At 43.3% G+C, this 144179-nt stretch overlaps 2 long non-coding RNA genes across 5 annotated transcripts; both read right to left on the bottom strand.

Annotated features, from left to right (window-relative positions):
• Positions 1-41158: 41158 nt before the first annotated feature.
• Positions 41159-128084, bottom strand: LOC131398868 (uncharacterized). 3 transcript variants are annotated; one of them, XR_009217015.1, is made up of 9 exons: positions 127914-128084; positions 94735-94872; positions 91847-92966; positions 57099-57220; positions 55965-56142; positions 52047-52245; positions 51535-51630; positions 50204-50384; positions 41159-42412 (listed from the first exon to the last, which is right to left on the bottom strand). It is a non-coding gene; the product is annotated as an uncharacterized LOC131398868 (long non-coding RNA). The 3 variants fall into 3 exon arrangements; XR_009217014.1 differs by lacking the exons at positions 50204-50384; positions 51535-51630; positions 52047-52245 and having other exon boundaries at positions 55356-56142; XR_009217016.1 differs by lacking the exons at positions 41159-42412; positions 50204-50384; positions 51535-51630; positions 52047-52245; positions 55965-56142 and adding an exon at positions 56806-56882.
• LOC131398871 (uncharacterized) lies at positions 65501-67766 on the bottom strand. 2 transcript variants are annotated; one of them, XR_009217026.1, is made up of 3 exons: positions 67660-67766; positions 67091-67160; positions 65501-65547 (listed from the first exon to the last, which is right to left on the bottom strand). It is a non-coding gene; the product is annotated as an uncharacterized LOC131398871 (long non-coding RNA). The 2 variants fall into 2 exon arrangements; XR_009217025.1 differs by lacking the exon at positions 65501-65547 and adding an exon at positions 66856-66964.
• Positions 128085-144179: the final 16095 nt, after the last annotated feature.

Here is a 144179-nt window from a genome sequence, read left to right as displayed (position 1 = left end):
GGCCAGCCCCATGGCTTAGCGGTCAGGTGCACGCGCTCTGCTGCTGATGGGCCAGGTTTGGATCCTGGGCACGCACCAATGCACCCCTTCTCTGGCCATGCTGAGGCAGCGTCCCACATACAGCAACTAGAAGGATGTGCAACTATGAAGTACAACTATCTACTGGGGCTTTGGGGGAAACAAAAAAAGGAGGAGGATTGGCAATAGATGTTAGCTCAGAGTCAGTCTTCCTCAGCAAAAAGAGGAAGATTAGCATGGATGTTAGCTCAGGGCTGATTTTCCTCACACACACACAAAAAGAATTTTCCAGAACTGATAAAAGACTTCTATTCTAGATTCAGGCAGCTGAACACATCTCAAGCACAATTAAAACAAAAAAATCTAGAGTCAGATCCATCCAGGGAAACCAAAGAACACCAAATACAAAAGAAGATATTCAAAGCCCCACAGAGGGACAGAACACTTACAGAGACTTACATTTAGACCTATGATACATTTCTTAACAATGGAAGGCAAGAGAGAGTTGGATTAAATCTTCAAGGTACAGAGAGAAAATAACCTTCAGTGTATACCCAATCAAACCATATCTCAAGAACTGGGGTGAATTAAAGATTTTTTTTTTTTTTTTTTTGTGAGGAGATCAGCCCTGAGCTAACATCCGCCAATCCTCCTCCTTTTTTGCTGAGGAAGACGGCCCTGGGCTAACATCGGTGCCTATCTTCCTCCACTTTATATGGGACGCCGCCACAGCATGGCTTACCAAGCAGTGCGTCGGTGCGCGCCCGGGATCCGAACCAGCGAACCCTGGGCCGCCGCAGTGGAGCGCGCGCACTTAACCGCTTGCGCCACCGGGCCGGCCCCTAAAGATATTTTTATACAAACATTTACTAAGAGTATTACCACCAACAAATGCTCATTAAGGAACTTCTAATGAATGTACTTTAAGGGGGCCAGCCACCCAGTGTAGAGGTTTAAGTTCAGCACGCTCTGCTTCCAAGGCCTGGGTTCATGGGTTCAGAGCCTAGGCGTGGACCTACACCACACATCAGCCATGCCACGGTGGTGACACACATCAAAATAGAGGAAGATTGGCACACATGTTAGCACAGAGCTAATATTACTCAAGGAAAAAAAATAAAAAGTAAAATGAATGTACTTTAACAAAAAATTGATAGAAGAAATGCTAAGATGTAAAAATGGATCATCAGGATAAAAAAGGGTAAACATCTGAATAAATCATTGAAAGCATGACTTTACCAAACAATAATAATATTGACAATGTATAACTGATGGAGTTAAAAACTAATGACAAGGGAACTTCTGTTTTAGAGGAGACTAAGACAGGAAAGCACACTTGCTGCAAAACTGGACACAGCCAGATAAATTATAGATATATTTTTAGAGCATCAGAGAGCTTCAGAACCAACCAACTAAAATTCCAGAAAGAAGAAAAACACTTTTATGTGAGCAAGGATTTTTATCTTTCTTTCTCCTGCAGGCGTTTTCTGATTCAGGGTGCTTGCCGAGGATCTGGATTGCTCAGCCCGAGTCTCGGCTAGGGAAAAGAGAAACTAGCCAAACTTGTAGTGATTCTGCAGTACTGGTGTGGCAGAGGAAAATTGAGGGCTTTCAGACACACAAACTGCTCTTCCTCACAGCACCTGTGCTAAGTTTTGGTACAACACAGGAATCTGGGGAACTAGGCCAAAAGCTTCCACGAAGCAAAGTGAAACCTCCAGCAGTGGTGGAAGTGGCCGAAGCCAAACATACTATTAGTCTGACCTTCAGGGAATGTGCCATATTGTGAAGCGATGTAAGGTAGGAGGTTGGAGAACTGCGCTGAGATGTCTGAAGGGCATAGCTGAATTTTCTGTGGGCTCCCAAACCAGAGGAGACAGAGATCTACCAGACTTAGAACCAGAGGGAGAGGAGCACAGCAAACAGGAACAGGGGAAAGCGGAAGGGCTGGGTTTACTAAAAGTGAGACCCAGCCCCAACTCTGATCAACGTCTGATTGGACTCAGGTGCTCCAACCTCACTCTGTTTCCCAAGGAAGGAAGACAAGTTCATGTGGAGCCTCTCGAGTTACATTACACAGACCTTCCAAAGACACTGGTGAGAGGATGGAGAAGGCACGCCACAGACTGGAAGAAGACTTTTGCCAATCACATATCTGACAGGACTATAAAGAACACTCAAAACTCAGCAATAAGAAAATCCAAGTTTAAAATGGGCACAGATTTGGAGACTTCACTAAAGACGATACGCAGATGGCAAATAAGCACATGAAAAGATGCTCAATGTCATTAATCATGAGAAAAATGCACATAAAAACCACATTGACATACTGCTACGTACCTATTAGAATGACTAGAATTAAAGAGGTTGACCATACCAAGTGTTAATGAGGATGGAAAGTAACTGGAACACTCCTACATTGCTGGTGGGAACACAAAGTGGTTCAGCCTCTTTGGAAAACAGTTTTAAAGTGGAGTTTGTTATGCTGCTGTAACCAATTAGCACAAATTTCATGGCTTAAAAACAACTCAGATTTATTGTTTTACAGTTCTGTAGGTTAACAGTCTGACACGGGTCTCCTTGGACTATAATCAAGGTGTTGGCAGAGCTGGGTTCTTTTTGGGGGACTCTAAAGGTTAATCCATTTCCTAGCCTTTTCAAGCTTCTAGAGACAACCACATTCCTTAGGCTGTGGCCCCCCTCCTCCACCCTCAAAACCAGAAACTCTGCATCTCTCTGGCCCTGCTTCCCTTGTTGCATCTTTTTCTACTCTGCTGCTTCTCTTTCCCTTTTAAGGGCCTTTGTGATGCACTCGGCCCACCTAGATAATCCAGGATAATCGCCCTATTTTGAAGTCAGTTGATTAGCAACCTTACTTCCATCTGCAAATTTAATTCACCTTTGCCAAGTAAACTAATATATTCCTATGTTCCAGGGATTAAGACACATTTGTGGGCCATGACTTTGCTACACAAACAGTTTTTAAAATAAAGTTAAACATACACATACCATGTGACCCAGCAATTCCACTTTTAAGTGCTTACCCAAGAGAAGAAGACTTATGTTCACACAAAAACTTGTTTGCAAAGATTTATAGCAGCTTTATTCATAGTCAAAAAAGACAAAACTGAAAATAACTCAAATGTCCTTCAACTGGTGGATGGATAAACTGTGGTACATTCATACAATGGATACTACATTCAGCAATAAAACAGAAGGAAGTGCTGATACAGGCAACAACATGGATGAACACTAAAATGAATGTATTGTGCTACATGAAAGAATCCAGACTCAAAAGGCCAAATGCTGTAGAATTCCATTTATATGATATTCTAGAAAGGACAAACCATAGGGAAAGACAGCAGATCGTTAGTCTCCAGGGGTTAAGGGTGGGGGAAGAGTTGACTACAAAAGAGCAGCTGAAGGGAGTTCTGGGTGCTGGAACTGTTCTGTATATTGAATGTGGTAGTGGCACAGCTCTCTGCATTTGTCAAAACAGTTGTAACAAGAGGAAAACAAATACATCATTGCTCACCCATCAGATTGGCAAACCTTTAAAAATCTGACAATGCCAATCTGACAATTCCCAGGGCAAGGATGACCCATACACTGTTGGTGGGAATGGAAATTGTTAAAACTTCAGAGGATGATTTGGCTGCAGCTCGTCAAGTTGCCGATGCACATCAGCCTTTGGCCCAGCAATCCACTCACAGGCAGGTGTCCATTCTAGGGAATCCATGTGTGCTCAAGGAGACACACATAAGGATAGTCATTAGACATGGTAGGAGAATGAATTAATTGTAATTAGTAGTTATTTTAAAAAGAAAGGAAAAAATACATATGGGAAAGAATCAACCCTGCTGGCTACATATATGATCTGAGAAGGCAACTCATTAGTTTGTCTCCTTAATAGTATGTATACAGCACAGAGAGCACTGTACTAAGAATCTGGAGACAAGCATCCGAGCATTTACTTCCAACTCTGTCACTAAGTAGCAGTCAGACTATGGATGACTTAACTCAAGAAACCTCACTTTCCATTTCCTGGAAAATGAAGAGTTTAGGCTCTACAACCACTAAAATTATTTCCATCTCCACGATTCTATGATTCAATAAGCCAACTATCAAAAATTATATTCCAAAGTACCTATGTTGAGAAACTGTTCTTCCCAGATACCCTGAAATCAGAAACTATCAGAGAAATAGGACTTCTTAGTATGTTGATACATAAAATGGTCCAAATTTCTTGGTGTGTCTATGACCAGCTTTTTAATCAAGATCGTAACTCAGCAAGAGCATATAAGCAGCTAAACCCACCACATTGACTTGAGTCACCCTCAGCTAAAACTAATATGTCTTCTCCTATTTTAAAATTCCAAAACAAGTTCCCCATACTACTGAGTCCATCTTGTCAAGTTCAGGTCTGTCTAGCCAAAAGTCATTCATGTATATGATAAGATTTACTTGATTTTTTAACAAAGATAAAATGATGAAGGGCTTTTTGTATTTTGCCTGTTTCATCTATAAAGTTCTTACATTACAATTTAATAGCTTCAGCCTGCTACAATAATTTAAAGAGCCTTTTGAAACTTGTAATATGCCACGTCCAACATGATCTAGTAAAAAAACCAGTAGTTCAGAATCCAAAAAGCTTAGTTAAAAATTTCAGTACCACCAATACTTACACTTCAAAGACACCAATAACAAGTTATTTGTTCCTACTGCAGAATTTAATAGGTTATTAACTTCTGTAATCATCCAAAAGCATAATTAGGATGTTATCATTAAAATGTATTTTTTTAATCAGAAATATTAAAACTAATGATTAAACTATTAAATTAAATAATTAACTAAATATTAAAACTAATGGCAACTAACGATCTGTTGTCTTTCTTTATGGTTTATCTTTTCTAGAATATCATATAAATGAAATCCTACTGTATTTGGCCTTTTGACCTTTCACCATGTCAGTCAAATCAAAATTTCAAAATTCTTGTTCTATGGGCTTTCCAAATCTAAATTCTTACGATTCTAAATGAGTACGGAGACAAAACACACACTACATACTACTTCTAAAAACCTCCTCCTTATCCGATTTTAATTTTAGCACCAACTGCCAAGAAAAACCTTTCCACTGAAACCTAAATTCCATACACATTATGTCAATCATCAATTGATCAGTCATCAATCTATCTTAACCAAAGGTGAGTTCTTATTAGGAAGTTACATAATTTTCACCAAGGATTGTTTGAAGCTCCTTTCATTAAATGCAGTTTACAACAATTCACAGGCTTCAAAGTTCGCCTTGCAAATATAGAGTCAATTATCAGAAACCATTAATGGGATTAGGCTTTTCTATAAAGGTGGTCCCAAGGAAGCAGGAACGCTTATTTGTTTAAAGAACGCAGTGAGGAGCCCAATAGCCTGCGCGGAGTCAGGCAGAGGAGCGCTGACCACTGGCTGTCTTCTGAAGGAAAGTGTTCACCCCGGCATGTCGCGACCTGGCCTAGACGGGGTCCTGGGGGAGCGCGAACTCAAGGGCTCACACAGAGGGCAGGCGACTCCCTGCCGCCCCCTGCACCTCTGCTGGGTGGGCAGGAGGCCCTGCCGAGGTGGGGCACTGCCAAGGCAAAGGGGCTCGCCGGCCAGGCGACGCTCCTCTGCTCCTCCAAGGGACAGAGGTTTGGCTCCCCCGCCTGAGGCAGCCCGCCAGCAGCCCCGTCCCCATCCGCCGACCCCCCCCCCACCGCGCTCCCGCCATCAGCGGCGGAGATCTCCTCGCGGAGCCCGCCGCCCGCCGCCCACCGCCTACCTCGGCGCCGCCTCCTGCCCAGCGCTCCTCCACACTGCAGAAAGGAGAGCTCCACAGCGCTGAAAATCCTGGAGGAAGGATCCAGAAACTGCCAATCCCCACACACAAACCAGCGCAGCCGCCACCTCCGCACCAGGGACCCTGCCTCCAGTGCACGCGTCACGCAGCTCTCCAGCTCGCGGTCCCTCTGCCGCTCTGAGCGCCGGTTCTGCGCATGCGCGGGCCTCTGAGGCTACAATGAGAACGGCTGGGGGGGGGTACAGCCTGGGCATGGGCGCGTGGTTACCGAGGTGTCCATGAGACGCGAGCAGGAGCTGGCTGGCGCTTTGCAGCCCTTGACTCTGCTCTCCCTGGATGACCGTCATCTCCTGGAGAAGATCTGCCTTCCCTTGAGGCGGCTCCTCCTGTCCTGAGAAGTGCGTCACATGATCTAACATTTGTTTAAAAAAGAATGATGACATCCTTAACACCTGAAGTGTGTCGTGTCCCCAGAAGAATTCTCTGCTTCCCCAGAAGACTAGACAGCGAGCAGCTGGGACCGAGTTCTGACCCAGGAAGGAAAGACGCTGAGTGTGAAGCCGTCTCCCCTCCGCCAACTCCTCACCCTGATCTGTGGCCTTGATGGGGTGACAGCGCTGGGGACTTGTGCAGGTGACAGTGCTCAAGTGTTTGCCCACGGTATTACATTTCTTATGGTTTAGTGGTTAAAAGAGGAGGCAAGCTGTCAGTTTTTTAGACAATTTCACTTGCAGAAATGTCTTTGGACAAAGAAGTTTGTTTTCTTCTGATTTTTATAATCAATAACAATAATTAAAATACTTATTTTCTTGATCTCATTGGCATGCTAAAACTCCACAACCTCCAGAAATCAGTTCTGATATCACTAATCAATGATATACATTAATTAATTGGTTTTTTATTGATTGGTTGATTGTCTGCTATATTACTTTGCCATATGATAAAATTTTTCTTCATGTTATTTAAATAATTTTCACTTTATATCCACTTTTTAAAGTTAGCCTTCTCTGGACTTCCTCATACATTGAAGATGGTAATTGTCACCTATTAACCTTTTCCTCTTCTGTTTAGATAACCTCAGTTTCTTTACTGTATTAAAAATATTTATTAAGTGTTGTGCTTTTTTTCTCCAGTTCTTCTCTAGGTTCAATTTATTGGGTAGTATAGTGGAAAGGTGACTTCAGAGGTCCTGTGTGGTAAAGAATCATCTTTGTACTGTACTCAATGTGAATAAAATCTATACTACTTTTGTGTTCAGTCTAATCTGGAATCTGAACCTTTCCTTCCTCCCTCCCTCTACTGTCTGGAATAATGATCCCAGACCTAGAGTTTTGCTTGTGGAAAGTGTTTGTTGTTCTTGTTGGTTAGTTGGCTTGACGTTCTAACAATTCAATTTATTTAGTAGATATGTCAGTTTTCCTATTTTATGTTTTTTTGTGTGTCAGTTTCAGTATATGGGTTTTTTATAAAGTGAATTTTGACCTTTGCTGTCTAATTCGTAGTGCTAAGTATTTCACAAAATGGTGTATCTCATTAAGATCTAAGCACTCTGTAGACAATACTTCTTATTTGATTTCTGATACTGGTCATTTGTGTTTCACTTCTTTTTCTTTTCCTTAATCAGTGTTGCTAGTGGTTTATTAACATTATTAATATTTTAAAAATAACTACTTTTAGCCTGATTTATTTCTTTAGTATTTTTCTATTTCATTGATTCTTGTCTTTATTATTGTTTCCTATCTGTATTTTTTCCAGTGTTATTCTCTTTTAATTCTTGGGACAGAAGCTGAGATTGTGGATTTCCTGTCTTTCTTCCATACTCATACATTCATTTAAGGCTACACACAGATGTAGCTCGTATCTTTTGTTTTCCCTAGTGTATTACTAAACTCTGTGCTGCAAGCCATGTCTGCCCCATAACGTCTCCAGCCCATGGTCTGCAACCATGCCAGCCTTTGTGTGTCTCCGTCCCTCTACCTGAAGCTCATATCTTGTGTCGAATGTCACCATCTCATATGACTGCAGCCCATGTCTGCCCTTTTGTTTTGTCAAGATTTTCTCTCCCCTCTGTCCATACCACCTCTCAAAATTCTCCATTCCTTGTTCCTGTAGCCCTTGCCAACCCATATGAGTTTCCATCCCCTCTCTCTAAAACCCATGTCAGACAACTAATGTAATTCTCTCATGTACCTGCAGCGCACACATTTCCTCGAGTGTTTCTATCTCCTGTGCCCACATTTTATACCAGACCTCACATGTCTCTCTCACTCCATGTGTCTGCATCCCTTTCCACCCCTGAGTGTGCCTGTCCGCTGTGCTTCAGCCCATGCCAGCTCGTGTTTGTCTACATTCTCTGTGCCTCCAGCCTATCTAGACAACCAGTGTTTTCATCTACTGTTCCTCTAGCCCTTGTCTGAACTCGTGTGTTTCCTTACCCTGTGCCTGTAGCCCATGTGTGCCTCAAGTGTCTTCACTCAGTGTCCCACGCTTGGGTGTCATTCACTTGTTAAAGGACATATTGGTTCCTTCTAGGTTTTGGCCACTGTGAATAAAGCTGCTTTTTAGATGTTCTTAGGGTTCTGTGTGTGGATGTATATTTTCACAGTAGTTGGAGAAATACACTGGTGCACAATTGGTGCACCATATAGTGACACTATATTTAGCTTCACAAGAATTAGCAAGATGTCTTCTTAAGAGGTTGTATTGTGTGTATTCCCATCAGCAGTGAATGAGATTTCTTATTGTCCTAACCCCTCACCAGTAATTGGTATTGTCAGTTTTTGTTTTTTAGCTATTCTACTAGAAGAGTAGAGTATCTCATTGGTGTTTTAATTTGCTTTTTCTTAATGCACAATAGATTTTATTTTCCAATAATTCCTTGTTGTTGAGCAATTTTTATTTGCTTATTTGCCATGTATATATATATTTTTGGTAACTTGTCTATTCACATTTTGGTCTATTTATTTTAATTTCGGGAGTTTGTTTTCTTGTTGCAGCATTTGATTGGTTCTTTGAATATTTTGCATACAGGTCTTTCTGCAGATATGTGTTTTACAAATGTATTATCCTAGTCAGGAGTTTGTATTTCCACTCTGTGAATGCCGCCTTTCCCAGATTGGACAGTTTAAATTTAACCAAGTCCACATGATCAATTATTTTCCTCATGGATTGTGCTTTTTGTGTTGTATATGAAAACTAATCATCAAACTGTATATCATGAAGATTTTCTCCTGTTTCCCAGTATGATTTTTACAGTTTTACATTTTATATTTAAGTTGATGTGTGATTTTGAGAAAATATATGTCTAAGGTGCAAAGTTGGTGTCTTGGTTCATTTATTTCCATAGGGTCGTCCTTTTTTATCATCACCATGGTTGATGATGACTAAAGACCTAAAAGACTATTATTTTTTATGTTGGAGTGCATTTATTGTCTTGACCAAGATCAAGTTGTCTGTATTTGCAGAGGTCTGTGTGTGGACTTTCCGTGCTTTTTCATTTACCTCTATGTCTATTCATTTTATTTTTTATTTATTTTTTAATTTTTATTTGTTTATTTTTCCCCCAAAGCCCCAGTAGATAGTTGTATGTCACAGCTGCACATCCTTCCAGCTGCTGCACGTGGGACGCCGCCCCAGCATGGCCAGAGAAGCAGTGCTTCGGTGCACGCCTGGGATCCGAACCCGGGCCGCCAGCAGCGGAGCGCGCGTACCCAACCGCCAAGCCATGGGGCCAGCCCGATTCATTTTAAAATATCACAGTTTGGATCCCGGGCGTGCACCGATGCATGGCTTCTCCGGCCATGCTGAGGCTGAATCCCACATACAGCAACTAGAAAGATGTGCAGCTATGACATTCAACTATCTACTGGTTCTTTGGGGGAAAACAATAAATAAATAAAATTATAAAAAAAAATCACGGTCTCTTGATTATTGTAGTATTGTAAAATATCACAGTCTCTTGACTTTGTAATTAATCTTGACATTGAGAAGTGTGAGTTCATCAATTTGTTCTTCATCAGGGTTGTCTAGACCACTCAAGGTTTCAAATGAGTTCTTCAATATCTACAAAATAGCTTGGTGAGATTTTTATTGGAATTGCACTGGATCTTTAGATCAATTTAAGATGAATTGACATCTTAATAATATTGTGACTTTTGATCATGAGCAAGGAATATATCTCAATCGATTTATTTTTTCCTTTATTGTTTTTAAGAGTGTCTCATATTTTTTTCCACAGATATCTGTAAATATTTTATTGGATTTACACTTGAGGATTTCTTTGTGTATGTGTGTGTGTTGTTAACGGTATTGTTTCATATTCCAATTATTTGTTGGTATATAGAAAATCAACTGAATTTTGTATCTGAATTTGAACTTCTCTTCATGATATCTCTATAAATTCCCATCTGGGCACAGAACAGGGGGCTCCGTTTCTGTTTGAACATCCCAAATCATAACATTGAATAATCTGAACACTGAATTTCAGCCATTCACCAGAACTGCCAAGGCACACAACCACCACTAACACTGCAGTTACAAGCCTTTTCTGAGAGGCATGCCCTCGGATTCATTAAAGAACGCCCATTTTCCACTCAGCCTGGTAGTGGCAGTTTGGCAGGAAGACTGCAGAGCCCTTACAGGCTTGGTCCTAGAGCTGAGCCAAACTCTCCCTGTCTTCCATTCCTAAAATGGAGACTGACCTGAACCTCCCTCGGCTCTAGGAATTAAGGCTCTCTCACACATAACTTCCCAGACACACTGCAGTTACAAGCCTTTTCTGAGAGTCATTCCCTCGGACTCACTAAAGAAAGCCAGTTCTCAACTCGGCCCGCCAGTGGCAGTTTGGCAAGAAACTGCAGAGCCCTTAGAGTCTTGTCCCTAGAGCTGAGCCAAACTATCTCTGTCTTCCATTTCTGGATCTGAGACCGTGCAGAACCTCTCTCAGCTCTAGGAATTAAGACTGTCTCACACATAAATTCCAAGACACACTGCAGTTAAAAGCCTTTTCTGAGAGGCATTCCCTTGGATTCACTAAAGAAAATCGGTACTTGACTCGGCCTGCCAGTGGCAATTTGGTGAGAAACTGCAGAGCCAGATTGTATGTATAACTGAGATCAAATGGTATTTGTCTTTCTCTGTCTCAGTTATATCACTTACTATAATGACCTCAAGGTCCATCCATGACATTGCAAATGGCAAGATTTTTTCATTTTTATGGCTGAATAATATTCCATTGTAAGTATATACCCCATTTTCTTTCCTTTTTTTTTGTGAGGAAGATCAGCCCTGAGCTAACATGTGCCAATCCTCCTCTTTTTGCTGAGGAAGACTGGCCCTGTGCTAACATCCGTGCCCACCTTCCTCCGCTTTATATGGGACTGCAACACAACATGGCCTGAGAAGCGGTGAGGCAGTGCGCACCAGGGATCTGAACCCCCGGCTGCCACAGCAGAGCACACACACTTAACCACTATGCCACCAGGCCAGCCCATACCACGTTTTCTTTATCCATTCATCTATTGATGGACATTTAGGTTGTTTCCATATCTTAGCTATTATAAATAATTCTGTAATAATCACAGGGGTGCATATATCTTTTCAAGTTAGTGTTTTCATTTTCTTCGGATAAATACAGTGAAGTGTATCTATTTTTAATTTTTTCAGGAACCTCCACTGTCTTTTCCATAGTGGCTGCACCAGTTTAAATCCCCATGAACAGCACACAAGGGTTTCCTTTTCTTCACATCCTTGCCAACACTTATTATCTCTTGTCACTTTGATGATCACCACCCTTACAGGTGTGAGGTGATAGCTCTTTGTGCTTTGGGTTTGCATTTCCCTGATGATTAGTGACATTGAGCTCCTTCTAATGTACGTGTTGGCCATTTAGATGTCTTCTTGGGACAAATGTCTACTTAGTCCTTTGCCCATTTTTCAATTAGATTGCTTTTTTGTTATTGGGTTGTATGAGTTCTTTATAAATTTTTTTATGGGTTGTATAAATTTTTTATAAAATTTAGATATTTAACTCTTTATCTGATACATGGTTTGTAAAACTTTTCTCCCAGCCTTTTGATTTTGTTGGTTGTTTCTTTTGCTGGGCAGAAGCTTTTAAGTTTGATGTAGTCCCATTTGTTGATTTTTTCTTTTGCTGTTTGCAGTTTTGGTGGGATATCCACAAAATCATTGCCAAGACCAATGTGGAGGAGCCTCTTCCCTATGTTTTCTTCTAGCAGTTTTACAGCTTCAGGTCTGGGAATGCCCAAAAGGCCGGGAGGAGCAATGTCCCTTTTTTTCGGAGCTGAACAGATTCAGTCTCTCATTTCTCTATCAAGCAATTTTGTTCAGACCTTATAAACACAATTCTTCCCAATTTTAAGCCAAATTAAAAAGGTCAGCCTCCCCCATTCACTCCAAAAGTGCCCCCTAGGCTCCCCTGGTCAAGGAAATTCCCCCTGGGTTTCTCGTTCCTAGGAATTCCGCCCTAGGTTCCTCTGACCTAGGGAATGTACCAGTACCCCCTTAAGACACCTAGCCTTAAGCCTTGAAAACAGCTCAAATAAACTCTGAACTGTTGACTTACAATAAGGAGGTCCAGGTTTCAGGAGAACTCATTGGGGTCACCTGAAGAATGCAGTGATCTGGAGGGCACAATGGGCCCCTATTGGTACCCAATGCCAGTTCAGTGTAGATTCCAGGTGGTCTCTGGTGGGTTTCTCTGAAATCCTGCCATGACTACACCAACAAATGTCTACGTAAATAATCCATAATCAATGTATAAATCAAAATTGGAGTGAGTTTATTATGAGCCGCCTTTTGAGGACCATGGCCAGGGCCTTCCTTCCCTAAGGAAGGAAGGGCATCAACGAAGTGGGGTGTACAGAGCGGTTATATGCTGTCAAAGAGCATGTATCACATAGGATTGTAATGTCCCTTTTACTATAGTGACAAGATCACCCTGTCAGACTGCCCTGCCAGAATAGCTATTGATGGACACAGCAGGGAGCAGGTCTGCTGTCTCGATGGGCTTGGCTGGTGTCAGGTCTGTTGTCTCAAACTGGGTGGTCACAGGATGACTGCAGCAACCAAGTCCTAGCTTAGGGAGAAATGTTCATCCTTAAGGTTCTGCCAATGAGGGCATCCTTATCTTAAGGGCATATTCTCTTCTCTTTGGGACATGGGAAAGCAGATACACAATGCAGGCGACAGGCCCCTTTGTAAAAACAAACTCTGGCCAAATTAGTTTTACCCCAAATGGCTTCCTCATGTACTCCAATATATCCTATTGCTTGCCATTTATTTATCAGTTCCTTAGTACTCATTGTGTGTCTGTTATGTATACAGAATATGTAATATCCTGGGGAAAACGGGGGTTATAGGATATAGTGTCTGTAGACAAGAAGCTTATTACCCTACTTGGAAAATAACTACATTTCTTTCTGTTTTTTTGTGAGGAAGATCAGCCCTGAGCTAACATCCATGGTAATCCTCCTCTTTTTGCTGAGGAACACTGGCTCTGAGCTAACATCTATTGCCAATCCTCCTCCTTCCCCCCCGCAAAACCCCAACAGATAGTTGTATATCATAGTTGCACATCCTTCTAGTTGCTGTATGTGGGACACGGCCTCAGCATGGCCAGAGAAGCGGTGCGTCGGTTTGCGCCCGGGATCCGAACCCAGGCCACCAACAGTGGAGCTCGCACACCTAACCGCTAAGCCACGGGGCTGGCCCTAAACATAGATTTTTAAAATGTCAAAATGAGTGGTACTCCTGGTGTGTTGTTTCTGAATAACAGCTGTCATTGTCTTAGCTCTTTCCGTATAGTGTTTGCTCCTGCCTCACACCAGCCCTATGAACAGGGCCAGGGCGGGTATCATTCATGATTTCCTGATGAGAACGCTGAGGCCTTGTAAAGTTAGGAGATCTGTCCGGGCGCCGGTATTGATGATATCCTAGGATTTTTATCTACTATGTATTTTTCTTTATCTTCTGTAATTGCCATTAGATTTCGATATAATTGGTAACTTGCTACCTTGGTTTTTCAAATAAAACCCACAAAGTTTGTGGGTATCTTTTGGTACCTTATTAAGCAAATGAGGAAAATTAGATTACCAGCTACAGCTGCTGCTCATATTGACAAACCATTTCATTTATTTTTCTACCTGACAAGCGTGTTCATGCAATAGACATTAAGTGGCTGTTATGCAGTCATCATGAAATTGTCAAGAGTGGGGGGATTGACAGGACAAGTGTGCACACTTCTCATGCTGAAGAGACTTTCAGTGCATTTGAGGGAAGATAAGATACACTCAGGAAAGTGTTAAGCCCCTACCCTTCCAGACAGCACAACATTATTGTCAAAACGAGGGATGCAGGTGTGCCGTGTCTGTGTGTTGATTCCAGAGGGGTCCAGGTGAGCTGGGGCTTCAACGTGACTTTACTGATTGATGAGACTCTGTGAGGGGAGGACCAGGGAGGGCCTTCTAGTGGAGTGGAGCTTGACTCAGGAAACAGGGAGAGACGAATTTGGGAGGTGGACGGGAGGCATGTAGAAAAATATAAGTGATAGTCTGGTTGAAGAGATGGCATCTGTAGACACTAAAAAGCCATGAAAGAAATTGTGTTTTCCTTATTTTCTGCTACTGGAGCCATGAGGTGAAGGAGAGGTTTTGAGATTACATCACGGCACTGTAATGTGTGAGAGCCCTGGGACGTGTCTGAAAGCCTGGAGGACCAACTGAACTTTCCATATATATATAGTTTACATGGGGTTGTATAGAGTGCTTATAGCATACATTGTATTGGGGTGAACATGGAATCCTAAGTGAAACCATTTATCTCTTTGGCTGTTGGTGCCGCCTGTTTTACATGGAGGCAGAGATGTCCAAGACTGAGTGGCATTGTATTAGGATGATGAAGCGCTCTAGGCAAGAGTCCATTCATCAGGTGATGTGCAGCTTGCTACCCGGATAGATGCCCGGCTACACCTTCCATGAAAGGTTCACATGATACAGATATGAAGGAGGCAAGATCTTGTGCCTAATGGCTGGCAACAGGCAGGGAGACATTTTCCTAAACCAGCAGCTGGCGCAGCACTGTCAGGACATCACACCTGACATCCTCGCTTGCCCGACTCTTACCTTCTTCCTCTAAGTATGAGGATATTCTCTGATGTTTTGGCCAATCCACATATACAGAATCCCTTCAGTTTCACCAATGAGAGCTCATTTCTAAATTCATGCTAATTAAACGAACCACTCATTTCACCAATGAAAAGCTATTTCTGATATTCAGTAAGCTAAGTAGCAAAGCCTGTGGTGCTTATCAAGATATGACTAGCTTAAAGATTTTATTTATTTATTTTTTCCCCTCCAAAACCCCAGTAGATAACTGTATGTCACAGTTGCACATCCTTCCAGCTGCTGCATGTGGGACACGGCCTCAGCATGGCCAGAGAAGTGGCGCGTCGGTGCGCGCCCGGGATCCGAACCCGGGCCGCCAGCAGCGGAGCGCGTGCACCCAACCGCTAAGCCATGGGGCCGGCCCTAGATATGACTAAACAGCTTAAAGAGACGTGAATAGCTGAAACGCACAGCCAGGTCTGAAATGTGACACTTTCTGATACAAGACTAGCTGACCCCTGGAATCTGAATTCTCTATTAGGGTCAATGACTGTCCCTGAAGGTAAAGCTTGAACTAACTCATCTATGCATTGTATATTACCGTCAATGCTGAAGAATATTTTATGAATTTCTTAATTTATTAAAAAAAATTACAGAAAGAGCATCTCCTGTCCATCAGTTAATTCAGTTTACTTTATAGTCTCAACATGATGACTACAGTATGTTTTTTGCTTTTAATTTGCTCTTTACCTCTGCCACACTCTTACTCTCTTCGCTTTGCTTTATAATCCACAAAGGTTTCGGGGAATATACACATAGGTAAGGCAAATGTCATGAGGAGAACCCGGGACGTGCGGATATTGAACACACACACCCTAACCATGTTGTTGTTCTGAAACCCTAATGAGTAGCTTTGCAAGGTGTTTATAGGCCTCAAAGTGGCCTCCTTTGTGAGATTTCCACTTTATTCCCTGGTGCCAGGTGTAGTTGTGAGCCGTCTCATTCTGTCCAGGTTCTATTGGTCTGTAGCTGGGAAAAGTTTTCTTTGCCAGCAGATCCCTGTCCAATTCTTTTATTCTTGTCTGGTTTATTTACTTTTTCACTATATTTCTCCAAAACACTTCCCAACTTGGACCCAAGATAACTCGGTTTCCTGGACCTTTTGTTGTTGAAGGCAGGGAAGCTATTATCATCCTGTGGTGCCTAGTATACGCTGTCCTTTGACTTTGCCACACGTATTCAAACAGATGTTAAAGGGACAGCATATTTGAATGTATTAAAGATGCTAAGAAATTGCTTAAAAGATGCTTAAAGTTCAGGGAGATCTCCGATTGAGTGTCTGGATTTTGTGATCTTATAATCTCTGCCCACATGCCATCTCTACCTCTAAAGAAAGAGACTTATCGTCTCAAAGAATCAGCTCTTAGTTTCATTGAACGTTTCTGTTCTTTTTCTAGCCTCTCTTTCATCTATTTCTGCTCTGATTTTTATTTCTGTCCTTCTACTGACTTTAGGCTTTGTTTATTCTTCTTTTTCTAGTTCTTTTAGATACTGTGTTAGATTGTTTATTTGGGCTTTTTCTCATTCCTTGAGGTAGGCTTGTATTGCTATAAATTTCACTCTTAGTACTACTTTTGCTGCATCCCATATGTTTTCATATGTTGTTTTTCATTTTCATTTGTCTCTAGGTATATTTTGAATTCTCCTTTGACTTATTCATTGATCCAATAGTTGTTCAGTAGCATGTGGTTTACTGTCCAAATATTTGTGACTTTTCCAATTTTTTCTTCTAGTTGATTTCTAGTTTCATACACTTGTGCTCAGAAAAATGCGTGATATGATTTCAGTCTTCTTAGAAATATTGAGGCTTGCTTTGTTTCCCAACGTATTTCTATCTTTGATAATGTTCCATGTGAACTTGAGAAGAATGTGTATTCTGCTGTTTTAGGATGAAATGTTCTATATATATCTATTAAGACCATCTGGTCTGATGTTTCATATAAGGCCACTGTTTCCTTGTTGACTTTCTGTGTGGATGATCAATCCATTGATGTGGGTGGGGTGTTGAAGTCCCCTACAATTATTGTGTTGCTGTCAATTTTTCCCTTTAAGTCTGATAATAGTTGCTTTATATAGTTTGTTGCTCCTGTGTTAGGTGCATGTATATTAATGTATTATGTCTTCTTGGTGAAATGTCCCTTTTATCCTTATGTAATGTCTGTCTTTGTCTCTTGTCAGGCAAGGGAAACAAAAGAAAAAATAAGGAAGTGAGACTACATCAGACTAAAAAGTTTCTGCACAGCAAAGGAAACTGTCAACAAAATGAAAAGACAACCTACCAACTGGGAGAAAATATTTGCAAATCATATATCTGACAAGGGGTTAATTTCCAAAATATATAATGAACACAAACAACTCCACAACAAAAAAATGAACGACCTGATCAAAACATGAGCAGAGGATATGAAAAGACATTTTTCCAAAGAAGTTATACAGATGGCCAACAGGCACATGAAAGATGTTCAACATCACTAATTATTAGGGCAATGCAAATGAAAACTACAATGAGATATCACGTCACACCCATCAGAATGGCTATAATTAAAAAGGCAAGAAATAATAAGTGTTGAAAAGGATGTGGAGAAAAGGGAACCCTCATACATTGCTGGTGGGAATACAAACTGCTGCAGCCACAATGGAAAAAAGGATGGAGATTACTCAAAAAATTAAAAATAAAAATACCATAAGATCCAGCTATTCTACCTCTGGATATTTATCTGAAGAATATGAAGTCAGTAATTCAAAAAATGTATGCGCCCCTATGTTCTTCACAGCATTATTCATAATAGCCAACGCTGGGAAGCAACTCAAGTACTTATCAATGGATGAATGAATAAAGATGTGATATATATACATATATACCATGGAATACTACTCAGCCATAAAGAAGACAACATCATGCCATTTGTGACAGTATGGATGGACATTGACGGTATTATACTAAGTGAAACGAGTCAGATAGACAAAGAAAAATACTGATTGATTTCACTCATATTTGGAAAATAAACAAACACATAGATAAGGAGTACAGATTGTAGTTACCAGAGGGAAAGAGGGAAAGGTGTAAAGGGGCACATATGTATGGTGACAGATGAAAACAAGACTATTGGTGGGGAACATGATCCAGTCTATACAGAACTGAAATATAGTAATGTACACCTGAAATTTACACAGTTATAAGCCATATGACCTCAATAAAATTAAAAAGAAATTTATTTTTAAATATAGCAAGACCCACTTTACACCTGGGCTGCAGGCAGCCCACGCACTCACTGAATTACACAGAAGGGCAGTTTCCCAGGTGAGTCCTGTCTGTTTTGCCACCCTCGGAACCTCCTGATGAAGAACACAGGCTCTAGGATGCTGAAGCAGGTGGGACCCCTGGGGCAGGGAATGTTCTGAGAGTGTGTGACACAAAGTATCTGTGCAGTGCATACTGGGTAGTGAGTTTGTGCTTCTCTTCAAGGTATGCCTTTGGTCATAATCTGCCAATAACTCAAGGAAAATCACTCTTAGGCTTCTTAAATGGAAAATTCTCGTGTCCCAACTTCAAAGCTGCTGAGTTAGAATTCCGGGGAAGGGACACTGGACTTGTCCAGTTATTATCGTGTAGACTGAAGTCTGAGAAGCACTGCTGCTGGCGTCCAGCTGTAGCCACTGCCCGAGGTCAAAGCTCCACATCTTGTGAGGCTTGAGACGGCTCCCAGGGGAGATTTCTGTCTGTCGTCTGCAGAGGGGCGGCCACCTCACCTCTTCCCGCTGACTCGCTTCCCTAACTGGCTTCGTTGTGCTTTTCTTAGTCCTTTTCTTTACCTTCAGAGATAACTGGGAAAGGCAAGATAGAGATACAAATTTTACTAAATCTAACACTTAAGTAATCTTTAAAAAATTGTACAGCGTTCAGATGTAATGTTTATTTTTCTGTTGGGTTGTTTTTTGTCTTTCTCCCTTTTGTTGTCTTAAAGTATTTTGTGTTATTGGCTGGGAAGATAAGATGATATTAACATCAGCTTTATATTGAGCCCCAAACCAGGAAAGCACTTTATATTTGTCATATAGAATTAAGAATCACATTTGTGTAATGATGTTTAAAGGAATTTGGTTGTTTTATTCCTTGTTTTTTCTTCTTTTTGGCATAATAAAGTCCCAGTTTCTTCTTGGTGGACTGATCAGGAATATTGATGTCTGATCTATAAGTGAAGAGTAAATAGAAGGGCATTATTACTATTCATAAATCTCTTCCTCACTAACATTTCCTAAATGATAACATGGGTGTTAGAGTTAAGAATTTTGATTTTTCCCCCATTGGATTATAGAGAGAAAGATAGTCATTAGAGACTTCACTTGGAGTTGTAGTCAAAGAGCATAACATAAGAGCACTGAGCTTGGGCTCGGCCATGTATCAGCTTTGTAACCTGGGTGAGTTTTCCAGCCACTGTACCCAGTCTCTTCATCTATAAAATGATGAGAAGCACAACATCGACTACGTCAGGATATTTTGAGGGTTATGGGAGTTCATGTATGTTCAAGCACAGAATCAACATTCAGAGTGCAGTGCCTGGTTCAGTAGAAGTGTTTGCTGCTGTTATTTTAATTATCATTATTTCATGTCCTATCTTCCTCATGAGTTCCCTGTAAAACCAACAATATTCCACAGTGTAAACAGTTTTATTCCAGGTCCCTGCTTAAAGGCCTTCAGAGGGAGCCTCGTGCTCATAATCTCCTGTTTTTATCCCAGTCTCCGGAGGGATGCATTTATCTCTTTCTTCTTTGCACTGAGGCACTGAATGGGGGCCCACACCCAGCCCTGCATGTCCTCCTTTTAGTATCCGATGCTTTTCAGACACTGTTTAGTGTTTACTTGGTGGACTATACTCCCTGACATGAACAACTCATGGGAGATAAGACGTAGGAAACATTGTTCCATGTAGGTCTCTGAGTTTATCATAACTCTGAGTACAGTTGATCAAGGGCAAAGGTAGAGTCCCTTAATGCAAAGATCTTCAGAGATGAGGGTGTTCTAATGTGACACCACCTGAAAATAAAGCAAGAACATAAAAGCATATGAAGTTTTAAAAGGAAAAGCACACAACTAGAAGAATTGATCCCATTACATACACTATTCTATTTGTTTATGCATCAAATTACTGATAGGAAATAGCCAGATGTAGAGATAGTAGAATTGATCAATTTCATAGAGAATTCTTTTTAACAGTTGTTCATATCTTGTGTTTTACATCATTGATTAGGGTAATATTTTCATCATTTCCTTTCCTAGTGTCTTTATCTTTCTCAACTTTTCCAAGAGATATATTTATATTATCCTCTAAAATTTTAGGGCAATTTAAAAAAAGTTATCAAACATTTTAAGTTATTGATTTTGTATACTGGAGGAGATCTAGATTGAAAGTTAATTAGTGATAATTAGAGTTTTAGTTTGGTAAAGGATGGTAGTTGGAATTGATAACAGGATGTTTGTAACCTAGTTTTTTCTTCATTATTTGATGTAGTTTTCAAAATGACAGAGCAAGTAATTTTTCATGTAATATATTGTCTCATTTTAAATTATGTGTTCTTGGAGAGGGTGATGGAGGTAACTAGAAAATAATTTAATGTAGTGACTTGTTTTTCTCAAGTAGATCTGTTATAAACCCAACAGCTGTATAGCATCATTTTGTCCAGATGACCTGATGGCACTTTCTTGACTTTTCTTGCTGTGACTCTAGCAATCTGAGGTCACACCACCTTCTCTCTCCTAGTCATGTTTTCAGTTGTAAGAGTGACACTATCAGTAATATAGTGACAACTTTGCACACAGTCTACTATTTACTAAAATATATATATCAATTGCAAACTTTGATAACATTATTAAGTAATGAACTATTTGCAGTGCACTTAACAACTGATTGCTACACATGATTGCTACACATTATTGTGTAGTGACATCATGGTTAAAACCATTATTTGCAACATGTGACCCCTTTCAATTTTATTTTAAAGGAAAAGGTTCAATGACTTTTTTCTTTTTGAAGAAGAAAGATTTGCATTTCCATCTTAGAAAATTGAGAACTTGCTTTTTGCCTTTTTTTTGTCTTCAGCTCTTCTTCCTACTGGTTACTAATTCACATGTCCAGTTTCTTCAGATTCGTGGTGCTACCTCTTCTGCCTTTTTCATGGTTCTCACTTTAATTTTTCTATAATCCCGTCTGAGAAAGATGCTTATCTCCACCTTCATATATCAAGGAAGGAACGGACCCTCCTTTCTGTGAACTTGGAGACAGAGACCAAGGTGAAGCCTCGGTGCCCCTCCCCACCAGTGAGCTGCAGAAGGCCTGCAGAGTCCTGTGAATCTTTTGCTCCCCTCCTGACTCCCTACATAGTTGACATTGACTCCACGGAGAAGCCCAGCTTGGTACAATCGAATTTTTGAAGTCTATAGAAGCCTGCTGAAGGATAAGATTGGCTAGAAAGGACATCAGCAAGCAGTGTGCTCCAAAAGTTGGTGGCAGAAACATTAAGAAGAAGAAAATCTTTTCGTTTATCTTGTTTTCTTTTTATGTTCTCTATCTTCATTTTCCTTTACTTAGATGGTACAAACCCTGTCCATCCCCCATCGTGGTTCTTTTCCTGGAGTCCCACGGCAGTTTATTCATATCTCTTTCATTCAAATTATTTCTGTAGTGTAATTTATCTGGTCATATATATCTGTTTTCCTTGCAGACTGCCAACATTTCAAGACCTTTGGGCACATAGTGTATACTTAAGTATTTGAGTGAATAAATGAAGCTCTTTTGTGGCATAAGATCTAAATAAATAAAATACCTACTAAGCACATGAATGCAAGCATTTGAGAGAGAGTTTTGTGTCTCCTGAAGCAGCCTGTGGACCAGTTTAGAGGCTCAGTGCCAAGGTTACTTAATAGATTTAGATAAAATGAAAGAGATAATTAACTTTAGTTTTAAAATTCTTGGAGAACAGGAACAGCATATCTAGGTGTGGATCAGGACTTGATCATTCTTGTTGCATCTTTGGAAAATCCAGTCCTTTATCTTTCTATGAAAATGTGACTGGCCAAGAGAATGAACAGAGGACTGGCTTTTAGAAAGGCAATTTTGTCAGAGGAAATCCTGGAGGAAAAAATATAGAAGGAGAGCTGGTAGAAACACGGCAGAAACTTTTTGTGTAGAAACCCTAAAAATTGGGTTTACATGCTGTCTGAAAGAACTGTAACCCAACTTTTCTCCAATATAGATTTGAGCAGCTTTTAAATATCTAGGTATACAAAAGGATTAGAAAGGAAAATAGATCAAACTGAAAGGAATTTAGGATGGAACAATGAAATGAAGCTGAAGTAAGCCAGTGCACTGAAATGTGTTTCAGAAGGACCTGCAGTTTTTAAAGGTAGTTGGAAATGTATCCCTCAGGTTTCAAGTAGAAAGGGAAATGGGAACAATTCTGTATCATCTCATGTCCATGAGATTAAAAGCAACAGTCTCTCAGAGAAGCAATACTTTTCTGGCCTCTAATGTCCCAAAAAGTGTTTTGAATGGTGCCTAATGAAAGAGATTCTGTGTGACGTAATGCAAATACAGTATCATCGACTCATTTCCGAGTTTAGTTCAAACACTTGAGGACACGTTCAATTGAGGTAACGCAGAATTCTATAAGGGGCCAAGGAAGAGGCCGACAGCATTCTCTCTCAGCTTCTCACTTGACCAAGGGAGAAAATGTTCTTGAACAGATCGACCACATCGCCTAAAGACAATGCTGCGTTTTCAATTTTTCTTTTTGTAAACTCAGTCTGCATTTCCCATTACATACGCAAGCTAAAGCCTGTGTGTAGACATCCTTCGTTGGCAATGAGGAGCAGATCCATACTATTAAATAATCAAATAAGCAAAACATCTGGTTGGCCCCTTTTAGGAAAATTACAAGTTTAAGTCCACCTTCATTGGTGGAAGTACATGGTATATCAGAATTAAAATATCTACCACTTATTATGCAGCTAATCATAAGTCATGCTATTTAAATGAAACTGAATGAATTCTTCTTCTATTAAGTGGAATAGATTTTAGACAAACTGATGTATAATTTCATATAGGTGCATTTTTACTTAAAATGTAAAACTCTTTAGAGACCATTTCATTCAGTTTTAGAGGCATATTTTGTATATTTTGATGATTTCATTTATTTTCCTTCATAGTAGAAAGGCACATCCTACTCTTTTTCTTGCTGCCTTCTCTCTACAAGATAAAACTCATCCAAGTTTATTTTGTTTTATAAGGCATAGGCTTACGTTGTGATGATAAAGAGATCATTTCTGAAACATGTTTGGAACTGTAGGGAGCCCAGAATTTTAGATTATGCTCAGAATTTTGTGAGGTAACTTCAAAGCAGATGGAACATTTAAAATTTTGCCAGAAAAGTTTTCTCTTACTTTTCTTCACAGTAATTAAAAAAAAAAAAGTTTAGTTTCTTAATTCTTCAGATGGGTGAGTGCAGGAGTTGGCAGGATTAAATGTACCCTTGAGAGAGCTCTTACTGGGTTACTCTTTCAAAACAACCATTGTGGGCCGACCCCATGGCTTAACAGCTAGGTGCACGTGCTCCGCTGCTGGCGGCCCTGGTTCGGATCCCAGGCGCGAACCGACGCACCGCTTCTCCAGCCATGCTGAGGCCACGTCTCACATACAGCAACTAGAAGGATGTGCAGCTATGACATACAACTATCTACTGGGGCTTTGGGGGAAAAAATAAATAAATAAAATTTAAAAAAAAAGTAATTAAAAAAACACCACCATCCTAGTTTATGAGTATTTAATGGGGATTCTGTCAGTCCCAGAGCTGCTGACAGAGGCAGTTCCCAAAGCTCCAGCAGGTCCCGGGAGAAGACAGCGCTGGTAATCAGTGTCATCAGAGTTTGCATGAGGAGTGGTCATTCTGTGGATGTTAGAACCGAGTGGAGTTCTCAAATGCAGGCCAGTGACTCTAGACATGAGCCCTGGTCAGAAGCCAGTTCACTTGTCATTCCCTCTGAACATGGTGTCTTCCCTCTGCTCGTGCCCCTTTTTGCCATTTCTCATGCTTCTCCTGACTCTTTCTCTTTCCTACACCTTCTTTCTTCTTTTTTCTCTCTTTCTTACTTTTACTCTCTGTTATATTCCTTCTCCTTATCATTTTTTTCTTCCTTATTGTTCTCATTTATTTTCTTTTTATTTTGTAGCACTCTGTACATCACGTTCATCTTAAAATCTTGACCCTCTACAACTCTTATATTTCAGTTAGCTATTTTGAAGAAAGTGTTTTGATAAATTTCTCTTAGATGTTATAACATGCTGATTCAAGGAGATAAAAACTATCATGAAAGGGATGGGGATGGAGAATGAATTCAGTTCAGGTAGCCATGAAATTAGACAGAGGGAAACTGAAAGCTTAGGTGTTGATGTTCAAAATATTTCCTGATACATCTTTGTAGTTCATTGTTGTGGTAAACTGCACATGGTCTTATTTACTGTTGGAGCCCAGAAGTTTGCTCCTCTGGGCAGGTCAGCATGTCTCGGCCTATAGAAAAGAAGCTAGGAAACACTGCCTGCGTTTCTAATGTAAAGAACTGTTCGTGTTCCACCAGGAGACCTTTTGGGCTCTTCCCTGCACTATCTGAATAGAAAAAGAGGAACAGAAGCTTTTCTCCATCTGCACAAAGCCGGGACCCTATTTTGAGTTTGAGAGGATTTACATGTGACTGAAAACAAAAGTGTTCCCAAGTTTGGATTTGCTTTAACAAGATCTATTGGCCGGCTTTGATGTTAAAGGTCTTTATTCAAAATTGGCTACATCTAGTGTTAAGTTCAGAGTTGAGATTTCTGAGTATAAGACAGAAGAATGCCTTTTTGATTAACTCAGTGAAATACAATATTTGGGAAAATGGTTATATTTGAAAGCTACTTGTTAATATTCTGTTACCACAGTGACATCTGTAGGTAAGTGACTACTTCATGCTGTTCTCGATGATTTCTGTTTGAAAGACACGCCCTGAGCTTGATAAATAAATGGCAAGCAATAGGATATATTGGAGCATATGAGGAAGCGATTTGGAGTAAATCTAACTTGGCCTGAGTTTGTTTTTCCAAAAGGTCTTGTCGCCTGCATTCTGTATCTGCTTTGCCATGTCTCCAAGAGAAGAATAAATGCCCTTAAGATAAGAATGCAGCTTCCCCCTCATTGGCATTACCTTAAGGATAAGCATTTCTCCCTAGGCTGTGATTTTACTGCTGCATTCATCCTGTGACCGTCCAGCTCGAGACAACAGACCTGACACCAGCCACATCCATCGAGACAGCAGACCTGCTCCCTGCTGTGTCCATCAATAGCTATTCTAGCAGGGCAACCTGGCAGGGCGATCTTGTGGTTATTGTAAAATGTACATTACAATCCTATGTGATACATGCTCTTTGATGGTATATAACCACTCTGTACTCTCCACTTCTTTGGTGCCCTTCCTTCTTTAGGGAAGGAAGGCCCAGGGCCATGGTCCTCAAAAGTTAGTTCATAACAAACTCACCCTAATTTTGATTTATAGATTGATTATGGATTATTTACATCGACATGTTTTACAAGTAATAAAATATCTTGAAAGGAAACAATAAAGCAGCAGCCCTGCATTACACATGAAAGTTGTGCTCCCCCTGGAGGGAAAATGAGGATACAACATGGGTCGAGTACTTGATTTTATAATCCACTGGTGCCTTTCAAAAATATAGCTATTATTGTAAGAGTAAAGATATCCTTAAGAATAGTGCCACAAAACAGGTTTTCCCAGCTTCTTTTGTCAGAGCTGAGACCGACATCAGGCTGAGGCACTTGAAGAGGCATGGTGGACTCAGCTGAGGGTTACTTAATTACTGTGAGATGATTAGCCAATAGTGAATAAGATGCAGAATGATTAAAAACAGGTAAAGGGACATAAAGTTGGAAATAATTAAGAAAAATAATGCCTTCAAAATATCCTCTCATTATTTTTATAGCATATTTTGTGGCATGACTAGGATAGTATGTTAGATTTTTCTAAATCCTTATCTCCAGGGCATATATTACTGAGTTCTTCATTGTATATGATAATGCCAAAGAAAACCTGGACAAAAGTATTCTGTACTATCAACAAGGACAAAACATGTAGAACATTGTTCTATATATTAAGATTCCAGCTGTAATAGTCAAGATATATATTCAGGTGTGTAAAATTATAATGATTTTCTATTTTTCTCGGGCTGTGAACCATGGTAAAATATATAATAATAAGCAGAAAACCTGATGAACTAGGTTATTTAAAACACCTGATTTTACAGCTTGGACATTCAAGGGTGAAATACATCAATTTAAATTTCACACCTTCTCATTTCCTTCTAGCCAGTGAAGTGTCTGGAAGACACAAAATTTACAGACATACAGATTAATTAATTGAGAGTTAACAGTATTTGGAAGCAGTTGAGGTTAAGCCCTCAACAATGGTGGCCCTTACTTCTGGAACCATTGAATCTTTGTCATAAGTTTATTGTATAGACAAGTTCTCTTCTTAGATGATTTGTGCATGTTTCATAGAAGAGAGACAGGGCAGGAGAATTAACTATTACTCCACACCCGTCCCTTTACTGTATTACCTCATGCAATTCTTACAGTAATCCTTTAAAGTAACTATTATAATTCATATTTAACTGATAAAGAAAACCATGTTTAGCGGCCTGCCTGGTGGCGCAAGCGGTTAAGTGTGCTCGCTCCGATGCACCGGCCTGGAGTTCGCCGGTTCGGATCCTGGGCGTGCGCCAACGCACCGCTTGGCAAGACATGCTGTGGTGGCAACCCGTATAAAGTGGAGGAAGATGGGCATGGATGTTAGCCCAGGGCCAGTCTTCCTCAGCAAAAAAAAGATGAGGATTTGCAGATGTTAGCACAGGGCTGATCTTCCTCACAAACAAAATAAGACCATGTTCACAAAATTGATCAAGGGTGAGAGGGAAGATCTGAACATCAGTCTGTTGGGTTTTATGCCTCTATTCTCTCCACTGTGATAAAAATGGTGCTTCAACATGGGTACTCCCCATCTGGCTATTTAATACCAGTTCTTGCCAGCATCACTGGATGAGATGAGATGAGAAGTTTATTTCCAAAGTTATTCTATTATATTTAAACTATACTATTTATGAGTCAGATGTCAAGACATGTTTTAGAGGCAGAGAGAACAACTGATTACTTCACCTACACATTTTTCAGTTTTACTATAACTTTCGTGTGTCACATTGTGTCAACTTTGTGTCAACTTTACCAACTTTAGTGCTTCACTGTTCTTTTTTAAAAAACTCACAATTTCATTTTCCATGTAAAGCACCTTGCTGTTTTCTTCTTAGTCACTAGATGGCAGTTCTGTATGTCTGTAAATTACCACTACAGCAGGAAACGAGAGGTCTTAAGCCAGTTTGCTCTGTACAAATGATGGACATAGGAGGATTTCTGGTCCATCAAGGCTGCCTGTGTTATTCCGTGGCCGTAACGGGGATGTCCAGGACTGCTTACTCAGAGGCATGAAGCAGAGTGAGAAAGCATCCTCTAAGTTCTTCTTCAGATGTGAGTTCAGGCACCTATCCTCTTAAGCAAACGCACCTGGTGCTCATGTGGAGGGAAAGAGCGACAACTACTCCTGGAGGGCTTTTATTGATGCTCCTATGGAAGGAACAAGTTTAAAATAAAACCACATTGCTTAAACCTCACTAACTGATTATTTTATTTTCAAGTAATATGCTGTGAAAATCTGCTATGTCTAAAAAACTATTTCATAAAACTGAAACAATTCTGTTTTTTATTGTCTGGTATTTGAAATACGATTAAAACTGTAAATCCTTTAACATTCTACAATATACAACAGGCAAATATGAATTATATTCTCAAAAAATGTTTGCTCCCATGCTAAAGATTAATATATGGTAGCAAAACGGGTTACCACCCAGTTTTTAACTAAGTTTTTGCTTTTGAAATTACATATAAAATTTGTGTTTTGAAGTATTTTCCTAAAACTCAGCATCTTTCTGATATAAATGGACTAGTTGACAGGTAACTAGAATGAAATTTGATCTTTAAAACTCTAGCTTTGTGTAAGAATTGATAATATCAGGCAGTTGAAAGTTGGGTCTCTCCACATTATGATATTTATTAATTGTGAATAGCCACATCTATTACAAAGTGCTGAATAATAACAAGAAATTAAACAATATCAGCCTTCTCTTACCCCACATGTACAGTTTATACGCAAATAAACTCTCAAAGGTCAGAAAAATGCGTATGATTTGAGCTAACTGGTAAAATACTATCTCATTCCAGTTTTAACTTCATTTGAAATTGATTTAAAAAACTCTTCTCTTAGGATCCTGCTCTGATCAGTGCCCCCCGGTCCGCTCAATGTCTCATTTGATTGCAAACCTATCTGAGGAATTGAATATTCTTTTCCATTTGTTCTCTTGAAGGTATCTGTGATAGTGCTTTTTATACAATTTATTATTATTTTCAGAAACATCTTGGGCCAGCCTCGTGGCTTAGCGCTAAAGTGCGCAAGCTCAGCTACTGGCAGCCCGGGTTCGGATCCCGGGCGCGCACTGACGTACCGCTTCTCTGGCCATGCTGAGGCCAAGTCCCACATACAGCACCTAGAAGGATGTGCAACTATGACATACAACTATCTACTGGAGCTTTGGGGAGAAAAAAAAGGAGGAGGATTGGCAATAGATGTTAGCTCAGAGACGGTATTCCTCAGCAAAAGAAAAAGAGGAGGATTAGCATGGATGTTAGCTGAGAGCTGATCTTGCTCACACACACAAAAAAGAAACTCTTTATTTAGGAACAAATCAAGGAAACAGATGTGAGGAATGTGGGGTCGCCTAGTTGATGGTGCTTGAGGGATTCCTCACGTGAGTCTCGGCATAGAAAAGTTTAAAGAGTAAAGCAACATTGGTCAGATCAAAAGTGTGGGGTGAACATAATTCTGAAGGAATAATGATGGAGACATAAAAACAAGAAGCCACTTGAATTGCATTGGAAGATATTAGACACATCAAAGGGCTGGGAAAAAACATTGTTTAATGTAAGTTCTTTCTAAACTCTAAGGCAAAAAGTAATATGAATTTACATGGTAATTATAAACCACAAAACATCAATTCACAAGACAAGTAAACAACTAAAGTAGAAACCAGAATAAGAAAAATAGAGGTTAAAGGAGAGATGGAGAGAGATGGTTGGGGTCAGAAAACATGGCTGAGTCATCCTTGAAGTCTCCCTCAGACTCTGATCATTCTTAGTGCTCAGTAAACACTTTGAGCCCATGAGCCTGGGGAGGGGCACAGTGAGAGGTGGTTGGGAAGGGAGACAATGCGAGGATACCCTTGTGGAGGCACTGACATTGAAAATCAGTGACATTTTGCCAAGGTGTTTACCATAATATATTAAGGATTATTCTGGAAAGTTAAGGATTTTTCTGGAATGTATATTTTCATTTTATGGAAACTCCAACTAGCCCAGAGAATGATTTAAACATTTCAGCTTTAGAAATAGAGAGAGGGGCCAGCCCTGTGGCACAGCGGGTAAATGCACGCGCTCCGCTGCAGCGATCCCAGGTTCACATGATCAGATCCTGGCGCGCATTGATGCGCCGCTTGTCAAGCCATGCTGTGGTAACATTCAATATAAAGTAGAGGAAGATGGGCACAGATGTTAACCCAGGGCCAATCTTCCTCAGCAAAAAGAGGAAGATTGGCATCGGAAGTTAGCTCAGGGCTGATCTTCCTCACAAAAAAAAAAAAAATGAAACGGAAATAATGAGAAACTTTTCTGTCAGTTTTAAGAATGAAAACCAGTTAGCATCTGGAAAACAGTTGCAATTTGAGATGAGAATGTGGAGAAAAAATTAGATGTCACACGTTGTTTTTGCTTTTCTCTAGGGCAGTAAGGCTTGCAGGGGGAATGAAGTTCCATGTTTGCTCTATTGAGTTTGAGAAGGTGTAAAATTCATTTGTTCTGGGCAACACTGTTGACCTGTGGAGAAAGACAGATGGTTCAAGCAGCTGATCTAAAGGAATAACTGAGCTCATAAAAGTTTTTAGCTAATAAAGGGTGCTTTTTTATTGAACTTTACTGGACATCTATTGACCTATATATGCAAAGTATTTGTGGTAGGTATTGAGGGAAATACAAAGAATTATAAGGTTCCAAGCTCCTCCACGTACATGAAATGGTTTGCAAGATGTAATTAGATTCTACCAAGGTATTAGTGTATGTTGTATTATAGAACTTAAAAAAATGGGAATGTTATCGAGAAATTGTAATTAAGGACAGCTTCTTAGGAGAGGTGGACTAGATAAGTCCTCAAAAGGACAACTGTTGGGCAGGTGGAGGGAAGAAAGAGTGAGGATTTCAGATGGGGGAAGAGGAGAAAGGTACAGGCATAGAAAGGAACATGACATTTGGGCATGGGGGTGGGGAGGCCATGACAGGCACAGTCTTCCTGTGACTGAGAGGCAGCTCAGTTTCCTCCTCCAGGAGCCCAGCACTGCTTCACACCTCCTGGCCTCCTCCACCTGCAGACCCCCCGCCTAAGCCAAGGCCTATCTTATCTGAATCGCTGCCTAATCTCCCAACAGGACCCTTTACTTCCAGTCTTAATTTCTTCTAATCTTTCCTCCACAATGCCTCCAGAGTTACCTTCAAGAATCCAAATTTGTTTAAATGTGACATCTGCTTATACTCTTTCAATGACTGCTCAGAGCATCTGAGAGATCATTCAGATTCCTGAGCTGGACACGCAGGCTTTCTCTTGCTGTCCTCATCTTTAGCCTCATCACACACTGTTTCCTACATGTTTGCTTTGTTCCAGCCTTAAAAATACACCAATTTTGTGAAAGCTTTAGCATCCTTTATATCTGTATTTTTATATGTGTTTCTTCTGTCCTCCTACCCACTTTTTTGATCAACTTAATTCCTATTTCTTAACCTAAACTCATGTCAAATGTTCCTTCCTCTTGGACACTTTTCCTGAGAGGTCTCCATCTAGAGACCCCTTTTGATGTCCCCACTCTGGGCCCCTGTACTTATCTACTTTTCCATAACGGTTGTTTTATTCATGTCTCATAGACAGTGAGCTTCTTCAAGCGGAGACTATCCTACTTCTTGATGAATAAATGGCGAGCAATAGGATATATTGGAGCACATGAGGAAGCCACTTAGTGTAAAACTAATTGGGCCTGACCTTGTTTTTTTTTTTTTCCCCAAAAGGGGCCTGTAGCCTCTGTTCATCCATTGTATATCTGCTTTAAACAATTAACATGTCCCAAAGACAAAAGCAAAGCCCTTAAGATGTAAATGCAACTTTCCCCACATTGGTATTTCCTTAAGGATAAGCATTTCTCCCTAGGCTAGGATTTGATTGCTGTGCTCATCCTGTGATGACCCAACTCGAGACAACAGCCACGCCCATAGAGACAGCAGACTTGATACCCACTGTGTCCATCAATCGACATGCCGAGAGGTCAACGTCATGACTACTGTAAAAGGGACATTGCAATCACATGTGATACGTGCTCTTTGATGGTATATAACCACTCTGTACACCCCACTTCTTTGGAGTGCTCCATTTCTTTGTGAAAGGACTCTCCTGGGCTATATGACCCTCAAAGTTTGGCTCATCATAACCTCAACCCAATTTTGATTTATAGATTGGTTATGGATTATATGCATTGACATTCTATTTGTCCCTCCAGTATCTAAACACAGTACCTGACACCTTTGGGTCACTCAGAAAATGTTTGATGAGTGAATATGTGGGAGACAACACTGGCTGGAGCAGAAGGGGCTTTTCAGGGAGTGGTAGAAAATACGCTCACATTCCTACCATAGTGGTTGAGGCTGTGGGCTTTGGACCCGTTTGTCTGGGTACCAATCCCAGTTATTCCACTTTTAACTGGGGAACCTGTGCAAAGTATTTACTCTCTGAGCCTTAGTTTCCTCATCTATAAAATGCAGCTAATGATTACTCCTGTCTCATAGGGTTTTAGTGAGATTTAAATGCATTAACTTATGTAAAGTGCTTAGAAGCGCTCCTGGCACATAGTAGGCACTAAAATGTTAGCTGTTATGTTATCATTATTGCTCTTATATCTGAGCAATACTATGGTTTTGAAAAGATGCTTTCATAATATAGTTGATCCTCATTATTTGTGGATTCCGTGTTTGCACACTTGCCCACTAGCTAAAATGTACTGGCAGCCTCCGAATAAACACTCACAGGGCTTTCATGTCCATTTGCAGATATGCACAAAGTGGTGAAAAATTTATTCACTGGATGAGCACGTTCCCAGCGGAGGGGAACCAGGTGACGGTCTGCCGTCGTTTCAGCTCATACTGTAAACAAGTGTCCTTCTTGCAGTCTATTTAGTGCCTCATTTCTTATCTTTTGTGCTTTGTGTTGGTGACTTTGCTATTTAATGTGTCCCCCATGTGTAGTGCTGCAATGTTGCCTGGTGTTCCTCAGGGCAAGAGGCTTAGCCTTTACAGAGAAAGTATGTGTGTTCAACAAGCTTCTTTCAGACACGAGGTACAGTGCTGTTGGTGTGAGTTCAATGTTAATATATCACCAATTATCTTAAATAAGGTGACTTTAAAGAGAAACACACAGAAAATAAGGTTATGTATTGATCAGTCGAAGAAAATGTAACTAAGGCTCGCAGCAACCTAACCCTGCATTTCCTGTAGTAGCAGTGGTTCATATTCACCAATTCAGTGTTCACGGTGACTTTATAGAATGTCACACTGTGCATAACAAGAACTGACTGTATCTTATGTAATCTTCACATACTCCTTTATAGTAGGCAGGGTAAGGATCAGGTTGTCCACATTCTACAGGCTATTACAGACCTTATGAGCAAAGTAGAGAATTTAAAATGTCTTGTGCTCAGCATAAGAGCCATGAGATTTTGAGCAAGGAAGATCTATGATGAACTGATGTTTAAGGAACAGTTACCTGGCAAGAGAATGTAGTTTTGAGAGGAAGAGGGAGAACTGAGCCGGAAAGGAGGACCAGCTGTTAAAGTCTCCAAGTATTCCCATTGTTAGGTGAGGAGATTCGGAGCTAAGGTGCTGATGTGATAAAGGAAAAGTAGCAGCCAAAGGATGAAATCATGGATTTGGTAACAATATATAGGGTGTAAGTTAGGCTGTGGTTCTCAAAGTGGGGTCCGTGGACCAGCAGCATCAGCATCACCTGGGAACTGGGTTTAAATGCAAATTCTCAGGTGCTGCTGCAGATCCGCAGAACTGGAAACTCTGGGGTGGGGCCTGGCAATCTGGGTTTCAACAAGGCCTCCAGGTGCTTCTGGTGCTTCTGGTGCCCATCAAGTTTAAGAGCCAATGAATTAGAAAATGATTGAAACACGTCACCGTGCCCAGGTAAGCTGCATGGCAGGGACGTGGTATTTGTTTAGAGGATAAGATGCATTTTAAATTTTAGGCAAAAGTAGTTCAGTGTCTGTTTCACCGTAAGGATTCCAGAGATGCCATTTTAACTCTCTGCGTTTAAGCTCTTTTTTCCACAATATGTTCTCTTTTAGAGACCCTTTGGTAACGTATTTACCACTTAGCACATATTCTGAGAGTCCCTTCTTTCTTGTAATCCCGTTTCAGACGTGAAAATATATTTTATTTTTGTGCACAATCTCCTTTATTTAAAATCTGGATGTCTCTTCCTATAGGATCATGTATTGCACGTGCAAACTTACTGTAAATTCAGAATGCCATTGGTTTGATCCAAAACCTTAGAACGTTTTAGAATTTAGAACCTGATGAATAGAGAATGTATAAGCTTCTGTGTAGGACTCATATTTTTCAGATGTCTAGAGGTATCCCAACTTGCCAGTAATGTGGCCTTAGATTTAGCAGAACTTGAAAATCTGAATATAGTAGAAAATGAATTACATCTCTCATATTAACATTTACAAAATAAATGATCACAATGTTAATTTACCAATAAGCACTCTCTATATTTTAGGCTCTGAAAGTATCTTGCTTACATAATAAACATGATAAAGTTTCAAAGATGAGCCAATTAACTTTTCAGCAAAAGCTTTACTTGAGTGTATCTTGGCTTCCTTTTTGATAGTTTTAGCCTTAATGTTACAATATTGTTTTCTTTTTCTGGGAATCAGATAATCTTGTATTTGGTGAACATTTTAATTTTTAATGGCCACTTGTATTTTGTGATATGCAGGTGTTCAAACAATCTATAAGAACTAACCATTACTACCCACATATAGGATTATACAGGAATGGAGGAGTTTTGGCTGACTTGTTGTATATAATGGCAGACTCTACCACTTACAATAATTTAGGGATTTGAAGCAGTATTTTTAAATACAAATAATCTCAAAATCAGTAATATATAAAGTATATTACTTACTGTGTTAACTAATCAAAATAGTTAAATTTGTTATTTTTCCTCCATTTATAAGGATGCACCAATTATACAGATTCTGTACAAATTGCAAAGATCACTTTTTTCCTTTTCAAAATTTATTTATTTTAATTTTTATAGTGAGAATCTTTGTGTTGGGTAAACTGCTGCACAATTACTGGAAATGCTGAGAGTCTTTGGGAAAAGTGTAGAAGTCGAAAGAGAATGTAAAGTACATTTCTCCAATGTCAAGTCCTTTGAGCCTCTGTCTAGTTGTACCTTGAAGAGATGGAAGATTAAGTACCAGCAAAGGACACAAGAGAACAGGCTGCCAACTTGAGAGCGTCCCACTGACCACAGAATGCCTGGCAGATGCTTGGAGATGTCGGGGGAAGAGGGAGAATCTCTCTCTGCCCTTTCCCTTAAGGTTCTTCTGGCTGGCCAAATAATCAACAAGACAGGTTAGCAGGAGAAAATAATACCAAGTTTAATAACATGTATACATGGGAGAAAGCAGGGACACTGCGTTTCTCAACACAATAGCAGAAATTCTCGTCTTAAATACCATTTTCATCCTATGACAAAGGAGGATTTTGGGGGTGGGGGGAGTCAGTTACAGGAAATTACCACTAAAGCACAATAAACAAGAGTAAGGTTTATTATGTAGCTCAAGGCCTCCCCTTCCACATTGATAAGTCACTAGAAATGAGCTCATCCCCCTCTCTTCCCAATACAGAGAGGGAGATACCTTTACGAATGGAGACTTCCCTTGTAAATGATTGTCTGGCAACTCCTTGCAGGGCCATCCAAAGAATGTGGCCAGAGAGACAGAACTCCCGATAAGATGGGCTTGTTGGTGCCTTTTCTATTGTAACCTCTATCCTACATTATCTTTATAGCAGTCATGATAGATCTGTTCTAGGAAGGAGCCACCATGTCAAATTCTTTAGGCAGTTAGTGGGGGAGGTCAAATGTCCTTAGAGAAAACAACCAAGGTAAAGAGATAGATTTCAGGGTGGCCAAATCTTGATCTCCCACAGTCCTGCCTTTGAAACTAAAACTTTCACAGTCCTTTTGAAACTTAAAGAAGTTTCATAGTCCAGAAGCTGAGTTGGTAGATTGTTTCATCTCACTTAACACATTTCTTAGTCCTGATAATAGATCAGTTCAATTAAGTTCATTTTGGAAGGTGGTGATGCAGGTGGGCTCTCAAGGTTACGCCTATATTGTGGAAGCAAGCAATCAAGTATTTAATAGAAGCATTTCTATGGAAACAAAAGAAAAACAAGGTTAATAGTTGGAGCAAGTTGTAAAACAGTTTCTGAGTTGAGAGGACAGCCAGTGAAGAAGAATTTCAGATGTCAGCGTCAAAGCATCTTTTGCAGTTTAAAATGTCTCTGATGATGTCATCAAGTAATCTCTTAAGTTTGTATCAAGTCCATCAGCTTTAGTTTGTAAAAGGCTTCAGGAAAAAGGGCAGGTTCAGTTTTCAGTGATTTCAAATGAAAATGATGGAAAAAATCAAAAACGTTAGTTTGGACATCTGTAGCCAGATATTTTAGGAGACTAGAAGAAATCAGGATCCAGTCCAGTCAACAGATATAAAACAAAAACCTCAAAAGACAATTAACAAAACTAGGATCTAATATCCGCAAATGTATACTATAGTTTTTACTGAAACATAATTTTTTTCTCAAAAATCATCCTCATTTTTATCAAAGATAGCCAAATTAAAACTAACTAGTTTGCAAAATAAGTCTAGTTTCAATAGAGTTGGACCAATTATTTACATAAGTACAGCAAGAATAGCAATTGACCACATAGGCTCTTTTAAATCTGCTTCGCTGGAACTTTTTGTAAGGAATCTCACATTGAACTTCAAAAGCCTCTCGAGGCCAGGAAAGCCAAGCCAAGGATTTTGTCATCAGACTTTGCCTGCAATACCTACAGATTTGGGTGAATTCCTCTCTTCCAAGGTTCCCCCCAAATATTTCAAGGTTCCTTGTACCTGCCAGACAAGTGACATTCTTTACTTATCCTGGTAAGTGCTGCTTGGAACATAAGGTACCAGGCCAATATTTCCACGTGTCTTTATTCCATAAAGTCCAATCTTCATTCCTCAAAAGCTATATGGTTATATCGCAAATATGATGTTCCAGTCACAACCTTGGTAATATAACAAGTGTTTCCAATTGTGTCCTGTTATAAGGAGAACAGATTCTTATTGAACTTATGCAAATAACCATATTGCCATGAAAACAACAATACTCACTTACTAAGAGTTTCCAAACCCTGGAGGGATCAGGTAGAGTGAAAAAGATAAATATTTCCATTTTACTTACAAAAATATCATTTACCAAATTGTTATAAGTCATAGCTAGCTCAGGAGAAACAAGAAAAAGTTTTCCTTAAATCTGAAAAAACAAAACATTAAAAATTCAGCAATACTTCAAATGAAAAATCATAAAAATTATAAGCATCCTTATAAGTTTATTCAGTCCCGTGTAATCCATTCTTGATCTCAATCTTTTTGTTAGCAGCTTCATGAAGTTATCAGTCTCTCCATCAGATTTCTGTCATTTCTTACCAAGTTTAGTTTTATGATCAGAAAGTTTATCAGAAGCCTGTACTTCAGTGTAAATGTCAGAGTCCTTTCCATGAATTTTTCTGAAGTTGAAACATATTTTGCAAAAACATTAGAGCAAAGAAATGAGTCTGTAAACAACAAGACCTCAAAATGGCAACTGACAAAGAAATTTGGTTAATTTTGTGACATACAACACTTTAAAATAATAATAACCAGAATTATGACTGATAATCAGGACAGATCAGAATTTCAGTAATGTTATACAATTTTAAAACAGCTATATCAATAACATTTGCCCACATAATACCACCTAAGAAGGTTTTATCTTCACTTGTCTGACAATGTTTTCTATGTAATTTAACATACTGAATAAGCCTAATAAGTTTAGTATCTTCCTCCTTATAGGAAGAGAGCAAATTTCTTTGAGAAGTTTCAGGGCCCTTTGAAAATTCTCAAAGAAAAAAAGACTTATTTTAAGATATGAATTTTGGTGGAGCTTGTCAAAAATATAAACAATCAAAGCAAACAGAACATTAGCAGTCCAAAGAGCCTTAAAAGAGAGACCTCAGTCTTTTGAACGTAGGAAATTATTTTAACAGGTTTTTTTTTTTTTTTTAGGTAGACTTAGTCAAAGGTAAAGAAAAATCTTTTATAACCTCTTTATCAAGTTTAAGCAAATTATCTTTTTACGAGAAATTTCAATTTTGCACCAGCTTACTTCTGCTATTAAAACTCATTTACTTAATTAAATTCATTTCAATCTTAGCCAACTTGACCATACAAAAACTCCTTTTCCAGAATTCCTCTTCCACAAACCTTCTATAACTTTCTTTTTACATCTAGAATTTGTCCCATGTCTTTCTTTTCCCTTCTAGTACTTGAGGACATATTTATCTTTCTTAACCAAACAAAATATTTCCATTCTTTGCACCTTCTTTATACATCTTACTTTCCTTGTACACAGACATATTTTTCTTAATATTTAGTAGCTTCAATCACATATATTAATTAGAAATTTTAACCTTTAGAAACCTTAATTTGTAAGTAAAAACTAAACAATTATAAACTTTTTTTTACATTAGTATCTTGTGGCTTGGAAAATTTATAAACACTTCATAACTTCTAGAAACATGTTACTTTACAGTACAATCTTTTAATAAAACACATGTTTACCAATAGACCCAAAACACCTTTTAGTTTTCCTGTAATGAAAAGCCAAAAGTAGACAAACGTACATTTAGCAATCAATGTCTAATATCTTATCTTATTTGGAAATGATGATACTCAGAGAATTTTTTATCATAAATTTTAGCAAAACTCTAAAAGTCACCAAAAAGAGTTTGGAAACTGTAACCACCATAACACATAATTATTGTTATAGTTCATCCAACATTTATCTTTTTCACAACTATTTACTTGTTCCCAATAATTATTTAGATTGCCTATAAGACTTCATAAGACTTCAGATAAAATTAGCCATCATTTAAATTACTATTTTTGTTAACCAGTTCTGTAATAGAAATAACATCAGTTTTTTCCTACAAAATTTCATGTAAATTTTATCACCTCTTATACTTTTAAACATAGTTATCATTAAGATTTTTATCAATAGGTCTTGGTCTTCTAATTTTGGACAATGGAAGCATTCCCAGTCAGACATTTTAAAACATACTCAGGCAAAGTTGATGTAACCTCTATATAAAATTAGCTCAAACATTCCAACCTTTATAATCTTATCAACACTTACACTTTTACATGTTCTCAATTCAATTGTAACCTGAGTCAAGGTCTTAAGGCTAGTCAAATTTTTCCCTTCTTTTTTTTTTTGGCCTTTTCTTAGGTACCAAATAACTAATTATGTGAGAGCTCTCAAAACATTTTTTTTTCCCCCAATTTAGAAGTTTTTCCAATTCAAAGGATCCGTCGTCTGGCCATTGACGAGTAGGATCTTCATTTGTATATTTATTCCAATAGTGACTCGAACCAATAAGCCTTTTTAAGGAAAGACCCGGAGGTAACTTTCCATGCTTAGAATAAATCTACCATGGACGCAAAGAGGCGTCCCTGGTGAGGGCGCAGATGATGTAGCCCCCATGATCCACAGAATTCACTCCCAAAGATATTCAGAGAAAGTAAAGACCTTCGTTGCACAAGCGGTAAGGATGGTGTCTCCGGTCTCCCACAATAGTGTGGGACGCCTCCAGTCACAGACCCGCTAATCTGTGACACCGGGCAGGCGATACTGGAATGGGATTTTTCCAACACTAACAAGAAACGAAGGTAAAGACGACAAAAACCCTTATGGACTGGGCCCTTTATGACAAATTCCCCTGAGAGCTTGGCACAGCCGGACAAAGAGACAGTTCGGAACCCCAGTCTACTCGACTGACCACCGAGGTGCACCCCAGTAAATGCACCTTCCGTATGGTGGAGACGAAGGAGAAGATTCTCACTGGTCACAAAGCCAAGTTTTCTCAGGACACAGAACAAGACAGAGATTACTCTGGGAGGAAAAGGGATCAAGATCAAAACCAAGAGTACTCTACCAAATTTAAACCAAGAGTCACTAAAAACCCAAGAAACTAGTTTCCCAAATATTTTCTCCTGCCAATCTAAATTTAGAAAGAGAAAAAATTCTCACCATTTCCTTCTGCCGGACTCCGCAGATAGAGATTCCGGGAGGCTGACGTGGTAAGAAGTCTTACCTTTTGCCGGCTTTCGTCAGGCGTTCCCGTATCTCACCATCTGCAGTAGTCCAGGGAGAAGGCAGGTCTTCCAGCCAGAGAAGGCAACTTGTCAGCCAGTGTGGCTCCTGGCGACTACGCCAAAACTGTCGGGGGAAGGGGGAGAATCTCCCTCTGCCCTTTCCCTTAAGGTTCTTCTGGCTGGCCAAATAATCAACAAGACAGGTTAGCAGGAGAAAATAATACCAAGTTTAATAACATGTATACATGGGAGAAAGCAGGGACACTGCGTTTCTCAACACAATAGCAGAAATTCTCGTCTTAAATACCATTTTCAGCCTATGACAAAGGAGGATTTTGGGGGTGGGGGGAGTCAGTTACAGGAAATTACCACTAAAGCACAGTAAACAAGAGTAAGGTTTATTATGTAGCTCAAGGCCTCACCTTCCACATTGATAAGTCACTAAAAATGAGCTCATCCCCCTCTCTTCCCAATACAGAGAGGGAGATACCTTTACAAATGGAGACTTCCCTTGTAAATGATTGTCTGGCAACTCCTTGCAGGGCCATCCAAAGAATGTGGCCAGAGAGACAGAACTCCTGATAAGATGGGCTTGTTGGTGCCTTTTCTATTGTAACCTCTATCCTACATTATCTTTATAGCAGTCATGATAGATCTGTTCTAGGAAGGAGCCATCATGTCAAATTCTTTAGGCAGTTAGTGGGGGAGGTCAAATGTCCTTAGAGAAAACAACCAAGGTAAAGAGACAGATTTCAGGGTGGCCAAATCTTGATCTCCCACAGAGATTAAATCTGGGCTTTGTCTATGGGTGGACCCTGAAAGGAGGATTTTGCTTAAATGACCAGAGAATACACAACCATTTTTCTTGATAATAAGTAATACTTACCATGTAAATTTCTTCATAAATCTCTGAATAAAATAAAAATATATAACCCATATAGATATAAACTCTTACTGACAAACCCCACAGCCTTCTCTAGAGAGCCCAACAGAAAATGTCTCAGCTGACTGTGAATTGGTCTTCTGTAAATGCCAGCCAGCCCTTCATTGATAGCCCTGGATAAGGAAGGGCAGATAAAATTCTTTGAAGATGTTTAGCTGAATTCAGAAGCAAAAATCCTACCTCCAGTTGGCTCCTCTGTGAGAATGGATGGCCAGCCTTATTTCACAGGCTGGGCAGCTGAGGTTTCAGATGAGCTTATTTGCCCTGTTCCCCGGGGATGCAAAAGGAGGAATGTGACATTCATTCAGGGCTGAGATTTTGCACGTAAAGATAGGGTTGTCGGGATAGAGGGAGACTCTCCCTCTGCCCTTTTCCTTAAGGTTCTTATGGCTGGCCAAATAATTAACAACACAGGTTAGAAGGAGAAAATAATACCAAGTTTAATAACATGTATGCATGGGAGAAAGCAAGGACACTGCGTTTCTCAACACAATAGCAGAATTCTCATCTTAAATATCATGTTCAGCCAATGACAAAGGAAGATGTTGGGGGTGGGGGGAGTCAGTTACAGGAGATTACCACTAAAGCACAGTAAACAAGAGTGAGGTTATTATGCAGATTTAAGGCCTCACCTTTTACATTGATAAGTTTCTAGAAATGAGGTCATTCCCCCTCTTCCCAATTCAGAGAGGCAGATACCTTTACAAATGGAGATTTCCCTTATAAATGTAAATGTCTGTCTGGCAACTCCTTGCAGGGCCATCCAAAGAATATGGTCAGAGACAGAACTTCTGATAAGATAGGCTTGTTGGTGTCTTTTCTATTGTAACATCTATTGTACATTATATTTACAGCCATCATGATAATAAGTCCTTCCTGAAACAGATGTTTTGTTTTAAATTCTTTAGGCAGTTAGTGGGGGAGGTCAAATGCCCTCAGAGAAAACAACCAAGGTAAAGAGATAGATTTCAGGTTGGCCAAATCTTCATCTTCCACAGGGTCATAGAAGGGAATAAAGATTTCAGCAAATTGGTTTTTTGTTCTCTACAGTGGAAGTAATTTAAGAAGATAGTCTCTCACTCCAACTTCTCTTCCCTGTTCTCTATCTGTAATATCGCTGTAAAAATTCTCTCTACAAAAATTTCAGTCTTTTTTCTTTGCAGTCTATTATCATCTTTACGAATTCTTTGACTTCACCACCTTCTTGGCACCACAGCGCTAGCCATTGAGATATTATTATAGATTCAGTTTTGCAATTTCATCCTCTTATCTCTATTTCCTCTGCCATTTCTTAGTTTTAGTTCTTATTGTATCTTATGCTTGAAAACATTTCAAGCTTACAGAGTATATCAGTTCGTTATCTTCTCAACTTTTTATTATCTAAGTGCCCTCAAATATCACTTTTTTAAAAAAAGAAGTGAAATAGATAATAGAACAATATATTGTAATAAATTGACCACTTATAAAATTAAGTTCAACCTGCAATCCCTCCCCACTTAACAGCGACCATCTTTTATAACTCACCATGCTTTAGTTTGGGCAGGGTCAGTTTATCAATGATTTCTGGATGTTTTAAACCACATGAGATAAATACAGTGTAAGGCAAAATTGTTACTCTTGCAGAAGTTGTAGAATATCCTGATGGTTATGGAAGTTGGTGGCGGAGAACCTGAATCATATGAAAAGTAGTTGATTAATTAGCACCTGACAGAATTTGTTAATTTGGTAAGGACAATAATAAGACATAAATGTTGAAACGATAACTTTGCATATCAGAGTATTGTCAAAGGCCACTGGGGAAATTCATAGTATTCTCAAATACCACAAAAAATGACCACTTTTTCATAAAAGATGTCATACATGATGGCACCATATACTTCTGTCAGAAAATTTGCAATGAAGGAAATTAAGACTTGAGTCATTTTAATTTTAACGATTTGTTTCTGCTTACTATCAGGTTAAAAAACCCTTTTAGAAATAAAGTGATAAGGGATGTACTTGCTTAATTTTTATTTTTTTTTAAGAAAAAGTCTTTTTCACATTTAAAAAAAATATTTATTTGTATTTATTTTATGCTGAATTTATTTGTGCGCCCAAAGCCTTTTTTTAATTAACTACCACCAATTCTTTTCAAACTCTTTCAAAAAGTTGAAGAGGAGAGAATACTTCTAAAGTCATCCTATGGAGTTAGCACTACCCTGATATGAAAGCCAAAGACACTAAGAGAAAAGAAAACTACAAGTCAGTATCTTTGATGAATATTGATACAAAAATCCTCAATAAAATAATAACTAACCAGATTCAGCAGCATATTAAAAGGATTATACATCATTTTTAAGTGGGATTTATTTCTGGAATACAAGGATGTTTCAATATATGAAAATGAATCAATGTAATAAAGCACATTAACAGAATGAGGGAAAAAAACACAGGATCATCTCAATGGATGCAGAAAAAGACTTGACAAAACTAAACATGTTTTCATGTTAAAAACACTAGAAAACTCTCAGAGTAAAAGGAAGCTACTTCAACATAATAAAAGCCAGATATAGAAATACACAGAGAACATCGTATTCAAGGGAGAAAGACTGAAAGCTTTTCTTCTAAGATCAGGAAAAAGGCAAGAATGCCCACTGTCACAATTTCTATTCAACATGGTATTAGATGTTCTAGCCAAAGCAATTAGGCAAGAAAAAGAAAGCAATAGCATCCAAATTGGAAAGGAAGAAGTAATATTATATTTGTTTACAAATAATATCTTATATGTTGAAACCCATAAAAATTCCACAAAAAAATTTTTAGAACTGATAAATTCTGCAGAGTAGTGGAACACAAAATCAACATGAAAAAATTAGTTGTTCTTCTATACATTAATAATAAGTAATCTGAAAAAGAAATTTAAAAACTTTACATTTTTATTTACAATATCATCAAAAAGAGAAAAATACTTAAGAATCAACTTACTCAAGGAGGTAAAAATTCCAATGATGTTTTTTGCACAAATAGAAAAATCTATCCTAAAATTCATATGGACTCTCAAGGGACCCTAAATAGCCAAAAGAATGTAGAAAAAGAAGAACAATTTAGAGAAGTCACACTTCCTGATTTCAAAACTTACTACAAAGTAATCAAAACAGTGTGGTACTGGCATAAATACACACAATATACTAATGAAATAGTATAGAGAGCCCAGAAATAAACCTTTGCATATATGGTCAAATGATTTTTGACAAGGGTGCAAAGACCATTCATTGGAGAAAGGATAAGTTTTTCAACAAATAGTGATGGGAAAACTAGATGACCACATGCAAAAGAATGAGATTGGACCCTTACCTTACACCATATACAAAAATTAACTCAAAATGGATCAAAGATCTAATATTAGAGCTGAAGCTATAAAATCCATAGAAGAAAACACAGAGTAAAAGCTGCATGTCGTTGGGTCCAAATGCCATTGCCAACAATGATTTCTTTAATATGGCACCAAAGACATAAGCAACAAAAAAAAACAACAAATTGGACTTCATCAAAATGCAAAAGTTTTCTGTATCACAAGATACTATTAACAAAGTAAAAAGGCAACCCACAGAATGGTTGAAAATATTTGCAAATCACATATCTGATAAGGGATTAATATCTAGAATATATAAAGAACTCCCACAACTCAACAATAAAAATCAACCCAATTTAAAAATGCACAAAGGACTTGAATAGACATTTCTCCAAAGACATAAAATGGCCAGTAAACACGTGAAAAGATGCTCAACATCACTAAGTATCAGGAAAATGCAAAATAAAACCACATTGAGATACCTCTTCACACACATTAGAATAGTTTTACTATCACAAAATCAGAAAATAACAAGTGTTGGCAAGGATTTTGAAAAATTGGAACCCTTGTGCTTGGATGGTGAGAATATAAAACTGTGGAAAACAGTATGGCAGTTCCTTCAAAAATGAAAAACAGAATTACCATATGATCTAGAAATTCTACCTATGGGTTCTGAAATAACAGAAAATATATTTATGGATCTCTGTCTCCAGTTCCTGGCACAGAGCTCCTAAAATCCTTGTAATTTCCTAAATGATAAGAACACTAGGAGCATCTCTTGTTCTAATATTTGTCTTTGACCCCATCCCTGACACAGAGCTCCTAAAACCCTTGTAATTTCCTAAGTGATAAGAACACTAGGAGAATCATTTCTTCTATTGAGACAACTCTGGGTGGGCTCCTGGATGGCTCCTGAATGGGGGCTGGTCACCAGAAAGACCAAGCCCCTATTAGAAGCTGGGAATTTTTAGTCCTATCCCTTATCCTCCAGAGAGGGGAGAGAGGCTAGAAACTGAGTTAATAATTGATCATGCCTACGTGAGGGAGCCTCCATAAAAATCCCAATAGAATGAGTTTCAGAGAGCTTCCAGATTGGCAATGACAAGGAGTGCTTGGAGAGTGGTGCACCTGGAGATGGCATGAAAGCTCTGTGCCCCTTCTCCATACCTTTTCCTATGCACCACTTCCATCAGGCTGTTCTTGAGTTATATCCTTTTATAATAAACTGGTGATCTAGTAAATGTTTCTCTGAGTTTTGTGAGCCACTCTAGCAAATTAATCAAACCCAAGGAGGATGTTGTGGGAATCTCTGGTTTACAGTCACTCAGTCAGAAGTACAGGTAACAGCCTGGGCTTGTAACTGGCATCTGAAGTAGAGGTGAGGTTGGGTGGGTGTGCAGTCTTATAGGACTGAGCCCTTAAACTGTGGAATCTGATGTATCTCTGGGTTGACAGCATCAAATTGAGTTGAATTATCTTACAACCAGCTGGCATTCCCAGAATTGCTTGTTGGAGGTGTGGGGAACCCTCCCACATGTGAAAAAATGAATCTCAGAACACCATATATGGGTATAAACCCAAAAGAACTGAACGCATATATAAAGACATATACGTACACCCGTGTTCTTAACAGCATTATTCAAAATAAGCAGAAGCTGGAAGCAGGCCAGGTGTCCATAAATGGATGAGTTGACAAAAATTGTTGTGTAAAACACAGTGGAATACCATTCACCCTTAAAAAGGATGGAATTCTGACACATGTTATGACATGGATGAACCTTGAGGACTTTATGCTAAGTGAAGTAAAGCCAGACACAAAAGGAAAAATACTGCATGATTCCACTCATATAAGGTACTTAGAGTAGTCAAATTCATAGGAATAGAAAGGAGAATGGTGGTTCCCAGGGTCAAGAGGGAGGGACAACAGGGAGTTGTTGCTTAATGGACACAGAGTTTCAGTGCAAGGTGGAAATAGATCTGTGGATGGTTAGAGGTTATCACTACACAGTTATGTGAATGTACTGAATGTCACTGAACTGTACACTTAAAAATGGATAAAGTGGTCAATTTCATGTTATGCATATTTTATGACCATCTAACAACATTAATTATTTTCAACAAATGAACTAACACTAGCTACATGCAATAGCATGGATGAATATCACAACCATAATGCTGAATAAAAGAAATTATATTCAAAAGGCTATATATTTTATAATTCCATTTATATAAAATGCAAAAAAGAAACAAAACCGAGGTCTAGCTTCCAGTACTAGTGGAGTAGCTTGTTGAACTAACACTCTCACAGATAACAATGATAAAATCTGCATGAAATTTTATATATATTTATATAGAATCATGTATCTATATGTAATACACATATAATAAATGTGTATATGTATGTATGCATAAATCTCTTCCAAAGGCAAGCAGAACTGAAGGGGAGTCTTCCCTTGAATCATGGGAATTTTACCAGGAGATATTTGCAAGCTTGAGTATTTTGCCTCAAAGCATTCCAAAATCTGTACATGGCCCAGACGGGAAAAACTATAGTATTACTTGTAATGTTAGAGGATGTATTTTGGGGCTGGCAGAGTAGCCGGAAAGTTAGGGGAAAAATTCTGGAAGGGAGGGAACCACAAAGAGGAAAATCTTAAAATATGTATGAAAGTCTGCCCCCCACACACACAGCAAATTGGCAGATCTTTGAACAACACACCTGCAGGGTAGGCCCCAGAGGGCGTAGTGTAAAAACAGCAGTTGGAAGATGAAAGAACTGAATGAGGATTTCAGCTATGCCCATTGTAAAGGAGATAGGATTGGAGTTTCAGTCCAGCCAAGTTAACTCTCTGCTAGAAAAATAACAACACTCTTCACAGGGATACAATAGAATCCAGAGTCTCCATACCTATCATCCATGGTTTCTAGTACATAATTTAAAAAATCATGAGATTTGAAGAAATAGGAAAATATAATCCATATACGACCAAAAGTGGGCAGTAGAAACTATTCCCAAGGTGTTGCAATTAGCAGACAAGGATGAGAAAACAGCTTTTATAAAGATGATCATGGTGGTAAAGAAAAATATTCTCATAATGAATGAACAGATGTAGAAACTCAGCAGAGAAATGGAAATTACAAAAAAGAACCAAATAGGAAGATGAAATACAGAAAATATTTTTGAGTTTACTGGTAGATTAGAAACAGTAGAAGAAACATGAATATAGAGCAATAGAAATTATCCAGTCTGAAGAAAAGAACATATAAGTTTTGAGAAAAATGAAGACAGCCTTAAGACCTGTGAGATGAGTGAGTCCCCATCAGAGAGGAGAGAGACAAAAAATTAAATGAAGCAGAAAGGCAAATCAATGAGTAATAGCATAAAACTTCCAAAATTTGGTGAAAAATCTAAAATTTTAGATCCAAGAAAGACAGGAAACACACAAAATAAAATACAAAATAAAACCATACCTAGGCACTACCTAGCAGCTTGACATGATAGTCAAGCTGCTAAAATCCAAAGATAAAAAGAAAATCTTGAAAGCAGTCATGGAAATACATATATACAGGGGAAGACATTACATACAGGGAGAAATAATGTGAATGATGGATGATATATTATCAAAAACAAAAGAGACAAATCAACAACAAAATGACATCTCTCAAGTGCAGAAAGAAAACCCAAAAGTCAACACAGGATTTTATATTTAGCAGAACTCACTTTCAAAAAGGAAGCAGAAGCCACAATAAGATACCACACACCTATTAGGTGGCTAAAATAAAAAATAAATTTGCAACTACAGAGTGCTGGTGAGGACTAGGAGCAACTAGAACTGGGAATGCTACATGATAGTTGCATTCGGAAAACAGTTAACAGGTTCTTATAAAGTTAAACATACACTTATTATATGACTCAGATATCCCACTCCTAGAGATTTACTGAAGCAAATTGAAAACTAATGTTTAAACAAAACTCTTTGCGTGAATCTTCATAGCCATTTTATTCATAATTGTGAAAAGCCGGCAACAAACTAAATGTCCTTCATCAGGTGAATGGAGAAAGAAACTGTGGTGCATCAGTACATTAGAATACTACTTGGCAATAAAAAGGATAAACTCTTGATTCACACAACAACATGGATTAATCTTGGATGCATATCTCTAAGTGAAGGAAGCCAGATTCAAAAGGCTATATAGTATATGATTCCATTTATATGACTTTCTAGAAAAGACAGCATTACAGGGATGGAAAATGATCAGTGGTTGCCAAGGAATGGAGTGGGGGAAGGGGTTGACTACAAAGAGACAGTATGAGAGAATTTTGGGAGTGAAAGAAACAGCTCTGTGTGGTACCGTGGACACGGATACATGACCGTAAAGTTGTCAAAACCCATACAACTGTACACCGCATAGAGTGAATTTTACTCTGCAAATTTTAAAAATCAATCAGGATGCTGGGGAACTCAGATGGAATGCAGTGACAAATGTACCTTACTGTATTACAAGCATGTGACATAACCACACAGAAGGGGTGGGGATGAAAGGTCCTGACCGATGTAACTTTGGAAGACAGTGTTTTGATGGGATACTGTAAAACTAAAGTACTGTACAAAAACACTGTACTCTAGGTGGTAAATTTGTTTTTCATAAGGGTATGGATTAGCGATTCTGAAACTAGTTGACACATTAGTAAATATATTGTAGATAACTGGAGTTAAGTTTCTCACTGTTGGTGAAAGAAGTTACAAATAAACAAAAGGAGAATGCTGGAATAAACTCTGTGGTGCTGGATTGGAGTTGGAAGTATCAGTATGAATCCATGTCTCTTTTAATATATCTATCCAGATAGATAGATAGATTGATAGATTGATATATCGATAGGTAGATGTGTAGACCTGAGTTTACATTCATACATACATTTCCAAGCTCTGCTGAGAGGGTCTAGAAGCAGTGACACCCTCGTATCAATGGTCACACCTAGCTCCCAGATTTTGGTTTCTAAATATCATTCTTCAATAAAAAGAACCAGGTTTTCTTGGAGAAATGCCTAATTCAAATCTGGGGATGGGAAATACAATATGAGCCTGGAGCTTCTTGTAGTGCCAGAAAGTAGGAAAGTGCTTTCAAAAAAAAAACACAGAAAATGATTAGATGTGTCAAAAGGAATCAATCTGGGCTGGCCCTGTGGCTTAGCGGTTAAGTGAGCGTGCTCCGCTGCTGGTGGCCTGGGTTTGGTCCCGGGCGCGCACCACTTCTCTGGCCATGCTGAGGCCACGTCCCACATACAGCAACTAGAAAGATGTGCAACTATGACATACAACTATCTACTGGGGCTTTGTGGGGAAAAAATAAATAAATAAAATCTTTAAAAAAAAAACCAAAAGGAATCAATCTTAAAGACTTCCATACGGCTCAAGCTGGAAAACTGGGAGCAACAAAATAAATAATGGTAGCATTGGATTATTACCCAGAGAATAAAATAAATATCCATGAGTCTATACTGATATAAAGAAGATTAAATAAGAAAGGAAGAAAGAATAAAAGGGGGGGGAGAATGAGAGAAAGAGAGAAAGACAGGAAGAAGGCAGGGAGAGGGAGGGGGGAATATTCCTCACAGAATTCCAAATAATAAACGCGGCTGGATAGCATGAAATAGAAAATCGCCACTAGACCACCACAGTAATAATTACTGTGGGCAAGACTGACTGATGAATGCAAAAACTGTGAGTGAAACTTAGAGAAGAAACAGTACATTTGCAGAGCCTCAAAGCATCTCCCTCCAAATACTTAACTTTTTTCTCTTAATTTCTTTAAAAGACCTATGACTATTTAAAGAAAAATCATAACACTGTATTGTGGGATTTATAACATGGGTAGATGTAAAATTTATGACAACATAGCACAAAGGACAGACAGAGGTAAATGGAACTGTTCTGTAACAAGGCTTCCATATTTTACATTGATTAAACTGGTGCACTATTAAGTCTAGGTAGGCTGTGATATGTTAAAGATGCATATTGTAACCTGGATCAACCACTAAAAACTGCAAAGGTGTGTCACTTAAATGCTAATAAAGGAATTAAACAGCATACAAAAAGGGTTTGTACAAGAATGTTCACAGGAGATGACCTGCACGTCCCCAGGAGGAAGACGAGCCCACTTCGGGGCATCCACAGAGCAGAACGCCCTCAGCCGTGCTGAGGAGCAAACGCTGACACACACGTGCTGGGTGAGTCTCATCTACCTCGTGCTGAGGGATGCAAGCTAGACAGAAAACAATACACGTGGGCTGATTTCTGCCAAGATGAACCTATGGTGAAAAAAACATATCAGTGGTTGCCTCGGGGGAAGGAAAAAATTGCCTGGGAAGGAACAGGAAGGAGTTTTCTGGGGGTGAAGGAAATACATTATTCTTAAAGGGGTGAAGGTTATATGGGCATGTTTATTTGCTAAAACTGTACGATTGAGATTTGTGCCTTTCAGTGTGTGTACATCTTACCCTCCCCCACACACAAAAAGGACTAAAAGAATAATAAAGTGAGGTGAGAATGGGATGGAGTCTAGATAAAACAAAAATGGCAGATGATTAGTAGTTGTCGAAGTTGGGTGACGGGCCTACTATGCTATTTTGTTTATTTTGTATATTGTTTAAATTGTCCTGTACTAAAACACTTGTATAAGAAGACAAACTCGATATACAGTGTTTGCTGGTAAGATATTGGTTACATTTGGGGAGGAAGGAGGGAGAAAGGGATTGTCGGGGCCTGAATGAAGCTGGTGCTAGTTCTTGGTCACACAAGTGTGTTCACTTTGTAATAATTCTTTGAGGTTTACATGGATGACCTCTGCATATATTTCTGTATGAATGTTATACATCAATAAACACTTTAAATCCTGCATATTTGCACAAAGATAAACTCAATATCTGAGAACAACAGCTGTGTTTTGTTTTAAAGTGGAACACATTCACTCATGACACCATTAGATGGATTTTAATACTCCCAAGTATCGATTAATGCCCTCACTCTTCCTTGGTGCCCTAGGTCTTTCCATTTTTGCCTCAATTTGGCAAGTGGCATAGCTTTGAGTTTTTATGATGCAATCTTTTTCCATCAACGTCCACCCCCATAATGATGCTCACCAAGGCCTTGACATCTAGCACAGTGCAGTGTTCACAGCAATCACTCAAGACCTGTGGGACTGGGTTGAATGAGGAAGAAAACGAGGAGCAATGATGATCATAACTTATGTCTAGGTGCCATATCGTGACTTAGGAAATTGGTAGGATTTTTCGATAGATTTGCTATGCCTTCTAATTTTTCCTATTGAAAACAATGGGAAATAGGGTCTCAGAGTTCTTTCTCAGAGAAAGTCTGACATTTCAGGCACAGATTACTGACAAATATTAATGGTATATGACTTTCCCACCTCATCTTAGTTTTAAGTTTTTAATTCCTTACCATGGAAATGACCTAACTTTGCTTCTTCCAAATCTTGTAATAATACTGATGCTCCAGAAAGTCGGGCCACGGATATTCTGCTGTTGTGCATCCTCTCTGCAAAGAAGTGGAGCTGTGCATTCACCAGTCTGAGAAGCACGTGGTGCTGTAGTATTTGGACTCAGAGTAGCTAAATGGAAAAATGACTTCAGAGAGTTATCACCATAACCCCCAACAGCAACAAATTATTTTGCTTAATTATTTTGTGATTCTGAGGGTATATTTAAAAAGGGATATTAAAACTGGTTGCCAAGGAGCCAGCCCTATAGTAGAGCAGAAATTGAATATTACCTTCCTACAAAAACTTCCCTGACATTGTGGGAAGGACCAACGGGAAGTTTCAGTGCTGTTGCCTGTGTTAATGAGGCCACGAGGTCCACACTGGGATAAGGAAGTCCAGTGAACAAGCCTGTGTGCAGCGTTGGAGAAGGGGCGTGCGTGTGGTCCCCTGAAGTGGCTTAGGAGTCACTTACCAGTGCACCTAAGTTTCCCGTCTGTATATGCAGGAATTGGGGCTGTCCACTGTGATGTTTTCTCCTTTTTATGACATGGCTCAGGGCAGTCCTTCTAAGATGCCTGACCAAGGTATGGGCCCTTCAGGCAGCCGGGGTCCAAAGGGAGGATCTCTGCAGCGACCCTGACCACAGGGTCCAGAGGGAGGATCATGGCAGCCTGGAGGGATGGAGGGGATAGCAGGACAAGTGGCCTTGAAAAGGCAAATTCCAGGATCCCAGTCACCCGGTATTTCCATTTTAGATATTGAATTTACATTTCAAATACTGGCCAGGGAGCTTCAAGGAGGGCTGCAAGCATCCTCAGCAACAGCCAGGCTGGTGAGCTCCACCCCTACCTGAGTACCGGCCTCAAGGGATGCAGGCCAACCACGCTGCGCATACTCCAGGCGGTGGGCAGGGCATGGAGGGTGGGCGTGGTAGAGAGAAGAGGTATGATAGAGGGTGGGGTGGACAAGGAGAGGAGTGGGGCCCAGGGGTGGAGGGACAAGGAGGGAGTTGGGGCCCCTAGCTGTGCATGCTGGGAGATTTTGTCTCTCACCGCTCCAGGCTGGGAGCTTGCAGGACTACAGGACTATAACTCCCCGGATACTCTGGGCACGGGGCGGTGCCTAGCCCTGAGGGGAGGAGCAAGGAGGTGTGCTCTGCACTGTGGTCCTGCACCTGCTCCACGTGGACTGAGTCTCAGAGGGATGTGACAGGACAAGAGGGACCAAGGAGTTAGGAGGGTGTGGCGGCTGCATGGGCAGCCGCGGGCCTGCATCGTGCAACTGCTTTTGTCCAAAATTGAAGCCGGACTCATGTCTATTCCACACCGCCTCCCTCCGTTGCTTGATTCCTCCTCCCACCTGCATGTCTGTGGGTCTTGCCACAGCCTCCTACCTAGTCCAGGGCCAGGTGTTTCTCTAAAGTGCTTATGGGAACTGGTTTGACATCCCAGAAACTTTCCTCTGCCTGCTGCCCTCTGCCTTCTCCAGCCAAAGTGCCATCATTTCATCAGCTTTTGGGAGAAATTCGCCCTTGTGGCCCCTCTTGCAAGCACAACTTAAGAGCTTTGCAGGGTAGTAACAGTGGCTGTTGCTTGCCTTTTTCGCAGAAGTGGAAGTTGAGGCATCCGTGAGGTTAATCATTGGTTTCCCCAGGATCCGCCAAGAGCAGAGAAGAACAACCCAATTCCCAGACAAGTATCTAATAGAACATTTTCACCAACACCTTCCAGTGCAGGGGCCTCTGAAACAGCATTCTTAAGATGAAAATAGCTTAAGCATTTTGCCATTTAGATTGATAGCCTAATCTCAGCTCAGGCCTGAGTGGCCAGTCTCTCAGGGACACGGGTGACGACTCTGATCCCTCAGGAAGAGACCGGTGGTCCAGCTTTGGGAGAGGGATGTTCAAGGTAGACAGCACTTGGGCAGCATTTGAAACCCATCAGCTTTAACATCTCTGCTTTGGATTCTGGCAAGGTTCCAGGATAAACACGCCTAGGGATAGTCAGATGTACCATATTCTTTAAAAATTGTTTAGAGTAGTGAAAGGAACAGAGCATAAAATATCCTGCTTATTTGCAAAAGATGAAATGCAACCAAGACCTTGTTTTTTTCTTTTGTTTTTTGAGGAAGATCAGCCCTGAGTTAACATCCATGCTAATCTTCCTCTTTTTGCTGAGAAAGACCGGCTCTGAGCTAACATCTATTGCCAATCCTCCTCCTTTTTCTTCCCCAAAGCCCCAGTAGATAGTTGTATGTCATAGTTGCACATTCTTCTAGTTGTTGTATGTGGGATGTGGCCACAGCATGGCCGGACAAGCGGTGCATCGGTGTGTGCCCGGATCCGAACCCGGGCCACCAATAGCAGAGCGTGCACACTTAACCGCTAAGCCACCGGGCAGGCACAAGACCTTCTTGTTAATTTTTTTCTGCTCATTTTCTTGCCTGTACTGTATGCTTGAATGCAGAAACAAAAAACATGAATTGCCATATTCTTTTTTCCTGAGATTGGTAAATTAACTTAAAAGTCTTATTGAAACCTGTGGAGGAATGGTTAGCAGCTTTCATGATTTATGTCATCTCTAAAAATCTGGGCGTTGATCTACATCAAAAAAAGTCCTTGTTTATATTACACATCCCAATAGGTTACATTTCTGATTCCTGAATGTGGGATATTATCAAAACAACTGAAAAACCTGGTCATGGAATCTGGACTCTGTCACTTTGTCAAGAATTTGCCTCTTTATGAATTAATGACGCATGAATTCTTTGACATTTTTGTAAAGAACGGAAGAGAAACTCTGTAGTGTCTCTGAATGTGGCAAGACGGGGAATTCTCATTAGACCACATCCTTGGGTTCTTCTCTCGTGTTCAATAGGCCCGAGTGATAGTCTGTGTGGTCAGGTGCAGCGCCACTCCCCCAGCCCCCAGTGTTCCATCCTATTCTGGCCTGTGCCTTCTTCAGGGGGTTCTGATTACACTCGTCCACAAGGGTTGGAAAGAGACATTGTAACATGAGGATATTCATCATCTTATTTTATTTTTTTAGATTTTATTTATTTATTTTTCCCCCCAAAGCCCCAGTAGATAGTTGTATGTCATAGCTGCACATCCTTCTAGCTGCTGTATGTGGGACGCGGCCTCAGTGTGGCTGGAGAAGCGGTGCGTGCCCGGGATCCGAACCCGGGCTGCCAGCAGCAGAGTGCGCGCACCCAACTGCTAAGCCACGGGGCTGGCCCTTTTTTTTTTTTAAAGATTTTATTTATTTATTTATTTTCCCCCCAAAGCCCCAGTGGATAGTTGTATGTCATAGCTGCACATCCTTCTAGTTGCTGTATGTGGGACGCGGCCTCAGCATGGCTGGAGAAACAGTGTGTTGGTGAGCGCCCAGGATCCGAAACCGGGCCACCAGCAGAGGAGCGCGAGCACTTAACCGCTAAGCCACGGGGCCGGCCCTCATCATCTTAAAACAAGGATTAATGGAGAGGAAAGTCTCAGGGTGTGTGTGCTCCGATGCACTGCTGTTGGGGTGTGGCCGCAGTGACCACTGTGCTCCCAGCAGTCCCCACAATGGCTGTCTCAGACGTTTGATCTCCTGGTGCAACCACAGCAGCTGTTGACAAAGCTGGGCTCTTGTGGTTCAGTGTCTTCCTTCAGATTTTGTGGCTCTGACCCTCCTCTGCTCGCCGCCTTCCTATTCCTATCTGCTGCGTTGATTGCTTTTAGTTGTTTCCTAGGAGCCACTGTGTGTAACTGTATTTCACAGTGTCTTTAGGGACCCACCCTCACTACACGAGTCACTGTACAACAGCCGCTTATCCTGGTGTAGCCCATGTTCATCCTCTCCAGTGGAGCTGTGAAGAACCCTGCTTACTCGGAGCTCCTCTCATTCTCATGCTGCTGGGGCTGTTATGAAGCTGGGCATCTCGTCTTTGGTCTCATCAACATTACTCTTTTCATCGATTATTCTGAAGTTGGAGACGACTTTGTTAATAATGTGGACACTGACTGTCACAGGCACTTTTATGTATCTTCCCCAACAGCTCTGTGAAGTAGGCCTGTGATTCCCATTTTACAGGGGGGGACACTGAGGCTCAGGGAGGTCGAGTAGCTTCCTTCATGCAGTGTCTTGGTACATTTTGAGTCTCCACCTGGAACTCCACCTCTCAGGTGTGTGCCCTTAGCTGGTGTTCGACTTTGTGCCTCTCTACCAGCCTCCCCAAAGACACAGGCCCCATCCTGAGTCCATTGTCTGCTTGATGGCAGTCACCCTGCACAAACAGGCCCTGGGCGGGGAGTGGACTAGTGGGCCGTGGTCCTCCAGCTTACCCTGGGAAGGTACTAGGTTTCTTGCGAGAGCTGGAGCAGTGGAAGATACTGACCGTCACTCACCTGGAAGGTTTGTTGTGTAGAAATACTCCACTGACTTTTTGCAGGTGTCGTGTCTTCTTTGTCTTCATTGCTCCTCTGGGCTTTTTCCTACAGTCCATGCTGTGCAGTAACATACAGTACAGAGACTGGTGAACATAATGCTGTTGTCCTGCACCAAATGGTCACATCATTCATTTTTCTAATTATGAAAGAAATACATATTGTAAAAAAAGTCACAGTACACAGATCTGTATAAAGTGAAACCCACCCCTTTCATCCCCTTCCCTGAAAACTCACTCCCCTACTCAGAACCCACTACTGTTAACAGGGTGGGGTTTATTCTTCTGGAAATTTCCTATGAATTTATAAATACACATAAAGTTTTTTAACATAAATTACATAACTACATCGTTTTGCAATTTGCTGTTTCCCAAATCATATATCAAAGACGTCTCCCCTTATCAGTGCACATCATTCTAACTTACCATGTTAGATGTTTTAGAGGTATTCCAAAGAACAGGAATACCATAATCTGTTTACTTCTTCTTTGATAGAAATGGGATTACATCCAGTTTCACTATTATACATAATGCCGCCGTAAGATCCTTGTATGGAATTAATTACACTGCTATTCAACTGCTCAATTTGCTTTGTTTCCTTTTAGTCAGAGACTATGACATAAGATTTTCATGGTAATTATAGGGAAATTAATTTTATCATTGAATAAATAAATTTATGGGGAAACTGGACTTCAAGGTCATCCATCTCAATATTGTGGAGAAAAATCATGAAACTTAGAAGGTGTGCTCCATCACATTCTAACGAGTCATGTTAACAATTTAAAGTTGAATGTTTGAGTAGCCTCTACTGTCTCTCTTCCAAAGACGGATGACTTTTTCTTTTCTTGAAAACTTCTGACTCCAGGGGCTCTCAGTTTGGCTAGAGAGGATAAGATATTGGTGTTGTATCTGTTTCTCTTCAGCTGTAGGCTGCATCTTCTAAAGATCATAGAATTGAACATGGTCCAATTGATATATATGATTTGAGTCAAAAATTCAAAGTAATGAACCTAAGAGAGGAATCTATAACTTGGGTTCTTAATAAAAAATTTCCTTTGATATCCTTAAGTTTCTGTGATTACTAGTAAAAACTCACCTATGGGTGAAGAGATGTAGTTCTTCTGGCAATGTCTGGCTTGAACATCCATAGGTAAGCCTGCCACACCCGTAGGTAGATTAGACTTGATCTCTTGACTACCTCTACCCTTGGTGTTTGACCTGGGAAAAATAAGAATTTAAAAAAGCTGCTGTTATTAGCACTCAATGCTAGATGCCCATTAAAGAGTGAGTTTGATTTGGTAAACGAAAGGGAGTATAAGCAGAACAAAGTCTTTAAAATCTCTAAAATTTCAAAAAATTCTAATTTTTTAAAATATAACTCTATTTTTGCCACAGTGCAAACTGTGTATATATGAATGAAATATCCCTCTGTCCATTTCTTAACTTGTTTCCATTGATTTGATGGATTTATCCTCTAATCCGGATTCCAAGTGTGAAAGAACATCTTGGTCCTTCAAAGAAAAGAAGCCATTGAAATTTGATTTTCTTTTAGTTCGGCATCCTACAGGTTTGAAGAATAAATTATCATGTAATGATACAACGATTCTGAAATCTAATTGTTAATTAGAGGGGTGTAAGGGATGATTGAATGGTGTTTCATCCCCATGGTCAGGGGTATTGTACACATGGATGTGTAAACACGATTCAGGAAGCTGCTTCAGCCCCGTGACATCCCTGAGAACCACAGTGCAGGAGGATCTAGGCACACAGCCATCTGCCTCGATCTCCTGGGTTACATGTAGATCCAGGGGTCTTGAGAGTGGTTTCAGAGCAGCTAACTTTTATCTATTTCTCCCCTTCCTTCTCTCCAGCTTATCTCAAACAGTCTTGACTATCATATTTTAAAGTAAGACCAATTATAGTTATTTACATGAGTTTCTTGTTCATTATTGCAGAGTAATATTCAGGCATACCATTAAATATCATTTAATTGACCTAATTAAATTTGTCGTACCTTATAATTGATTAGAACACTAAGTTTAGTTCAGAGTTTGATATTCACCAAATGTGTTAATCTGCTTACAACTGCCATGTGTCTCACTCCTCTTAGATATGTATCTTTGGCCCATCACAAGATTTTAATGAATGAAATCATCATAAATTAAGATAATGTACTGTCTTTTGGATGATAAGGAGGCATATGGGTCCATTTTGGAAATATGCCCATCTGTCTTTGCTCCCCATGGGAAGTTTCTGGTCACTAGGTCTCCAGGTGGCTTGCACAAGCCCTAGGTCTGTAATAGTTTGGTGCCTCTCCTTCTACTTGGGGTAAAAATAAAAGAGATCAGAGAGACTTATTAAAGTTTTGGTTGTATGAAGTCTTCGATGAAGAATATCCATACATATTGTTCTGGACAGATCTCTGTTCCTAAGAGTACTGGTTACATTAAGGGCTTGTCAGGAACCGTGAAAGGTATGATATTTTACCTTACCTGCAAGCTAATAAGTCAGCCTACCATGGTCTTATAGATGCTGGCAAAAGAAACTAGACCCATGGGTCAGAGACAAAGGACTTAACGACACAGCAATAACAGTGGCCCGAGTATCAGCATTTGCACTGGTTCACTAAATCCCACTTCCTACAGGGTGATACACAGTGAGCCAGCTGACATGCAGAGGGTTGCAAGAACTCAGAGCTTAAGGAACTCAAATCTTTGATAATGGACAGGAAGTCTGCTGACCTTTGCCCCAGGGAGGGGTGTTATTTCTATTATATTGGGCAGTAAGCAAGCTTGCCCTTTGTTCCAGAGGAGGCCACTATTTCTATCTTCCAAGGCTGACAGCTCTACACACATCCTTGAAAAGATATCCTGGTTTCACTGGCTTTCAAATATAAGCTTGACTGAGACTCGATCATCATTCAGTTCTTCTGTTTCCTTTATTGAGATTGTGCAAATATGCTCTTTTCTCTGTAAAGTTCACTAACTTTATTCATACATAAGGGATGCTTTTGGTTTTATTTATTAAGTTGAGATTTTCGTATTAGAGCAAATGATGAACTATCATGGGTTGGGTCTGAAAATATACTTTTCCAAGATAAATGTGAAAGAAGATCAGGGCTCACAGAACTCTGCCACAAGGAGCTGATAGCAACTCAAATGATTTTAATTTGAATAGTGTTTTGTACAACTTTCTTCCATCTTCCTTCATCCTCTCTGCTTCCTGTAACTCCCATATGGGAATGGGGCAGTTTCAGGGATTCACTGAACTCATTTACAATATTCAAATCATTTTGTCTGTTGTGTTTTTTTAATTGAGGTAAAGTTGACATACAACATTATATTAGTTTCAGAGGTACAACTTAATGATTCAATGTTTGAATACATGTTGAAATGATCAGCACAATAAGTTCAGTTAACATCTGTCCCCATATATAGTTACAAAATTTTCTCATGTGATGAGAACTTGGCATATTTCAAGATGCAGAAGAATCAACGATGATGTCATACTTTTTCATATACAGCTTGATGAATTTGGACATAAGTATACACCCTTGAGACTGTCACCACCATCAAGGCCACAAACATATCCATCAATTCCCAAAGTTTTCTCTCACCTCCTTTATTACTATTATTCTGTGGTAAGATCTCTTAATATCTACTGTATTAGCAAATGTGATGTATGCAGTACAGTCTTGTTACCTGTAGGCACTATGCCGTAGCCTACACCTCCAGAACTTATTTATCTTGATAACTGAAACTTTGTATCCTTTGACCGTCAGATCCCAAATTCTCCATCCTCCCATCCCCTGGCAACCACCATTCTAATCTCTGCTTGTATGCGTTTAACTATTTTAGATTCCACATATAAGTATTTGCCTTTCTCTGTCTGCCTTATTTCACTTAGCATAATGTCTACCAGGTCCATCCATGTTGTCAAAAATGGCAAGAATTGCTTTTTTTCAAGGTTGACTAATATTCCATTTCTTCATCCTTTCATCCGTCAGTGACATTTAGGTTACTTCAGTGTCTTGGTTATTGTAAATTAGCTGCAATGAACATTAGAGAGCAGGTATCTCGCTGAGACCCTGATTTCAATTGCTGTGGGTATATACTAGAAGTGGGATTGCTGGATCATATGTTAGTTTTCATTTTTGGAGGAAGCTCCATACTGTTTTCCATAATGGCTGTACTAGTTTACATTCCCACAAGGGTTTCTTTTCTCCACATCCTCACCAACATTTGCCACCTTTAGTTTTTTTGATAATCGCCATCTTAACAGGTGTGAAGTGATAGCTCATTGTGGTTTTGATTTGCATTCCCTGATTAGTGATGCCAAACACCTTTTCATACACCTATTGGCCACTTGTATGTCTTCACTGGAAAAAGTCTATTCTGGTCCCTTGTCCATTTTTTAATTGAATTTTCTTTTTGTTATTGACCCAACACAAAAAAAGAGAACAAAATTTTCAGGCATTATGAGTGCTTCCCAGTTGATGCAGATGGTTTTGTAATTACAGTGGTACCAAAAGATTATGTTTCCTGCTTTTTCTTCAGCATGTTATAAGACCAGCAGTAGCTGCGGCATGGCAGATAATCGGGATCTTCTGGGTTTGGAGGTTTACAACATAACTAAGTGGTAAGGAATTTTTTATTATTCCAAGGAAATTATTGAGTTCATAGTCCATGGAATCCAGGATTGATAGGGGTAGGAGGAAATTAAGGTGAGGATCGGTGATATGGCATTACTTCTTATCTTGAGGGACAGGTATCCACTGTATAAGTGTTTGAATAAAAGTATTAGATATTAGGAATTTGTGGTGAGTGAATATGTTTTCTGAATTATTTACTTTGAACATAACCATTTGGATTATGTGAACATCTGGGATGTGGGAGTAAGTCGCTAACAAGGGCTGGTTGACAATGTCACTATTGATTTGAATTCTATGAACACCGAGTGGTCAATGGATTAAGCAAATGAGTAGTCAGAAAACACAGAAATGGTGGGATTTGGGATTTAGTAAAAGATTGGGGACCGACTGTCCTGAGAGGGAGTGCCAGGACTTGTACAGTTGAGAGTGACAAGGACAAGAAAGGAATAGAAACACACTCAAACAAGGAGGGGGTGTTAACAGGATGGAGGGAGAGAAATGATCTGGAGGAGCCTTGAGTTTTGACCTGGAGCTTTCTGTTCTAGATGCAAATCTGCCTTATGACATCCCAGGACACAGGTCAGATCCCCAGAGGATAGAGGGAGGGTGGAAGTACAAAACAGCCATGATAATTGTCCTAAAATGGCAGGCTTCCTTTGTCATTTGACCCAATTTCATGATTTATTTTTGTAGGGTAAGAGGAAAAGAAGGATGATAGTCATGTCTTCACAGAGGAAGCAGCGTGACTGTGGGAACCAGTCCAAACCAAAGCCTGGTTTAAGCACCTCCATCCCTTTTAGGATGTCCAGTGACATAGTCAAGGGATGGGTTACTAGAATCCCATCCCATCCTAGCAGTGACGGGTCTCTGGGAGGACACCTTGGACCAGCCCCACAAGGTCTGCTGGCCCGAGAGACCTCAAGGACTCCAGGCCTGCAGCAGTGCAGGACAACTGGTAAGTCCTTTCAATCTTGCCAAAGCGTTGCAAAAACTTGCACCTAGTCACACAGGTGAATCCCTGCCAGGTGTGCTCGCAGGTGGTCTGCACTCCAGGTCCCATGCCCACTCCTGCCGGTCTTCAGATTTGACAGAGATGATTCCAGGAACTGATCTGGGCATTCCACAGCTTCACTGCCAACAATTTCTGGTGACTGTGGAAGGTATCAGGAAGGAGGAAAGGGCAGTGAGGAGCACAGGAGAGAGACTGGTGGTAGCACTGATGGCGGACAGACTTGCTAGCGAGGCAGAGAAAACGAAGGGCCAAGAAGGACGTCCTGACAGCAGATGAAATGGAGCAGGCACCTCAGTGAGGTCTCATGGGTGCGTCCCTAATGCTTCCTTGCTTTGAGCTCTTGAAACTTTAAAACATACCAATACGTTTCTTTTATTAAACTCTGCTGTGTGACATAGAAAATATAGACAGCGGTTTCTTTCTGAGGTGAGAGGTTGAGTTTCAGGTGAGGAGAGAAAGATCTTTTTTCATGCTGTTCTCTCATTTTCTTTTACTATGTACATCATTTATTTTTACTGTCAAGTCAGCAGCGAGTTACCAACGTCACGGGATGATTCAGTTTTTCCCCTCACAGTCACAGTAAAACGTACTAAAAGTGGATTATTCTTTTTGTGTAATATTCCAATAGATTCCAAAATATTGTTTCAAAAGCACTTTGATGCCTATGTACTCAAATTAGGTATTTACTTCTAGGTCTCCGTTTTTATGTTCTTTGTTGCATGCTACTTCAGTGTTGCATCTAAGGAAATACCAGATTTCCCTCAGTTTTTTAGATCCATATGTGTTGGAAATTTGATTCATGAAGATGGACATGGCAGCTGGGGGATCGTGCTATTATCAAAAGAGGCCTTTTCAGCATCAGTAATCTGACAAGAACCCACTGCTTGTTGGGATTTCATTGTCTATTTGAGGGATCAAGCTTTCACTGTTGGCACTTCTCTTTCTCTTTGGAGGGAAAGTACGGCCTTCCCAGTCTTTCCATTACCAAATCACTTTCCTGGGTGGCTGTGCCATGTCAGGAAGGGCCTGGGATGCCGGGAACCAGAATTCATCCTCAGCTTCTGGCTGTCCTGAGAAGTCTTCCCTGGCAGAGTCCAGCCTGTGTGTCTGGGTGACACTTGCAACCATCAGAAAGGAGGCGATAACACACAAGTGCCAAGCGATTCATCTGTCCCTTGTCTTACAGGGTGTTCCCAAGGGAAAAGGTTCAAAATGCCACTTGGTAACCCTTTGAAAGCTGCTAGTCATGGGTCGGGTTCTTGGTGTGAGCTCAGAGCAGTGTCTATTCACCACCAGATGGGGAACATTTCAGTATTTTAATTGGTAAGGCTGTGTTCATGCACGACCATGGATCATCAGTTCCGTGGCATTCCCTGCTGGACCTCCCAACACCCCTGTCATGCCTCATCTTTCAAAGCTCCAAACAGGGCTCACACCCCAGCAGCTGGTTGTAATGTAACCACAGCACAAGACTGGGGAAAAAAACACAGCCACCCAGGGGTGACACACTTTAATGACTTGGGCCCAATTACCCCATTTGGACGAGTTCAGAACACTAACACTGAGTGTGTAAACTGGAGGATTGCCCAAGACCTTGGACCTCAGAAGGACACGAGCTCAGAAGTCACCTTGGACAGCAAGGGACAATGTGAAGTCACTGACTGGCCAGGATTATGGTCCCTTATCCTGGCAAAGTAGAGCTCACTCGGGATCCATCAGGCCAAGCCAGGGAGGAGGCTGGGGGCCTTCTAGGGAATTTCTGCCCTAAAGGGAATTGCATAAGGAAGGCAGGGGTGCTGAAAATCCTAGTTCACAGGGAGCAGTCATGTTTATGTAACAAGGCCCAACAGTAGCCTTAAAAGCTGCATCAGAAATCGTTCCTCCTGGATACAAATCAAGCAGGAAAAGGACTTCAGAGTCCTGTACAAGGATCCCAGCAGGATTCAAATCTAGGTCAGGGGTGAACACGGAGCCCCTAGAGGGGTCTCAGGAGGGAAAGTCCTGCCTGCCTTTAGTCCATTTTCAAATGATCTTCCTCGGGCCTTGTCCTCTCCACATGCATGTTTTGATCTTTTTACATTGGTTTCCCCACTTAGAGCTGATGCAATTCCAGAGATTCAACTAGAAAACTAAAAGTTCCTAAAATTTGGTCAAAAGAAACCTCAGCAGTTGGGGTCTGGGTGTCCCAGAGGTCGCCATGCCATAAGGCCTGGGGCTGACCAGGGGGCCACTGAGACAGGCTCTCTGGACTGGCCAACAGGGAGAATCCACCCCTGCCCTCACCCAACTCCTGCCCGGCCTCACTCATTCTCGTTGAGCAGCTCCATGTCCTGGAACCAGGCCCCAAATCACTCCTTGAGGTCTTGTGATAATTCTTTGCAGCGACCTGGAGCAGCAGGATCTCCCTTGAGGGGGGTGAGGACTGGGGCAGAGAACCAGTCCTGGGAACGCTCCTTCCCTCCAGTTCCATCCAGGATCTACCTGTTCTCAGAATGGGAATAATCAGCCCCTCCTCCAGGATGATATCCTTGATGCCATCCTCCCCTCAACCCACGCGCCAACTGGATGGGTCTCGACTTCTACCAAAATCTTCCACTCAATGTAAGATACAAGGGGTGGAGCCAGAAACTGTTCTCCTCAGAGAGTTTCTGATTTCCACCTCCTTCCCCTCCCCTGCAGGGAGTGCCACAGCTGCTCCTCAGTCCTCTTCTCAAGGTTGATCTCATTCCCCTGGAAGGCAGACAGTCAGAGTCCATCAGACAGAGCCCCCTAGACTGACTAGCCCCCTATGCCCTGCCCTTCTCATGTGGCACTACTGCCAGGTCCCCAGAGGGGGCGGGGCATGCAGAGAAAACAGGACTTGGACCTAGGATGGGCTCTGGGCTCCAGAGTAGTAGGACATGGGGGGAGGCTGAGGGACCTGGCAGCACAACCCTCTCTGATGACAGACTTGGAGGCTGAGGCCTCAGGCAGAGGGGACTGCTCAGCCACTTATGTGCTGCCTGACTTGGGGGTCCCAACTTCTCTCTCCCTCCACGGGCAGCATGGGAGGGACAGGCAGAGTCCAGCTCAGATAAAACCTCACGCAGCTGTGCCATCAGGCAGCTCTGAGCTTCCCCAGCCTGAGGAACGAGAATGGATGTCTCAGGCAGAGCCTCTGTTCACTCATCCCTAAGATGGGCCTGATGCCCCAGCTCCCAGGGGCGGCTGTGAGGCTCTCAGGAGAGGAGATGTGCCAAGTGCTGAGAGCTCAGAGCTCAGTTCGGGGGCTCACGCATCCCCAGGCTCAGGATCCTGGTCCTTCCTGCCTGGTCCTCAGATTCATCCACTTCGAGATAATCACCCATCTCCAGGTGCAGCATCAGCAGGTCACGGAGGAAAGTGCCAAGATAGGGGACAACACCCTGTGACATCGGGGTGCGGGTGGGATGAGCCCTTGCTCTCAAGTCGGCCCCCTGTAGACCCTCCCCTGAAAAGTCCTCACCCTCAGCCTCCTGGCCCACCCCAGGGTTCCCACGGGGAGCAGCCTAGGACCCTTAGCAGCCTCCCCTCAATTCTTCCTCCCTTCACACCCCAAGAACACCACACTCCTCCTCCTCACCTCCCAGGGCCGGCTTCTGGCAAATCACAGGGTATGCGGTCCCTGGCCCTCCCCACAACAACCCATCCTGCACCAGCTCTTCCAGGCCCCCCTCCTGGTCACTTCTACTGGGGGATTCAGACACTGTGGCACCAGGAGGAAGGGACCTCCTCTCTTGATTTGAGGCCTCCAGCTGGGAGGGCAGAACCCCTCCCCCACAGGCACACTCACCTGCTGCTGCTGCTGCTTCTCCTACACTCTCTGGGGGTTGCTCTCCGGGGGGCAAACGTGGAGGGCCCCTCCTGCCAGAGTCGAGGACAGTGTCAGCGAGACCATACTCCCCTCACCCCATTTCTCTCGAGCACCACTGGCCTCTGACCCTGAACATCTGACTCGAGTGAACTGGAACCAATGCCACTCCACCCTGCAAGGTCTTGTGATTCCAGAACAAGCCCAGCTCCAACTCTCACTCTGGGTGTGAGCTCGGGCTTTTGGCCTGGCCTCCCCGAGCCTGTTTCCTCATCTAAAAAGCGTGAGAACTCCAGCTACCTCACAGGTTCTCCTGAGGACTCACTGTCGCATGACTGTCATCATTGTTCTGGCCCTCACCCCTCCAGGTGGAGCAGGCAGAAAGCTCCCACATTCTTTTCCTCCCTCTTACATCATCACCCCCATGTGAGGCCTGCACCACACAATCACCACACAATCACCATACCTCCATTTCCCTGATGGGGAGACAAAGGCCCAAACAGGGGCAGTGAGTTGCTGAGGGGCCAACAGAGGAGAGGCCGCTTGCCCCTCTCAGCCAGAGGCCCTGTTCCAACATCCTTGCCTAACCCCCAGCCCCACCACTGACAACAGTCCTGTCCCCTGAGCTCTCAAAGCTTGGCCCTAGGCCGAGCCGTGGATGGAGAGGATGGGGTGTCTTGGGAGTCTGGTTGTTGAGTGGCTCCTGCCTGCCCCAGTCCCATGGAGTGTCTGGCCCCCATGCCGGACAGAGGCAATGCCAAACCCTTCTCCTCTCCAAAGAACCACTCAGGATATTCGCCTGCACTGAACTTTTTCTTTATCCACTCAGGAACTGGACCCACAAGGTGCCACCTCTGATCAACAGGGAAGGGGGTGACAGGATGCTTTGCTTCCCCATTTACATGAAGCTCCTAATGTCCTTTCAGCAGGATCCACTAAGAATCCACCAGTTGCCTAGACGCTACTCATAAGCCACCTGGGGCCTATATCATTGCCAACCAGGCACTCAGGTGAGACTCCTGTGGTTGACTCGAGTGACTGCTCTAGGGGTCCAGTGGGGAGTCCCACAATGCACACACATCTGTCTCTGGTCCAGCTGTTCAGATCCAAGGATGAGCAGCCTGTTTGTCCACCTGGGCCAGGGGAATCCCTAGCTGTGCCCGTCCCTGGGGCAGGCAGTGTGCCCTCCCCTTGGAGACATGGTGAAGATAGAAGGAGCAGCAGGGGCCTGGCTTCTTGAGGACAGGTTTAGGCTGAGGGATAAACCCACCCAACCACCCAACAGCCTGGAAGAAGCTATATCCAGCAGGATGGACGTGAGTGGAAGCCAGACACCTGCAGATGGCGCCAGCTCAGCAACTCGTCCTGGAACAGCCCAGCCAACACCACTGTGTCCCATGACCAAGGCCTCCTGCCCAAAAATGGCACCCCACCTGCCCATGGGCAGAACAGATCCCTCTGCTTGTTAATCTGGACAAGATAGACGGGAACGTTTCAGAGAAAGTTCAAGTGAGAAATTATCAAAACCACAGCTTGCTCAGTCCCCCTCCCCCCATGGCCCCTCCTCTCTTTCCAGACCCCCAGCCTCCACTCTACCTTGGTCATCAGTTCTCTGTTCAAGGACACGTCTTGGCTATAGCTCTCCTTAAATTTTTCAGAGCTCTCCCTGAGGGGAAGGGAAAGAGGGAAGGATAAATTTAGGGATAATGTGAGGGGTCTAAGTGCATATCCTTTTCTTTGACAACCTGAGAGATTCAAACTGCCTGGAGGAGTGCTCTCACTGAGCTCCTCTGAGCGCTAAGGTCTCGTGGGACTGGGAGGGGGCTCTCCTGTTGGTCACTGGGGTATCCATTCCCCAGCTATACAGAGCAGCTCTCTTTTGACCACTTTGAGTTTCAACTGGGCATAGAGTTCTGTTGCTATAAACACTTGAAAATCTCCAATGTGGCTCACTCCAGTACCTGGCATTTAGGGAAACCGAGTCCTGAAGCAGAACTGGTGCACTAAGGACCCCGGGAGACTTAGAGACCCACCGCTGAGGCCCAGGCCCTGTCCCCATCATTTGCTGCCTCCCAGGAGTTCCCACCTGACTGAGGGGCCAATGGCAGACATTCAGGAGATCCCCCATCCACTCTGGTCCTCCTATGGAGAGGGGCACTACCCACCAGGAAACTTCCCCCATGTGTTCTTCAAGTGGCATATGGATGTTTTCTGCAGAGCAGAGATGACAGTGCGGGGCGAGGAGAAGGTCTTCAGGACCTCGAACTCCTGGGGAAGGGAAGAGAATGAGCTGTGAGGTGGGGCGCAGGAGCCCTGCTTGCTCTAGCTTCAGTCCCCTTCTATTTAAATCTCCCCTCCTGGATTAGACAGATGTTCAGGGAGCCCCAGAAGGGCACATTTAGGACCCAAAGTGTAACACTCACAAGGAGGAGGATTTTAGCTCAACCCAAGGAGGGAGCCACGTAGGAAGTGAGCATCCCCGCACTGGGACCTGGAGTCAAGATCAGCGTGCTCCTGGCAGGAAGGACCTAGCGACTTTCAGGAGCTTAGACCACACACTGCAATCCTGGGAGCTGATAAAGGTGGAGGCAGTTCCTAAGGCTCCAGAGAGGGGCTCCACTGGGCCTGCCACAGCACACCTGGGCCACCTGGATCCAGCGCTCCACCACCCTCGCCCTGTCCTGGGCCATCATGCTCGGGACCCCGAGGCAGGTGGTGATGACGAGGTTGGCCACCCTTCTGAAGTGTTCGATATTGGCCCGGACGGTGTGTGCCAGGTGTTCATTGCCGGGCTTGTTCCTCTTGCCCCGGGTGGAGCCCAGACACTGAGAGGGCACCACCTTCTGGAAGGGCTCCTGGGGAACAGGGGGAGTGTCACCCAGCATTGCCACACCCTAGCTCTGTGTCCACAGCCCACAAAGTCCCACACAGGGGTCACAATTTAGAGCTGGAGCTCAGGAAGCTCATGATGTGGCCTGAGCCTTGTTCGAGTCCCTGGCTTTTCTTCTCTGTCACTGCAGGCACCCAGCAGAAGATGACCCAGGACCCAATACTGGCAGGGAAGGGAGAGGGGCATTTACATCCATCCCGTCCTGGCTAACTCCAAGCTCCAGATGGTGGCTCAGCTTGGCTCATCCCAAGGGGGCATCTTCCAACAACATGATCCCCCTTCTGGTCCCACTCCCCATTCTGATGCACATTCCCCTGTGGCAGCTACAACCACGGCCTTGTCTGTCTCCCTCATAGTGAAGCACACATCAGGTGTCTAATAAGTCCTGAGGCTGTTGAGCCTCCTGAGCAGAAGGTTGGGCCATCAGGGACCTGGCTGCACACAGTGAGTTCCCCTCCCCCACTGATGTGCCAGGCCCTGCTCACCCTTCCGTCTCTTCTACCTCATGGAGCCGGCACAACCACTCTGTGCAGCAGGTCCTGTTAGTGTCCACCTCTACGGTCTGCAGGTGGACAGCAAATGTTTGGGGGTTCAGAAAGTTGCCCAGGTCGTATGGTTGGTAAGGGGTGGAGCCAGGATTCGGGCCCAGATCATAGGAGACTGGATGAGGTCTGGGGCAATGATGGCAGAGTGAAGGCCTACCCCACCCACCCTGAGAGCCCAGCTGCTCACCGCATCCATCACGGTCAACTGCTCCACCACCAGCTTAGGAGGGAAGGCCGTAGGTTGGGCTGCTTCTCATGCTTCTTAGCCACAGGTGGAGATGGACTTCCCACTAGAAATGATGGTCCAGGTGACTCCAGCTCAGCAGCTCCCACTCCTGCTGGAGCCGATGTCGGCCCTTGCTCCAGCTCCAACACTGCTGATGGAGGGGACACTGGCTCCAGTGCTAGAGAGGGTGGTGTCAACGGAGCTGGAGCCAGCTCTACCTCCACCACTGCCCACTGCTCTGCTTCTGCTGCTGGCTGAAGCTCTGCACCTGGCGCTGGAGCGGGATAAAGAGAAAGGTTCACTCACATAGCTGACTTTCCATGTGTCCTTCTAAATACAGGAAAGATCCCACTTCCTTTCCAGGAATAGCCAGCCTGCAGTCCCCCTTACCCTCTGGCTCTGCCTCAGTGGCCTCCAGAAGCTCACACCAGTCAAAGGAAAGAGGGTCACAGCAGCTCAGCTCTGAATCAGGCAAGGTTTCCTGCATGTACATCCCCTTTAGCTTGAAAAAGAGACAGCCGCTGACTGGTCCCACCCTAGTTCTGGTCCAACCCCATCATCTCAAGGTCCTGAGTGTGGAGGCCCTCTGCTCCTGTTCTCATCTTAGATCAGCACTGGATGGTGTGGGTGGCCTCATGCACCTGCCCCTTGTCTAGTGAGTTGGTGGACTTGAAACCATTGGGCACCTACTCGATGACCTCCTGAGTGGAGTTCTGCAAAGACTGCCTGGGAGCTGGGCCAGAGGGAATCAGGGGCTGCCTGCACACTGCCACTGTGGTCAACCCCCAAGAGAAAGTCTGCTCCTCAGTTCAGGCACAGAGGGCATCCTGGCAAAGAACTCTGGTCAGGAAGGGAAGGAGATGAAACCTCTAGGGCTCAATAACATACGAGTTGAGCAGCTCACCTTCTCATGCTGCCAGCCATGACTGGGTATGAACATGACAGACCCACCAGACTTCCGACACCTAACAACCAGCTCCTGCCCAGGAACGGCCTGCCCCACATACCCTGCCTTCCCCACACCACACAGACACACAAACACACACAAACACACGATGAGGGGCCTGGATTTTGGGGTTGATCAGGTGGGATCACCGTTGTGTCCTGGTCTGCACTAACATTTCCTGGGCTGCCCCATGTTACCCTTCACTGCCTCCTGTCAGACACCCAGAGGCGTCAGGGATGAGGGCTGAGCCAATGTAGGCAACAATCAAAAAGATTCTTTTTCTGGGGTTTTTTGAGCCCAGATCCTGCAAAAGTTGGGATACAACAACAAAACATTTTTGCCTCTTGACTGTCTCCCGTCAAGTGAGCTGGATGGGGGCCTGTGGGTGCCTGGTTACCAGAGTTCAAAGATCTGTTGAGGCCTAGGACCAAGGAGATGGGGTCATTTTTCAAGATTCCTATACCTGGACCCCTTACCTCAATCAGATTTCTCCAGAGCTGCCCCCTGAGTCCGGGCTGCTCACCCTCCTCTCTCATGTCCCTTCCTGAACTGTACACAAGGAGCCTACACAGCCCTAGCCACAGCTCCCTAGAAACCTAACTCAGGTCCTTGCTTTGAGGAGACAGAGATGAATGCAGACATCCTTTAACTTACCAGTTCTTCATCCTGGAATAGTCCCTGTGCCTCTCAGGTCCTCCCCAGTCTCCAAACCTACACCAGGGGGATCAGGCTAGAATCTACTTCCTAGGGACCTCACCTGGTGTATATGAGATAATATCTCTTACCCCTGTGGGCTGGTGTCACATGTACATAAGGCACAAAATTAGAGATGGAAGAATAACAAGAAGGGGTGACAGGTAGCACAGAACACCACTCAAAACAGGCCTGGGATCTAGCAATGTGATATTGGAACAGTCACTCCCAACTTGGCCTCACTTTCAGGTCAGCATCATGAGGGGGTTGAAACTAATGGAAATTTAGATACTGCCATCCTGTGGCATTAAACCATTCAATTGTTTCCTGTTTTATGGAGAATGAGACCCAAGTGCCTCATCTTGGCCTATGAGGTGGGCAGCCTCCACAGTGGTACCCAGTAAGCCCCACCCATGGTATAGCCATCCCCGTGGAACCACTAAGTAGTTAGTAACTGGCTTCTGAACATAATAACAGCCAAAGTGATGGGATGTCTTGTCTAAATTTTAACTACACAAGTCTCTCATTTCCTCTTACTCCGTCTTTCATGTTTCATCTCTCTCTCTCTCTCTGTGGAATCCTTGTAACTGAGGAATCAAATACCAGTGTTTTGGGACTGCCCAATGTGGAGGCCTATAGAGGAGAAAAGCACGGGTGTGCCCAGGCCAACAGACAGAAAGAAACTTAAACTCTCAGTCCAAACTGAACCCTGAAGTCTGAGAGTGAACTTTGGGGCTAGTCCTCCCCCAGTTGAGCCTCAGTTGAGGCCACAGCACCAACCTGTTCAACTCACTGAGGCAGAGACACCAAGCTGAAACGTGCCTGATTGCTGATCCACACAAATTGTGAGATAGTCAACATTTGTAGCTTTGAAATGCAAGGTTAGGGGCAATGAAGTCAGAGAGGGAAAGGTAACTGACACAGCCTACCAGGCCCTGGACCTACCTTCCACCCCAGCTCCTGTTCTCTCCTCCCAGCCTCCCTCCAGCTGCACTGGCCATATTTCTAACCTCCTCTGGCCAAACTCACTTCTGCATGTGAGACTCAGGACCAGTGGTGCCATCCCCCTGACACACTGCTCCCAGACCCCTGAAGGGTTGGCTCCCTCTTGTCATTCTGGTCCCAGAAAACGTCACCCCAGTGAGGCCTTTCAGACCCTCCTACCCAGTGATGCCCAGCCCTCCCTCACAGCCCCCTGATGTGTTTCTCTACAGCACTTGCTCTTTTCTTGCTCCTGTTTTTGCTTTTGTCCATTTCCCCTCTAGGCTGTGAGCTCCTGGCAGGCAGGGGCCACTTGGTCATTTTCATCCTGCACTTTGGCCCACCAGGGCACCTGGCACAGGGTGAGTGCTCAGTGCACAGCTGCTGAATGAGTACATGGGAAGATCTTGCACCCCGCCCCCTGCTTCTGACCAACTGTGATTGTGGAGATGAACACTAGAAATAGGAGGTACAAGTTGTTTCTGAGGCAGAGGGACAGCCAGAAAGACCTCTGCTTGACTCTTCTCTGCTCCAGGAGGTCAAGAAAAGTTCAGTGGACACCGTGTAAATTCCGGGTTTACAGGAGAAGGAAAGGACTTGATGTATATGTATATTATGTAATGGTTACCAAAATAAGTTTAGTTAACATCAATCACCAAGCAAACATAAAAGATTTTTTCCTGGTGATGAGAAGTTTTAGGATCTACTTTCTTAGCAACTTTCAAATGTACCACACAGCAATGTTAACTTGCATAGTGCTGTATATCAAGTATATCTCAATACAACTGAAAAAAATAAAAACAAAATGTAACTTGCCACCACTGACACTAGAGGCTGCCCGCCCCCTGGTGGCCAGCACTAGCACTGCAGCCCTCACCAAAACTCCACCAAACAGAAAGGAACCATTCTTCAGATGTCCTCAAGGCAGAGGCTCTCCAGGGTCCCAGAGGTAAAGGAGCAGGACCTGTCGGCTTCGAGAGAGTGGGGTAAATCTTGGGAGCCTACCTTTCCCCCCATCTTGCTGTCCCCCCCCAGGTGTCTTCTTCATTCCTGAGGCATCCAACCTCAACCAGGACAATGACTCCCCCCTGCCTCCAGATGAGGACCCTGAGGATCCAACAAGAACTGGTCTTCTCCCTCATCTCTACACTTGGTGTCCAGTGCTCTGGCATCTTCTTCCTTATACCCAGTTCTCCCACCTATGCCCCCATGTCTCCTCAGTTCTAAATGATCTCAAGTGGGTGGAAAGCATCTTCTCAACATTTCAGAGCACAGTAGGTCATCAACAGAGAACCTAGTCCAACAGACACATTGCGAGTGCATGGAACACTTGGAGTCACCTGCTGGATGCACTCCATTTTATACAGGAGGACCCTCACTGAGGTATTCTCTCCTGTTCCCAATGCCTACACAAGGGGAGGATGGGCTCATCACAGTTCTGGGTGCCCACAGAGGTGGACTGCAGGATTCCAGTCCTGTGCTCGCCAGGCTGGGCCAAGGATGGGTCTGGAACAGACAGATAGGCAGAAACCTAGGAACCTTAGGGATTCCTCTGCCCATCTCTGGGCATGTATCTAGGAGAACGAATGCCATGGTCCCCTGGGAGAGCTGCCTCCCATCTCTCTCCCTCCTGCCTCTTGTCACTTCCTCCGGGTCAGCTCTTTCTTGACTGCACCTCCATGGCCCCCACATGAGAATTCAGTGTGAGTGGGGGTGCCTATGCACATGCTATGATGAGGAGAGGAAAATGATCTCATATGGAGAGGGGTGGGCAGCAATCCTCTAAGATCTTAATGCCAAAGGAGACCTGAGGGAAGGGGCGGAGACTTGGCCAAGGACGCTGGAGCTCTGTCTAGTCTTTGGGACCCGGACTACCTCCTGTGGTCTGGGCCAGTACTTGCCTCTTTCTGGGCCAGTTTCCCAACTGCACAGTGAGGGGTAAGATGTGCAACAGCACAAGCGTGTGCTCAGCCAGGACAAGTCATCAGGCCCCATAGATACATTAAGTATGTTTTAATTGTATTGAAGACATTAATATTGCTGTGCAATCATCACCACGATCCATCTTTAGAAGTCTTTTCATCCTACAAAACTGAAACTCTATACCCATTCATGAATAACCCCCCATTCCTCCTCCTCCCAGCCCCTGGCAAACACCATTGTACTTTCTGTCTCTCTGAATCTAGCGATTTCAGCAACCTCATAGAAGGGAAATCACACAAGGTTGTATTTTTGTGACTGGCTTATTTCATTTAGAGTAATATCCTGAAGGTTCATCCATGGTGTGCCATATCTTAGACTTTCCTTCCTTTGTTAAGGATGAATAATATGCCATTTTATGCATATACCACATTTTGCATATCCATACATCCCTGGACAGATAGCCTAGCCGGGCCCAAAACCAAGCCCAAAATAAAATGGGGCCCCAACCAGACTTTTATCAACGGTCCCCTGGAGACTACTTTCTTAAGCCACGTTCCATATATTTACTAAGGATCTAGTCTTGGGCCATGAGTTGTTTTTCAGAAACTCCGTTTTTCCTCCTTGAGCAAGTTTCAACTGGTTTGAACCAGTGAGACCACAAGACGGCTGGCAAGACTCAAACCATCACTGCTGTTTGAGTCAAGTGACTGGAGGATGACGTAGGGGACCAAGAACTCAGCTGCCAATCATGTTAAGGACACTGCCTTTTGAACGTGGGATGTATGACAGAACATGAAAATCTACTTGCGCAAAATGCGTAGGACTGCCCCCAACCTCCCGCACCCACTCCTTTGCCCTTAAAAAGCCCTTTCAACTGCCCATTGGGGAGAAGGATTTAACCTTTGGCTCCTGTCTCCCTGCTGGCCAACCACGTAATAAAGCTTTTTCCCTTCTACAAGAGCGGTATCTCATGGTTGGCTTAAGGGGTGCATTGGGCAGTGAGCCCTTCCTCGGTTATGATACTTGGGTGGCTTCTATGTTTTACCTATTATGAATACTGATGCTATGAATATGGGTGTTGAAATATGTTTTGAAGAATATGCTTTCAACTCTTTGGGGGCGTATATACCCAGAATTGAAATTGCTGGGTCCTATATAATTATATTTTTAATTTTTTTTTAGGAATTGCTATACTGATTTCTACAGCAACTATATATTTTATCTTCCCAAGACAGTGCACAAGGGTTCCAACTTCTCCACATCTTGACCAACACTGGTTCTATTCTTTTTCTTCTTCTTCTTCTTTTTTTTTTTTTTGGATGCCATCTTTTTTTTTTTTTTTTTGATCGATGAATGTGAGGTGGTCTCTCACTGTGTTTCTGATTTGCATTTCCCTAATGATTAGTGATGATGAGCGTCTTTTCATATGCTTATTGGTTATTTGCAGATCTTCTTTGAGGAAACGTCTACTCATGTACTTTGTTCAAATTTGATTTGGGTTGTTTGATTTTTGTTGTTGAGGTTAGGAGTTCTCTATCTATTCTGGATATTAAGCCCTTGTCAGACACATGGTTTGCAAATATGGTCGCCCATCCTGTGAGTTGTGCTTTTACTGTTGATAATGTCTTTTGAGATACAAAACTTTTTAATATCCATGAAGTCCAGCATGTGTATTTTCTTATTTTATTGGCTGCTCCTTGGGGGTCATATCCTTGAAATCATTACCAAATCCAATCTTGTAAAGTTTTGTCTTATGTTTTCTTCTAAGAGTATTATAGTTTTAGCTCTTACATTTAGGTCTTTGATCTATTGGGAATTAAGCTTTGTATATGGTGTTAGGTAAGGGTCCAAGTTGATTCTTTTTCATGTAGATATCCACATTTTCCAGCACAACTTGTTGAAAAGGCTTTTCCCGTTTGAATAATCTTGGCACCCTTGTCAAACATCGTTTGATCACATGAGTGAGGGTTAATTTCTGGGCTCTCAATTCTGTTTCCATTGGTCAATATGTCTGTCTTTATGCTATGACAATGCAGTTTTGATACTGTAGATTTGTAGTAAGTTTTCAATCAGGAAGAATCAGTCCTCCAACTTAGTACCTTCTTTCAAGATTATTTTTGGTATCTGGGCTTACTTGAGATTCCATAAGAATTTTAGGATGGGTTTTTTTCTATTTCAGCACAAAACGTCCTTGGGATTTCGGTAAGGACTGCACTGGATTTGTTGATCTCTTTGGATAATGTTGACATCGTCACAATAAGGAGTCTTCCAATCCATGGTGATGGGATGTCTTTCATTTCTAGCAGTGCCGGGTGGTTGTTCAGGTTGAGGGGGCGGCACTCCTAGAGGTAGTCATGCAGAAACCCACAATTCCTCCTCACTGTGCCTTCACCATTTCCTTAGAACTCATCGGCCATCAACAGAAGAGAAAATGCATGTAAAATGCATGTGGGAAATTTGCAAGGACTGGGTGTGCCAGTCAGTGTGCACCCAGGATCTGAACCCGGGCCCCCAGTAGCGGAGCATGCGCACTTAACCGCTAAGCCACTGGGCAGGCCCTGGTGTCTTGTTTTAAACACATGACTTCTGTTGGTCCTTGATTTCCCCAGTTACACCCCAGCTGTCCTTTCACTGACCATTGTTGGTCACACACCCACTGCACCTGCCTCCAATCCTTCCCCTTCAACACCGTAATCTCACACACAGCTCCTCCCGACAATATCATGGCATCTCCCACCACACGTCCCCTATACCTTCCATACAGCCATCAAGATGCTTCACAAACACCATCACCATTTATGTCCAGTGGGCTGAGAGGGCTGCCCGTGCACTGGGAATCAGGAGTCACAGGGTCTGTCACTTGGCCTCCAATCACCTACTGTACCCCAGATGAAGGGCTTACCCTGCGGAGACACTCACTAGTAGCCAACTCCATCGAACAACAACATCTTTGCCCCAGGCTTCCTTCAAAATTATCCCCGCACTTTCTGCCCCAACTGCTCCTTGAGGGGTCATTTTGGGGCAGACTTTGAGGCCACCTTGGTGATTTTGTGCCCAGGCCCAGACAGCTCTTGGCCCACAAACACTTTAACCATAACCTCTGAAATCATATAGCACAGGTAACCAGTGAATGGGTGCAAATTACTGGTTTTACCTCAAGACACCTAAGGAATATTTCACACCAGGAGCATCCACTTTTGGGTTTTACTGTGGGCTGATATCACAAGGCTCTCATCCAGTGAGCTTCTCTCTTCCCCAACCCCGTGAACAGCTTTCTCCAGGCTATATTGTGTAATGCATTATTGTCTCTCTCTCAGCCTGCTTCTCTCAGGTCGCATGTCCTTTGAGTTTCCTGCTCTGACTAGCTACCATCAACCCATAGAAACAATGTCAGTCCTATAGCACTGGGTGTTCAGTTCTACTAGGATTGACTGACTGGACTGGGCACAGGTGTGGTGGCCCTACCCACACAAAATCAGGAAACTGAGGCAACTAAGAGGTATCAACAACCTTAACACAACATGGACAACAACTCCATAAGAACATATCCTAGCCCTTGAACAACAGTCTCATGAGTCTCTCCTAAATGGTTTTAGAAAATGGCCTGCCCCTAGACTGTCTATACTGGCCAAGGAAGGAGGGGTTGGTGCCTTTCCTAGAACCACTTTCTGAGTGTACATCAACAGAGAAGTTCAAACCTACCTCCACCAAATTGCCCAAGAGGTTAAAATATTGCATAATATTACCCAAATCTTTGAATAGATACCAAAGGCCCCCGAGATCACTGACCTATTTTCATGGCTGGTCTCTCCATGTTGTGGACAATGGAAATGGACTGGATTTTAGATTGTTGCTTGTATAATCATAGGATTTCTTACTATAGCCCTCGTCGCATGTTCACTCTCTTGGCTACAACCTGCCATACTCCTAATAACTCCATTAATTACACTTATTAAATATACTAACCAACTTAAAATTAACCAATACCCTGATTAACTTTAAAAATTCAAAATTTTTATGTGGAAAATCTGTTTAACGTAGAATACACCGTTTTAAGCATTTCAAAGTATACATTTCTGTGGCTTTTAGCACAATGATTATGTCGTGTGGCTATCACCACTATTTAATTCCAGAACATTTTCAACACCCCCAAACAAACCCATACTCATTCACACTCTATTTTCTGCTAACCCAAACCCATGGAAACAACTCATCTGTTTTCTCCACCTATGGATTTCCCTATTATGGACAGTTCATTCAAATGGCATCATGTTATCTATTGCCTTTGTGGATGGCTTCAGTGAGCACACATGTTTCAAGGTTCACCCATGGCCTAGTATGTAGCATTACTTAATTCATTTTTATGGCTTATAATATCCTATATTATGAATAGGCCACATTTGGTTTATGCAGTGATAACTGGATAGAAATTTGGGTTTGTTCCACTTTTGGACCATTGTGAACACTGTTGCTTTGAATGTCTATGGGCAAGTTTGCTCTTTTGGACATATCTACCATGGGCCTCTCCAGGTCAATGGTAATTCTAGGTTTAAGATTTTAGAAAATGCCAAGTTGTTTTCTGCAGTGGCTGCATCATTTGACTTTCCCACCAGTAATGTATGTGGGTTTCCCTTTCTCCACATCTTTACCAACACTTGTTATTTTCCATTATGTTGAATATAGCCTTCATTTTGAGCATGAAATAGTATCACATTGTGCTTTGAATTTGCATTTTCCTAATAATTAATGATACTGAGCAACTATCTTGTGCTTATTGGACATCTATGTATTTCCTATTCCAGTTGCTTACCCCGTTTCATTGACTTGTCTTTTATAATTGAGTTCTAAGAGATCTTTATATATTCTCAAAATAAGAGCCTTCTCACTTATATAAGTTGCAAATAGTAGGAGACATCAAAGACCCACTTTTAACAATGGATAGAATATCCAGACAGAAAACAGGAAATAGCAGACATGAAAACATTAAATACTAAATGGAGCTATCAGACACACACAGAACATTTTACTGGACAGCAACAAAATGCACACTCTTCTCATGGACACACAGACTATTTTCCAGAACAGATCACATGTTAGGTCACAAAACAAGTCTTAACAAGATTAAGAAGACTGAAATAATACCAGGTAACTTTTCTAAACACAGTGGCATGAAACCAGAAGTCAATAACAGAAGGAAAACTGGAACATTCATAATACATGGAAGTTCAACAAAAACTCTTAAACTTAAAAGTAGATCGGGGGCTGACAGGTGCTGTAGCGGTTATGTGCATGTATTCCGCTGCTGGTGGCCCGGGTTCGGATCCTGGGCACGCACCGATGCATGCTTGTCAGGCCATGTTGTAGTGGCATCTCACATAAAGTGGAGGAAGATGGGCAAGGATGATAGCTCTGGGCCGGTCTTCCTCAGCAAAAAGAGGAGGATTGGCATGGATGTTAGCTCAGGGCTGATCTTCCTCACACAAAAAAAAGGTAGATCAAAGAAAAAATCAAAAGGGAAATTAGAAAATAGCTCAAAACATACAAAAAGAAACAATAGGGGCCGGTCCGGTGGCGCAAGTGGTTAAGTGTGTGTGCTCCACTGTGGCAGCCCGTGGTTCGCTGGCTCAGATCCCAGGTGTGCACCGACGTACCACTTGGCAAGCTATGCTGTGGCAGCGTCCCATATAAAGTGGAGGAAGATGGGCACGGATGTTAGCCCAGGGCCAGTTTTCCTCAGCAAAAAAAAAAAATAAAATAAAATAAAAGAGGATTGGCAGATGTGAGCACAGGGCCAATCTTCCTCAGCAAAAAAAAAAGAAAGAAAGAAAGAAAGAAACAATAAACACACCAAAACTTCTAGGATGCAGAAAAAGTAGTAGTAAGAGGACAGTTTATAGTGATAAACTTGTACATTATAAGAGAAGAAAGATGTCAAAGAAACAACCTGACTTACAACACACAGCATTAACAAAAGAAAAAAATGAAACCCAAAGTTAGCAGAAGGACGGAAGTCACCAAGAGGAGAGTGGAAAAAAATTGAAAGACAGTACGGAAGATCAATAAAAGTAAAAGTAGAGTTTTGGAAAAAATAAAATTGAGAAACCCTTAGATAAAATATCTAGGAAAACAAAGAAAGATGACTCAAACTAAATCAGAAATGAAAAAGGAGGCATTACAACTGATGCTTCAGAAAGAAAAAGATCAGAAGAGACTATTCTGAACTAGTGTACACTCATAAATTGGGTAACCTAGACAAAATAGATAAATTCCTAGAAACAACCTATGAAAGCTGAATCATGAAGAAATAGAAATCTTGAACAGATCAGTAAGAAATAAGCAGATTGAATCAGTAATCAAACACTTCCCAACGAGAAGGGACTTCTCCACTCTGCCTGACCTTAGCCAGCCTGCCCCAGCGCCAGGCTGACTCCCGTGGACCTAGCTGGCTCCCTGCAGGCTTCTGCAAATCCAGGCCCCTGGCTCACCCTGGAGCATGCCAGCTCTGGGGGCCTCAAGCAGCATCCCTGACACCAGGCTCCCACCAGACTCCTGGGAACCCAGGGCCCCATCTCAGCCTAGGGGCTGCCATCTTAAACAGCCCAAGGTGGCTCTTGTGACCACAAGTGGTGTCCTTGGCACCAGGTTCCTTGTGGGCTCTGGTGAATCCAGACGCTGGCTCACCCAAGGTCCTGCGTACTCCAGGCAGCCACAGGCAACACTCAGTCACAGGCAGCTTTTGTACCAGGGCACCCAGTAGGCTCCCACACCCCCAAGACCCCAAGTCACTCCAGCACTTGCTGGCTCCAGCAACCCCAGGTAGATTCCATGGCACCAGGCTCCCCAAGAGCTGCTGGGGAACTCAGGCCCATGGCTCACCACACCACCTGCCAGTTCCAGGAGCCATAGACAGCTCTCAAGGAACCAGGCCCCTGGCAGGCTCCCACAAAATCAGGCCCCCAGTTTACCCAGGTGCTTGCTGACTCAGGCGGCCCCAGGCAGCTCCCATGGCACCAGGCACCGGCAGGTTCCCATGAACCCAGGCTTCCATCTTGACCCAGTGCCTGCTGGCTTCTGCAGCCTCAGGCAGCTCCTGTGGCCCCAGGATCCCAGCAGGCTCCCAGGAATCCAGACATCTGGCCTACCACAGCACAAGCTGTCTCTCGTGGTGCCAGGCTCCTTGCAGTCTCCCATGAACCAAGGCTCTCAGCTCATCCCAGCACTGGCGAACTCTCATGGCCCTGGATGACTCCTGTGGCTGCAGGCTCTCAATGAGGACCTGCCAAACCAGGCTCCAGTGGGGCTACTTATGAACTCAGGGTCCCAGCTGTGCCCAGGGCCAGACACAATACCATAGACCCAAGCTTTCCACTCACCCCAGTACCAGGATGCCCAAGGACTCCAGCAGCAAGCCTGCACCTGGATACTACCAGATGGCCTACACAGGACCCCTAGATGGGATGACTGAGAAGGCTTTGGTTTGCTAAAGCCAGTCTGTAAAGTGTGGAAGAGGTGCCTACTTCCTCAAATTTGCAGACACCAATGGAAGGCCACAAGGATCATGAATAATCAAAAACCCATCACACCCCCAAAGAAAAAGAATAAAACTCCAATGACTGACCAAGCAATGGAGATATAGGAACTATGTGACAAAGGCTTCAGAACAACCCTCTTTGAGAAATTCATAAAACTCTAAGGAAACATAGATAGACTACTAAATGAAATAAGGAAACAGTGCATGAACAAGTGAGAAATTCACTATAGAAACAGAAATCATTAAGGAAAAACAAACAGAAATCCTAGAGTTGAAGAACAATGTCTGAACTGAAGAATTCAATAGAGAGCTTCTAGATCAGATTCAACTATAACAAGAAATAATTAGTGAACAAGCAGATGTGTCATTTGTAATCATCCAGTCAAAGAAGCAAAAAGAAAAATGGGAATGGATAGGAATGGGGAAAGGCAGTGTGAATTATGGGATACCATGAAAAGAAATAGATAAGCATTATTAAAGTACCAGAGGAGAAGACAGGGATAAAGGAAAAGAGTGTTTACTTAAACAAAATAGCAGCTGACACCTTCCCAAATCTGGAGAGAGATTTACACATCCAAGGTCTTGAAGCCAATCTGTCAACCTAAAATTTCAAACTAAAATTTTCTTCTCCAAGACACATTATAACAAAACTATCTGAACTCAAAAAAAGGATCAAACAACATGATCAAGTTCAACATGATGCAAATCAATGAAAGTGATACACCACATTAACAGAATGAAAGATAAAAATCACAAAATAATCTCAATCGATGCAGAAAAAGCAGTTTGACAAAATTCAACAGCCATTCATGATAAAAATTCTTAATAAAGGGTTACAGAAAGAACATACCTGAACATAATAAAAGGTTTACATGACAAAACCCACAGCTAACATCATATTGAACAGTGAAAGGTTGAAAGCTTTCTTGCTAAGACAAAGAACAAGACAAGGGTGCCCAGTCTCAACACCACTCTTCAACATACTGCTGCAAGTCTCACCCAGAGACATTTGGCAACAAAAAGAAATAAAATACATCTAAATTGGAAATGAAGAATCAAAGTGGTCTCTGTTTGCAGATGATATGATTTTATATAGAGAAATACGTAAGGACTCCCCCCCAAACTTTTAGGACTAATAAACGAATTCACTCAAGCTGCAGGAGACAAAATCAACATGTAGAAATCTGTTGCCTTTCTGTACACTCACAATGAACTATCTAAAAAAGATATAAAGAAAAAAATCCTATTTACAATAGCATCAAAAACAGTAAAATACTCATAAATAAATTTAACCAAGAAGGTGAAAGATCTAGACACTGACAACTATAAGACATTGATGAAAGAAATCAAAGACACAGAGAAATGAAAAGATATCTTATGTTCATGGATCAGAAGAATTAATATTGTTAAAATGTCCATGCTACCCAATGCCATCTCAAGATTCAATGCAATTCCTAGTAAAATTCCCATGACATTTTTCACAGAAATGGGACAAACAATCCTAATATTCATATGGATCCACAAAAGACCTCCAATAACCAAAACAACCCTGAGAAAGAAAAAGCTGAAGGCATCACATTCCTGATTTCAAATTTTATTACAAATCTATAGTAATAAAAACGGTAATGATACAGGTGTAAAAAGAGACACATAGACCATTAGAACAGAATCAAAGGCCCAGAAATAAAACCACACACATACACTTTGCTAAAAGTTGATGAGTCAGCTAAGAAGACTGCATGGGGAACAGATAGTTTCTACAATAAATGGTGTTGGGAAAACTGGATAACCACATGCAGAAAACTGAAATTGGACCCCTATTTTACAACACTCTAAAAGTAATCCCAGGGCCGGCCCCGTGGCTTAGCGGTTAAGTGCATGAGCTCCACTGCTGGCATCCCGGGTTCGGATCCTTGGCCTGCACTGACGCACCGCTTCTCTGGCCATGCTGAGGCTGTGTCCCACATACAGAAACTAGAAGGATTTCTCTGTGCAGCTATGACACAACTATCTACTGGGGCTTTGGGGGAAAAATAAATAAATAAATAAATAAATAAAAGTAATCCCAAATTGAATTAAAGACTTAAATGCAAGACACTAAATATAAAACAACTAGAAGAAAATATAGAGAAAACAGCCCCAAGAAACTCATCTTGACAATGATTTTCTTGGATATAACATCAAAAGTGCAAACAACAAATGTAAAACTGAACAAGTGGGATGACATCAATCTAAAAATCTTCTGCACAGCAAATAAAATAATTGGCAAATTAAGGGGTTAATATCCACAGTATATAAGAAACTCTTACAACTCAACAGCAAAGAAACCAACAAAACAATATGAAAATGGTCAAAGGACCTGAATAGATACTTTTCCAAAGAAGACATAAAAATGGTTAACAGGTACATGAGAAGATGCTCGTAATCACTCATCATCAGGGAAATAAAATCAAAACTACAATGAGATATCACCTCACATCTGCTAGAATGGTTATTTTCAAAGAGACAACAGACAACAAGTGTTGACGAGGCTGTGTAGAAAAGAGAACACTGTGCACTGTTGGTATGAATGTAAATTCCTACAGTCACTATGGAAAAAATTTGGAATTTTCTCAAAAAAATAAAAATAGAAATACTATATAAATGAGCAATTCCCCTTCTGCTTGTATATGCAAAGGAAATGAAGTCACTATTCTGAAGAGATATCTGCACCCCTATGTTCATTTCAGCATTAATCACAAACTGAGGACGTGGACACAAGCCATGTGTCCATCAATGGATAAATAGATAAAGAAAATGTCAGACATATGTATATATACATGAAATATATAATGGAATATTATTTAGCCATGCAAGAGAATGAAATCCTGCATTTTGTAACAACACAGATGGAACTTGTGTCATTACGCTAAGTGATATAAGTCAGACAGACAAAGACAAATATTATATATTCTCACCCATATGTGAAATCTAAAAAAGCCCAACTCAAAGGAATAGAGGCTAGAATGGTGTTTGCCAGGACCTTGGGCGTGGGGGAAACGGGGAGAGGTAAGTCAAAGTGCACAAATTTCTAGCTGTAAAATGAATAAGCTTTGGGGATCTAATGTACAACATGGTGACCATAATTAACAATAATATATTATAGACTTGAAAGTTGTTAAGAGAGTAGATGTTAAAAGTGATCGCTAGAAAAAACAAGTTAATTATGTGAGGGAATGGAGGTGCTAACTCACTGTATTGTGGTAATTCTTTCACAAATCATCATCTTGAACACCTAAAACTTACATGTGTTATATGTCACTAATATTTCAAGAAATATAAAAAAAAAATCTCTCAACAAATTAAAACCCAGGACCATATGACTGCAATGGTGAATTCTACCATACATATAAAGAAGTTTTAAAAAGAAGCCTTCTTACACTCTGTCAAATATTGAAAAAGAGAGAATACTTCCAAACTCATTTTACGACGCCAGAATTACCCTGATACCAACACTAGACAAGGACACTAAAAGAAAATAAAATTACAGACAATTACCCCTGATGAACATAGATACAAAAATCCTCAACAAAATACTAACAAATTGAATTCAACAGCGTATTAAAAGAATTATACACTACCACCAAGTGAAATTTATTCCTGATATACAAGGGTAGATTAACACACAAAAATCGATCAATGTAATATGCAACATCAAGAAAATGAAGGGGAAAAAACAGGACCATCACGATTGATGGACAAAAACCTGTTGACAAAATTCAACACCCTTTCATGATAAAACACTCGAGAAACAAGGAATAGGAGGAAAAGCACACAGCAAACACAAAACTCAGTGATGGAAGACTGAAAGCTTTTCCTGAAAGCACTAAGATCAGGAACAAGGCAAGGATGCCCACTTTCACCACTTCTATTCAACACAGTACTGAAGTTCAAGCCAGAACCATGAGGCAATAAAAATAAATAAATAAAAGTCATCCAAATTGGAAAGAAAGAAGTAAAACGATCTCCGTTTGAGGATGATATCATCTCATATGTAGAAAATTGGAAAGACTCCACAAAAAGCCATTTGATCTAACAGAGAATTCAGGAAAGTAGCAGGATACAAAGTCAATACACAAAAATCAGTTGCATTTCTATACATGAACCGGGAGCTCTCTGAAAAGGAAATTACAAAAACAATTCATTTATATCAGAAAGAATAACATGCTTAGGAATTAACTTAACCAAGGAGGTGAAAGGCTTGCACCATAAAAACTACGAAACATTTCAGAAAGAAATTAAAGAAGACATACATAAATGGACAGATATCCCATATTCATGGATTGGAAGGTTTAGTATTGTTAAAGTGTCAATATTACCCAAAGCAGTCTACTGATTCAATGTAATCCCTATCCAAATCCTAATGATGTTTTTTGCAGAAATAGAAAAACCCGTCCTAAAATTCACATGGAATCTCAAGGGACTCAGAATAGCCAAAACAATCCTGAAAAAGAAGAACAAAACTGGAGGACTCACACTTCCTGATTTCAAAACTTACTACAAAGCCGCAGTAATCAACAGTATGGTATTGGCATAAAGGCAGACATAGAGACCAATGGCATAGAATAGCTAGCCCAGAAACAAACCCTCACATATATGGTCAAGTGATTTTTGACAAGGGTGCCAAGATAGTGCAATGGAGAAAGGTTTCTTGTCAACAAATGGTACTGGGAAAACTGGATATCTGCATGCAAAAGAATGAACTTGGACCCTCATCCAACAGCATATACAAAAATTAACTCAAGGATATAAATGTAAGACCTAAAATAAGAAAACTCTTAGAAGAAAACAGGACAAAATCTTTATGACACCGGACTTGCAAATGATTTCTTGGATATGACACCAAAGGCACAGGTAACGAAAGAAAAACAACAGACAAATTGGACTCCACGAAAATTTTATAAGTTGGTACATCAAGAGGCACTGTGCATAGAGTAAAAAGGCAACCCACAGAGTGGGAGAAAATATTTGCAAATCATATTTCTGACAAGAGATTGGTATCCGGAATATACAGAGATGTTTTAAAACTGAACAACTAAAAAACAAGCCAATTCAAATATGGGCAAAGGACTTGAAGAGACAGTTCTCCAAAGACTTATGAATGGCGTATAAGCACATGAAAAGACGCTCAACACCACTAATCATTAGGGAAATGCAAATCAAAACCACAATGAGACACCACCTCACACCCACTAAGATGAGTGCTACAGGAAAGACAGAAAACAACATGTGTTGGACAGGATGCGGTGAAATGGGAATCCGTGTACACTGTTGATAGGAATGTAAAATGGTGCAGCCGCTATGGAAAACAGTATGAATGTTCCTCAAAAAATTGAACATAGAATTATCACATGATCCAGCAATTCCACTTCTGGATATACACCCAAAAGATCTGAAAGCAGAGCCTTGAAGAGATATTTGTACACCCATGTTTATAGCAGTATTATTCACAATAGCTAAAACGTGGAAACAACCCCAGTGTCCACTGACACATGAATGGGTACACAAAATGTAGTATATCCATACAACAGAATATTATTCAGCATTACAAAGGAAGCAAATTCTGCAATATGCTACATGTGTATTAACCTTGGGGACATTATGCTAACAGAAATAAGCCAGTCACAAAAAGAAAAATACTGTATGATTCCACTAACACAAGGAACTGAGATTAGTCAAAATCACAGAGATGGAAAGTGGAATGGTGGCTGCCAAGGGCTGGGGGAGGGGAGAAGGGAGACTTACCCTTTAATAGGTATAGAGTTTCAGATTTATAAGAGTAATGGGGATGAATGGTGGCGATGACTGTGCAACAGCGTAAATGTATTTAACGCCACAGAAGTATACACTTAAAAATGGTTAAGATGTCACGCTTTTTGTTATGTATATTTTAACTCAATATACAAAAAGAAAAAAAAAAGAAATTAGCTATCAAGGCACAAAAAGACATAGTGGACTTTTAAATACATATTGTTAAGTGAAAGAACCCAACTGGAGAAGGTTATATACTCTGTTCCATAGTTTTCATATATTCCAATCACACGACATTCTAGACAAGGCAAAACCATAGAAACAGTATAAAGATCAGTGTTGCCAGGAGTTGGAAGGCAAGGGATGAAGAGGCAGAGCACAGGGAATTTAGGACAATCCAATTCTTCTGTAGGCTCTGTCATGGTGGATACATGAGATTATGCATTTGTCAAAATCCAAGTACGTGACAGTGAGACAGTGAACCCTAATGTAAACCACTGACTTGGTTACGAACACTGTAGCAGCATCAGCTCCTCACTTGTAAGGAATGAACTGCACTAACACAGGTGGTCATGCAAGATGTTAACAGTAGGGGAAACTGTAGGGGAGGAGGGAGAAACGCTTTGCACTGTCTGCTGAATTTCTCTGTCCATCTAAAACTTTCCTAAAAACAATCTATTAATTAAAAATTAATCAATGGAAGGTAGGGAGTGGGTAGAAATATGGAGGAAACAAGAATATCAGAATATTAATGTGTTGAAGCTGGATAATAGGGACATGGGGGGCTATCACACTTTTCGGTTTAATTTGTGTATGTTAAAGGTTTTCCACAATAAAACATTTTTAAAGCTCCAGGTTAAATCTAGATTATATGTACAAAGAATCAAAGAATGTGAAGAAAACATATTTTTGAAGCAAGTACTTAAGGGGTACACTGAGGGAATGTGCAATCACACTGGATAGAGAGTGAACGTCCTGGTTCCACCAGGAAGGTTCAGAGCTCAGTGAGCAAGGCAGGGGACAGCACAGTCAGGGAAATGACAGATAATGAACACGGAAAAATGTTCGCCCTCGCTGGTCACAGAAATGCCAACGATGGGCCCTGACAGAACTGCCAGAAGATTTACAACGTTGTGACACTCACAGTTAGAGCGGGCTCAGGGACAGTGTACCACGTCCTGTGAGAAGCCCAATCATCACCGGCTTTCTGGAGGGCAAACCTCTCAAACCCTGGAACTTGCAGGCCACTGGCTCGGCTGTTCTGTTGTACAGAATCGGTCCAAAAACAAAGGTATTGGGTAAAGATGATAGACTGAATAAACACATGTAGAGCCCCCTTGACATAAAATCCCTAAAAAATGACCCAAAGATTCCTTGATTGTTGAACAAATTCATAATAGCCCTGAGAACCATCAAGAGAGCTGACATTTTGAGGAAGACATCAAAGAGAGACAGCAGCTGGTGACAGGGGACCCCAGTGGGGAGCTCCTGGTGGGCCATGGAAACCAAGCCAGAGCGCCCTCTCCCTCTCCCCCTCCTCTCCCTGCCGCTCACCTAACACCTCCTGCATCGCCCCTCCACTCCCAGCCACTGCCCACATCACACTCCAGGAACACAGGAAGAGAGGCACAGGGTGCCCTTTCCACCAGCACATCTGTCCTCTTGTTCTCTGCACCTCCCCTGGCGGTGAAGCCCAGCCCTGCATCTCCTCAGGGCCCAGCATGCTCCTCCCTGACCCTCAGGCTCCTCCTCTCCATCCAGTCCTACCTGCAGCAACTGTTAGCTCATCTCCACCTTACAAACAAAACTCTCCCTTGGACGCATGCTCCTTTTTGGCTATTGTCCACTTTCCTGACTCCCCTTCATGGCTAAACCTCTTAAGTAAAGTGTCCCATCCCTACTGCCCTCCCATGGCCCCCCTTCACCCACTCGAGACCTAGCTTCATTCCCACCCTCTCAAGGAGACTGAGGTCACCAGTGATCCCATGTGGCCAAGTCCAGCCATCTTTTCTCCATTCTGATCAGAGCTGTATCCCACCCAGCAGAGCACCCCTCCTTTCTGCAATACCCTTTTCCCCTCGTGGCTCCTGCGACTCCATGCTCCACCGTTTCAGTCTCCTTTCCTGGACCCTCTTCAGCTGCACCTCTGTAAACACTGCCTGCTCCTAGGCTGGGCCCTCATCCCTTCTACAGCTGCAGTGTCTCCAGGAGACCTCATTCAATTCCATGGTTTTAAACATCTCTGACCTCATCCTGACTCTGCAGACACACTGATGCAACTTTAAGAGGATAGGTGCTGGCTCCCCAGTGTCAGCACCTAAGAAGTATTTCAGATTCGATTCCTTTCAAAATTTTACTGTCATATGAGTTCCAAAGTAGCATCAAATATTTCCAAAAAGGAGGAAAAATTTGGCAACAATAAATAGTAGTGAACAAAGTAACCAATAAAACGTCTACTTGCATATAACCATCGTTGCTTGATGGGGAAAATAAGAACATAGAACTAAGTAAGATCAGACAGTCTCGAGCTAGGGAGTGGAAGGTGATGAGTTGGGAGTGTAGAACACAGGAACTGATCGATTCTAAGCATTTACAGAAAGAGAGGCAGAAATCGTTGTTCCTAAAAGCTGAAAGACACCCACTAGAAGAATAGAAAAATCATGAGAAAGCCTAACAAATTAAAAATTAAATTAAATGGTAGACTCAACTTCCAATTTATTGATAATCACAATTGTAAATGGATCAAATTGCTCTATAAAAAGATGAAGGCTCTCGAGTTGAGTTAAAATATAGTTATAAAATAAAGGTATATAATATGGTTGAAAATAAGGAGATAAAGAAATAAGACTTTAAATGGGACAAAAAGGGGTTCTCTGTGTTGATAACTGTCAGGAACACTTATACACCTAACAATATGGTCTTGAAACATAAAGCAAAACTGGACAAACAATAAGACACAGGCACCTCAAGAATCACAGGGAAACCTACCTTACCTCTCTTAGAAATCCACAAGTCAAGTGATACAGTAAGTTAGGAAACAGATCTGATGATGAACACAAAAAAGCTAGATCTAGACTCAGCCCAAGGGACAACAACATAAGCAACTAGTGGAGAGGAAACATTCTTCTCAAACCACAATGAAACAGTCACCACAATGGACTGTGTGCTAAGCCACAGTGAAATCTCTAAAGAGTCCAAAAAGCAGAAATCTATGTGACCATATTACCGGACCTTAAAACAATAAAAGTAAAAAATAATCACAAAATATTGGCTCCCCTCCCCTAACCTATCCACTTGAAAATCTATCCAAACCCTTCTAAATCTCTCAGGTTAAAGAGGGAATCCAGACAGACAGGACAACCTCTTTAGAAATGAATAGCAATGAGAGGAGCATGAGATAAATCTATGGCATGGGGACAAAGGAACAGAAGAAGGGACACAGACTCCACTGCAGGTATCAGGGAATATCAACTGTACACGAAGAAGCTGAGCACTTCCCTCCAGGAGCCAGAACAACACCACAATAAAACCAACATCAGCAGAATGAAGTGAGGATTCACAAGACAGGAACAACAATGTAGACCTGAGCAATGGAGTCAAGGGCTGACTGTCTGGAAAGACCTGTAACAGTGAGAAACCTTGCGCAATCTGACCAAGAGGAACAGACAAAGGCATCAGGTACAAGAAACTACAGAAACAGCTTTAACGTGATAGGAGAACATAGGGGATAACTCTGACCAGGACATCAGCGGTCCTCGACTGGAGCTGTCCTTCCCCCGGGATGCATCTGGAAACACGCAGGATGGGTTTTGTTTCTTGCTTTGTGTTTTCTTAATGGTTGTTGCCCTGGGGGTCCGGGAGGTCCTGAACAGCCTGTCATATAGAGCCGTTTCCCTCCTGAAGTGTTACTGACATCTGGGAAGACAAGCACTGATCCAGATTAAATGAACAATGTGGTAGGGAAATGTTCTCCATGGGTGTATAACAGGCAAAAGATGGTACCCTCAATACATAAGGAATATCGAGAAACCAATGTTTACAAGGACTAAACTGTAAAAGAGCAGGAAAATCAGAAATGTAGCCAATAAACACACCAACAATATTCCAACCTATTTGTACAGGTAGAGAAATATGTATGTAAAGCACAGGAAATAGTCTAGGAGATTACACACCAAATTTTACTACCAACAAGGAATAAAAGTTGGGAGGTATGTGAGAAATAGGAGTTTTTACCACTTGTTAGCTTGTATATTTCTGGAGTGTTTTAATTTTTACAAAAGAGAATGTATTCTACTCAAAAAGATGTTTCAAATTTTAAAGAAATTATTAAAATGTTCAAAATGACTTCAGTTCAAGGATATTCATTAAAACATGAAGGGAAAGAACCCCCCCATGACTTTAAGAGTCTCCTGTAACTATTCTAATAGTTGCTATGTCGATTTTATTTCACATTTAGATCCTAACTCATTGGAATTTACATTTGTTTGAGGGATGCAACAGAAGCTGATTTTCTCCTGTTCAAGTGGAAAACCAACCATCCAGGAACCATTCATTGCATAGGTCTGGCTTTCCCAGCAGACCTGCAATGCCTCCTTCCCCACCTGCTAAACCCTGACAACTACCGCTGCCTCTGGAGCACCCTAGAGCGAGCGGGGTGAGCTCTGCAACCTGGGCTCCCTGTCTACAAGGGGCAGCTACCAGCAGAGCCTTCTCCCAAGACAGCAGCAGGCATGCTGCACACAGAAGTGCTCAGGGGCCATCTGCTGCGGAGCAGGAAACCCCTCATGATGAGCAGGCAGTGGGGGAGCCCCGAGCACCGGGACTGACCTCGGCGGGGGGCAGCAGGCTGCTAAGGCAGGGAGCCCCTCCCTTCAGCTCGTCCAGCTCCTCCTGCAGCTTGTGCACCTGGTTGTCGGCGGCTGCCCCTCTTCAGCTCACCGTTCTTCTCCACCTGCTCCCGCAGGCGGCACCCGTGCTCCTGTTCCTCCTGGAGCAGAAGCAGTAGGAGTGCAGCAGTCGAGGAGATCTTGGGCCCCCAGTGCTGACAGGATGACTCAGCTGAGGGACGTGGGGCCGGTGTTGCTGTGCTCGCCCCGCACAGCTTCTGCGGCTGGCTTCAGGGTGACATCCGTCGGAGGGTGGAGGGGCTCTGGGAGGGTTTCTGAGGCATCATTGTGAATGATGAACTTGGGGGTTCTGGGCCAAGCTCTCATCAGGCCCCAGGCTGGTCCCGCTGCAGCTGGGCTCCACATCCTTCTTCAGCCTCTTTTGGTCAACAGCCTCTCAAGGGACAGATGGCCTCTCTTGAGTGTGCTCTGAGAAGAAACTGTAAGAAGGAAGCCAGCCAATAAATCTACACGCCCCAATCCTGAGGGATAAAGTCATCCACGGAAATGCCACTCTTACCCAGCAGGCCCTGGCTGGGAAGAGGGGGTCTCATCACCAGCATCTACAGCAGACGTGTTTGCATCTCCTTGGCTGCCTAATGCTGTGGAGGCCACACTGTCTCCTGGAGTTCCTTCCAGAGATTGCGCCCAATCCTGACTGGCAGCTTCCTGGGCGGCACTGGGTGCGTGTTCACCCTGCAGAGCGGGTTACTTCCACTTGCGGGACCACGGCTGGGCCCTCAGCTTTTCCCTCAAGGACCACAATAAACCTGAAACTCCTTTCCCATCTGCTTCACGCACATGTTCCTCAGGCCCCCGGTGGCCTTCCTAGTGTCCTTTCTCCTGGAGCGGCCGTGGCCTTCAGCCCCCACTTCTCGGTCAGGTGGAAGATGGAGGGCGTGGCCATGGCTTGAGCACATAGTACTGATCCTCCAGCCTTTCCTAGAGCTGTTTTTGGTGAAATATTCACTACAGACGAAAGAATGCTTAGTGGGGTCCAGTCACCCCTGTGAACAGCTTTTAACCACTGGACCAGATGTTTTGAGCCCATTATGTGGAGCCTGCAAGGATAAATGAAAAAGTAATTAGAAAGAAAGAATTAAATGTTTCCCCCTAAAATAATCAGCTATAAAAGCAAAACAAGTGTTTTTGGGAACACCCACACCTGTAGCCACTTTGCCCATTTAAACCTTTAGTAAAGATTTAAGGAACACCTGCTTGCAACTTATTACTGGAATAGAAACATGAAAGACCCACTGTCTAACTTAAGGAGGTGACCGTCTGTAGGGCAGAGAAGGAAGGAAGGTGAGGACCTCCTCCCAGGCTGTGGTAAGTGCCCTGTAGGGACACAGACGTTCTGGCAGATAACACAGGATGGCATCAAGACAACAGGAAAGGCTTCAAGAAGCCTCAGAAATAGTTCTTAGAAGCTCATGGCTGCCCAATCCTCCTGCTGTCCCTAGGATACAAGACTTTGGGTGCTAAAACGGGGAGGGTTGGTCCCCCTATTTCAAAGCCAGGCCAGGTGTTGGCCAGCAGAGCCTCCCAGGCACCCAGCAGGGCGCCTGGCCCCAGCTCTGCTCAAGCAGCTGAGGATGCGAGACCACCGCCAAGGGGAGGTCAACCCCAAGAGCTGTGGATCTGTATTACTCCTGTCCTCCCACTACAAGGAGGAAAGCTGCTTCCTGTACAAATCAACCAGCCCCTGCAAGGTACTGACCAAGACACTTCATAATCTCTTCTCCTCATTAAGGTAAAATCTCTATTTAGACCAAACTGCACGTGGGGAGTTGGGGGGGGTCTGTCCCGAGGGCTTTCTGTTCCACTTGAGGTCATCTAACCCCCCTGAGGCCACTGTGGACCAGACCAGGTGGATACTAGGTCCTCAGGGAGTTCCAAGCAACATGACTTTCTAACCTTTCTCAATGCTTTGTGACTATTTACCAAAGGACCCCTACCTCATTTGCCCCCAGACCACATTAGACCATGACACATGCCAAGAGCCACCTTCTCTGCAGGGCTTTGCCTCATTCTCAAAAACAGTAACAAAACTTTTGGGACACAGGCTCTGCAGGAAACCGTCAAGAAAGCAGGGTGGCTGACCTCTGAAACAAGCTCATGTTACTAGTTCTTTGGATAGATTGTAACAACTTCCAAATTAGAACAAACCACTGTAAACCTTCAATAAGACTACAGACAACAAGTGGCATTCAGGTCTTTCAAAATTCAATAACAACCTGCAACATGAAACAAAATGATCTGCCAGGAGGTTTTCAAAGTAGAATGTCTTCAGCGCACTGTTCTGGGACCTCCAGTGTGGAGTCCACAGGAAAGGATTCATTGAACTAGCTGAATTCCAGAAGCCCTCATGAAGGGAGCCAGGCCAGGGGGAAAGCAAACCCCTCACCCTGCTGTAGGAGCCCAAGGACGATGTGTAGAGAGGAGCCCCTTCACCGAGTCCCCGAGGTAAGCCTCCCGGTGAGGAGTGGGCCGTGCCCTCCTCCACCCAGGATGCTGTCAGATGCAGAATCCAAGTCCACATGGTCAGCCTCCCTATGAGGAGTGGACTGTGCCCTGCTCCCCCAGGATGCTGTCAGATGCCCAGTCTGCAGGGTCAGCCTCCCCGTGAGGAGTGGGCCTCGCCCTGCTCCACCTAGGATGCTGTCAGATGCAGAGTCCCAAGTGTAAATCTCCCCTTGAGGAGTGGGCTGAACCCTGCTCCTCCCAGGATGCTGTCTGAGTCCAAGTCCACAGGGTCAGCCTTCCCATGAGGAGTGGGCCTTGACCTGCTCTGCCCAGGATGCTGTCAGACACCTCTCCAGCACTCACCTCCACCTGCAGAGCCACCTTTCCCTGCACTGCCAGGAACCTTCTAGCAACAGAGCATCTGGGAGGTGTATCCATCCAGCAGGTACAAGCTGCATTTGCTCAGCCACATTCATGATTGCAGAGATCAAGGCAGGCTCCCTGCCATCAAAAGAGCAGAAAAGTCACAGCAAATCCAAGAAGATAGTGACCTAAGGAAGAGCGTTTCCTGACTATCCTGTTACTTGACATTGTTGACACTAGCCCAAATCAGTGGAGAGCAGGGTGGCTGTAGGGTGGGGGTGAGAGGGTGGTGGAGGCCATAAGGTGGGCGCTGGTGGCTGTGGGGTGGCCATGGTGGCCCGAGGTGCCCCGAGCAGAGACGGTGGCGCAGACCACAGCTACACAGCACCCAGCGCTGACTCACCTGCTGGACAGGCCCCGAGTACAAAGTGCTGCCCACCTCAGGCTGGACCTCATGGGGGGCTGACTGGGCAGTGGCGGCCAGTTACCTGTGGAAGGAGACGGTGGTTTCTCCTCGTTGCCTGGCCAATGGGAACAGATCGTGGCCGCACAGCGAACACCATCTCAGGCCTCAGGCTGTTGCACCGCCAGGCTCCGTCCCCCTCCTCACCACCCCTGAGTGGGACCACCACGAGGGTAGAGCTCTGGGCAATACTCTATGGGATGTGGAACTGGTCCCCGTGGCCTACAGGACAGCAAGATGGCAGCACTTACTCCAGCCACCCCCAGTGCACAGTTCTGATCGTTCTTGAGCTTCTGTTAGTGTTTCTTTATATAAAAACAAGCCATTGCGAATGCATGCTTTTCTTTGCATGTTTGTCCTTGTAATGAGCAGTCAGACTCCGCACTTTTTGATGTGTGCTGACAGCTTACGCCTCTCCTCTCCCTCTTCCCCTCATGTCCACACCTGGACAAGCTGAAGAGCAAGTCCAGAGTCTCCCTTCTCTGGCATTGGCTTCGGATCCAACCACACAAGCCCCTGTATGTGTGCAGAACTCTCGCCCTGGTCTCAACCCTGGCAAAGATTTCTTGCTTTGACCAAACTTTAGTCAGGATCCTGAACCTTTTCCTAGGTTTGTCTGTGCACTTCCTTGTAAAATCCAGTTTTAGTAAGAACCTTGCTAAGTCAGTTTAAGCAGAACCCACACCCGTAGATCTGATCACCCTCGAGATCTGCTTGGGCTCCTCCACGTCCCCCACCATCCCTCAGGTGGTGTCTGATAACTCTGGCCTGGCTTCGGTAATAATCCTGTTAGGTCAGGTTAGCTATAAACCCCAACACTTGTTTTTTCTCTTAGTAATTTTCCATCTCCTGACCCCTACCATGCTGCCTGGCCGTGAATGCTCACTTGCCCATGCTGCATTCAAAGTCGAGCCCAATCTCATTTCTCCCCAGCTGTGAATCCCATCACAGTGGTCTCTACATATTGCAGTGGTTCTGAATAAAATATGCCTTACCATTTTTGACAAGTGTCATTGAATATTTTTTCTTTAAAACCTCCAACCACGATAAAAACCCAGGCCTGGTTTCTTTCCTTGCTCCCTCAAGCCATTTCAGAGCTGCTTGTGATTTTGGCCCTGCTCTCCTCAGAGACGTCTATTATGTGAGTCATAAGACTTTTGCTAACTTCTGTGTGTGTGTGGAGGGGGACATACACCAGCATCAGTCTCTCCATGGCAACCATAGCACTTACCAGTGAGCAGTAGTATTTTGAAAGGAATCTCTTTCTCTGGGCGGTAGGTCTCAACAGTGAGTTCAAAATATTCAGTGAACGATGTACTAAACAGTTGTGCTGTCATCCAGGCTTTGTTGTTCCATTTGAGCATTGACTCTAAGTTAAAGTTACCGGATGCATTACCCCTAACAAGAAAGCGAGCCTGTACAAAGGCCCGGGGGGGTGGATTGGAGGGGGAGGGGAGAGAACAGGATCAGTTAGAGGAACCAGAGGTCAGAGTGTGAGACAGGAGTTGGAGAAGGAGCCAGAGCAGTCAATAACAGCACAGCAGCCAGGTCAAGTCCCTGTGCACCATGTCTGGGAGTCAGGATCTTCTAATAGCAGTCAGTGGGGGAGCCCCACTTCTGCTTGGATCTCTGGGGGACAAGAAGGCAGTGTCTTACCACGTCTGTCTGTCCACAGCTCCCAGACCCTGGCCAGGGAGCACTAAGCACTGATGCAGAAGTACCTGCACCTGCTGCAGATCGTGGAGATGAGAAGACAGTGGCCAAGCAGCTACGGCAGCAGATCGAGAATGGGGAGATCAATATCGAGTGGCTGAAGGCAGAGGTGACTGCTGACGAGGGGTGCAGAAGAGGGTGGCCAGGGTGCCCAGGGCACAGGCCCAACACCTCACACTCCAGGCTTCAGCAGGATCGGGGGGGCACATGACCGGCAGCGGGGACCAGCTTCCAGCCACAGCTAAGCCAGTCTCCAAAAGTAAATTTAGTGATGCTGGCAGAGAGGGAAGGGCCTTAGTCAGATCTGAGTTCAGATCTGCCACTTGACAGTTGCAACTTGACAGTTGCAACTTGGAGAGCGCCCCCCCCATCCTCTATGCGTCCATTCCTTCATCTATAAAACAGCCTTTTTATACTTGCCTGACAAGGGTGTGAGGATTGAGTGAGGTTATTTATGGGCGAGTTTTTATTTACTCTGCTGATGACCACATTGAGTAAGCATCCCCACATTATCAGCTGAAGAGTCCGGGGACACAGGGTCCTGGTAGGTCATCATAGTGTGGGCTCCTGGCTCAGTTCCAAGCAGTCGTTCTCTCTGCCTGTCATAAGAGCTCCTACAGGGGCTCACCGGCTCCAGGCTCATTGGTCTGGAGGCCATGCTGTTGCTAAGTTAAGCCTTCTAGAACTTCACTACTCAAAATGTGGTCCATGAAGCAAGAGCATGTTGGAAATGCAGAATCTCAGGCCCTGCCCAGACCTCCGGAATCAGAATCTGCACTTTCACAACATCTCAGTCGATTGCCATTTACATTAAAGCTTGGGAGGCGCTGGCTCTCTGTCCCTTAGACGCCCCTCACCAGCTGTCTACCCCAGCGCCGAATGATGTGATTGCCTCTCCCCCCTCAAGAAGGACACTGCCTTCTTGTCCCCCAGAGATCCAAGCATGTTCACCAGATGCTCAGAGCCATTTGGCCACGTCACACGAGGACCGTGGACTCTGAGCTGAGGATGGGAAAATGGAAACATAGATTCTAACGAGGGTCGGCTGCATGATTTGTAGGGCCTGAGGCAAGGGAAAAATGCAAGGCCCTGGGTGGAGTCGGGGAAGTCGACCTCCCCTTCTCACAGCCCACCAACCCACCCATGGCAGACAGGCGCCCCCCCAATTTCAACCTCCAACCTCCTCTAACCTCTGTGCCATGATACACTTGGTACCTAGATGAGGGGTGGGCAAGATGTCCCTGCTGAGTCACCCACCTAGTGCCCAGGCATTGTCCCTCACCCTGCCCTGAGACACCATCGGGATTGCACTGCACCCACTCTTACTGCACCTACACCGAGGCTCCTGAAGAGGGTTGAGGGTGACTCACGGAGGGATGTGAGTTTTCCTTGCTGACTAGACCCATTTGCTCCCAGAGAGAGGGTAGAGGAGGTCATGGGTTCTGGGGTGCCAGCATGTGGGGAGCAAGCAGCTGAGAGACCATCCCAGTGAGGCAGCAGGAGGCAGGAACACATGGGGGCTGAGGCTCCAAGCCCCTGGGGTGTGCTCCATTGTTCCATCAGATGTTACTCATGAAAACAAATTAAAAGAGAAATGGTTAAGAACTACAAGGTTGCAACTGCGGAACTTGAAGCCCCAAGCATGGGGCCTTCTGAGCATAAGACCCCATCACATGACTTTGAAGCCAGCTCTGCCTGGAATGTTCAAAGATCTGAAGTTGCCAATTCCACCTTATGGTGCCGCTGCCAAGCTCTGAACTGATGGTCACGTCAGCTCGGAACTTGAGGTTGAACAAAAGTTTCAGATTCCATACACCTCCTCTACCCTGCACCAGGCACTGTCAGACATGCTTCCTTAGTCAGTCCCCATAGCTATAATCATAGGATTGAATGAGGAAGGGGACTAAGAGAACTCAAGTCATCTGCCCAAGCTCACACAGCTGGGAGGTGGCAGAGCCAGGACTAGAACCCACGTCTCCTTGTCTACTTGCTAGTCTTGCCACTCTTCTCATAGCCTCTTCCCATGTCACTCCTGGGATGGGGGCTTGTCCCGAGTCTAAACCATCTGGTTCACTCTGAGATCTATCCTAGCCCTACACATATCCCTGAAACCAAGCTGAGTCCTTGTTAGGGACCAGGGAATAGGTCTAGGGACCAGCACCAGGTTAGTGGCTTCATGATCAAGGGTGTCGGGTGTCATTCATTCACTCACTCACTCATTCACTAACTGCCTAAGATCAGCTGACCACTGCCTCATCCTCTTCCCCAGGCTCCTCTTCCCTCATCACTTGGGGATCCAGCCAGTGCTCCCTGGTCATGAGCTGTGCACATCTTGGCCTTTGCACATGCTGGGGCTTCTGTTTGGAGTGCCCCTGCCACCCCCACGCTTCCCTGCCTGGTGGGATCCTACCAAGCTCGAATGCCTCCTCCTGGGGACTCTCATCCCAGAATGTTCTCCTTGCCCCCTGCTCCCACGGCTTTCCCACCCTCAGCATGCCATGTCAGAGCCAGGTCCTTGGGTGTCTGTCCCCAACCCGGCCTGGTGAGACCTCCTTGAAAGCAGGGGTGTCCTTTATCACTCTGTCCCTTCTGCCTCACACATAGTAGGTACTCTGTAAGGGCTTGATGAATGAATGGGCATCAGGACTACCCTTAAGGTCTGATTGGGGTAGAGTGTGATTGGTGCCATAATAGAGTTTGCGGTGTGAACCCAGCTAGAAAATGAGTCATTTTATGGCCAAAGAAGGTGTGGGTTCATGTCGCATATGGCCTTGAAAGGTTTCAGGTGTTGGTAGGCCAGAGAAGGGGTGGGTGCAAAAGGCAGGGCCCTCTCTGGTGCTGGGGAGCACAAAACTGGTCAGTTTTGAGTGAAAGTGTGTGTGTGTGTGTGTGTGTTTGTCAGTGTGGCAGCAGAGGCCTGTTTGGTGGGAATTTGGAGCAACGTTTTCAACTGAGTGCATTACTCTCCAGGGCAAAGGATTTCTTTAAGAAGACTGAAAGATCAGCTTGGTAAAGCCTTCTGGCTGTAGTCTCTCTCTCTCACTGTCTCTCACTCTCTCTCACTCTCACTCACTCTCACTCACACACACACATCCACATCCTGCAGGGCAGAGGACACCTGTGTGCTCTGGAGGGGCTTTAGGAGGGTGAAACAGAGCCCATTTCCCAGGTAGTAGGCCATCAGGTAGGCAGGAGGCACTGAGAAGCCAAGTAAGTGATGAGTGACGCCCGTGACAAAGATAGAGTGTCTTAGAAAGTCAGAGCTGGGAGGGATCTGAGAACTCAGAGGTCCACAGAAGAGGGAGGACTTATCCAAGGTCACTCCAAGGTCACTTCCACTGCTAGAATCCAGGCTTAACCTTGGGTCTCCTGGCTGCAGATCCTTGGCCTGTGGCTGCCCCACAACTTATTCCTTCCTTGCTGGGGAGACGAGCCAGATAAAAGGTGCATGTTCGGGAACCACTGTGTCAGCTGGATGGCCTCAAGCTCTCATGGTCCACCTGATAGTCAGAAAAATTCCTCAAGCCCCATCCCACTTATTCCTGAGGATTTTTAGGGTCTTCCATTTTCATGGCCACGTCTGGCTTCTAATTCTGCTCTCCTGGCTTCTTGTATCACTTCTCACAGTGGCTGTCTTCACTCGGTCTTGACTGCTCCTTACCCCCGTGTGGGCACTCCTTGTGTCCATCAGGTGGAGCTAGATTCTGCTGCAATTACAAACAGCCCCCAAGTCTCAGTGGCTTAAAACAACAAAGATTGCTTTTTCTCTCACACTGTGTGTCCATTGTGGGTTCCGCTCCACAACATTCTCACTCAGAGTCAGGGTCACAGGCTGATGGGTCTCCCACAATCAGGAAATTCACCAGTCCCGTGGCAGGGGAAGCAACGTGGCAAATGGTGCCTGACAGCACTGCTCACATTTCATTGGACAAAGTGAGTCACTTGAACACACTCAACTTCAGGGGCTTGGGAAGTACAGTCCTGCCCTGTCCCAGGAGGACAACCAGAGTATCCAGGAAAGACCTAATGACACCCAACTGGCTCCTCTTTCAGTCCCCAAGCCTCTGACACAAGCCAAGTATAGACCAGACTTTCTGAAAGGCTTAGATACAGTAGAAGGTGTTTGCAGTACTGAAACAGAAAATGGCTTAAAGGTGAATAGAAGACATCCTTGCCCTTCTGTCACTCAGCCTTTCCTGCTACACGGATTTCTTGCTGACCTCCTCTCCTCACACTGGCCTCTCTCCACATGCTTCCAACGCCATTTTGTTGGTGGTGGGGGTGTTCATAATCTCTTTATCTGCCAAGACCCTCGCCCCCGTCCAGTGATGTGCTGGAGCTGGCTTATACCAATTTGCAAGTTTGTTGTGAAATTTTCAAGACTCTTTCAAGCTTGTTATTCGCCCTTTGGTAGCTTAAAATGGGCCAAGGTTGGAATGTTTACACCATGGAAATCAGCCAGTGCTACCAGTCAGAGTTTTTTTTTTAGAGAGCTGGTCATTAATCCTTTACCAATATACCCTTGTATACACTTTCTTCAGGACCAGCTAAATACTTTGCTGGGTCCAGTGCAAAATGAAAATGCAAGGCTCTTAAGAATTTCAAGGCAACAACAACAGAGCCTGAAACCAGGCATTAGGCCCTTCTAAGTGGGCTGTGGACAGGTCACACATCAAGGACATTGGCCCTGTCTCTACTCCATGTATACTTTCCATCCCTGGAGCCCCAACCCACAGCCATGTCTCCCTAGAGGTAACGGGAGAGCATACTCAAACAAAAGTCTGCACAAAATTTATTAAGCAAAACTATCCAGCTCTGCTTAGTCTCTTCTTTTCCATCTAAACAGCCCTCTTGGGCCTTATCTTTTGTAACCAAAAAGCTCCAAGGACCATCTAAAACAAAGGGAGCATCCTCCTCTGAGAAGAATCCTCCCCTCCTCTAGAATCTTCAGTTTGGCACCATTTCATTGTTTTAATAGTTATTTTTCTCCCATTTATGATTGGAAGTAAGTTGGGATGGCTCAGGCAGCTCTAAAGGGCAGGGTAGGAGTTTAGAGATGGTGGTGATATTTTACTGACTTGGTAGCACTCAGAATCCTGCAAGCCTGACTCTGCAAGAAACTGCAGAGATCTTTAGTTCAGGGTTTAAGGTAAAGCTGTAGCCATGGAATCAGGTTTGCAAACCAACTTTGACATGGAGAGGGCCGCCTTGACCCCTCCCCAGTCAGCCCCTCTGCAGGGCCCACTCTGTGCCTTGAGTCCTATTTCCCATGTTCCTCCTGCCATCCCCAACCCTGCTGTCCTGCACTCAACACCCTGTCATACCCTGCATCTTTGTTCACACCATCCCCTCTGCTCCAATTCCTTCCATTCTATAACACACTTGCTGGGCTCCTTTTTTTCTTTGTGAGGAAGATAAGCCCTGAGCTAAAATCCATGCCAATCCTCCTCTTTTTGCTGAGGAAGACTGGCCCTGGGTTAACATCTGTGCCCATGTTCCTCCACTTTTATATGGGATGACACCACAACATGGCCTGACATGAGGTGCATCGGTGCAGGCCCGGGATCTGAACCCGGGCCGCCAGCAGCGGAGCTCGTGCACTTAACTGCTACACCACGGGGCCAGCGCAGTTGGGATCCTGTTTTGTCCTGCAAAACCTCTGGGTAGCGGTTGTGGCTTCCATGGTGAGACCCTCCCACTGCAGGAGGTGTGCACCTTGTTGGAGTATAAGTTACCTCTGTGGGTATCTGACTCTCTTCTTAGGCTGGAAGCTCCTCCAGGGAAGGGATCTGACTTATCCACCTCTGGCTGTGTCTCACCCGTGCCCAGCTTGGTGCCCACCACAGAGACTCCATCAGGACATGCTGACAGGATTGGCACAAAGGGAGACAGAGATGGGCATCTCTTAGGCTTGGAAGAGGCCAGAGGGAATGGAGGAAGGAGAGAGAACTGAGTTGTGTGGCAGCTGTTTGAAAAGCAAGAAGTACAGAGATCTTTAGCAAAACTTTGCTAACAAAAGAGAGAAAACCCAGGACTAATTCCTCCACCAATGACTGCACTGACTAAATGCATTCTGAATTAAAGACACTGTCTCCAGAGAGGGGACTGGGGTGTGGCAGGAGCCTATGAGCAGTGCTGCTAAGGAGTGTGACAAATGAGGGTTTGCCTCTGATGGGCCAAGAAGGTCAGACTGTGGGGTGGAAAGTGGGCAGGGCTCAGCTGAGACACCAGGCATTGACCCAGTTGGGCAGACAGAGCTGGACTCTAGCTGGCGAGTTGGGGTGTAAGCCAAATTCCAAACTCTCCATGGACATCGTTGACAAGGGTCAGCTGAGCAGGCCCTGATGTCAGCCAAGCAAACCCAGATCCAAAGCAAATGCATCCCCTGAAGGGACCTGCAGGATAAGGGAAAGGAGGCCTCTGCGATCTCAGTGGGGCTGGGGCTCCTGCCACCATCCTGACACTGGTTTGTAGCAGGGTTGGGCCATGGTCCAAGGCTTCTGCAGGGTCCCCAGGCTCACAGCTTTCCAGAGCTTTGCCAACCTGGCCTGATCCTTAAATCAGATTCCCAGACTGCCAGTGTTGCCTATGCAGGGAGCAGAGTGCCTGACCTGACGGCATCTGGTTTTTGCTCTTGTCCCTGAGGAGTAGATGTCTTGTAGACGTATCTGAGAAGGGCGCCATCAGTTTTACATACAGACTAGTCTTACACACACACACACACACACACACACACACATCCCTCCAGCCTAAAGAGAAAAGGATACCACGTGCAGATACCAGAACTGGCAAAGACAGCAGACTGGCATGAGGGTGACGACATCAGGACAGTAAGGGTGCTGACTGGGTATTCACGTGTCTCTGAGCTCTCCACGAGCCTGTGTGTGATTCCCTTAGCTCTTTAGAGTTCAGATCCAAGAACAGCCAGTTTTTCATGTGCCAAGGGTCTCAGAGAATCGAAAAAATAGAAAAGCCTGCATCAGCAATGCATATTTCTCCATTAGATATTTTCAGCCGCTCTTCAAGCACAGGCCGTGGCAGTTTTAGCAACCCAGAAGTGGAGAGCGGGTAACTGTCCCATTTTGCTTTCCAAGTGCTCCATTCACTCAATTGTCAGAGCCCATTCATCCTGCGGTTCAGCAAGTGGCCTTGAGGGACAAAGCCACGTGCCCTGAAAAGGGAGCAGAGCTGGCTCTGTGGCGTGTTTGTGATTTCCTAAGCTACTATCTTTGAACGTCTGCCACACAGCTCAGGGATGTCTCTGCACCCATTCAGCACCTTCCACTCCTGCTCTTGTTGTACTGAGGGAGTGAGACCCCAGGGTGGGGGTTTGCCCTCAGGCAACACACTGCTGGGAGAGGGGACAGCCCCCTGTGACACATCCCCGAGGAGGACAACACCAGGGGCCTCCAACAGCCAAAGTGCTGGGTCATCACAGAGGAGGGAGCAGAGAGCACACGTGGACAATGGGACCAGGGAGGGGCATCTGATGTGGCAGAGAAAGACAGAGACCACGGCAGGGAGATGAGGACAGGCTCCTAGGCTGGGGCTGCCCTGACTCCCGGGGGGGTTCACACTTTCTCTCTGGGCCTGTTTTCCTGTCCACAAATGGGGTGTATGACAGAGTCCCTATGGCATCCCCTCTGCTGTTCAGCTCAAACCCCAGACACACTGGGGAAGTGCCCAGTTCTCCAGGGTGGTAGGAGATGGGGGTTATGAGCAGAGGCAGAGGAGGAACAGTTGGGAGGGGAGGGGGCTGCAGGAAGTAGCAGAAGTCTCTCTGGCATCCTTACAGCTCACCCTGGAGAGGAGACTCGGGCTGTGTTCTGGAGCTGGCTGGCTGGGGAGCATGGGTGGGGAGGAGGATGCTGGGAGGGGAGCCACAGCAAATGTGGCTGCCAGGGGTGCTCAGAGGGCCATTACTCAGCCTGGTGCTAAGCTGCTAGTGAGAAGGCATGTTCCCCAGGGCTCTTTAGGTGGTGACAGGGCACTTGCATGGGAGAATCTGGGTGTTTTTGCTTTTCTGTTTTCCCTCAAAATGGGGTTGTGGAGAGCTAGCATTTACTGAGCACCTTCTCTGCATCAGGCCCTCAAATTGTCCCATTACTTGCAGGGGTGACCTCATTTCACCTTCAGATTCTCCAGGAAAGACCTGAGGTTAAGAGATGTTAGGCATCTTGCTGGAGGTCACACAGCTGAGAAGCAGCATAAGGAGGATTTGAGCCTGCTCTGCGTGGGTCTCAAGCCTTAGCTCTTTTTCACATCATCAGTGGCATTTCCTCTGAATTCTCTAGAGCCCTGAGTTCCTCTAAGATCCTTTAGGGTCACCCCAGCAGGTGGGCACTGAGGGTGCCAGGAAGGCTGGCAGCAAGAGCAGCTCCCATCCTCTGCCGGCTTCTGGGGAGTGTGACCCATGTTTAGGAAAGCCTGTGTTTGGTGTAGAGCTCTGCTGTCACCATCTTGAAATTTTGTCATTTTTTAAAGAAGGGATCCTGCATATTTGCTCTGCACTGGGCCCCACAAGTTACATAGTCTATCCCGCTGATGAGGTTCTCACATAAGGTGTCACTTGAGAAAGGTGTTTGCTGCTAGAGTCCCACGGACGGTGGCAGCCCCTGCCCTCTCTCTGGGCCCCTCAGCTCTTCTGGGAATTGGGGGCAGAGGCCCTTTGAGGGGCAGGAACTCCATGGCCGGAGCTTATACTGTGCTTCCTCTTTCAGTGAGGCCATCGTGTGTTTGCACCACATCTTTACCAAGGCCCGAAGACCTGCATCTCCAGCTGGCCCACTGGGGCCTGGGTGAGCAGCCAGCCCTGGCAGAGGTCCCCAGCCACCACCTGAGAAGTCCCTCTCCAAGGCCCACTCCTCCAGGCTGGCGGCACTTCCATCCTCCCCGAGTGTAACAGTAGCCCCTTAAAAACTCACATAATCCCTCAGAGGGAGCAGAAGAGGAAAGACAAGTTGCCAAAAGCTGTTTTTCTAGGAAAAAGAGATATTTTTAGTTTCTTATCTATTTTCCCTTTTAAAAATAATATATATGAACACATTTGAGAAAATTTGACTATCTAGAAAAGCAGAAATGTTAAAAGCTATATCAACCATAGTTCTCCTTCTCAAAGATAACCACTGTAAACACATTGATGTGTTTTCCTCAAACTTTTTTCTATACACAGATCTTGGGATTCCCCCCCCCATTTGATTTACATAATGTCACACATATGAATATTGAATTTGAATATTGATGTGTTTTTTTTTTTACTTAAGATTACCACATGCTTTTTGATGGCTGTATGATGCTCCAGTACCTGTGAGCATGCCCTCATCCATGCAGCCATCTCCCATCATTGGCTCTTACAGTTGTCGCAACTACTAGAAACACTCATCTCTGCATCTGAAATGTTCATATGAGAGAGCGTCTCCTTGGGACAGGTTTCCAAAAGTAGAATGACAAAGAAAAGGTAGAAGCACGGTCAAGGCTCCCACTCCGTCCACCCTGCGTCACTGCTCTCCGAGCTGGCTGCACCGTCCTGATGGCCCCGAGGGCTGCACAGCAGGACCCCTGCATCGCGCCTCTCCCACACTGAGTGTGACCCTTTTATTATTCACTTTCCTAAGTCAGAGAGCCCCGCTTTTCCCCAAGGTCACAATGAGAAGACTACCTAGAAGGAAAATGTCTGCACTTCCTGTAGTTGCGTCATTGAAGGTGCTGTCCCTTGGGTAGTGTAAGAGCTCCCACTTAAGAGTTTATCGCAAAGGAAGCACGTTTTTCTTTTTTAATGGAGTTTATAAGCAGAGGTTTCAGTGGGTTCATCCCTGCCAATCAAGTATTGAAGGGCAGGTTTGGGGAGATTGGCTGGGCTTTCAGGGGCTGGAAGGTAGGGTATTGTGTATCCAGGAGGTTGGGACAGAGCGGGCCAGAAACAGACCCACCTTGCTGAACCTGGGGAGGCATGGAAGGACAGGGACACACAGATAAAGGGACAGAGAGCTGAGGGGACATGACCCGGGAGGGCATGTCATGTGGGGAGAAGCCCTGGAATGGGGGACTCAAGAGAGCTGGTTCCAGGCCAGCTACTGATTCACCTTATGACCACGGATGGGTCACTTCTGTCACTGGTGGGGCACTCTGGGAGGCCTCTTGGCGGAGCCAGGGCTGAGCGGGATGTGGAGCTGCAATTCAGTTACCACAGAGACCTCAGCTGAACCCCCAAAACTCCGGAGCTGGGTGGCCCTTCAGACCCTTCAGGCAGTCGGGCACACCACAGCACCCACAACAGCCCTCTCTGACCTTCTAATACACAGGTGTCAGAGTAGACGGAGCCCCATCTCTATAAAGATCTGTGACTCTGATGTGGTCCCAATGCCTGGGGCCACCTATCTGGCCCTGGATAGGGCAGTGGTGCCAGAGTCATCCCCAAAGGCAAGGGTGTCTCTGGGTGGGAGGTCTGAGCCTGGCCTTGACCTCCGTGGGTGGGGCTGGGTGACCGAGGGTTTGTGGGGCATCTCACCGAGCAGACATGTTGGCCATCCTGCTGCCCGTGTTCAATTTCTATCAGGAGCTAGTATCCAGCCAGCAGTACAGCCTGCAGACCCTGGCCAACTGCAAGCAGAACAGTGACTGACAAGCTGCTGAAGCACTATGAGGCCAAACTGACTGCAAGGAGAGAGTTTTGGAGACCTTCCTTACTGACCCCATGTTCCAGCTGGCATTTAGCCCTGTCCTTGAGGGCAAATGCATGGGGAGCCCACTGGGGGCCATGACAGTGAGGGCCACATCTGGGAGGAAGCCACACCTGGGGGCACCAGGGGGCCATGGCCGGGAGAGCCCAAGCCCTAACAGGCCCCAGCTCTGGGCTGCCTGGAGAATGGGGTTAGAGCCAGCCCCTGACCTAGTGGACCGCAGGCCTGTCCAGCTCCACAGAGCAGGCAGTGTGGGAAGGCGAGGGGGAGCTCCAGGTCCTGAGCCCACCTCCAGGCCCTTCCTCTTGCTGGCTTAGAGCCTCAAGCTCTGGGCTCTTGCCCTAGACAAGACCCTGGAAAAGTCTTCACATTAGAGTCTGAGATCAGAAGTGCTGTGGGTGTCTGTCCTCAGCCCTGCTCATGGGAGTGCTAGGAGTTCAGAGAACCATCCTCCATCTGCTTTCTCTCGCCCTCTCTACATTGCTGCTTTCTCTGACTTGCTTCATCACAGTCTCTCTCCTTCCTCATCCTTGCCTCTGTCCCTCTCCCCCTGCCTCTCCCTCCTGCAGATTCCCAGGCACATTCTGACACTGCACGAGCTCCTGGCCCACTTTTCACATGCACATCAAGCCAACAGCCTGGACGACGCCAGGGCTAAACTGGGGGGGTTGTCTGGGTGAGCTCGCCTCCCGGGTGCCACCGCCAGTGGACAGGCCAGGGCTGAGGATGCTCCCCAGCGGGAGTTTGCTGAGCCCCAGATGGTAAATCTCATGTTCAGGTTAGGATCCCAGGAGGTGGTGTTTGGGGGACCCCCAGCCTGCCCCACCTGGAAGCAGGGTCCCCGGAGCAATCTGAGTTCACAGCTGAAGCCCAGGGGGCAGTTGGTGGGATGGTGTGGGTGGTTTGCTGTCCCTGGCACAGTTGTGGTTCGAGGAAGGGCCCTGGGCACTCACGTGGGCCCATCTGCCAGGATGGGGATCGGCCCAGGGACTCACAGGCACTCTGCCAACTTCCTCTGTTCTCCAGTGTCAGTGTCTCACAACCTGTGGTATAGGAGCCCCAGAGGGGAGCCTGGGTGGTGGGCCTTCATGAGCCCAAGACGGCAGTCAACAGCAGGCAGTGTCACAAGTGGACAAGCCCATGACTTGTCCAGTGTCAGAGGCCCCAGCCCTCTGGTCAAGGCACCTCCGCTGCCCCTCTTTCAGTCTCCAAAGCCCAGGGGGAACCTTCCTCTGCCAGGGCAGAAGCAGGGGGACCAGGGAGGAGGCGCCTACAACAGCACAGGCAGCAGTTGACGGTGGCCTGCACCAGGTGGTGGCAGTGGAGGTGAGGAGGAGGTTCAGATTCAGGGTGTGTTTTGAAGATGGAACCAACAGGAGTTTTTGATGCATTAGATGTGGGGAGAGAGAAGATGGGAGTCAAGGGCGATTCCAGAGTTTTTGGCTGAGAAAGCAGAAGGTTAGAGTTGCTGCTAACGGGGATGGAGAAAGGTGCAGGAGGGGCAGGTGTGGAGGGGGAATCTTTCTTGTTTCATTGGAGCTTAACTGGGGGCATGTTGAACTTGAGATGGATAACAGTTGTGGAGAGGACAAGAAGAGAGCAGGGCATTTGAGTCTGGAGTGTAAGGGAGCGAGCCATTCGGGAGCCATCAGCTCGGAGATGGGATTATAGTCACAAGACTGGTGAGATCACCAGGGGAGTGAGTTTAGGCAGGAACGAGATGTGCACCAGGAGCTAGGCCCGTGGCTCTGCACCTTATGGAGGCCAAGATATGATGAGCAGCCTTGTACTCAGTGATGGGCTGCCAGAAGCTGCAAAGGAGTGTCGGTCTGCAACGTGTGAGGTGCTGTCCCCAGCTCTGCCAACCACTCAGTGCCCTAAATGGCTTCCCGAGTCCAGCAAGAGGCAGCCAGTAGGGCCACGGATCCCAGCTGGGCAGAGGGAGGACCAGGCTGGACCAGGGCAGGGCACAGGCCCCGGAGTGGAGGTTCATTCAGGGAGCAGATGTAATCAGAGCGTGATTGTAGACTAACAGAAACCATTGTGGGGTGGAGACCCCAGTGCTCTCGTGCCGCAAGTAGCCAAATCCTGCACACTTCCCCAAGGAGAAGACTTGGGACACCAGCGAGGCTCCTCATCCCTGCGGGTTGCCCTGTCCTGGTGCGGGCAGGGGTGAGGAAGGCACATGGGTGCCAAGGCATTTATTCTAAGATCCTGATCCCCTTTCCCACAGCCTACTCGTCCTTTGTCCCACCTGATCACCTGTACCTGGCCTGAACACAGCCCTACTGGCACAGAAGAGGGTTTTCCTACCTTTCATCCTCCTCTCTCCCTCCGGGGAATGAGGCAAGCTCCCAGCCCGGCAGGAAGCCATCAGATAACAAACCCTCCCTGGCTGTGCTCAGAAACACTCCTCCCCTGGGGCTGGCTCTCTCCTACCTCTGGCCTTTGTCCTGCTTTTTCTTCTGAACCTCATCTCTTGGGCTCAATGTAACCCAGGTCATCAGTTTCAGTTCCCCCGGGAGCCTGCGGCCCTGGGAACTCCTCCCCAGCTGCGTGTACGGTGTGGCTTTCAGCACAAAACCCAGCCGGGGCTGGCAGGAGTCCTGAGCAGCTGCAGCTGGCACTTGTCTAACAGTGAAACTAGTGTTGCTACTCTGGGATCGCCCCCTTGTTTGTAGCAAATACGGCCCTCCTCAGCAAAATCCCCACCCTCTTCAAAAGAAATGGTTCTGCTTACTTTTGCTCACCTCCAAATATGAGTCCATCTCCAGGGAACTAGCATATCTTTGAAAGGTGCCTCCCTAGAAGAGGGCTAGGGCCTGGGTTGCTGAGAGCATTGCTGGGAGGGACGGACTGAGGCTCCTAAGGAAGAGACCCCATCTCCATGCCCCAATCTGATAACCAGAAAACAACGGATGATAATAGTTTTATAATACAACTTTGAAACCAGTGATAATAGCAACAGTGATCACTGCCCTTTATTCAAGCACCTGCCGTGTGGGCTGGGCCTGAGGTCAGCACGTGAAATGCGTTGTCGGGGGAAGAGAGAATCTCCCTCTGCCCTTTTCCTTAAGGTTCTTAAGGCTAGCCAAATAATTAACAAGACAGGTTAGCAGGAGAAAATAATACCAAGTTTAATAACATGTATACATGGGAGAAAGCAGGGACACTGCGTTTCTCCACAATAACAGAAATTCTCGTCTTAAATACCATGTTCAACCAATGACAAAGGAGGATGTTGGGGGTGGGGGTGTCAGTTACAGGAGATTATCACTAAAGCACTGTAAACAAGAGTAAGGTTTATTATGCAGTTTTAAGGCCTCACCTTCCACATTGATAAGTTTCTAGAAATGAGGTCATCCCCCCTCTTCCCAATACAGAGAGGGAGATACCTTTACAAAGGGAGACTTCCCTTGTAAATGATTGTCTGGCAACTCCTCGCAGGGCCATCCAGAGAATGTGGCCAGAGAGACAGAACTTCCGATAAGATGGGCTTGTTGGTGCCTTTTCTATTGTAACCTCTATCCTACATTATCTTTATAGCAGTCATGATAATAACTCCTTCCTGAAACAGATCTTTTGTTTTAAATTCTTTAGGCAGTTTGGGAGGGGAAACTCAAATATTCTTCCTGAGTTCCCTGAGTCCTTATTGTCTTCAGCTCGAAATAATCCACATACCAGAGTGGTGCTTCCTGGGGTAGCTTGCCCTGAGCACCATCAGCGTTCTCTTCCATCCTCACTCTGACCTTCTACAGGTGAGCAAACTGAGAGTCAGAAGGGCCCAGTAATTGCTCATCACGCTGAGTTCATTAATCACGGATCCAGCTCAACCAGTGTCATCTCTCATTGCTCGGAGGGTTAAATTGGACAGTGTCTACTACCACACACATTAACCAGCCCTCTTGGTGATCTGGTCGTGCTTGTAGAATTTGAGGCATCAGCAGACAAATAAGAGGTTTTGTGCTTTTCTTGGAGTAGGTGGGGTACTTTTTCCAGACTCTCCTCCCCACAAAATTACTAACATCCTAAGATTCCTGAAAACCCACCAAGGCTCTTACAAAGTTGGCAAATCACAGGCCTCTTTTCCCACCAATGCTATTTTTAAAAAGCAGTTAAATGCCTCCACCTGCTGGAGGAGGAGTGTTGCGGCAGTCAGAACAGGACAAATAGGAGAGTTGTCCTTATTCTCAGACTAAGGGGCAAGGTGTGTTCTGCTTCCCCCCAGAAGTGCTGGAGCCTACGGGAGTCAGTCTTTCCATGAGCCAGTGCGATTGCCAGGTGCTCAAAAACTAAGCCATTCCAGGGCCGAACATTAAGGAAGCAACTGTATAAAGTGCATTGGAGGAGGGGTGGAAAGAGTAAGTGCAAAGGCCCTGAGGCAGGATGGATGGGTGGAGTTCGATGGATGGAGATAAGACCAGTAGTGGTGTGGGGCACAGAGTAATGAAGAAATGTTGTTTCCTGTACTCCCGTCCTCCTCTCAGTTTTGCCGTCTCTTTTCCACGTGGTTCAGACTTTCAGATCAGACCTGATTTCTAGCTATTAATCTCCATTTCCTTCTCTCTGAAATAAGAACACCTGTCTCCTTGGGCTGTCAGAAGGATGATGTGAGCTCATGCCCATAGAGTGCCCAGCACAGCAGGTATTCAATATGCATGCTCTTTCCCCCTCCGTGACCACAGTCTCCACCTGAGAATCCTGGGTGCCAGGCCTTCTTCCTAGGTCTGGCCAGAGGCCCGGCATTCCCTTCTTCCTGAGAGTTGGGGGCAGCCTGTCTCTGACTTATTTTCTGTCCCCACAGGATAATGCACAATGAAGTAAACGAGACAGAGATCATCCAGGAAAACATAGCCATGGAGTGCATGATCATCAAAGGCTATGAGACCCACCTGGACACCAGCCAGACTTTTGTGAGACAGGGTATGGCACCCTGCCTCCCCCCAACCTCAAGGTAGGCCCCAGCAGTGGTGGCATTCGGGTACACCACCAGTTGGTTTGGCTACCTTGTGCCAAAAACCTGCCAACATGATTGCGGAGTATTCCAGGGCTGCTGGAGGAATGTGACAGCTGTATGTAGATGTCGGTATCTGCACACATGGATGCAGATATTACTGGTTTTCACAGTTCCCTTCTCTCCAGATGTACACATGATTCTTCCCAGATGCCCTTGATGTGTCTGTGGATGTCATAGCAAACACTGACATGTCCTTTTGGGGAGAGAGGAGTGGAGGATGAAGATAGATACTGATTGGCCCTGTGAATCACAAGCATGTTCAGCATCCGAGTGGAAGTCGTGTGGGTCAGTCCCTCTGTCCCTTGCTCATCATCCTTTGCCCCTTGCGGGAGGCCGTGATCATAGCAGTTCTCACGGGTAGGAGGTTGCCTTCACCCTCAGCCTCCACTCTCCTTGGGAGCTGTGTTTGAGAGGCACAGCCCTGTGAGGGGGCAGCTAGAGGCTGTGACTGAGGGGACTGACTTCCAACTCGGAGACGTTAGAGCCACTAGGACTTTGAGAGTCAGCTCTTCAGATTCCAATTGCTGTGGGACCCTCAGCTTCTGCTTGCATGCCCCCGAGGTGACCTCCACCTCAGATGGGCCTCCTGAGTTCCTTCTATCCAGCCCTGGGACTCTCGGAGCAGATGAAAATCTCACCAGACCCTCGTGCGCCCTGTGCAGCTGCCTTTGGCCCCTGCTGCTCTTAGCAAGGGTATTGTTGACTTGGAGTTCTGTCCTGAGCCCCTCTGTGTGGCCCCTGTGCCTTTTCCCTAGGCCGACCCTGTGACCTGCTGGGCCCAGAGCCAGCCTCCCTGTGTCCTGGCTCCCCCTGAGCTGCATTGGGTCCAAGTTGGAAGTGCCCCAAAGAATGACCTCTCCTGGGGTGGGCAGTGTCACCACAGTCCAGGAATCTGCTCCATTGCCCTCAGCCCAAGCATTTCCTCCCCTCCTGAGGGGCTTGGACTTGAAGACCAGACAAGGGGGCCCAGCAAGGTTCCCGGCAGTGATGGATGTGGGCAGGAGGCAGAGTGGTGGTCCAGAGCAGGCCTGGGGATATGGAGCGTCAGGGAGGGCTTCCCGAGGAGGCATCACTGGAGTCGAGTCTTGAAGGGTAAGTAGGAGTGCACAGGGTGGAAGGGTGAAGGATGGGGCTCCTTCCAGGCCAAGGAGCAGCACTCAGGACCCACAGATAACTTGCCCTGGAACTAGAGTGGGAGCAGAAAGGGGAGGCGGTGGTAAGGAAGGAGAAGTGCTGGAGCAGCCTGCTGGCGGGCCTTGAAAGCCTGAGTCCCGAGGACAGTGAGGAGCTGGTGGAGTAAGTGGGGAGAGGAGGCCTGGGCCACGTCTTAGGGGAGCTGGGATGGCAAATGTGTTCATCACAGTCCCCTGCTCTGCCCAGGAGTGGCTTCCGAGTGCACCTTGTTGAGAACTGGGGGGCTCTCTGGGCTCTGCAGCCCAGCATGTCGTGACTGATGGGTGATGTCTGCTGCGGCTGTGTGTGGCAGCAGGTGCCCTGTGTCTCTTGCTCATCCCTCTGGGTCAGAGCCAGCTCCACACTTGTCCAGCCTCCTGCCTACTCCAGACCCAGCCCTAAAGAGGTACAGCCTTTTAGATACAGGATACAACCTTCCTTAGAGAGGGAGTACAAACAATACCCTAGTTGGCCTAAATTCAGCCACCAGTTAAGAAAGACTTCAGGTTCAACAATATACTTATCTTAATTTCAATCACAGAAACTAACTCCTAATCTAATACTGCATTAATCTATTAATTCATAGAAGTAGTACTGTTACTATAAGCAACAAGAATTATTTCTCCTTGCATAATCTTATAACAGATAATCACCAAAAGTTAACAATAAAATAAATTCAACCCAATAATTATTTATTACATTAATTGTTAACCCAACACAGGTAGGCATTCAAGGAAAGATTTAAAAAAGTAAACTCTGCAAACACAGCCCCGACCTGTTTACCAAAAACATCTCCTCTGGCATTTCTGGTGTTACAGGCACTGCTTGCCCAGTGACACGGTGTAAAGGCCGCAGTGACTGGACCCTGCAAAGGCAGCATCATCATTTGTTGTCTAAATGAGGACTTGTATGAACAGCCACTCGAGGGTTTTACTCTCTTTTACTTTTAATCAGTGAAATTGACCTTTCCCTGAAGAGGCGGGAATGACAAAATAAGACAAGAAGACCCTGTGGAGCTTCAATTAATTCAAAAAAAAAAAAGTAAGCCAAATCAAGGGATAACAAATCTTAAATGGACTAACAATTTTGGTTAGGGTGACCTCAGAGAAGAAAATAACCTCTGAGTGATTAGACCAACTAGTCAAAATATTTCATCACTTATTGATCCAAAATATTAATCAACAGAACAAGTTACCCTCGGGATAACAGCACAATCCTATTCTAGAGTCCATATCCACAATAGGGTGTATGACTGCGATGTTGGATCAGGAGATCCCAGTGGTGTAGCCACTATTAATGGCTCATTTGTTGAATGATTCAAGTCCTATGTGATCTGAGTTCAGACCAGAGTAATCCAGGCAGTTTCTATCTATTCCATATTTCTCCCAGTAAGAAAGGGCAAGAGAAACAAGGCGTACTTTACAAAAGCACATTCAAACTAATAGATGATATAATCTTAATCTAATATATATATGTATATAGCCCTGCCTATGAACGAGGTTTGTTAGGCTGGCTGATTAATTGAATGAAACGTAAACCTGTATAGCCAGAGGTTCAATTTTTCTCCCTAACAGCATGTTCATAATCAATCATCTTTTATTAATTGTCCCCAATCTACTTTCCATAGCATGCCTTACACTAATTGAATGAAAAGTATTAGGTTATATATGACTTCGTAAAGGACCACACATCATTGGCCCCATGATCTGTGGAGACAACAGTATTTACATCAGTGTCACAAGGCCATCAGCTGGAGTTCACACTGGAAAACGTACCCAGGAAGACAGCCTACAAAGGACCCATTAGCACACAACAGAACAAGTAATGTGGACTTTTGTCGATGACCCTGTGAAAACATACCTGGGAAGACACCGTACAAAGGACCCACTAGCACACAACTGAACAAGTCATGTGGACTTTTGTAGATGACCAAGTATTTAAAATGGTAGGATAAAGATGCAGGACTCTAAAGTGTTCATGGAAATGCTGAATGCACAACTCAGAAATAAGGAATAATTGACAAGGTAAACCAACTTCAATAGATTTATAATTGCTTACATGTACACAGTAAGAGTTTTTGCTGAACAATTAAGTATTCGTGTATTTGTCTTGATGAAAACATGAAACTTTATGTTGAATAAAAATGGGCCATTTTCCTGTATTAGTACATTACTACTCATCATTTAGTCAATTTCTATAGTTAATGGAGTTATAAACATAATTACAAAGTCACGCATCCATCAGAAAACAACTATGAATGAATCTGGAAATTGTAGGGCCAAAAATAATGTTTTCAATATTATGTATTAGAACATGTATATACATAACAAGGATGAGAGAAAACTTTGATTAAAGGAGATTAAAATGTAATCTAATCTTAAAAGAGTAAAAAGGGTCTCAGTCCTGGGAGACTGGGGATAGGCAGTAAAATTTCACAGAATTCTGAGACTGGAAATGGGCCATTCCCTACTTTCATTTTTTTATTGTCGTTGCCAAGGGAATTTTTCCACCAAGAACAGAGAGATGGAGGGGAAAGTGGACATGGAAGGATATTACAGACGTGAGAAGGTTTCCATTTTCAGGACACCTTAGAGCAGCCAGGTGTCCATATTCTAGACCATGTAACCACAAAGAATTTCCCCTGGCAGATGCCTTCTGTAGCTCTTCCCTCCAAATTTACACTCATTGCTCCTGGTGAGATCATCCTAAATGAGAACAGGCTGGGAGAAACACAGAGCTGCCTGGAGGAAAGCCCATCTTGTAAATTGACCCTGTGCTGGAGCTGGCTGGGCAGAGGACAGGAGCTGCACGATGGATACCGACCCCTCTTCAGTCCAGGGACTTTCTTTTATTGCCCAAAGCACTGGCTGTAACACTGAAGTTCGCTGAAGGCCAATGGGATGAGGTGTAAGACTAAGGTGTTGATAAAATACATGATGCAACATGTTTTCATGTGTAGCAATATGTGCACAACTAGGGAGAAGGGCCCTAACGTCTTTATGATCCTTAAGGGGAATTTGACTCACACCAATTTAGGGATCATTGGCAATAATGTGTCATGTAGAAGAAGGATCGTCAATCTAAACGAACTTATTCACACACTCAGTGTCCTAGTCTGTATGAGATGTCGTAACAAAAATACCATAGACTGGGTACTTTATTTTTTTTTGCTGAGGAAGATTCACCATGAGCTAACATCCATGCCTGTCTTCCTTTATTTTGTGTGTGGGTCACCCCCACAGCATGGCTGCTGATGAGTGGTATAGGTCTGTGTCCAGGAACTGAACCCGTGCTACCAAGAGGAGCTCACTGAACTTAACCAGTAGGCTGTGGGGCAGGCCCCTAGACCAGGCACTTTTGGGGTTCCTTTTGTGTGTGTGAGGAAGATCAGCCCTGAGCTAACATCTGATGCCAATCCTCCTCTTTTTTGCTGAGGAAGATTGGCCCTGGGCTAACATCTGTGCCCATCTACCTCTACTTTTTTATGGAATGCAGACAGAGCATGGCTTGACAAGCTGTGCATCGGTGTGTGCCCAGGATCTGAACCTGCAAACCCTTGGGCCACCATAGCGGAGCACCCACACTTAGCCACTGCACCACCGGGCCATCTGTAGACTGGGCACTTTTAACAACAGAAGTGCATTCCTCACAGTTCTGAAGACTAGGATGTTCAAGATCTAGGTTCAAGCTGATTTGTTTTTGGTGAGAGTTCTCTTCCTGTTTTGCAGAAGGACAGCTTCTTGCTCTACCCTCATCTAGCAGAGAGAGCTCTGGCCCTCCATCTCCCTATAAGGGCACTAATCCCATCATGGGGGCTTCACACTCATGGCCTCATCTAAGCTAATTAACTCCCAAAGGCCCCACTTCCAAATACAATCACTTCGGGGATTAGGATTTTAACTTATGAAATTGGATTATGTAGACGTTCAGTCCATAGCATTCATGAAACCAACAATTAACACATATTTATAGAAGTCATACAGCCCCAACTGAAGAATGTTCTGGAGATCATGTGGCAAATGATACAATGTCTTTCCCTTTACAGAGTCTTCTAGTGGAGGCAATAAAAATTAACAGCCAAACAAAGCTTGTGATATTACAAAGCTAACAGATCAATTATGACAGATTGTATTTACAATTGTTTTCTGGTAAGACAGGTCTGATTATCAGAGTCCAGATTAAGCAAATTCCCCTGGGTGAGGGCATGTGTGGCTATCTCACCTAAAAAGGCTCTTTCCTTTTTGAAATTTTATTTCATCTAGTCCTGTTTGCTTCCACATCCCTTTGGTGTTTTCAATCTTACAGTATTTATTAAATCAATGTTTAATTGTTGCTCTGCCTTTACCACAACTGACTGGAAGCAGAAGTTACTGGACTTGGCTGAAATGAAATTTCAGTTCATTTTTCCTCCTCTTTCTGCTCAGACTCTCTTCTCTCACTGTTGAAATAGCAAATGCCTTAGGGGAGAAGCCACGTGGAGCTGGTGCTCACAATCTTCTGCTTCCCTCATCTCAGAGATTGTAGACCCCCAAGTCCTGTCTGCACGGGATGTTCTAAGACCCTTCAAACAGCTGTTCTGTGTGCATTGTACAGCTTTTCTAGCTGCCCCAGGAAAGCTACTCAATAAAAGTGGAAGCTGCATTAATTTTACCCTGAAATGTTTTAAACCAATGAGCATTTGTCATTTTTCAATGAGTATTTCTATAATTTTATAAGAACATTTAAATAGGAATTTTAACAGCAATAATGGCTGTTCTTTGGCCAGAATTCCATGTCATTCATTGTTTGAAATTATATCTAAGCTTTGATGGACTCTCCTCAGTGCCTTTTAAAATATCACTGTTCCTTACATTTAAATATCTTGTGATGGGTTTGTATCAGTCACTTCTTTTGTACCATTTCAGATCCTCTTGGGTCCTCCTATCCTTGAGTCGTATGTCATTTAGCAATCAGCTTTGCAGGTATCATATTTGTTTTATGCAAGTGCCTCCTGACTGCTCCTCACATTTTGTCCCTGTGCCCTCTGCCTCTCCCTCTTGCCCCGGGGTGTCTATGTTGATGCTGAGGTGTGAAAAACTTCCTGATCAAGCCCACACATGCACGGCCATGCTCCTTGTTGTATGGATGTGTGTGTGTTCAGCAATTCTGTATGGTCACAGGGTGCACGACTATTATGGCATCTATGTGAAGGTGTGTTTTGTTGATGTCTGTGTGTGTTTAGAGAGTTCAAGTCACTGTGGGCTCTGAGACAGTGAGTGGTCTGTAAGTGTGTGAGTTTGTGTGTATGTTCTGAGTATCAGTGTGCATTATCAGGTGTAGTTTACAGACTGAATGCTGATGGTCATTTACAAATAGTGTGTATGTGGGTGTGGGTGTGTTGTCAGCATTTCCATGTGTTCAGAGGATGTCTGTCATTGTGGGAATGTGTGGAATAAGTATGTTGTTACAGATCAGCATGGGCACCAACACTGTTTGCCTGTTACTAGTTCAACACTCAACACCCCTGAAGAAACATTGAGTCCAGACATTCACAGGCCCCATCAGGCCCACAGAGATCCTACTCAGCTGTTTTCTTCCCATCACAGAAATATGAACAGGTAGCCAAGGACCACTTGATATTTGAGAAAATCCTCTAGCATGAAAAATGGAGCAAGAAACACATACACTGAAGTGAAGGACTAAAGGAGTAGCAAGGAAATCCAGAGATCATAGTGAAACTTCAATTGCATATCTAGTAACATCTTCAAAACAATTAGACATGGGCCGGTCCCATGGCCTAGTGGTTAAGTTCAGAGAACTCTACTTCAGCAGCCCAGGCTCCATTCCTGGGCATGGACCTACACCACTCATCAGTGGCCAGGCTGTGGTGGCAACCCACATACAAAATAGAGGAAGAGTGGCACAGATGTTAGCTCAGGGTGAATCCTCATCAGTAAAGGAAAAAAAAAAGAAGATAAAACATCCATTAAGTGTATATATATATATATATATATGTATTGATGTTACTGCACAATATTGGGGTTCTCTTGCCCAATGCACATTAAAAAAGCCAGTTATTTTGGCATCAGCTTTTGGGAAAATAATTGTAGCTTTAATTTTGTGAGATTTATCTGCAAGGAGACAGGGGCCATGTGTCTGTCTCAGATCTGTCTCCCCGATCCAGGGCTTGGGGCACAATTTATGGGATGAAGGGCAGGGCGGTCTGACATGTGGAAGTAGATGATTGGAAGTAAGGAGAAGTGAGGTAATTGATGATCTTCACAAGCAAAGTCAAGCTTTGTGGCTCTTCATCGGATGTGTGTTCAGAAATTGGCAGTGTTACAATGATCTGAGGATGGAGCTTTTAGCTGCTTGATGTCAAAAATATCATTTATTGAGCATTTGCGCAGGTGTAGTTGATGGGTTGGTGGTGTCAACTGGCCTGAACTGGACTAGGGGTCTCAGTTCCTGAAAGAAAACTCTTAACTACTCTGTTGATAAGATGGGGTCAGTTGAACTGGTCCTGGAGGGCCCATGGTTATGTTGGTATATGCATATATATGCATATGCCTGAGATTATCTCTATGTGTGTTAAATGTAGAATATATGCAAAACCAGGCTCTAGTGAAAGTGGTCAGGACAGATTTTAATCAGTAATATACCACTGCAATAAGGAAGAGGGAACAGGGTGAACTGAACTCAATTTGATTTGTACAGAAGTGACTGGGCATTTGAAAGGGAGAATGAGGGAGCAGGCAGAGGGGTGAGCAGGGGCTCAGTAGAGTCAGGGAGGGAAAAGTTACAGAGTGTTGGTCAGTGCAGTGTAATCTGGCCAGTTGTGTCTGCTGGTTGGAAATGATCAAAGTTTCACTTTTCTCCTCTCACAGAGTCTAGGAGACAGACACCCTATCCTCATCTCAATGAATGGCTCTCAGGACCTTGAGAAATGCATTCCTTGTTTATTAGAGACACTTATATATATAAGTGTCTCTAAATATATATTTATATATATATATAGTATATATATTATATATAAAACTCAAAAGGACAGAGGAAATATTCACAGTTGTAAGCACTTTTGGGTAAATGCTCCAAGAAAGGGATGTCAGAGGCAAATGATTGAGTGTTGGCCAGAACAAACAGTCAGTTCTTTGGCTGCTTTGAGCTTTCTCAGGCAGACACTCTTTAAGGGGGCAGGGGTCATCCCTAGGGATGTGGATTTGAGCTGTTAGAAACTGTGTCAGTGTTTAAGTCTTATAATGCGTGTGGAGGTGTGAAACCATTTGTGCTGAGAGGCTGTAGTTATTATAGGATAAGATTGAGGCCTAGTCAAGAAGAGGGCTCAATGGAGCCTGGCTTGAGTTTGGTCAAGTACAGGATCATATATAGAAATAAGATATGTACATTTTTTGGATAATATAAATTATATTGAATAATATAATATATTGAATTAAATAATATATAATGAATATATATTGAATGTGTATAAATAACATAAGTATGTGTACATATATTTGAATTAAATAATATAAATATATAGAAGAGAGTGACATCAACATCATGGCAGAATGAGCTTCCCCTATTGAACTCTCCTCCTCTAAGACACAACAAAAAGGACATTCATAGTCCAACAGAAGCTATTCACAAATAATATAAATATATATATGATTTCAAGGAATATTCAGACATAATAGAAATTTCCAGGGCCAGCTCCGGGGCTTAGCAGTTAGGTGCGCACACTCCACTGCTGATGGCCCGGGTTCGGATCTCAGGTGCGCACCAATGCACTGCTTCTCCGGCCATGCTGAGGCGGCATCCCACATACAGCAACTAGAAGGATGTGCAACTATGACATACAACTATCTGCTGGGGCTTTGGGGGGAAAAAAAGAGGAGGATTGGCAATAGGTGTTAGGTCAGAGCCAGTCTTCCTCAGCAAAAAGAGGAGGATTAGCATGGATGTTAGCTCAGGGCTAATCTTCCTCACAAAAAAAAAAAGAAATTTCCAGAATTAATAAAAGACTTCTATTCTAGATTCAGGCAGGTGAACACATCTCAAGCATAATTAAAAAAAAAAAATCTAGAATTAGATCCATCCAGGGAAACCAAAGAACGCCAAATACAAAAGAAGATATTCAAAGCCCCACAGAGGGACAGAACACTTACAGAGACTTACATTTAGACCTATGATACATTTCTTAACAATGGAAGGCAAGAGAGAGTTGGATTAAATCTTAAAGATACAGAGAGAAAATGACTTTCAGTGTATACCCAATCAAACCATATCTCAAGAACTGGGGTGAATTACAGATATTTTTATGCAAACATTTACTAAGAGTATTACCACCAACAAATGCTCATTAAGGAACTTCTAAAGAATGTACTTTAAGGGGGCCAGCTACCCAGTGTAGAGGTTTAAGTTCAGCACGCTCTGCTTCCAAGGCCTGGGTTCATGGGTTCAGATCCTAGGAGTGGACCTACACCACACATCAGCCATGCCATGGTGGTGACCCACATACAAAATAGAGGAAGACTGGCACAGAGGTTAGCCCAGAGCTAATATTACTCAAGGAAAAAAATTAAAAAGTAAAATGAATGTACTTTAACAAAAAATTGATAGAAGAAATGCTAAGATGTAAAAATGGATTGTGAGGATAAAAAAGGGTAAACATCTGAATAAATCATTGAAAGCATGACTTTACCAAACAATAATAATATTGACAATGTATAACAGATGGAGTTAAAAACTAATGACAAGGAAACTTCTGTTTTAGAGTAGACAAGGACAGGAAAGCACTCTTGCTGCAAAACCGGACAAAGCTAGATAAATTATAGATATATTTTTAGAGCATCAGAGAACTTCAGAACCAACCAACTAAAATTCCAGAAAGAAGAAAAACTCTTTTATGTGAGCAAGAATTTTTACCTTTCTTTCCCCCAGAAGCATTTTCTGATTCTGGGTGCCTGTTGAGGGTCTGGCTTGCTCAGTCTGAGCCTCGGTTAGAGAAAAGAGAAACTAGGCAAACTTGTAGTGATTCTGCAGGACTGGTGTGGCAGAGGAAACCTGAGGGCTTTCACACACACAACTGCTCTTCCTCACAGCACCTGTGCTAAGTTTTGGTGCCACACAGGAATCCGGGGAACTAGGCCAAAGCTTCCATAAAGCAAAGTGAAACCTCCAGAAGTGGTGGAAGTGGCCTAAGTCCAACATACTGCTAGTCTGACCTTCAGGGAATTTGCCATACTGTGAAGCGATGTAAGGTAGGAGGCTTGAGAGCTGCGCTGAAATGTCTGAAGGGAGTAGCTGAATTTTCTGTGGGCTCCCAAACCTGAGGAGACAGAGATCTATGAGACTTAGAACCAGATGCCTGTGCGGGGGAGGGGAGCAGAGCAAACAGGAACAGGGGGAAAGCAGAAGGGCTAGGTTTACTAAAAGTGAGACCCAGCCCCAAGTCTGATCAACATCTGATTGGACTCAGGTGCTCCAACCTCACTGTTTCCCAATGAAGGAAGACAAGGTCACGTGGAGCCTCTCAAGTTACGTTACACAGACCTTCCAAAGACACTGGTGAGAGGATGGAGAAGGCAAGCCACAGACTGGGAGAAGACCTTTGCAAATCACATATCTGACAGGACTATAAAGAACAGTCAAAACTCAGCAATAAAAAAATCCAAGTTTAAAATGGGCACAGAATTGGACACTTCACCAAAGAAGATAAACAGATGGCAAATAAGCTCATGAAAAGATGCTCAACGTCATTAATCATGAGAAAAATGCACATGAAAACCACATTGAGATACTGCTATGTACATATTAGAATGTCTAAAATTAAAGATGTTGACCATACCAAGTGTTAATGAGGATGGAAAGTCATTGGAACACTACTACATTGCTGGTAGGAACACAAAGTGGTTCAGCCTCTTTGGAAAACAGCTTTCAAGTGGAGTTTGTTATGCTGCTGTAACAAATTAGCACAAATTTCATGGCTTAAAACAGCTCAGATTTGTTTTACAGTTCTGTAGGTTAACAGTCTGACACGGGTCTCCTTGGGCTAAAATCAAGGTGTTGGCAGAGCTAGGTTCTTTTGGGGGGACTCTAAAGGTTAATCCATTTCCTAGCCTTTTCAAGCTTCTAGCGACAACCACATTCCTTAGCCTATGGCCCCCCTCCTCCACCCTCAAGAGCAAGAACTCGGCATCTCTCTGGCCCTGCTTCCCTTGTTGCATCTTTCTTCTACTCGCCTGCTGTTCTTTCCCTTTTAAGGGCCTTTGTGATGCACTGGGCCCACCTGGATAATCCAGGATAATCTCCGTATTTTAAAGTCAGTTGATTAGCAACCTTAATTCCATCTGCAAACTTAATTCACCTTTGCCAAGTAAACTAATGTATTCCCAGGTTCCAGGGATTAGGACATCTTTCTGGGCCATGACTTTGCTAACCACAAACAGTTTTTAAAATATAGTTAAACATACACATACCATGTGACCCAGCAATTCCACTTCTAGGTGCTTACCTAAGAGAAGAAGACTAATGTTCACACAAAAACTTGTTTGCAAAGATTTATAGCAGCTTTATTCATAGTCAAAAAAGACAAAACTGAAAATAACTCAAATGTCCTTCAACTGGTGGATGGATAAACTGTGGTACATTCACACAATAGATACTACATTCAGCAATAAAACAGAAGGAACTGCTGATACAGGCAACAACACGGATGAACACTAAACTGAATGTATTGTGCTACATGAAAGAATCCAGACTCAAAAGGCCAAATACTGTAGGATTCCATTTATATGATATTCTAGAAAAGACAAACCATAGGGAAAGACAACAAATCATTAGTTGCCAGGGGTTAAGGGTGGGGGAAGAGTTGACTACAAAAGAGCAGCTGAAGGGAGTTCTGGGTGCTGGAACTGGTCTGTATATTGAATGTGGTAGTGGCACAGCTCTATGCATTTGTCAAAACAGTTGTACAAAGAGGGAAACAAATACATCATTTCTCAGTCATCAGATTGGCAAACCTTTAAAAATCTGACAATGCCGATCTGACAATTCCCAGGGAAAGGATGACTCAGACACTGTTGGCGAGAATGGAAATTGTTAAAACTTCAGAGGATGATTTGGCTGCAGCTCGTCAAGTTGCAGATGCACATCAGCCTCTGGACCAGCAATCCACTCACAGGCAGGCGTCCATTCTAGGGAATCCACGTGTACTCGAGGAGACACACACAAGTATAGTTATTAAACATGGTATGGGAATGAATTAATTGTGGTTAGTAGTTATTTAAAAAAGAAAGCAAAAAATGCATATGGGAAAGAATCAACCCTGCTGGCTACATATATGATCTGGGAAGGTAACTCACTGGTTTGTCTACTTAATAGTACATAGCACAGACAGCACTGTACTAGGAATCTGGAGACAAGCATCTGAGCATATAGTTCCAACTCTGCCACTAAGTAGCAGTCAGACTATGGATGACTTAACTTGAGAAACCTCACTTTTCATTTACTGGAAAATGAAGAGGTTAGGCTCTACAACCACTAAAATAATTTCCAACTCCACAAATCTATGCTTCAATAAGTCAACAATCAAAAATTATATTCCAAAGTACCTATGTTCAGAAACTGTTTTCCCCAGACACCCTGAAATTAGAAACTATCAGGGAAATAGGATATCTTAAAATATTGATACATAGGGCTGGCCCCGTGGCTTAGCGGTTAAGTGCGCGCACTCTGCTGCTGGCGGCCTGGGTTCAGATCCCGGGCACGCACTGACGCACCGCTTCTCTGGCCATACTGAGGCCGTGTCCCACATACAGCAAATAGAAGGATGTGCAGCTATGACATACAACTATCTACTGGGGCTTTGGGGGAAAAAATAAATAAATAAAATTATTTTAAAAAATATTGATACATAAAATGGCCCAAATTTCTTGGTACGTCTATGACAAGCTGTTTAATCAAGATGGTAACCCAGAAAGAGCGTATAAACAGCAAAACCTACCATATTGACTTGGGTCACCCTCAGGAAAAACATATGTCCTCTCCCACTTTAACATTCCAAAACAAATTCACCATACTAGTGAGTCCGTCTTGTCAAGTTCAGGTCTGTCTAGCCAGAAGTCATTCATGTATATGGTAAGATTTACTTCATTTTTTAACAAAGATAAAAAGATAAATGGCTTTTTGTATTTTTGCCTGTTTCATCTATAAAGATCTTACATTACAATTTAATAGCTTCAGACTGCTACAGTAATTTAAAGAGCATTTTGAAACTTGTAATATACCATGTCCAACAGAATCTAGCAAAAAAATCAGTAGTTCACAATCCAACAATGCTTATTTAGATTCATTACCAACAATCCTTACACTTCAAAGACACCAATAACCAACATGTCATTTGTTCCTCCTGCAGAATTTCATAGGTTGTTAAATTCTGGTATCATCCAAAAGTATAATTAGGATGATATCAATAAAATGTATTTTTTTATCAGAAATATTAAAACTAATGATTAAACTATTAAACTAAATGATTAACTAAATATTAAAAGTAATGGCAACTAACGATCTGTTGTCTTTCCCTATGGTTTATCTTTTCTAGAATATCATATAAATGAAATCCTACCGTATTTGGCCTTTTAACCTTTCAACCTCTCAGTTGTGGGAGGTCAAGATTTGGCCACCCTGAAATCCATCTCTTTACCTTGGTTGTTTTCTCTAGGGACATTTGACCTCCCCCACTAACTAAAGAATTTGACATAGTAACTCCTTCCTGGAACAGATCTATCATGATGGCTGTAAAGATAATGTAGGATAAATGTTACAATAGGAAAGGCACCAACAAGCCCATCTTATCCGAAGTTCTGTCTCTCTGGCCACCTTCTCTGGATGGCCCTGCGAGAAGTTGCCAGACAATCATTTACATTTATAAGGAAAATCTCCATTTGTAAAGGTATCTCCCTCTCTGTTCTGGGAAGAGGGGGAAATGGCCTCATTTCTAGAGGCTTATCAATGTGAAACGTGAGGCCTTAAATCTGCATAATAACCTTACTCTTGTTTACTGTGCTTTAGTGGTAATCTCCTGTAACTGACTCCCCCCACCCCCAACATCCTCCTTTGTCTTTGGCTGAACATGGTACTTAAGACAAGAATTTCTGCTATTGTTTTGAGAAACGCAGTGTCCCTGCTTTCTCCCATGTATACATGTTATTAAACTTGGTATTATTTTCTCCTGCTAACCTGTCTTGTTAATTATTTGGCCAGCCATAAGAACCTTAAAGAAAAGGGCAGAGGGAGATTCCACCTCTTCCCCCGACACAATCAAATCAAAATTTGAAAATTCTTGCTCTACGAGCTTTCCAAATCTAAATTCTTACAATTCTAAATGAGTATGGAGACAAAACACACACTACATACTACTTCTAAAAACCTCCTCCTTATCCGATTTTAATTTTAGCACCAACTGCCAAGAAAAACCTTTCCACTGAAACCAAAATTCCGTACACATTATGTCAATCATCAATTGATCAGTCATCAGTCTATGTTAACAGAAGATGAGTTATTATTAGGAAGCTACATAATTTGCACCAAAGACTGTTTAAAGCTCCTTTCATTAAATGCAGTTTACAACAATTCACAGGCTTCAAAGTTCCCCTTGCAAATATAGAGTCAATTATCAGAAACCATTAATGGGATTAGGCTTTTCTATAAAAGTGGTCCCAAGGAAGCAGGAACGCTTATTTGCTTAAAGAACGCAATGAGGAGCCCAATAGCCTGAGCGGAGTCAGGCAGAGGAGCGCTGACCACAGTCCATCTTCTGAAGGAAAGTGTTCACCCCGGGATGTCGAGACCCGGCCTAGACGGGCCCCGGGGAGCACGAACTCAAGGGCTCGAGCCGAGGGCAGGCGACTCCTTGCCGCCCCCTGCACCTCCGCTGGGTGGGCAGGAGGCCCCGCCAGGGTGGGGCCCCGCCAAGGCAGAGGGGCCCGCCGGCCAGGCGGCGCTCCTCTGCTCCTCAAAGGTACAGAGTTGGGCTCCCCCGCCTGGGGCAGCCCGCCAGCAGCCCCGTCCCCCGGCCCCATCCGCCGAATCCCCCCCCACGCTCCCGCCATCTGCGGCGGAGATCTCCACACCGAGCCCGCCGCCCACCGCCTACCTCAGCGCCGCCTCCTGCCCAGCGCTCCTCCACACTGCAGAAAGGAGAGCTCCCCTGTGCTGAAAATCATGGAGGAAGGATCCAGAAACTGCCAATCCCCCTACACAAACCTCCGAGACAGCCACCTGCGCACCTGGGGCCCCACCTCCAGTGCACACGCCCCGGGGCTCTCCAGCTTGCCAACCCCTCTGCAGCTCTGAGAGCCAGTCCTGCGCATGCGCTGGCCTCCAAGAACAATGGGAGCCGCTGGGGGGCACCGGGAGGGGGATGGGGGTGCGGGGACCAAGGTGTACCTGAGAGGGAGAGCGGGAGCTGGCTGGCTCTCTGCAGTCCTTGACTCTGCTCTCCCTGGATGACCATCAGTTCCTGGAGAAGACCTGCCTTCCCTTGAGGCGGCTCCTCCTGTCCTGAGAAGCACGTTACATGATCTAACATTTGTTTAAAAAAGAACAATGACATCCTTAACACCTGATGTGTCGTGTCCCCAGAAGAATTCTCTGCTTCCCCAGAAGACTAGACAGTGAGCAGCTGGGACTGAGTTCTGACCTAGGAAGGAAGGACGCTGAGGGCACAGCTGTCTCCCCTCTGCCGGCTCCTTCCTCTGATCTGGGGCCGTGATGGGGCCACAGCGTCGGGGACTCGTGCAGGTGACAATGCTCACATGTTTGCCCACAATATTACATTTCTTATGGTTGAGTGGTTAAAATGGGAGGCTAGCTGTCAGTTTTTCTGACGATTTCACTTGCAGAAATGTCTTTGGACAAAGAAGTTTGTTTTCTTAATTTCTGATTTTTATAATCAATAACAATAGTTAAAATACTTATTTTCTTAATCTCATTGGCATGCTAAAACAAACAAGTCACTTGGTTTTCACCAAATTGGCCACATTTTCATTAAAACTTTGGAAGTATTGCTGTTTGAGGTAAAGAAAGCATTTGGGAAGAACAATTATCCTTAGATAATATCTTCCCACATAAATGTACAAACACACAGTTATGAGCCGTTCTGAGGGGCCTGGGAAATCCAGTTTGAGTTCTACAATGGATCATCTGAAGTAAGGTTAAATTAGTAATTTTCTGAGTAGTTTGCAAGTAAATATTCACGTCGCCTTCATCAAATAGGTCTGGTGATTTAAATGAAGGTTGAGCTTAATGATAAAAGTTTTCAAGAGACTGAGAAATATTAAGTAAATGTACTTAAAACAAAAAGGTGCAAATCAAAGTAAAGCCTGCCATGATCCTCTTTAAAACAGAGTCACAGTAGCACTATTTTCAAGGTATGAGAAGGAATAGAAATGCTTTATAAAGTCAATTCTTCACTTCTAAAGGACCTAACGTGACGTTCTAGAAGTCTCCATAGTCTTTCACTCATCTAGATTAAAATTGCTCAATTTATATTTTAAAGAGTAATGTATCTGAGGGCAAAATATTCAAGGTCAGTGTTTAATTGTTTTTCATTGTTGCAAAGTACATGGGTATAAAGTGTGGCTGAAATCCATGGTCTTGGAGAAGAAAAATATATAGAACTTATTTATCACTCTCACAGCATGTCCTGACTTAATCCTACAAATATCCCAAGCATAAAGCCTCAGTGAATTCCATTCTGTTCTTAGATATGACATCTTTCATTTCTAATCAATATTCTCAAATTAGGCTCTAACTAGTAATTATGTTCCTGATGCAAATAGGCAGTAAAAAAGAATCCATGCTTGATTAACTCTGGCTCAAGAGGACTACTTAGAACCAAAATTTTTTTTTTGCTTTGTTTTTCTTTATCGATTTCTTTCTTTCTCCTCAGTGGAGTCGGCAGATAAATGACACAGAAAGCTGAGAGACTGGAGGGCAGGGTCTTGAAGAATGTAGGATTTCCTAATCTTCCAGATCTTTTTTATCTTTAAAATTCTGTGATTTTTGCTGTTTATATAGGTGTTCATTTTTTTCATTATTTCTCATAGTGATCATAATAGTGAGACTAACAAAACTTAACACCTGTGGAACATTTTTCATCGTAAAAATTTATGTCATTCTGACAACTGTTAATATTTTAAAAAGCCACTAAGAGATAACCTGATGCTCAGAGGATTATTAGGGTGGTGAGATTGTTCTGTACATAATGGTGGCTACATGTCACTATATGTGTGTCAAAACTCATGTAACTGTACAACACAAAGAGTGACCCTTAATCTAGGGACTGTAGTTCATAATGTGGGAGATCAAGATTTGGCCACCCTGAAATCTATCTCTTTACCATGGTTGTTTTCTCTGAGGACATTTGACCTCCCCCACTAACTGCCTAAAGAATTTGCCATAGTAACTCCTTCCTGGAACAGATCATCTGTCTGATGGCTGTAATATAATGTATAATAGATGTTACAATAGAAAAGGCACCAACAAGCTCATCTTCTCAGAAGTTCTGTCTCTGGCCACATTCTTTGGATGGCCCAGCAAGGAGTTGCCAGACAGACATTTACATTTATAAGGGAAATCTCCATTTGTAAAGGTATCTCCCTCTCTGTATTTGGGAAGAGGGGGGATGACCTCATTCCTAGAAACTTATCAATGTGAAAAATGAGGTCTTAAATCTGCATAATAACCTTACTCTTGTTTACTGTGCTTTAGTGGTAATCTCCTGTAACTGACTCTCCCCACCCCCAACATCCTCCTTTGTCATTAGCTGAACATGGTATTTAAGACGAGAATTTCTGCTATCGTGTTGAGAAACGCAATGTCCCTGCTTTCTCCCATGTATACATGTTATTAAACTTGGTATTATTTTCTCCTGCTAACCTGTCTTGTTAATTATTTGGGCAGCCATAAGAACCTTAAGGAAAAGGGCAGAGGGAGATTCTCTCTCACTTCCCCAACAATAACAACGTTTCAATATTGTTCATTCATTATAACAAACGTATCACACTAATGCAAGGTGTTAATAACAGGGGAGATGGCGCTTGGGAGAGAAGGGAGAGGCAGTACGGTGGGTGTATGGAGCTCTATGTACTGTGGGAGATCAAGATTTGGCCACCCTGAAATATATCTCTTTACCTTGATTGTTTTCTCTGAGGGACATTTGACCTCCCCTACTAACTGCCTAAAGAATTTATACATGGTGGCTCCTTCCTGGAACAGATCTTCTATCATGATGGCTGTAAAGATAATGTAGGATAGAGGTTACAATAGGAAAGGCACCAAGCCTCTTTTATCAAAAACTCTGTGTCTCCTGACCACATTATCTATAGATGACCCTGAAAAGAATTGTTTTCCTGCCCTCTGAAGTCCCAAGCCACTACCCGCCCCCAACAGGCTCCTCGCCTTTAGCTGCAATACTTAAGCAAGCAGCTTAGACAGAGTGACGAGTTGCTCATTTCTGAGTTTCTCCCATGTATACACGTTATTAAACTTGGTATTATTTTCTCCTGCTAACCTGTCTTGTTAATTATTTGGCCAGTCATAAGAACCTTAAGGGAAAGGGCAGAGGGAGACTCTCTCCCTCTCCCGACATACTATCTGTTCAATTCTCTGTGAATCTAAAACAGTATTGTTAAGAATAAAGTGTTTAAAGATTTTTTGAAAGGCACCAAAAGGTGAGCTAACACTGTAGGGCATCTATTTTGTGCAGAAGGGCAAGGAAGAAGAAGTTGAAATGATTTAAAAAGTTCCCCTTGTGACAGTTTGAATTGTGGTGTGTTTCTGAAGCCTTAGACAAGGGCAGGACATAGAATTTGAGACAGGAATGAAATAAAGGAGAAGGAAGACATCAGCGTGATCAGAGCTGATCAATTAATATTTAGGACAAGTTACTATATTGGATGGATTTGTTTTTATTTTCTTTGCTTTTTAGAAACCTTACACCTTTCTATGAAAGCCACACGTGCACAGTGTCAACAGGTATGTTTCCTACAGAGTGTCAGCTGCTTCTCTCCCTCTGCATCTTCTATTCCTTTCCCCTCCTCTCACTACCTCTGACTGATGGTCGCTGTTTCTATCTCCCTTCCTCACTCTCCCTCTCTCCTTTTTTTTTTTTTTTTTTTCTTCTTTGTGCTTTCTCCTCTAACACATCAGACTAACCATAACCTTCCTGGTCATTGTTTAGTTCCACTGAAAGAAGTCAGTGGTTTCCATTAAGAAATGATAGATCAGTGTTCTGGGAAAATTTTCTCTATTTCAGCTACTTCTCCACCCTCAATCTGAAGCACGAAAATTTCTTGAACGTTGAACCAATTTTTTATATTTTTTTCTTTTTTGAATCCAAATTTCAGAGCTCCTGGTCATATTGGAAAAATTCCTGAAGAAGGCTACCTGGAGTTGAGCTGATAGTTCTTCCTATGGCCATAAAGGGGAATCCTTATTTTGGCCATGGGGCCTCAGGAGAAGCCCTCGTGAGAGAGGAATCCACGCTAACCCTATGTTGTACCTAGGACTGGCTTCTCCTAAGACAGGGGTTCTCGAACTCCAGTGTGCATTAGAACTGTGTGGAGGTCCCCTACAACACAGAATGCTGAGCCCATCCAAGAATTTGTGATCTAATAGGATGGGGGGACCCAAGAATTTACGTCTCTGACCATTTCCCAGGTGATGCTGCTGACCAGCCACACTTGAGAACCACCGGCTTAGAAGCCCTAGGTTTCAAAGGATGCTTTGCTTGAGCAGACAGCCAAAACTATCAAAAGCTTAATCAAGATTCACCAACAACTTGAATGTGTTGGCATTTGGATCTAGAGGCTCCTGAATTTTCAGGGGCTAAAGCAAACATTACTCTGAGTTCAGGGTTTGTGACTCTCCTGTGTCACCCAATTCCTTTGCTTGCTTCCGTCTACCCCTACCTGGCTAGGAAAGAATATTAAAAACAAAGCCAGCTTTGATTATTTAATCTTCAGTCAATTAAGACATTTTTGAGTAAGATTTTTTCTTTTTTTTAATTTATTTTTTTTATTGATGTTTTAATGGTTTCTAACATTGTGAAATTTTGGGTTGTGCTTTTTTTTTTTTTTTTTTTTTTTTTTTTTTGTGAGGAGATCAGCCCTGAGCTAACATCCGCCAATCCTCCTCTTTTTTCGCTGAGGAAGACGGCCCTGGGCTAACATCGGTGCCCATCTTCCTCCACTTTATATGGGACGCCGCCACAGCATGGCTTACCAAGCAGTGCGTCGGTGCGCGCCCGGGATCCGAACCAGCGAACCCCGGGCCGCCGCGGCGGAGCGCGCGCACTTAACCGCTTGCGCCACCGGGCCGGCCCCTTGGGTTGTGCATTTTTGTTTGTCCATCACCATATATATCACTCCCTTCACCCCTTGTGCCCACTCCCCACCCCCACTGCCCCTGGTAACCACAGTCCAGTTTTCTCTGTCCACGTGTTCATTTATATTCCACATATGAGTGAGATCATACAGTGTTTGTCTTTCTCTTTCTGGCTTATTTCACTTAACATAATACGCTCCAGGCCCATCCATGTTGTTGTAAATGGGATGATTTTGTCTTTTTTTATGGCTGAGTAGTATTCCATTGTATATATATACCACATTTTCTTAGTCCAATCGTCAGTCGAGGGACACATAGGTTGCTTCCACTTCTTGGCTATGGTGAATAATGCTGCAATGAACATAGGGGTGTATAAGCCTCTTTGGATTGTTGATTTCAGGTTTGTTGGATAGATTCCCAGTAGTGGGATGGCTGGGTCATAGGGCATCTCTATTTTTAAGTCTTTGAGGAGTCTCCATACCGTTTTCCATAGAGGCTGCACCAGTTTGCATTCCCACCAGCTGTGTATGAGAGTTCCTGTTTCTCCACATCCTCTCCAACACTTGTTGTTTTTTGTCTTGGTGATTATAGACATTCTACCGGGCGTGAGGTGGTATCTTAGTGTTGTTTTGATTTGCATTTCTCTGATGATTAGTGATGTTGGACATCTTTTCATGTGCCTATTGGCCATCTGTATATCTTCTTTGGAGAAGTGTCTGTCCATTTCCTCTGCCCATTTTTTGATTGAGTTGTTTGTTTCTCTGTTGTTCAGTTGTGTGAGTTCTTTCTATATTATGGAGATCAATCCCTTGTCAGATGTATGTTTTGCAAATATTCCCTCCCAGCTGGTGGTTTGTCTGTTCATCTTGATTCTGGTTTCGTTTGTCTTATAGAAGCTCTTTAATCTGATAAAGTCCCACTTGTTTATTTTTTCTTTAGTTTCCCTAGTCTGGGTAGGCATGTCATCCGAAAAGATTCCTTTATAACCAATGTCAAATAGTGTGTTGCCTATATTTTCTTCTATGAGTTTTATAGTTTCAGGTCTCACCTTCAGGTCTTTGATCCATTTTGAGTTAATTTTTGTTAATGGCAATAGTAGATGGTCCACTTTCATTCTTTTGCATGTTGCTGTCCAGTTTTCCCAACACCATTTATTGAAGAGACTTTCCTTTCTCCATTGTATGTTCTTAGCACCTTTGTCGAAAATTAGCTGTCCATATATGTGTGGTTTTATTTCTGGGTTTTCAATTCTGTTCCATTGATCTGTGTGTCTGTTTTTGTACAAGTACCATGCTGTTTTGATTTTGAGTAAGATTTTTTTGACAGAAGGGCAAACTTTATCTACACTATTGGAAATGAATTATTACTGATAACAATGGTTATTTACTGAGGTCCTAATATGTCTCAAGCCCTATACATACTTTGATTGCTCTGCTTCTCAGAACCCTACGGCATCCCAGGTGTGTTTACTGTTTCTCTACCACTCCTCTAAGGAACTCCCCAGAGCACACTCATATTTGACCTCACCATACCTTCTCTCATTTAATTTAGCAGTAGATTAAAATTACAGAAGAAACTTGAATGGGTCTTGAGCCCCAGCAGGAGAAGGTCTAAAGTCTATCTAGGACAAATGGCTTAATGTTTGTTTCTGAGAAGTTTCCAGGGACCAAGACTCCACAACCTCCAGAAACCAGTTCTGTTGATTATTAATATCTCTAATCAATGATCTACATTAATTGTTTTCTTGTTGATTGGTTGATTGTCTGCTATATTACTTTGCCATATAACAAAATTTTTCTTTGTGTTATTTAAATAATTTTCACTTTATATCCACTTTTTAAATTTAGCCTTCTCTGGACTTCCTCATACATTGAAGATGGTAATTGTCACCTATTAGCATTTTCCTCTTCAGTTTAGATAACCTAAGTTTCTTTACTGTGTTAAAAATATTTAATACGTTTTGTGCTTTTTTTCTCCAGTTCTTCTCTAGGTTCACTTTATTAGGTAGTATAGTGGAAAGATGACTTCAGAGGTCCTGTGTGGTAAAGAATCATCTTTGTACTGTATTCAACGTGAATAAAATCTCTGTTAGTTTTGTGTTCAGTCTAATCTGGAATCTGAACCTTTCCTTCCTTCCTCCCTCTATTGTCTGGAATAGTTAATAATCCCAGACCTAGAGTTTTGCTTGTGGAAAGTGTTTGTTGTCTTTGTTGGGTAGTTGGCTTGACGTTCTAATAATTCAATTTATGTAGTAGATATGTGAGTTTTCCTATTTTATGTTATTTTTTGTGTCAGTTTCAGTATATTGGTTTTTTATAAAGTGAATTTTGACCTTTGATATCTAATTCACAGTCCTAAGTATTTCACAAAATGGTGTATCTCGTTAAGATCTAAGCACTCTGTAGAGAATACTTCTTATTTGATTTCTGATACTGGTCATCTGTGTTTCATTTCTTTTTTTTTTCCTTAATCAGTTTTGCTAGTGGTTTATTAACTTTATTATTATTTTAAAAATAACTTTTAGCCTTTGTTTCTTTAGTATTTTTCTATTTCATTGATTCTTATCTTTATTATTGTTTCCATTCTGTATTTTTTCCAGTGTTATTCTCTTTTAATTCTTGAGACAGAAGCTGAGATTGTGGATTTCCTGTCTTTCTTCCATACTCATACATTCGTTTAAGGCTACACACCATTGCCTTCTAAGCACAGATGTAGCTGGTATCTCTTGTCTTCCCTAGTGTATTTCTAAACTTTGTGCTGCAAGCCATGTCTGCCCCATAGGATCTCCAGCCCATGAGCCTGCAACGATGTCAGCCTTCGTGTGTCTCCATCCCTCTACCTGAAGCTCATATCTTCTGTCCAGTGTCACCATCTCATATGATTGCAGCCCATGTCTGACCTTTTGTGTTGTCAAGTTTTTCTCTCCCCTCTGTCCATACCACCTCTCAAAAGTCTCCATTCCTTGTTCCTGTAGCCCATGCCAACCCATATGAGTCTCCATCCCATCTCTCTCAAACCCATGTCAGACAATTAATGTCATTCTCTCACGTAATTGCAGCGCGTATCTTTCCTCGAGTGTCTCTATCTCCTGTGCCCACATTTGATACCAGACCTCACATGTCTCTCTCCTTGTGTCTGCATCCCTTTCCATCCCTGAGTGTGCCTGTCCGCTGTGCTTCAGCCCACGCCAGCTCGTGTTTGTGTACGTTCTCTGTGCCTCCAGCCCATCTAGACAACCAGTGTTTTCATTTACTATTCCTCTAGCCCCTGTCCGAACTTGTGTGTTCCCTTACCCTGTGCCTGTAGCCCATGTGTGCCTCAAGTATCTTCACCCAGTGTCCCACACTTGGGTGTCATTCACCTGTTAAAGGATATCATGGTTCCTTCTAGGTTTTGGCCATTGTGAATAAAATTGCTTTTTAGATGTTCTTAGGGGTCTGTGTGTGGATGTATATTTTCATGGTAGTTGGAGATATACACTGGTGCACAATTGGTGAACCATATAGTGACACTATACTTAGCTTCACAAGAATTAGCAAGATGTCTTCTTAAGAGGTTATACTGTGTGTATTCCCATGAGCAATGAATGAGATTTCCTATTGTCCCACATCCTCACCAGTAATTGGTATTGTGAGTTTTTGGTTTTTAGCTATCCTACTAGAAGAGTAGAGTATCTCATTGGTGTTTTAGTTTGCTTTTTCTTAATGCACAATGGATTTTATTTTCCAATAATTCCTTGTTGTTGAGAAATTTATATTTGCTTATTTCCCATGTATATATATATTTTTGGTAACTTGTCTATTCATATTTTGGTCTATTTATTTTAATTTCGGGAGTTTGTTTTCTTGTTGCAGCGTTTGACTGGTTCTTTGAATATTTTGCATGCAAGTCTTTCTGAAGATATGTGTTTTACAAATGTATTATCTTAGTCAGGAGTTGTATTTCCACTCTGTGAATGCTGTCTTTCCCAGATTGGAGAGTTTAAATTTAACCAAGTCCACATGATCAGTTGTTTTCTTCATGGATTGTGCTTTTTGTGTTGTATATGAAAACAAATCATCAAACTATAAATCATGAAGATTTTCTCTTGTTTCCCAGTATGATTTTTATAGTTTTGCATTTTATATTTAAGTTGATGAGTGATTTTGAGTAAATTTGTGTGTAAGGTGCAAAGTTTGTGTCTTTGTTCATTTATTTCCATAGGGTCGTCCTTTTGTATCATCACCATGGTTGATGATTACTAGAGACTAGAAGACTAAGGACTAAAAGACTATTATTTTTTATGTTGGAGTGCATTTACTGTCATGACCAAGATCAAGTTGTCTGTATTTGTAGAGGTCTATGTGTGGACTTTCCATGTTTTTTCATTTACCTCTGTGTATATTCATTTTAAAATATCACGGTCTCTTGATTATTGTATTATTGTAAAATATCACAGTCTCTTGACTTTGTAATTGATCTTGAAATTGAGAAGTGTGAGTTCATCAATTTGTTCTTCATCAGGATTTTCTATCTGACGAAGAGAGTCTGTGTGTCTGTGTTATATCCAATGCTGAAAACTAACAAGCTTAAATAAGCTTTTATTTACCAAATATTATTTCATATCACGTTAACTGGAAAAACATTTGGATTTAGAAATAACTTTTCTAAGCACTTACTTCAAGTTAATTGAATAGAGCTCTTAATTTTGACCATACCCTCCAGAGGTAAAATACAGTGCACATATAACATACATGTAGACACACACATATAAAGAAGAGACAGATGTCGGGGCCGGCCCAGTGGCTTAGTGGTTAAGTGCGCACGCTCCGCTACTTGTGGCCCAGATTCATATCTCGGGCGGACACTGACCTACCGCTTCTCTGGCCATGCTGAGGCCGCGTCCCACATACAGAAACTAGAAGCATGTGCAACTATGACATACAACTATCTACTGGGGGCTTTGGGGAAGAAAAAAAGGAGGAGGATTGGCAATAGATGTTAGCTCAGAGCCGGTCTTCCTCAGCAAAAAGAGGAGGATTAGCACGGATGTTAGCTCAGGGCTGATCTCCCTCACAAAAAAAAAAAAGAAAACCGGTACTCAACTCGGCCTACCAGTGGCAGTTTGGTGAGAAACTGCAGAGATATATTGTATGTTTAACTGAGATCAAATGGTATTTGTCTTTCTCTGTCTCAGTTATTTCACTTAGAATAATGACCTCAAGGTCCATCCATGACATCACAAATGGCAAGATTTCTTATTTTTTATTGCTGAATAATATTCCATTGTAAATATATACCCCATTTTCTTTCCTTTTTATTTTTGTGAGGAAGATCAGACCTGTGCTAACATGTGCCAATCCTCCTCTTTTTGCTGAGGAAGACTGACCCTGGGCTAACATCCGTGCCCATCTTCCTCCACTTTATATGGGACTCCATCACAACATGTCCTGACAAGCGGTGAGGCAGTGCACGCCCAGGATCCGAACCCCGGGCCACCACAGCGGAGCACATGCACTTAACCACTACGCCACCAGGCTGGCCCATACTACATTTTCTTTATCCACTCATCTATTGATGGACATTTAGGTTGTTTCCATATCTTAGCTATACAAATAATGCTGTAATAATCACAGGGATGCATATATCTTTTCAAGTTAGTGTTTTCATTTTCTTCGAATAAATACACTGAAGTGTATCTATTTTTAATTTTTTCAGGAACCTCCACTGTCTTTTCCACAGTGGCCACACCAATTTAAATTCCCATGAACAGCGCACAAGTGTTCCCTTTTCTGCATATCCTTGCCAACACTTATTATCTCTTGTCTCTTTGATGATCACCATCCTTACACGAGTGAGATGATAGCTCTATGTGGTTTTGATTTGCATTTCCCTTATGATTAGTGACGTTGATCTCCTTCTCATGTATGTGTTGGCTATTTGGATGTGTTCTTTGGGCAAACGTCTACTTAGTCTTTTGCCCATTTTTCAATTGGATTGCTTTTATGTTATTGGGTTGTATGAGTTCTTTATGAATATTCTTATGGGTTGTATAAGTTTTTTATAAATTTTGGATATTTAACCCCTTATCTGATACGTGGTTTGTAAAATTTTTCTCCCAGCCTTTTGATTTTGTTGGTTGTTTCTTTTGCTGCGCAGAAGCTTTTAAGTTTGATGTAGTCCCATTTGTTGATTTTTTCTTTTGTTGTTTGTGGTTTTCGTGGGATATCCACAAAATCATTGCCAAGACCAATGTCAAGGAGCCTCTTCCCTATGTTTTCTTCTAGCAGTTTTACAGCTTCAGGTCTGAGAATGCCCAAAAGGCCGGGAGGAGCAATGTCCCTTTTGTTGGAGCTGAACAGATTCAGTCTCTCATTTCTCTATCAAGCAGTTTTGTTCAGACCTTATAAACACAATTCTTTCCAATTTTAAGCCAAATTAAAAAGGTCAGCCTGCCCCATTCACTCCAAAAGTGCCCCCTAGTCTCCTCTGATCTAGGAAATACCCCCTGGGTTTCTATTTCCTAGGAATTCCCCCCTAGGTTCCTCGCACCTAGGGAATGTACAAGTACACCCTTAAGACACCTAGCCTTAAGCCTTGAAAACAGCTCAAATAAACTCTGAACCGTTGACTTACAATAAGGAGGTCCGGGTTTCAGGAGAACTCACTGGGATTACCCGAAGAATGTAGTGATCTGGGGGGCACAATAGGCCCCTATTGGTACCCAATGCCAGTTCAGTATAGATTCCAGGTGGTCTCTGGTGGGTTTCTCTGAAATCCTGCCATGACTACACCAACAAATGTCTACGTCAATAATCCATAATCAATCTATAAATCAAAATTGGAGTGAGTTTATTATGAGCCAACTTTTGAGAACCATGGCCCTGGGGCTTCCTTCCATAAGGAGGGAAGAGCACCAAAGAAGTGGGGTGTTATACCATCAAAGAGCATGTATCACATAGGATTGTAATGTCCCTTTTACTATAGCGACAAGATCACCCTGTCACATTGCCTAGCCAGAATAGCTATTGATGGACACAGCGGGGAGCAGGTCTGCTGTCTCGATGGGCTTGGCTGGTGTCGGGTCTGTTGTCTCGAACTGGGTGGTCATAGGATGACTGCAGCAACCAAATCCTAGCTTAGGGAGAAATGCTCATCCTTAAGGTAATGCCAATGAGGGGGAAGTTGCATCCTTATCTTACGGGCATTTACTCTTCTCTTTGGGACATGGGAAAACAGATACACAATGCAGGAGACAGGCCCTTTTGGTAAAACAAACTTCAGCCAAATTAATTTTACCCCAAATGGCTTCCTCATGTGCTCCAATATATCCTATTGCTTGCCATTTATTTATCAGTTCCTTAGTACTCATAGTGTGTCTGTTATGTATATAGAATGTGTAATACCCTGGGGAAAACAGGCGTTATACCATATGGTGCCTGGAGGCAAGGAGCTTATAACCCTACTTGGAAAATAACTACATTTCTGAAGTGCTAAACAGAAATACAGCAGAGAAAAAGACATGCCTCAATGGTCGAGGAAATCCCACAGCAAAGTTATTAATTGAATGCAAAACTTAGCGACAATCAGCACCAATGCCAAGAAAGCTCTGGAGACTCAAGTTTGCTCAACTAGCTTCTCACAACAAAGCAAAGATTCAGCACTGGTTCTGGAGAGACCTTGATGTGGACATATGGTGATGACTTTGAATTCTTCTGAAGAGAATTTTTTTATTTATTCATTTTTTTGTGAGGAAGATCAGCCCTGAGTTCTAACATCCATGTTAATCCTCCTCTTTTTGCTGAGGAAGACCGGCTCTGAGCTCACATCTTTTGCCAATCCTCCTCCTTTTTTTTCCCACAAAGCCCCAGTAGATAGTTGTATGTCACAGTTGCACATCCTTCTAGTTGCTGTATGTGGGATGCGGCCTCAGCATGGCCGGAGAAGCGGTGCGTCGGTGCGTGCCCGGGATCCAAACCCGGGCTGCCAGTAGCGGAGCGCGTGCACTTAACCGCTAAGCCACGGGGCCGGCCCTGAAGAGGATTTTTTAAACACAGGAAATAATGTGTGATTATTCTAACTAAACGTAGATTTTTAAAATGTCAAAACGAGTGGTACCCCTGGTTTGTTATTTCTGAATAACAGCTGTCATTGTCTTAGCTCTTTCCGCAAAGTGTTTACTCCTGCCTCACACCAGCCATATGAACAGGGCCAGGGCGGGTATCATTCCTGATTTCCTGATGAGAACGCTGAGGCCTTGTAAAGTTAGGAGATCTGTCATGGCGCCAGTATTGATGATATCCTAGGATTTTTGTCTACTCTGTATTTTTTATCTTCTGTAATTGCCGTTAGGTTTCGATATAACTGATAACTTGCTACCTTGATTTTTCAAATGAAACCCACAAAGTTTGTGGGTATCTTTTGGTACCTTGTTAAGCAAATGAGGAAAATGAGATTACCAGCTACAGCTGCTGCTCATATTGACAAGCCATCTCCTTTATTTTTCTACCTGACAAGCGTGTTCATTCAATAGACATTAAGTGGCTGTTATGCAGTCATCATGACATTGTCAAGAGTGGTGGGATTGACAGGACAAGTGTGCACACTTCTCGTGCTGAGGAGGCTTTCATTGCACTTGAGGGAAGATGAGATACACTCAGGAAAGTGTTAAGCCGCCACCCTTCCAGACAGCACAACATTATTGTCAAAACGAGGAGTGCAGGTGTGCCGTGTCTGTGTGCTGATTCCGGAGTGGTCCAGGTGAGCTGGGGCTTCAACCCGACTTTAGTGATTGATGAGACTCTGTGAGGGGAGGACCAGGGAGAGCCTTCTAGTGGAGTGGAGCTAGACTCAGGAAACAGGGAGAGACGATTTTGGGGGGTGGACGGGAGGCATGTTGAAAAATATAAGTGATAGTCTGGTTGAAGAGATGGCATCTGTAGACACTAAAAAGCCATGAAAGAAATTGTGTTTTCCTTATTTTCTGCTACTGGAGCCATGAGGTGAAGGAGAGGTTTTGAGATTTCATCACAGCACTGCAATGTGTGACAGTCTTGGGGTGTGGCTGAAAGTCTGGAGGACCAGCTGAACTTTCCATATATATATAGTTTATATGGGGTTGTATAGAGTGCTTATAGCATACTTTGTATTGGGGTGAACCTGCAATCCTAAGTGAAACCATTTATCCCTTTGGCTGTTGGTGTTGCCTGTTTTATATGGAGCCAGTGAAGTCCAAGATTGAGTGGCATTGTATTAAGATGTTGAAGCGCTCTAGGCAAGAGTCCCTTCATCAGGGGATGTGCAGCTTGCTACCCGGATAGATGCCCGGCTACACCTTCCATGAAAGTTTCACATGATACAGATATGAAGGAGGCAGGATCTTGTGCCTAAAGGCTGGCAATAGGCAAGGAGACGTTTTCCTAAACCAGCAGCTGGCACAGCGCTGTCAGGACATCACACCTGACATCCTCTCTTGCCCGAGTCATACCTTCTTCCACTAAGTATGAGGATATTCTCTGATGTTTTGGCCAATCGACATGTATGGAATGCCTTCAGTTTCACCAATGAGAGCTCATTTGTAAATTCATGCTAATTAAATGAAGCACTCCTTTCACCAGTGAAAAGCTATTTCTGATATTCAGTAAGCTAAGTAGCAAAGCCTCTGGTGCTTATCAAAATATGACTAGCTTATGGGCCGGCCCCATGGCTTAGTGGTTAAGTGCGCACGCTCCGCTACTGGCGGCCCAGTTTCAGATCCCGGGCATGCACCGACGCATCGCTTCTCCGGCCATGCTGAGGCCGCCTCCCACATACAATTAGAAGTATGTGCAGCTATAATATACAACTATCTACTGGGGCTTTGGGGGAAAAATAAACAAATAAAATTATTAAAAATAAATAAATAAATAAAAGATATGACTAGCTTAAAGAGACGTGAATAGCTGAAACGCACAGCCACGTCTGAAATGTGACACTTGCTGATACAAGACTAGCTGACCCCTGGAATCTGAATTCTCTATTAGGGTCAATGACTGTCCCTGAAGGTAAAGCTTGAACTAACTGATCTATGCGTTGTGTATTACCGTCAATACTGAAGAATATTTTATGAATTTTTTAATTTGTTAAAAAAATTACAGAAAGAGCATCTCCTGTCCATCAGCTAATTCAGTCTACTTTATAGTCTCAACACAATGACTACAGTATGTTTTTTGTTTTTAATTTGCTCTTTACCTCTGGCACACAGTTATTCTCTTCTCTTTGCTTTATAATCAACAAAGGTTTAGGGAAATATATGTATAAGTAAGTGAAATATCATGAGGAGAACCCAGGACAAAAAATGCATATGGGAAAGAATCAACCCTGCTGGCTACATATAAGATATGGGAAGGTAACTCACTGGTTTGTCTACTTAATAGTACGTAGCTGTGGGAGATCAAGATTTGGCCACCCTGAAATCTATCTCTTTACCTTGGTTGTTTTCTCTGAGGACATTTGACCTCCCCCACTAACTGGCTAAAGAATTTGACATGGTGTCTCCTTCCTGGAACAGATCTTCTATCATGATGGCTGTAAAGATAACGTAGGGTAAATGTTACAATAGGAAAGGCACCAACAAGCCCCTCTTATCAGAAGTTCTGTCTCTCTGGCCACATTCTCTGGATGACCCTGCGAAGAGTTGCCAGACAATAATTTACATTTATAAGGGAAATCTCCATTTGTAAAGGTTATCTCCCTCTCTGTTTGGAGAAGAGAGGGGGATGAGCTCATCTCTAGTGACTTGTCAATGTGAAAGGTGAGGCCTTGAGCTACATAATAAACCTTACTCTTGTTTACTGTGCTTTAGTGGTAATCTCCTGTAACTGACTCCCCCCACCCCCAACATCCTCCTTTGTCATTGGCTGAAAAAAGATATTTAAGACGAGAATTTCTGCTATTGTGTTGAGAAACGCAGTGTCCCTGCTTTCTCCCATGTATACATGTTATTAAACTTGGTATTATTTCCTCCTGCTAACCTGTCTTGTTGATTATTTGGCCAGCCAGAAGAACCTTAAGG

This window comes from Diceros bicornis, chromosome 36 (assembly GCF_020826845.1).
Source record: "Diceros bicornis minor isolate mBicDic1 chromosome 36, mDicBic1.mat.cur, whole genome shotgun sequence".
In the NCBI taxonomy this organism is placed as follows: Eukaryota; Metazoa; Chordata; class Mammalia; order Perissodactyla; family Rhinocerotidae; genus Diceros; species Diceros bicornis.
The sequence above is the reverse complement of the archived record's forward strand: the minus strand, read 5'-3'. Positions and strand labels throughout refer to the sequence as shown.